Genomic DNA, 144,179 nt, shown 5'->3' with positions numbered 1-144,179 from the left:
ATTTTTAAGCTTATAGATGCAGAAATAGGTGATTTTTTCCCATCAGTGACACACAATTCATTTCACAGTAAAAAAAAAAAACAACAAAAAAAGACGAAAAAGCCAAAAGCAGCTGTTAGTCCAGGTAGACCGTGTCTAAATGTACTAATTGGGGAGAGTGACATGTAATTGTTCAGTAATGAAATATCAAAGTTAAGGCAAAGAGATTTAATTCCTCTTTCATCAGTAGCCGGAGGGCTTTTTCCATGAAAAAAGGAAAAGCTCAGCAGCTACAAAGATAAGAAATACAGAGGAAACCCAGCTCCCATAGGAAGCTCTGGCCCTTGATATACCCATCTGGCCTTCAGCCTTTTACAGGACATCATGTTGTATGGATGAGATCATGTCGGATGAGAGAGAAGGGGAAAAAATCATTAAAATTTATGAGGATAAAATTGGCCTTAAAGGCAGGAAGTCAACCACTAGAGCTGCATACACAAGAAGATAAGATAAAGCAGTCTGCGCTCTGCCTTTTTACTCCCATTCATGAGTAATTCAGAAAATACAAAATACAGGTCTGGGAAAAAAAAAAAAAAAAAAAAAAAAAAAAATCTGCTTTACAGTGTGGGTTTGTTTGTGCCCTGGTATTAAATGAGACAACTTTGCCATCTAGTGGCTGTGTGTGAGTATTGCATCTGTCACACAATTCGGCAAACTTGTAAAACTATAACAGGTAGTGATTTTAATTAACACATAAAGACCCAGTGCTACCTTTGTATTAGTTCCCAAATTAATTTCTCTCTATATTTAACCTTCCTTAAGTGATTTATCACCATTTATTGTAATATTATCTTCTGTGTTTTGTGTTTTTTTTCTGTGAAAATCAGGTATTTTCCTACATTTAATCTACTAATTATATAGATGTTTTTAAAAGCTGAGAGTAAAGTTGAGGAATATTACCATGAAAAGATGACAAACTGTATTTTACATCAACTATTTACATGTATTGATAGATCAGGGGTGTCAAACTCATTTTAGTTCAGGGGGCACATTCAGCTAAATTTGATCTAAAGTGGGCCGGACCAGTGAAATAATAACATAAAATAAATAATGTCAACTCCAAACTTTTCGCTGTGTTTTCGAGTGAAAAAAGTACAATTACATTATTAAAATGTTTACATCTACAAACCATCCTTTCAAACAATGTGAGTAACAAACTGAAAAAAAGTGTAATTTTAACACTATTATGCTTCAGTTCATGCATTTAGTATCATTTCCACATGTACATTATAACTTACAGATCACAGTGGATCTACAGGTACACAAAACATTTAATAACAGGTGGAATATTATCAAAATTGCACTTCTCTTAAGACATTTCAGGTTGTACATATTTGTTCAGGATATTCAGATTTTTTCTGGCAAAATTATACTTTTTTTTTAGTGTAAATACATGAAAACATTTACATTTACAAAGAGAAAAAAAATGAGTTGTGAGTACTTATAGGTTATGACCCACTTGACATTGAATTGGTCTGAATGTGGAACCTGAACTAAAATAATTGTTGATATCTTGGTGTAATTTTTGCACTAACAGATTTTAGAGATTTTTTTTTATGTTAGCAGAACCAATAGGGTCTTTTAGTCTGCATTGGTATTTATTGATTATTTATTGTTGATTATTCGAATGCATTTATTCATGGTTGCTTTCAATGATCTTGTATTTGTGCACTGATTTATTTATGTTTGTCACATTACACTTTGGATGTGGACTGATGTCTGTGGTCAGCTGCTAATTAATTGCCCCTATGGGATAAATAAAGTTTTCTAAATCTGATTTCACAAATTCATCACAGGGGCCGGACTGGACCCTTTGGCGGGATGGATTTGGCCCCTGGGCTGCATGTTTGACACCTGTGCGATAGATTAATGATATTAGTGGTATCAGGGGCAATTCTAGGATCAGAGGTTTAGGGGTGCTGAGCACCCAGAGTGCTGCCTGACCAGGCAAGAGAAATTTCACTGTTTAATACATTTTAACGCAATTTCAGACCATCGTTTCCACATTTGTGAAAGAAAAGCGTAACATTTTTTGGATATGAGAAACTCTGTGACTAAAGCATTCAATCTGACAAAAGTTATTTAAATGCTGATCCACAGTAAAAGAGGAATGGATTGGAATCATAAAAGAAATATACCCTAACCCTAATTTCTGGTGGAATACAATGGAATGGAATACAATGGAATACAATCCTCCATTTTGATACAGCAGCTCCTTAACATATACATATACATATACATATACATATACATATACATATACATATACATATACGTGAGAATGGGTTTAACTCCAGAGGAATATTAGTGTCAGATCAACCAGATCTACTTCAAACACTGTCTGTACATGACAAGACATTCACAGTACAGGTTCTATCAGTGGAACATTTAGACATCTGTTTATAAATGTACATAAACCAATATACATGTGGAACACTTTATCACATACCGTCAAAACATCAGCAAACCAGCACTTTTGTCATTTGTTTTCCAATTAATCTGATTAAAATATGTAACATTTAGCACATTTAAGCTCTGAGGCAGATAATTTGTAAAAAAAAAAAATTGTAGACCAGTGTATATGTTGAGCATCTCTTGGCTCTCCTCTCTCTCTTTGTGCTTTAACCAAAAGGCAAATAACCAAACAATGTGTTTTATATCTAATAAGAGATATAAACAGGTACATTTATTCAACTTGCAACATCATTGTAATAGAATATTTGGTTGCTGTGGAAAATGAAGTTACACAAGTTGATCTTAAACTCTTACCTGAATCTGGCTCTTTTTTGTTTGTTTGTTTGTTTTAGAAAAAACAACAAAAAACAATTGTACGTTCCTGTCTACAAAAAATAAAATCACAATTTATTCCTCTAAAACTCGATTTTGATTTTTGGGTAAAACTACAAAAGACAACAGATAACCTCAAATCTGTGATGGTATCACGTGATGGGCCCATAGACGTTTTTTTTTTTTTTTTTTCTCCATTAAATCTTTATTGAATGAAGTAGAGAGTACGAACAATGTATACAACAAGAAAATAACATAACAAGTTTGCCAGGGGGAATACACTACAATACAATGTCCAAATCAGAGCAAATACTGATGGTTTTTAGAGCCTTTTTGTTTCCAGATTTATCTAATAGCTTTAAATAAAGTTCAACATGTTTCAAAAAAATAAATAGTATTTGGTTTTGTGTTACAGAACTTACGTTTGTGAATGAAAAATTTAGCAAGCAAGAGAATTTATTTATTTATATATAATATACAGATTTGCAGGTCAATGGAGATCTCACGTGAGTACAGCAAAACAATAGAAGGACATGGTACGGAGGACGTACATGCAATTAAACAAGCGAAGAGGAATTTCCAGATCAGAGAAATATCATGTAAATACTGTGGAAAAACACATGAAAGATTAAAGCAAATGTGTCCCGCTTATGGGAAAAAATGCAAGAAATGCGGAAAAGACAATCATTTTGCAGTGAAATGCAGGAGCAAAACCGGAGTGAAAGAGCATAAGAAGAAAGTTCACACAGTGACAGAGACTAATTCAAACTCAAGTGAGGACATAATGACAGTTACAGCAGTAACATCACCAGTAGCAGAAGTGAACCAGATCGTAGAAAAACAAGAGTAAAACTGAACAACTGTTTGCTGGGATGATTATTAATGAAAGGATTGTGAACTTCCAGATTGACTGTGGTGCAACCTGCAACGTCATTCCCATCACTCTGCTGAATCCACTTGTGAAATTGGAGCACTCGGACAAGGTATTGGTGATGTACAATAAGTCAAAGCTGTGTCCATTAGGCAAGTGCATAGTTAAGATGAGAAATCCAAGGAATCAGAAAAAGTACAGAGTTGAGTTTCAAGTTGTTGGAGAAGATTGTAAAACACCTTTATTAGGCCGCAGGGCAAGTGAAGCAATGAAACTCATTCAGGTCCAATATGACAACATTTATACACTAGATAGTATTGTGACAAAAGAGCCAGTGTACAGAGATGAATGGCAGTTGGAGGAGATAAAGACTGAGTTTAAGGATGTGTTTACAGGTGACGGCTGCTTACAAGAGGAATATAAATTGGGAGTTGACACAACTGTGCAGCCTGTTAAACTCCTAAAATGCAGAGTCCCAGTGGCAATGATGAAACCACTTAAAGAGGAACTCACAAGTCTCATGGACAGACAGATAATAGCACCTGTGGAAAGTAGCACAGAATGGATCAGTGGCATGGTGTCAGTGCAGAAGCCCAATGGCAGACCCAGAATTTGTATTGATCCCAGACCACTTAACAAAGCATTAAAGAGAAGCCATTTCCCTCTTCCGACAATAGATGACGTCCTACCAGATCTGGCGAAGGCAAAAGTTTTCACGGTGTGTGATGTGAAACATGGCTTCTGGCATGTGAAGCTTGATGAAGAGTCGACCTATCTGACGACATTTGCAACTCCCTTTGGTCGATTTCGGTGGCTAAGAATGCCAATGGGCATCAGTCCAGCACCTGAAGTTTTTCAACGTAAACTAACTCAGGCACTAGAGAACTTACCAGGGACCTACATCATCACAGATGACATCTTGATTACAGGTGAAGGTAACACAAAAGAAGGTGCAAACAGAGACCATGACAAAAATTTAAGACTTTTTCTAGAAAGGTGCAGAGAGAGGAACATTAAGCTAAATGCAGATAAACTCAAGCTCAGGAAACAGGAGGTCCCATACATAGGTCATTTGCTCACGGCAGAGGGACTCAGAGTTGACCCAGAGAAAGTGCGCGCTGTCACTGAAATGCCAACTCCAACAAATGTGAAAGGTGTTCAAAGACTAGTTGGACTAGTGAACTATTTGTCCAAGTTTTATGAGCACCTGTCAGATGATTGTGAGATACTGAGACAGCTCACACACAAAGAGAGTCTCTGGGAGTGGACAGAAGTGCAGGAAAGTGCTTTCACAAGAATTAAAGACAAGATAACACATGTTCCAGCACTGAAATACTACAGCCCAGAAGAAGAGTTGACATTACAGTGTGATGCAAGTGAAACAGGGCTAGGAGCAGCTTTAACACAAGGAGGAAAACCAGTAGCATATGCCAGTCGTGCTTTAACAATGACAGAAAGAGGCTATGCACAAATTGAAAAAGAATGTCTGGCTATAGTCTTCGGCATGGAAAAGTTTCATCAATACACCTACGGCCGTCTAGTCAGAGTTCAGTCAGACCACAAGCCGCTAGAGAGCATTATTAAAAAACCACTGATAAATGCTCCTAAGAGACTGCAACGCATGCTACTGAGGTTACAAAAATATGATCTGAACATCACATATGTTCCAGGACGTGACATGCTACTTGCAGACACGTTAAGTAGAGCTTACCTGCCAAATGTCAACAAAAGTCAGACTGAGTTGGAGACTGAATATGTCAACATGGTTGATTATGTGCCAATATCAGCTGAAAGAATGAACATTATATGCACAGCAACAAAGTCAGACCTAAAACTATAGACTCTGATTAAAACTATCCAGCAAGGGTGGCCAAAAGATAAAAAAGACGTACCTGCTGAAATAACAAACTTTTACTCATTACAGGATGAACTGAGCACCCAAAATGGACTGGTTTTCAGGGGTGAGAGAGTCGTGATTCCAGACTCACTCCAAAAAGACATTACTGAGCGCATTCATTCTTCTCACCTAGGGACAGAGGGGTGCCTCAGGAGAGCAAGAGACTGCATCTCCTGGCACGGTAGGAACGACCATATCAAAAAACATGTAGCTAAATGTGAGACATGTCGGTCTGTAGACACAAAACAACAAAAAGAGACATTACAGCCACATGACATCACTACAAGACCATGGGCTAAAGTTGGAGCAGACCTGTTCACTTTTAACAACAAAGAGTACCTAGTGACTGTGGATTACTACTCTAATTTCTGGGAGGTGGACTACTTGACAGATACAAAGTCAATTACAGTCATTCGAAAGCTGAAAGCTCACTTTGCACGCCAAAGTATTCCAGATATTGTCTTTTCGGACAATGGACCCCAATTCAGTTCTGCAGAATTTGCAGACTTCAGTCGCAAATGGGAATTTAGACACATAACTTCCTCTCCTGGCTATCCACAAAGTAATGGCAAGGCAGAATCAGCTGTTAAAACCGCCAAACGACTAATGAAGAAGGCAAAATTGGCTGGACAGGATCCTTACCTAGCCATTTTAGACCATCGCAACACCCCAACCCAAGGTTTGAGCACGAGCCCTGCACAAAGACTCTTGAGCAGGAGAACGAGGACCCTTCTACCAATCAGAGACAGCCTACTCGAGCCAAGGGTGATCAACAACAAGTCAGGACTCATGAGGAACCAACAGAGACAAGCAAAATAACCAAACAGCCAAAGACATGGACTCATTGAAACCAGGTGATGTTGTGCGAGTGCAGCCTTTTGAACCAAACACCTTATGGAGAAAGGCTACGGTGAGTACGCCACTTGGTAATAGGTCCTATGCAGTCGAGCTGGACACAGGCAGTGTTCTCAGAAGGAATCGCCGCCATCTGAGAAAAGCAGTAGGAATACAACCGGATATGTCAGAAAAACCCCAAACTGAGACTAGGCTTGACCCAGTGTCCCAAAACACTGTGAGCCAACACACTGTTACAAGGTCGGGACGTGTGGTACGACGTCCAAAACACTTGAATGACTTTGTGTGTACTTAGCTTCAGCAACAGACAAGGGAAAAGTGGACTGAAGTTAAAGTAGTATGATTAAACTGAATCAGTGTTCATATGGTTATGTTTAGTAAGAATAAGCTAAAAGCGAGGGTTGTGTTTGAAGTGTTCAGTCACAAAGAATGCAAAATTTTGTTTAAATACCAAAAGAGTATGTATATGAAAAAAAAAAAAAAAAAAGTTTATGCATGGTGAACCCTGTTAGAATTATTTTTGATTTGCACTGTGATCTAAATAAGTACCTAATATGTCTAATATGTGTTGTTTTGATAGCAGATGTGGGGTGAAAACTTTTGATTGTCTATTTTCAAAGAATGCTTTCTTTTGAAAAGAAAAGGGATGTAACAATAGGAATTGTTTATGTGTTTCTTAGTTCCTACCCGGACAGAGTTGAGTGTGATGCACCTACTGAAATGTGTGATTACTGTTACTGAGACAGACTTGAATAAAAGTTCCCTGTGAGCTAGGGTAAGGCTCAACCGTACAGTTTGTAGAGTCATTTGGAGACAGAACAAGCTGAAACAATTTCCCTTTTTTAAATATCGTCCTGAATTATTGTTGTTCAGTTATTACGTTTCAACGATGTACTGTATATGGCTTTGACATTTTTCTAGCATGTTAAGAATGAACATAAAGTAAACAAAAAAAAAAAGAAAAATTTCAGCAACCTTCAGATATTTTAGGGGTGCTGGGAATCAATTTAGGGGTGCTTCAGCACCCCCAAAAATGGCCTAGAAATGCCCATGAGACGTATTAAACATTATAGATGGTTTTGGTCACCAGTGGATGTTTGGGTCTTTATGGGTTAAAAAAAAAAAAACTCTCTTTCAAAACAAAAAATTACAATGAAAAATGTTTTTGGACGTTCACAGGCTCCATAGCGAACATGGAAACACAGTAATCTTTTCCAACATTGATTTACCAATAAAATATTTTGCTGAAGAAGTCATATAGAGACAAACAACCAATCACTGTCACACCAATGGGCAATTTCAGGTTGTCTTTGGATGGTGGGAGGAAGCCAGAAACACAGGGAGAACATGCAAACACACAGAAAGGTCCCTGGTGTCAGAATCGAAACCAGGACCTTCTTGCTGTGAGGCGATAGTGCTATCCACTGCACCACCATGTTGCCCTATTATTCATGATGCTTGATGATGATTCAAAATGCAAGAAATTGAACACATGAAAAACAGTAGTGCCTTTGTTTCTACTGTATTTTGTTCACTACAGTTGTGTGTGAACAATAGTATATGTAAAAAAAATTAAATAAATAAATGAAAAAATGCTAAAAACAAGGTCACTGTCCTTTATATCAGGTTAACAGTTACACACAGGACATAAGCACAGTGTAAGTGCTTTCAGTGATCAGTCTGTCCAAACTGATCAATATCAACATGATTATTCTAATCAAACTATTAAATCTGTCATTGGTCTGTGAGTCAGCTTAACAGTGATAAACTGGTTGAGTCACTTTGAACTGATCTAATGGTGGCATTTACAAGGATTTCAGCACATTTCTATGTTGCTACATACATGTCATAAGAAAAAATTCAGAACATCACAATCACTATACTAATACATTAGTAATACAATAAACAATATTACTTGTACTTACAGCCTGATTGTCCAGTGTAACTGACTCACAACGTCGTCTTTGTGTTTAAATTGCTAAAACTAAGCCTGTAAGAAATTATAAAACCATCCTCTCTATTCTGACTTTTCAAAGTATCAGTTTACTTCATGAGAGGGGCTGCCCCTGTGAATATAAGCTTTCTGTAGTTTTTTTCTATTAGGAGAAACTGATTTTAATGCAGCACCTCCAGACTCAGGTATGAACAGACCTAAAATGAATACTGTCAGTGGAGTGATCATTAGGAGAGAAAAACAGAAAGACTACACAAAAATAAAGTTAAATATTCAGTATTACTCAGCTCAAGACCCCCAAAAGTCAATTTTATGTCTCCTTTAGACCCAAATTCACAAAAATACATCATGAATTCCCACATTTTCATCAAGATGGATCTTTTATACCAGTTTGTCTTAGTCTTATCCTCTTTTCTCAATTTTTTTTTGTAATCTTGAAGTGTCTGTTACATTGTCTTCATCTCTCTTCGCATCTTTTAGATCTCTTTGTTGTATTGTGCTTTCATCCAGATAACTTATAATAATGAAAAAAATAATAATGACCAAACCTTTTTTTTTTTCTACATAGTCTCTCGTGTTCTGGTTTATAAACTATCCAGGTAAAACTCCTTTTCAGTTTTATTTAGGAAAATGAATTCACATACCATATTGTTATCATGTCGTGGAAAAAATTATTAGACCATCAAAAGTCATCAAAAACAATGGTTATGCAATCAAGTACTAATTCATGTGTGTATCATGTGACTAAAACAGACAGAAAAGAAAACATGGAATGCCTAAAAGCACTGTTTTTGTCAGTGCAGTGCCTTAGATATTGATGTAAGAACTGAAGTGATTTTGGTTATTATCAAGAAAACATGGAAAATGGATAGATATCAGCTCTGAAATTAAACTACTATGAGCTATTTTTGTTATCACTATATTTGTCCAAACAAATGTACCTTTAGTTGGACCAGGCATTAAAATTAACAAGAAGTTGAAGAAAACAGGGGGTGGTCTAATAATTTTTTCTGTGACTGTATTTCCATCTGGCAGCTGTAGTAACTGTTTTTCAGTTTTCCAAGTATTTACATCATGTTACAGATGATTTTACTAATAAAAAAGAAAACTTCCATCTAATATGATCTGTATCAGTGTTGAGTTTCTGTGAAATGCATTTAACTATAACTGCCGCACTATTCTATCTCTCTGTCTGTCTGTCCGTCCTTCCCTCCCTCCCTCTCTCTATCTATCTATCTTGGGACTGGGGAGTCACGTGGGACTCAGGTGCTGGTTCTGGGTCTGGACGGAGCCGGCAAGTCCAGTCTGCTGCACCATTTCTTCTATCTGTCTGTCTGTCTGTCTGTCTGTCTATCTATCTATCAGGCCTGTAACGGTACACGTACCGAACCGAACCGTTTCGGTACGCACGTGTTCAGTTCGGTACACAGCTGTAACGAAACGGCACAGTATGATGAGAAAAAGAAAAAGGAATGAAAGACATAGTTCGATGCGGATCCGCGCAAGTTTCACACGGACTTATTGAAGGACGCACACATTGACCCAAAATATGAAATAGCAGCTGATATAAGATAAAAAAAAACACAACAACAACAACAAATATGATGTGAACCTGGAAGGAAGAGACTGAAGACCCTCCACCATCAGTACAGTCCAGTTTGGATCAGTTCAGGTTCAGGTGAAAGACAGCAACGAGGAAAGAGACGTTAATAAGTCGGGCGTTGTTTGGCTCCTATGAACTACGGTAGTTCTAAAACACTTACGCTAGCTCTGTCTGTCTGTCTGTCTATCACGCACACTGTATAATAGAGGAATAAATAGAACGTTCAAAGTATGTAAAGTTTCACTTTCGTTTCACGACAGCGTTCGTTACATTAGTTATGGACCGCACCCCCAGTCCAACCCTACCCCCCAGCTCCAACAAAAAAAAAAACAAAAACGTGCACACAGGCACACACAAATACACACAGTGTCCTAAACAGTTTGTTCGCTGTCCTAAAATAAATAATTTGGTTCATTGTGTTGTCAATGTTTCTCTTCAGTTTGTTTAAACAGAATACCAGTTTACCCACTTGTTAATGTTGCACTTCATGTGGAATTTTTTTGTTATTTTTATGCAGAATGTGAACTGACAGTACTGGGATTAGATTTTTCTTATTTGTCCGAAACTACCTTTCAGGGAAAAGTGCAATACTAATGTTTAAAACACATTTAGTATGGCAGGAAATTATGAAAACTTGTAATTTAAATGAACCAGTTAAACTACTGCGATGGTGTGCTTATGATACTGAATTTATTCCAATTAGATCTGATGGTAGATTTAAGACGTGGACTGCTAAAGGTCTAACAAATTATTACTCATTTACTAAGGAGGGGATATTCCATAGTTTTGAATTCTTAAAGAAAAGGCACAATCTTGAGCAAAAGGACTTCTATAGATATCTTCAAGTTAGAAACTATTTCAACCAGATTCTAAGACAAAATATAGGTAAAGTAGAAACTGGAATTCTGAAAATCCTTTTGTCAGTATCAGAATCCCCGTGTTCTAAGATAATATCTAAACTATATAAAAATATACTCAATTCTGAATCAGAAAATACCTGGTATATAAAAGAAAAGTGGGAAAAAGAGGGCAATTTGGTTATAACAGAGGATGCTTGGAAAAGAAAATGTCTCATACAATGGACTTCAACCTGCTCGACTACATGGCGCGAATTTTGTCGGAAAAATGTTGCTAGGTTTTTTATCACACCTTCACAAAAGGGACACGGGGGAGGGGCTTCCAGCTGTTGGAGACAATGTGGGTTGGTCAACACCAATCATTACCATATTTTCTGGAGTTGCCCAGTCATCATCCCTTACTGGCAGGAAATCCACAAACATATTAACAATATAATTGGAGTGAATATCCCTTTTACTTTTGATACAGTTTATATGGGAGATATTCAGTTTGACAGATGGAGAAATAATGATAAAAAGCTGGTCCAAATTCTCCTGGCTGGAAGTAAAAAAGTTATTACAAGAAATTGGCTCAAACCCCATCTACCCGCTATAGATGAATGGATCGATATTATTCATGAAATTTACATGATGGAACGGCTGTCATATTCCCTTAGAGTCCAGAAAGAGAATTTTTACAAAATCTGGAGTAAATGGACTAAGTATGTCAAACCTATAAGACCAGACTTCTCTTAAATTTTTGGAAAAGGGTCAGGAAACAGTGTCTTATTGATCTAGACATTTTTATTTTTTCTCTCTTTTGCCTATGACCTTTAACCTGAACCTTTTTTATTTCATTATACTGCTATACAGGAATTTTGTCTTTGAAAAACCTTCCATTGTGAAAGCTTCCAATGTTCTTGTTGAAAATTGTTCTCACCAATGTTTACCTAAAGGTCTAAAAACATCTGAAAGAGCTACATGGAGAAATACTCAGATGATCTGTGACTGTTCATATGTAAATGTTATGGTATAAATATATGTATGTATGTATGTATATATATATATATATATATATATATATACACACACACACATATATATATACATATATGTATACATATATATATATATATATATATATACACACACACACATATATATATATATATATATATATATATATATATATATATATATATATATATATATATATATATATACATATATATATATATATATATATATATATATACAGTGGTGCAGCTTGCCATTACGCAAGGCAGGCAGCTGCTTGGTGCCCCTAAGCCAGCAGGGCCCCCCAAAGGACCAACAGACTTGACACAAACAGTCTAAAGAATAAGTTCACTACACAGCGGCAGTGAGAAGGTGCAGTAACAACTAGCTGTGTCAAATTCTCTGAAGGGGCCCCCTGAGTCCAAATTGCCCCTCCCCCACCTGTATGTATGTATGTATGTATGTATATATATATATATATACATATATATACAGTACAGGCCAAAAGTTTGGACACACCTTCTCATTCTTCGCATTTTCTTTATTTTCATGACTATTTTCATTGTAGAGCCTCACTGAAGGCATCAAAACTATGAATGAACACATGTGGAATTATGTACTTACCAAAAAAGTGTGAAATAACTGACAACATCTCTTATATTCTAGTTTCTTCAAAGTAGCCACCCTTAGCTCTGATGACTGCTTTGCACACTCTTGGCATTCTCTTGATGAGCTTCCAGAGGTAGTCACCTGAAATGGTTTCCACTTCACAGGTGTGCCTCATCAGGGTTACTTTGTGGAATTTCTTGCCTTATTGATGGGGTTGGGACCATCAGTTGTGTTGTGCAGAAGTCAGGTTGATGCACAGCTGACAGCTCTATTGGACAACTGTTAGAATACATATTATGGTGAGAACCAATCAGCTAAGTAAAGAGAAACTAGTGGCCATCATTACTTTAAGAAATGAAGGTCAGTCAGTCTAGAAAATTTCAAAAACTTTGAATGTGTCCCCAAGTGCAGTCGCAAAAACCATCAAGCGCTCCAACGAAACTGGCTCACATGAGGACCGCCCCAGGAAAGGAAGACCAAGAGTCACCTCTGATGCTGAAGATAAGTTCATCTGAGTCACCAGCCTCAGAAATCGCAAATTAACAGCAGCTCAGATCAGAGACCAGATGAATGCCACACAGAGCTCTAGCAGCAGACACATCTCTACAACAACTGTTAAGAGGAGACTGCGCCAATCAGGTCTTCATGGTCAAACAGCTGCTAGGAAACCACTGCTAAGGAGAAGCAACAAACACAAGAGATTTATTTGGGCCAAGAAACACAAGGAATGGACCTTAGACCAGTGGAAATCTGTGCTTTGGTCTGATGAGTCCAAATTTCAGATCTCTGGATCCAACCGCCATGTCTTTGTGCAACGCAGAAAAGGTGAACGGATGGATGCTACATGCCTGGTTCCCACCGTGAAGCATGGAGGAGGAGGTGTGATGGTGTGGGGGTGCTTTGCTGGTGACACTGTTGGGGATTTATTCAAGATTAAAGGCAACCTGAAGCAGCATGGCTACCACAGCATCCTGCAGTGACATGCCATTCCATCTGGTCTGCATTTAGTTGGACCATCATTTATTTTTCAACAGGACAATGACCCCAAACACACCTCCAGGCTGTGTAAGGGATATCTGACCAAGAAGGAGAGTGATGGAGTGCTGTGCCAGATGACCTGGCCTCCACAGTCACCAGACTTGAACCCAACCGAGATGGTTTGGTTGAGCTGGACCGCAGAGTGAAGGCAAAAGGACCAACAAGTGCTAAGCATCTCTGGGAACTTCTTCAAGACTGTTGGGAAACCATTTCAGGTGACTACCTCTGGAAGCTCATCAAGAGAATGCCAAGAGTGTGCAAAGCAGTCATCAGAGCTAAGGGTGGCTACTTTGAAGAGACTAGAATATAAGAGATGTTTTCAGTTATTTCACACTTTTTTGTTAAGTACATAATTCCACATGTGTTCATTCATAGTTTTGATGCCTTCAGTGAGGATCTACAATGAAAATAGTCATGAAAATAAAGAAAATGCGAAGAATGAGAAGGTGTGTCCAAACTTTTGGCCTGTACTGTATATACTTTTTTGTTTGTTTGTTTGTTTTTTGCTTAGGGCCCCATTCTGCGCCACTGTGTGTGTATATATATATATATATATATATATATATATATATATATATATATATATATATATGTGAGGAAGAATGTAACAGATTGTGGCATTGTCATTTGTAAGTGCTCTTTATAAATAAAAAATTAAAAAAAAAAGAAAACACATTTAGTAATATTAATACCGGTAATTTATTTTATTTTCTATTTGATTTGTAGCAGCAAAATTATATTATTCCTATTTTTCTATATTCTATTGTCTCCAAAAATTGGGGGAAAAATGTTAAAAAATTCATAAATGCATTAATAGACATTTTGAGGGGTTTTCTTTCTTCCCGTACCGAACCGAAAAAAAAAAAAAACGAACCATGGCTTTGAAAACTGAAAACGTACCGAACCGAAAATTTTGTGTACCATTACAGGCCTACTATCTATCTATCTATCTATCTATCTATCTATCTATCTATCTATCTATCTATCTATCTGTCTGTCTGTCTGTCTGTCTGTCTGTCTGTCTGTCCGTCCGTCCGTCCGTCCGTCCGTCCGTCCGTCAGTCCATCCATCTATTTTATTTTTTTCATGACACTGTCACCTGGATGATAAAACATGTAAGTATTGTCCAACTTGCCCAATTTAACTCTTCTACAAACATTATGTTCACTTACTCATGTTCCATATTTCCCATTCTACAGAAACACTGTGGGAGCAAACTTCAGTCAGAGCTCAGAGTTAAAGCTGTTCTCTTCTTTAATTTTTTTCTCTGTAAATCATAGTTTGCAGTGAAATACACCTTGGAGCTGAGTGTGTTTAAGGTCTAAAGGTCACCCAGAATGAAGGTTTCTTCAGGCAAAAATCTGCATGCCAAGAGTTTTTATTTGTAGACTAGAAAAGTGAGTGTATTTATCCTTCAGAACACACACTGATCCTACTGTTGTGGAAATGTTGAACTGATAACCCACACAAAGAGGAGAGAAAGTTAGAGTTAAAATAATAAATGCATTTATTGAGAAGTCAATCACAGAGAAACTCTGTAAGTGAAGTCTGATTAAACAGGAGAAAAACTAAAGATTATATAGAACCAAATCCAACCCCCTCAAACCATGATGTCATCCCTTATGTACATCGTACCACTCCATACTACTCCTTCTCTGCTCCGTGAAGAGGTCATGATGACCTCTTCACCCTAACCTTGCTTGGATCCTATCTGGAGTGCAGGCGCCATCCTGTATCTACACATTCAGACATTTAGGTGTTTGGGTTTTAACTCAAGGCAAGAACTCCGTTCCTGGGTCGGGGGTGTTACAGAGTGGTAAACATCACACATAAGCATATGCATGAAGAATGACTCAGTATTAAAAGAAGATGTACAACAATATGAAAGTAAATATAAAAAGTAAAGTAAGAGAAGTAAATATAAAAAATAAATTTTCCACCACACTACACATACTTCCAGAAATGTAGATGTGTTGAGGCAGAGCTGGATGTGAAACTCTACTTTGTGATACAACCTCATAATTCTACTTTTTAGGGTTTTTTTCTCTAGCTGTCAAACAGAGCTCAAATGACTGAACAGAGGTGGAGGAAGGACCCAAATCTTTCTGAATAACAGAAGCAATAGCACAAGCAAAAGTAAAGTGTAAAGTATTAGCATCTGAATAACATCACCGTATTAACCCATAAGGACCCAGTGTGACTTTTGTGTCAGTTCCAAAATGAATATTTCTCTCTATTGAACTTTTCCTAAGTGATTTGTCACCATTTATTTTAATATTATCCACTGAATTTTGCATTTTTTCTAGTGAGAATCATGTATTTTCCTATATTTAATACTCTGAGTATGTAGATGTTCATTAAAGCTCAGAGTGAAGTCAAAGGATATTTTATCAAAACAGAGACAACTGAAGAAAAACTGACTGTTTCAGTCAAATATATCATTAACTGAACATAGACCCAGTGTGTCCATCTACTGCCATTGATCCAACTCCATGGATTTTACTGATGAACCAATGTTGTAGAAGATGACGGTGTTTCCATGGTAACTACGGAGCCTTTGAATGTCCAAATGGGTCAGGTCTGATGACCATGAAAAGATGACAAACTTTACAACAATTATTTACTTGGATTGATAGGATTAGTGGATCAACAGTTTAAATTAGTGCATTTAGTTAACAATGGATGTTGGGGTCTTTATGAGTTAAAGGGGCTTATTATATATTATATTATATTATATTATATTATATTATATTATATTATATTATATTATATTATATTAGTGCAGCTTTGTTGAGGCTATTTTTATCCCATAAAGACCCAAACATCCACCGGTTACCAAAACCATCTACTGATCTAAACTGTTTAATACCTGTTGACCCACTACATGTAAATAATTGGTGTAAAAAACAGTTTGTCATCTTTTCATGGTCATCACCACGCTCCACAGAGGAGAACCAACAGATACTCAAAATGTTTTATTCCTTCAGCTATCACACTTTTAAACTCTGACAGAAGCCATTTTAGTCATTTTATATGATTTTTTTTTTCTTTTTTTAAAATATTAGCGGAACCAATAGGGTCTTTTAGTCTGGATTGGTATTTATTGATTATTTATTGTTGATTATTTAAATGCATTTATTTGTAGCTGCTTTCAATAATCCTGTATTTGTGCACTGATTCATCTATATTTGTCACATTGTGCTTTGGATGTGGGCTGATGTCTGTGGTGAGCTGCAAATGAATTGCCCGTATGGGATGAATAAAGTTTTCTGAATCTGAATCAGATTTGACCCATTTGGACGTTGAGAGGCTCCGTAGTTACCGTGGAAACACTGTCAACTTCTACAACATTGATTCACCAGTAAAACCTATGGAGTTGGATCAGTGACAGTGGATGGAGACGCTGGGTTTAAGTGAAGTTCATGATATATTTTACTTTTCTAATATTATGCCAAACTAAATTGAACTCGGACGACATATGTTAATGATGCTACTGCCTGTTTTGATGAGTCTGTGGAGAAAGGTGGAAAAAAACACATTATTTACTTAAGTAGAAGCTCAGATCTATGAGAACTCTTATTATTCATATATGAAATCATTCTTTGTGCTTTGTTCCCTCCCACTTCTGTCTGTTATGTCCATGGTGTCCATCTCCTCCTGGTCTTTCTGAGCTATCATCTGTTCCTCTCTCAGAACCTCGAAGGCCTTCCTCCTCTCTCATTTTCACTCGGTTCTTCATTAAACACTTTTCTTTCTTTTGAAGCCTGATCTTCCTCCACCTGGCCTCTGTCATTTGGATGCTGGTCTTCTCTTAGGTGTAGCCTTCTTCATCTGTGCCATCGCCTCTGGTTTGATGTTGAAAGCCTCCCCGTCCTTTGACATCCTCCTCTTTCTACTTTGCCTCTCATTTGTTGAGCTCAGTTCTTTGCTCAAGGCCTCACATTCTTTTCTCTCCCCTTGGAAAACCTCTTTCATCTGCTGTGTGCCGTCTGCTCCTGTTGGCGTTCCCAGTTCCCTGTGTCTTCTTTTCTTTCTTGAAGGCCAGTTGTGCCTCAAACAGAGCAGGTTTTTTTTTCCTTCTTGAAGGCCTTTCTTCTCTTTTAGCCTTAATTTCTTTACTGAAGGCTCTCCATATCAGCTGTTTTAGTACATTCACTCTGAAAGGCCTCTATCCACAGTTGGCCTCTGCGTCTTCCTGTCTCATCTTGTTTGATGTTGGCCTCCTCACATGAAAGTTTCATCCAGACCTCATCGACAGACAGCTCTCTGGTCCAACTGAAGAACAGGTTAGCCAATATGCACAAAACAGAAATGAAGATTATAGGTATGAGAGAATATCAGTCCATAGATAGTCTGTATAACCAGTCAGTCATGAAACAAGCAACAAAAATCTCTTCAGACCCGACATTGTCCTCTGAATACTAACTTCTTCCATCAGGAGGAAGATTTCGTATGCCAAAGTGCAAAACTAACCACCTCAAATTATCATTTGTCCCAACGTCCATTAAGCTGCTGAACAATGTTAAGAACTAGTGTAATAGAGCAACATGCAACAAACACACAGCACTTCAGTGTCTCTATATGTTCTGTGTTGTGATTGTCAAATGTGTCCATGTGATGATGTTTTTTATCTTGTCTTGTGAAGCAATGATACGTAGAATTGTGCCCAAGATGAATTTCCCCCAGGGGACACTAAAGTTTATTTTACTTTACTTTACTTTGGTCTCCACCTTCTTCTGGATTGGTGTCTTTCATTGTCGAACAGAAAAAGAAATAGTGTCACTGACAGGACTTCAGTTCAACAGTTGAAACGGTACACATGTAAGGATTTTCTGAATCTGAGATTTTGTATGTTAGAGACTCCACACATGAAGACAAAAAATTTAGACACTTAACAGTTTTGATCGTACTGTGTGTGTTGTGCCCTGATAATCTGAACACAGCACACCACACACATAACTAGGCCTGTAAAGGTACACGTACCATTACAGACGATCAAACATCTCTTTCCTCGTTGTTGTCTTTCACCTGAACCTGAACTGATCCAAACTGGACTGTACTGATGGTGGAGGGTCTTCAGTCTCTTCCTTCCAGGTTCACATCATTTTTTTTTTTTTTCTTTTTTTACCTTATATCAGCTGCTATTTCATATTTTGGGTCAATGTGTGCGTCCTTCAATATGTCTGTGTGAAACTTGCGCGGATTTAAAGTTCCGCATCGAACGACGTCTTTCATTCCTTTTTCTTTTTCTCCTCATACTGTGCCGTTTTGGTACAGCTGTGTACCGAACCGAACAGGTGCGTACCGAAACGGTTTGGTTCAGTATGTGTACCGTTACAGGCCTAGTATTTAGTAGTAAAGGTGCCAGTTCTTCAGGAAAGGATTTGGATTTATAAAACTCGGCTGTAAAGCCGTCTAAGCCTGGAGCCTTACTTGAGGGCAGGTGTTTAATAACACCAACTATCTCCTCGATGGTGATGGGAGAGTTGAGATATTCAAGCTGGTCAGCTGTCACCTTAGGGAGATTTAGGGATAGAAGAAAATTTTTGATGTTATTCTCTAAAGCCTTTGACTCTGAGCTATAGAGGTCTGTATAATATTTGGTAAACGTAACATTAATTCTTTTAGGCTCAAAAAGGAGATGTCCATTATTATCTTTAATGGCTGAGATAGTGTTCATAGCTTCCCTCTGTTTAATGTACCTTGTCAGAAACCTACCTGCCTTATCTCCTTCTTCAAAATACTTTTGTTGAGCACGAAATAGAGAGAATTCTACTTTTTGTGACAGTATTGTGTCAAATTCATATTTCAGCTTGGTCAGTTTGTTCAAGTTTGATGTGGAGAGGTCTCTTAAAATTTGATTCTGAGATTTTAATCTGTTGTTTGAGGTTCTGGAATTTATTAATGCTCGCTTTCTTCTTGAAGGAGGCGTACTGAATAACATGACCTCTTAAAAAGGCCTTTAATGCCTCCCATGCTACTCCAACTGAGGGGGCCGTGAGCAGATTGGTTTCTAAATACAGGTTAATTTGTGTCCTAAGAGACTCTTTAAAAGTTTCATCTAATAGAAGGCTGGAGTTTAATCTCCATCTAGGAGTCCTAATACTATTGCTAAGAGGCACCATGTGGAGGTAGACAGGGTCTGAGAGAATAATGTTGCCAATACTACTAGATGCAACGGCTGACATTAGTGACTTGGACACCAGAAAAAAATCTATTCTTGAGAAGGAACGATGAGGAGAAGAAAAAAAGGTATAATCCCTCCCAGAAGGAGTCTGCAACCACCAAACATCTACAAGAGCACACGCCTTGGACATTCCCTTAAAAGCAGCATGGACACATACCAGTCTAGAGCTTCGGTCTAATATTGAGTCCATAACCTCATTAAAGTCACCCCCTAAGATAACTGGATAATTCCCCATATCAACAATTTTTTTTCTCAGGTTGTCCAAAAGAAGTTGGATCATTGACATTTGGAGCGTAAACATTGGCTAAGGTGATCACATTCCCTTGAATTTCACATAGCATCAATAAAATCCTTCCAGCTTCATCTTTGCTCTGTTTGAGACATTTAAACTGCAGGTGTTTACTAATCAGTATTGCAACCCCTCTGCTTTTACTACTGCCACTGGCTGCACCCACAAAGCTCACCCAGCCGACACATAACCTCTGTGAGTCCTGAGGTGAGAGATGTGTCTCTTGGACAAAGACAATATCACATTTCTTAGATTTTATAAAGGACAATATTTTTCCTTTTTTTAACTATGTTGTTGAGGCCCTTGACGTTCCAGCTCATAAAGCTGAAGTTATTGTTACTAAGTGTTGATGAAAAAAATACATACAAGGCAGAATGCACAGTAACCTACAAAAATACCTGCTGTCTTTGGCATCGAAAAAAATAAAACAATAACACAATCATACATAACACACCTGTTGGAACAAATCCCAAATAGTGTCTAAACACCCAGACACAAACTCTACCCTCACTAAGGTCCATGATCATACACTTAACTCACACTGCCCTTGAGCCCCCTACACCCCGTGACTCTGGGACAGGTAGACAAAATATTAAGAGGACCGGAGAAGAAAAAAACAGAAACCTGAGCCCAGAGTAAAATAAAAAAGCAGCAAAGAGTCTAACAATGCCCGTCAGCACATCAGAAAAATGCATCAATTCAAACTCAGCCCCTACTATACACATTAGACTGGAATGAAAATTAAACAGGAAGAGAAAAAAAAAAACAACACTTATGGTCAAACACAATATGACTCAGAATATGCTGAACATGAGCTCATGCTCACCTTACCACTGCCTAATATCAAGTCCTCATTGTAAACTCAGAATCATTCTCCATAGAGTGGTGGGGAATGCACAAAGTCCTTCCTGTTAGTCGGACTCGGCATTAACAACGTGTCCATCCATATCTTCCCAGTGTCCATATATGTTGTGGGTGTAATCCCACTCGCACGAACAAGTCCAGAAAAGAGGAACAAGCGAACGTCTGCTGTACAAAAATCGTTACTCCAAAGAGCAAAGTCATGGCTTTTTTGTGGTCTTCAAAGTGGCGGGTTCCTTTAGGAGCTTTCATCAGGTCCAGGTGGAAAGCTATGGGGGGGTGAACCGGTACACCAAGCTGCTCCTCCATGGATCTACTTCTGAGTAATGCTTTCCATCAGGTCTGACAAATACATGAATACACATTTGCACTCTTCTGCTGTTTATATTTTCTTTAATGCTGGTGAATGTCATTTTATTTGATTTCATTAATGCCAACTCCCATTACCATGTCGTGTTCTCCAGGAAGCCGGGCTACAGGCTCTGAGTGCCGGCTCCTGTCCGGCTTCCACACTGGTGCACTTGGAGGGCTTGATACGTGCGCAAAGCGGGGCTTTGGGGTCGGAGCACAGCTTGGTTCTGAGTTCTGTAAATGAAACTAGTTCCATGATCTGTAAACGGAACTGGTTACGAGAACAGAAAAAACTTAACGCTCCCCTGAAGGCTTTTCAGTGGCACAGGTAGAAGGAGCTCCTGCCTGGATCAGGGACCACTGTCCCACTGACACAGATAAACAGAGCCGAATTTAATTTTTTTCAGAAAACAGTATCTCGTAAACTCAGAAAAACAGAGCAATTTTTTTTTTTTCCCCCCCAGAATTCAGTATCTCATAAACTCAGAAAAACAGAGCAAAAATTATTTTTTTTCAGAAAACAGTATCTTGTAAATTCAGAAAAACAGAACCGAATTTAATCTTTTTCAGAAAACAGTATCTCATTAATTCAGAAAAACAGCGCCGATTTTTAAAAAACGTATTTTTTCTCGTAATTACGAGATAATTATCTCGTTAATTCAGAAAAACAGAGCCGAATTTAATTTTTTGTGTGAATGCAATACGCTTCCGTACTAAAGTGGCAAGGTTTCACTGTAAAAGGATCGACGTTTACAATTACAATGCAAACTTTGGTGCTGCTGGTGGATATACACCCCAGGTGAGCCTCTAATTAAGACCCTCTTTCCTCCTCATTTCAGTTTAACCCTTTGAACACTGGTTTCTGATGTTTGTGGTACAAGATTTTATCAGTTTGAGAAAGAACAGACTGTACCACACAACTTGAAAAGGGGATTGGGAGCAGTTAATACAGTGATTTTTAACCTTAGGGTTGGGGCCCCACGTAGGGTCGCCTGGAATTCAAATGGGACCACCTGAAATTTCTAGTAATTGATAAAAAAAAACAAAAAAAAAAAAAAAACTTGCTACTAAAAATTTATATAACATAAATGTCAATTCACGTTTAATTGCAACGTATTATAGCAAACTGTTACATGATCAAAAACAAATGAATTTTAGCTAAAAAAAATTTCTTTGTTTTGGATGTCTGGGGTCATCAGAAATTTGTGATGTCAAAATGGGATCACAAGCCAAAAAAGGTTGGGAACCACTGTACTAATAAAATGAACAAACCAACCAATGAAGAAAAAGTCTTTATTCAGTGTCTTTCCAGATGCATGGGGTGATGTGAAAAAGCTCACGGCCACAGTTTCAAGTTCAGCCCAGTGTTTTCAAAAGGCCCACAGAACCGGCAGCTCTTAAAAACAGAGGCAGGACGCAAAATATGCCATCTGAACAGTTTTCAGTAGTTCTCTTTTTTCATAAATAGATCAGTTTATTTGTTTTTCAATTACACTTTTATGTACACAACATTAGACCAATGTGTTCAATTAATGTATTGATCAATTAACAAGCCAAAAATCTCATCTTGATACACAACATCCTTCAGTAGCAAAACATTTACAATATTCAAGACACTTTTTCTTAGATTTCTGGCTTATTAGTCACTCTTGTTTTGTCAGTTTTCAATCATTTTTTCATATTTTAAACACTCTAGAAGAAATATACAGTCATTAAACATCAGGCAAAAAGAGATAGAAATGCATATATACATATACATAACAGATACTGTACAGCAAACTTTCTGAGGATGCACTTATAAATACAGAAAACCCTTAAATACATACAGTATGTTCTTTCATATCCTCTGCTTTTATGCGGTACATTGTCAATGGCACAGAATATTTTAAAGGACATTTTCAACCGTCGAGCCAAGGTAAGGGTGCAGACACCTTTGGCTGTTCATTTAAAGGGAATATGGGGACGTGGGAGAGCTGTAGTGCTTCTGAGCTTCTATGAGATGACTATTTACACAATGTTCAGTGCATAGATTTAACTCAGCATCATGATTATTTATGTGCAAGAACTCAGACCGGAGAGACAAAAGGCTTTCCTTACAAAATAAAAGCAGCAGCTGGTGTTTGTGATTTTGGATGTAAAGCCAACAGTTATTTGTAGAAATGATCCAAACTGAGGTGAGGATATCAAATATTTAATATGACACTAAGTCAATATGTAGTGTTAACCACAATGGATATGGCTTTTTTTTTTTTTTTCTCGCAGCTTCTCATGCTTTTCTATCAAGCGTACATCGAAGCTCACGTTGGATTTGGAAATGGCAGACAGGACATTTGTTAAGGCTTGATTTGCAACGACAGACACCAAAAAAAAAAAAAAAAAAAAAGACAGAAAGAAAAAGAAAAAAAATGTGTGTTTATTTAAGCTAAATGGTGCAAGGCAGCGCTCAGACTGTGGCTGCATCTGGTCAAAAGCTGAAAAGTGCCCGGCCTTACGTTCAACATAAAAAGAGTTTACATTTCACTTCGATCCAGGGTGTCAAACATGTGGCCAGTGGCCAAAACCAGCCCACCAAAGGGTCCAATCCGGTCCGTGGGAAGAATTTGTGAATTGCAAAAATTACGCTGAAGACATCTGAGGGGCCACATATAGAGAAATTTGTTCTCAAGCAAGTCAGATGAGTAAAATACTATCAGAATAAGACATAAATAATGGCAACTGTGAGTTTTTCTCTCTCTTTTACTGTAAAGAAGTAAAATTACATGAACTTTGAATGACATGAATTTCAGGTTGTTCATGTTATTCAGTTTTTAAAGGATAGTTTGTACATGGAAACATTTTCATAATATAATTTAGGGTTTAGCCACTAAAATGTTCATAAAAGGTTGGAGTTGACATCATTTATAGATTATTCTGTTATTATTTTATTGGTCCGGCCCAGTTGAGATCACATTGGTCTGTATGTGGCCTCTAAATTAAAATGTGTTCGACATCCCTGATTTCACTGACTTCACCTAAGAACTCAAATTACAGAAATAGAAATCACAGTATAGAGTCAGATTAGGGTCAGTATAACAATAATAATGATAAAATCTATCAATCATCAAACAAAAAACAAGAATTTGAGAGAGAATTAAATAAGCAAAAAGTCCTCAGTGTCAGTATTTGTCTCTTTTCTTCATGACTTGTCAAAACAATTTCAACACGTTTCAAAAGGAAGCTACAAAATCAAAACATTGAATTGGCTTCATTAATCTATTAACATGTTTGGAATGAATAAACTAAAATGTGTAGAGTTGTCAAGAGGTGGCGCTATACAGTACTCTGCACACTGCTGGAATAAATGTAGCAGAGGATATAGAATACTCTGCAGCTATTTTCCATCTGAGGAATGAAGTGTATGGTTAAAAAAAAGCTTTTAAATGCATTTTATTGCTTTAAACAGAGTCTGATGTCAGGCTGTGATTCTGACAGGTGTGGTGGTTGTCATTTGACTGAAAGATGTTTATGGTTAAGATGTTCTGCACATATGACCCTGAGATAATAAAAGGGAACCAAAACTGGAACTAAAGTGGTATTTACAACTAAAACACAAACTTTCACTTAATGTGTATTTTTTTTGGTAAGTCTTACATATTTTATGGGCAGTTACGATGTTTGTGTTGGGCGCATGCGCACACAGCGACCAGCAGTGAGCGAGAGCTTGCTGCAAAACAAATCTACCCACGGGTATAAATAAAGTCACCTTGAACCTTGCTCTATTTAGAGATTGACTCATATGTGTATATTTTGTATAGAAAAGCTCATTTGTTACTGAGTCTTTCTTTGAAAAATACATTTGTTTGGTTTGCATTCCACAGTCTTTTTGCATTTTAAGGGTTTGTTGCTAATCAGAACAGAGCTGCTAAACAGATTCTATTCTATTCATTGCACAGAACTGGGTCGTAACTCAAAGACCATGAGAAAATGCAGGTCAGATCAGTTCAGAACCAGTGATCCAAACATGAGTCATGTGAGCTGTGTTCGCTATATGTACATTTACCATCTTTCAAAAATCAACTCATGTAAATGCAAAACAAATTGTGACATTCTGTTTTTTAATTTATTTATTTGTATCTTAGTGTTTGAATGAACCTTTTCCAATGCAAATCTTATAAAATCCACTCAATATGGATACAAAGCTACAGTCAGCATTGTTCTTACTCTTCCAGTTCTCATTTACTCTGCCTGTGGGTTTTTTGTTTTGACACAAACCTCCTGTATTGTTTTTTTTTTTTTTTTTGCAGGATTGTGTTCCCTAATGGGTTTCTGAGTGACGGCTATGCTCTCTGTACAGTTTTCAGGGCAGTAACTGTGATGATGATCACACACTTTTAGTTCTACTTCAGAGACGACTTTGCTTCACTCTGGTTTATTCTCTCAAATTCATGTTTTTCTCTGATGATCTAATACCAAATGATTGATTATACTAACACAAATCTGATTCCAAATGGGAATGTTTTCTCATTTTCTTTAGAACATGAACTCAGACAGTCATTTGGTATGAGGCATAACTGTAAGTACTCTACATTGTAAGCGTTTCGTACCTTAACATACACATCGGACATAGAAGAATTAACTAAAATGTGCAGACTTCAGCTTAAAGTGGAACTGAGTGTGTGTGTGATTATTTCCTGGTGTAAACTCGCTACAGGGCACCAGTGAGGCACATGAGGACAAGCACGTGTAACATGAGCAAGTAACCCAGGAAGAAATATCGAGAGCGTGCGCGACTCGTCAGCAGGCGGGAGAAGTACAGGCTCCGCCCCCTCAGCCATTGTCTGCACACCACCATCCCACCTTTCACCTGCAGACACAGAGTCAAACAGAGGGAGGAATCAACAGGCAGGTTCTTCACTTATAGCCATTTTTCACCAACATGAACCTAGTGTTGGTTCTGTTCTGGTATTAATTTTGTTCTGGTGTTTGTTCTGTTCTGGTGTTGGGTCTGTTCTGGTGTTGGGTCTGTTCGGGTGTTGGGTCTGTTCGGGTGTTGGGTCTGTTCGGGTGTTTGTTCAGTTCGGGTGTTTGTTCTGTTCGGGTGTTACTTCTGTTCTGCTGTTAATTCTGTTCTGCTGTTAATTCTGTCCTAGTGTTTGTTCTGTTCTGGTATTTGTTCTGTTCTGGTGTTGGTTCTGTTCTGCTGTTAATTCTGTTCTGGTGTTAATTCTGTTCTGGTGCTTGTTCTGTTCTGGTGTTGGTACTTGGTTCAACTTTCACAAAGTCTAAGAACTGGAATACTTTTCCATTAGTGAGTTACTTTGGATCCTTCTTCCCCACTGCCACCAGACTGTATAACAGTCAAAATCAGACAAACCTGGTCATTCATTCATTTATTCACTTTCTTTTCTTGACCTGATGGATGACGAATTTCCCTCTGAGCATAAACACAGGTGATCTGCATATGTACATCATATATATATTGAGAACTGAGCCAATGGCTTTGTTAGAAGGAAGTACACTAATGTCAGAATCATTTCAGAAATATTAGTGCTGTTGGGTCACAAAAACTACAGGGTGTCCACAAAGTCTCTTTATAATTAAAAAAAAAAATTATTACAAAAGCAATTGATTAGATTTGTCACTCAGATTTGTTCTACAGTATGTACTCAGTGGTTATCAACGTTTTTAATCACACTGCGGGATCATGTGAAATCTAATCATTGGTCCATGTTTCTTCAACAGCAGCTAAATTACTGCAAATGTTTACTTTGACCTTTAGACTGAATATGTGTCACCACAACTGGATGACCTTCAATCAAACACCATTTTCCAGGTAGATGGTTCACCACCACATTGGGGACTGGATGTTGGTGGGTTCCTAAATCAAACATTTCCAGACCAGTGGATTGGAAGGGATGGTCCAATTCCCTGGACACCTCCTTCACCAGATATCACTGCCCTGGGTTTCTCTCTTTGGGGTTATGTTAAAGATATCATGTATCGAACAAAGATACTGGACATCAACGACCTGAAGTAAAAGATCACTGATGTCATTGATGCCATTGATAAGTCTATGATACAGCCAACACAGAAACAAATCCAGTACTGCCTGGATGTGCTTCATGGAACTAATGGTGTCCATAGAGAGGTGGATTAAATGAGGCAAAAAAAAAAAAAAATTTAGTATCTACCTTTCATTTTGTAATAATTTCCACAGATTTGTCTATTCATTTACTTTTGTAATAAATTTGGTAAATTGTAAAGAGCCTTTATGGACACCCTTTACATTAAGGTTTGTTCAGGTAGTAGTTGTAGTTATGTAAACTTCAAAACTGCTAGCTGCTTGCAGGATACCCAGAATGCCTCACTGGGTATGAACATAAACAGGTGATGACCAACTTGCATGGAGCAACTGTAACACACAACAATTTCACGTGGGATTTATAAAGTATCCTACTTTTAAAAAGCTCACATATGGTGACAAAGTCTTAGTTGATCTTCTTTGCCATGATAATCCTCTTCCCAGCCCCTCATGTAAGTGATTCTTGGTTCTATGTGGTTTTCGTTGCCTCACAGACCTGGTTTGGGATTAGGTTCTGCCTCTGTGGACCTGGTTCCTGTATCGCTACCACATACCTTTCGTGTTATTAAAGGCTGATTTGGGTTGAGAGTCAGAGCTTCCCATTCCTCCTCTGTTTCCATCTCAATGCTGAAGTCCCTCTGATTTTCTCTGGAGTCAATGCTGCACAAAAACATTTCAACATGTGTTTTATAAAGTCTGTACGTAACTGTATGTTGTTGTACCTACAGGTGTGTGAATTCAGCCTCACTTTTTAGCTCTGTCTTCAGCAAGGCGCAGAGCCTCTTCATTTGTCTCCCTCCTGGCCCGCTCGTCTGCCAAAAGCTGCTCTAATTCAAGCAGCCTGAACACAATGTACAAAAAACACAACATCACAGTGTATCCAGGGACCAAACAGTTACATATAAGCAAAGAGAAGTCTAGTTTCCTCACCGTTCTCTGAGCTGACAGGCTTCAGCAGTGTCAACAGTGACTGATTCGTTGCTTCTCTCCTGAGGGGCTCCTGGTGCGACCTCAGCATACACTGACCCCTAATGGTAGGGATGATGCCATACAGGTGTGTGTATAAGGTTATATGACATTTTCTGCAGGTTTGAACAGTTTACATTTAAATCCATTAAAATGTGAATCTGATTATGCTGGTGCTCCTGATAGGAAAACTAAAGTGCACGATGGGGGTTGGTGGTTTGTTTTTCTGACTTCCCATGTAACACTGAGCCTGTTTACATGACCATAAAAGTCCGATAACTGGGTATAATCGGATAATTGTAATAATCAGATCTGGCGGATTTACATGCACTTAACACGTTAACTGAAAACCCTGGTTTAGATGCTCCTGTCCATTATCGGATTTCGTTTGGAGTACGTGTGTATGCACATAGTGATGGTAGAATTAAACTTCCTGTTGTCTTCTGCTCCTGTTTGACTACATAACTTCTGGTTTCTATAATTTTAATTGTGTTTACACATGCACAGACATAAAAGAACAACAAAAATCAGCGTAACCTGTATACATGCAGGAAGACATCGGCGTATTGGGAGCAATCTAGATGTGTTAATCCGATTTGTCATTATCTGATTACAGTTGTTATCTGATAAAACAGATCAGATTATCCTGTTTACATGATCACTTAAATAATCTGATCACTCCAGAAATTGGATAATGATCCGAGTATTGGTGTACATATGTAAACAGGCTCAGTGATATCTCTGTAAAATTTGTAATTTTTCCATGTACAGTGTGTAGGAAGTTCAATTTCAACGGACCTTCAACTGGGGTTAATTACATTTTATAGATTTTACCTAAACTAAAACACAAAAAAATCATGCAAACAAAAGTCCCTGTGTGAGATTTAGTCAAAGTATCCATATTGTGACTTGATTACGTTTCGATAATCTGATCAGCTGTAATATGGACAACGCTAAACAACAAAAAGAACCATCAAAAATGATGATGCCTGTTGGTGCAGTAAAAATATGTACACATTCAGGATCTTGGACCTGGACCTGTCCTTGGTTTTCCAACCAGTTGTATCGAGTCTGGGTCTCCCGCAAAGTTTGAGAAACGGCCCTGAGCTGGGCCGCTACTGCCCCTTTCTCCTCCACCACCTGCTGCAGCTGATGGGATGTCAAGTGAAGAAGTGTAAGTTTACATGGAGCATTTCAGTTCTTAAATGTAAAAGATGAATATTAAATGAAGATGCTTCTCTCATGCACTCTGCCTTCTTGCTGTGAGCATTTTTCTTACCTTAGCATTGAGTTGTTGGAAGTACTGGTCTCTTTGGTGGATCTCGTACATACAGCGCTGCAGGTCTCTGTGAAGACGGATCCTCTCAGCCTCCAGGAGACTCACTGCCTCCTCCATTCCACTGCGACCCGCCAAGGAGGCAGTTTCCTGCTGCATGTGTGTAACACACACGAACAAAAAAAAAACCGTCAGGTTGAACAAAAGGAGTTAATTTATAAATTGACAGCAACTTTGTGATTTTCTCTAATTGCTTTTTTGTTTGTTTTATGCTTACAGTGACTGGTTGCGTGTCCATCCTCCCTGTGTCGGACCTACAGAACAGAAAGTTATTTCATTAGAACCTAAGTACAGTATGACATTTCTTATTGGACTACTCTGATTTCTTTGTAGCTTAACCATAATGTGTTTCTAAAGATCCTTCTAAACCAGGACCCTCAAACTTGCAGCCCCTGGGCCAATTGCAGCCCGCAGGATGATGTTTTGTGGACCCCTACTTGACATCAAAGTTTAGTGTTAGTGCGGCTCGCATGTAGTTCTCAAAAGCAACTTTTTGCTGAGTCTTGCCATGCTTTTATTTAATTTATTTTTATCACTTATGGGCTACCATAGATAGTCTCGTGACAGCTTCCGGTGGCATTTGCTGTCAAGCTAGCCAACCGCGAAGTACCTGGGGAAGTATGAATGTTAATCACTTAGTTGAAACTTATTCCAGAGTGACACGAAGTGGATGGAAAATATATGCCATCACCCAGTTCCAGTCATGTCTCTCTCAAAATGTGCCATGAATAGAAAGGTTGGCGACGAGCACAGGCAATTTCAGGAAAAGTGGGAGACCGAGTATTTTTTTGTCGAGCACAGGGGCACCCCTAAATGTCTCATATGCACAGAGAAAATTGCGGTGTATAAGGAACACAACATCTGACATCATTACTCAACTAGACATGCTGAGGAGTTTACAAAATACCAGGGAGATGAAAGAACCGAGTCGCTAATCTTAAAAAATGTCTATTGAGGCAACAAGATTTATTCAAGAAAGCAACCGAAGAGAATGACGCAGCAGTTGAAGCTAGCGACGTGGTGAGTGAGATGATTGCTAGGGCCGGAAAGCCATTCAAAGAAGGCAAGTTCATCTGAAAAAAATGCATGTTACTAGCTGCGAGTAAAGTAAAGAAAGCCCTTTTTGTGGAACACTTAATGTGGCCCAGCCTGACCCAGACTCTACCTCCAGCAGCCCTCAGGTAAGTTGAGTTTGAGACCCCTGTTGTAAACCTAACCCATTTGATCTGGACTGTTGGACTTGTCAGTTTGATCTGAACCAAAATTGTAGGTGTGAAACCTTACCAAGGCCACAGTTTGGATCAAATATCTGAACATTGGCCCAAAGATAAGAAATGAGTTCAGTCCAGATCAAATCAATGTTTCAGAACAATTTCAGTGAGTTATGGCAGGTTAAGGTCTGACATCAAATTAAAAAAAAATCTGTTATTGGTTTGAATATGGCACTCATGTTGTGTTACAGGTAGCAGAGCCACAATAACAACAAAATGATTAAATAAATATGTTCATTCATTTACAGACAAGAGGTGAAAACATGCTAGTGTCTGACACAAACCTGTCAATGAGTGTCATAGATAAGAAGATGCAGCCCACATTCTTTAGGATGCAGGTACAGCAGAGTTTTTTAGTGTACATAAAAACTGTAATGTGAAACCAACCTCAACTGGATCAGCTTTATATAATACAAACATTAACCATGGATCTTCAAGTGTGCACCAGCTCTGTTCTGTTTTAACAGACAACGCTCCCCTATATGTACATTTAATCAGCAGCAGGTCTATGTAGCCACATTCTGGAAAGGTGCCATATTTTTTCCTAACTGCAGTGTAAAACACTTCCAAGCCATTTTGTTTCTTCAGCTTGTTATAAACTTACTCATACTCATTCCTTTTACTTTGAATCATTTCCAATCAGCCTTTACCTCAGAGGTATCATTTCCTCCTGGCAGCTAACTTCTTTTTCAAGTGGAAGATCTTGATGTAGCTCATCAGTCTTCTGCTTCAACTCCTGAAACAAGATAAAAGACAGAAAGCAACTGTGATCCAAAAGTCTTAAAGCTTATCTTAAAAAGCAGTAGAAATGCAAAATGTCGTTCACAATGTGATCAACTGATGTTGTGTGGATTTGTTACTGGTATTATTTGGGTGGACATAGTGTATGATATTCTGTTCATGCTTTCTTTCCTTATAGTCATCATTTAATAGGTCTTATGTATTTGAGTTTATTGTAGTTTTGTTTGTTTTGGGGTTTTTTTCTCTCTCTTCTGCCCAGTTTACTCAGTTCTGGTTGTAGTTATTGTTACCATTATAATGATCACCATGGTTGTTACTGTTTATATTGTTGATACTTTCTTGTGAGGGTCTTCACCACCTTCTTCTTTCTTGCTCTCTCCCCTTCATCCCCCTCCCCCCATGTCAGGTCCAGCATCGAAATGTGGTTCAACAAAACTCATAATAAAGACAGTAGAATATCAAGGGGAGCTTCATATACTTGATGAAATTTCCCTTGGCAAAGCAAATTTGTTCAGCACCAAAAGGCAGCCAGACTACCATTCTGCTGTTAGGATGCTGGACAAGACAAGTTAGAAAGAAAAAAACAGAAACACAAAATGTCACAGGCACCAGCTCATAAGCATTCCAACAAAAATGCAATTCAAGTCAAAGCAATGGGTAGATGTAGGAAAAAAAAAACAAAACAAAACAAAAAACAGCATTCCCGTGCATGCTGTACGCCAATAAATGAAAAAACACAGCACCAACCCAGATGAGTGAGCTCAAGCAAATGTAAACCACCACAGCTGATGACTGGACTTACCAGCTCGTCCTTCTCATTCTGGAAGGCACTGACACTGCTTTGTGACTTTTCCACTGAGGCGACGGTCTCTTGCTTGGACTTAACTGCTCTTTTGGCCCCAGCCAACTCCTCCATCAGCCTATCCCGATCATTCTGGAGGCTGTTCATGGATCTGGAGAACGCAGACAGCTGCCTGCTGTAGGTGTTATTTTCTGAGACCACCTGCTTCAGTTCTCGTTCCTTTTCCGCCAAAGCTTTCGAAAGCTCATCCAGCAACTTGCTCAACTCTGTCTGCGTGTCCTTGCTTTCCAGTGCTTTCATTTTTTGAACTAGTACATCCCGTTCTTTTGCAAACATGGCCAGGTCTGAGGTGGCATCCTGAAGACTGCGCTCCACTTTGTTCAGGGCTGTTTGAGTCTCTCGGAGTTCCTCATCGTATCTAATCCGCAGGATCTTGAAGTCCTCAATGAGCTGGTCCCGGTCATTCTGTAAAGCAGCCATAGCTTTGCACAGGGATTCATTTTGAGATTTTGCATCTTTGCTTTGTGTTCTGGCATCTGACAACTGTTGCTCCAGTTCAAGGAGGTCTTTTGCAAGTTCAGCCATCCGTTGATCGGCTGTCTCTCGCTCATTCCTCATCAGCTCTACTTCACGCTCAAAGTTGTCCAATTCACTGTTGTACTTATCTTCTGCATCAGCTAGTTTTTTGTCCGTCTCATTTTCCAGCAGCTGCATTTTGTCTTTAAGCTCGTCTGTTAAGGTTTTCTGGGAGAGGAGTTTTTGCTGGAGATCGTTACACTCTACTGCTTTGGTTGCCACTGCTTGCTGTAAGTCAGCGATCACTTTGCCTTCATTTGTTGTAGCTCTCTCTTGTTTGTCGGTTTCCAGTTTTGTGACCTGAGCTTTTAGTTTAGAAACCTCTGATTTCAAAGCACTGCTTACATCTTCTTCCTTTTCCAGTTCCAAACGAGACTCCCTGCATTGCTTTTCAGAGGTTACCTTTTGGTTTTCAAGAGTTTTAATCATATCCTGCTGCTTTTTAAGCAGAACCTTCAACTGGTTGTCCTTCAGGGACAAAACCTGATTCAAATCCTCTCTGTACCGAACGAGTTGTGCTCTGAGCATTGCATTTTCTGAATTTAGATCATCCATCTGATGGAGCAGTTTTCTTATTTCATGTTTAAGGCCCTTGTTTGGACCACCTTCCCCATCAGCTGAGCCATCTTTACCCTTCAGGCCCAACTGACTCTTTGCTTCAAGTATTCTGTATTCAGATATCAGCCGCTCTCTTTCACTCTGTAAAGAGACCATTGAGTTCTTGAATGATTCCATTTTGGCTGCCATGTTTTCTTTTTCCTGGATAGATTTATTGACTTTAATTTGCAGACTTTTGACTTTGGCTTCGAGGCCTCTCAACTCTTTATCAGCCTTTTCCCTTTGATAGCGTAGAGATGTTAACCGGTCCTCATAGACTGCTACCTGAGTGCGGTAATTAGCCTGAAGTTGCTCCAGATATCCTGACATTTGCCCATCGCGACATGACAACAAAGAGGAAATCTCAGCATCTTTGCCCTGAAGAAGGGTTTTCAGTTGAAGAGAAATTCCCTCCTGTTTCTCAAAATCTGCTTTAAGTTTGTCCTTTTGAGACTGTAAAAGGAGAAGCTGAGCATCTGTGTCTGCATTTATCTTCTCCACATGCTGGAGGTTCAGCTGTATTTGTGAAATCAGCTCTTCCTTGTCAGCCAGCTGTCTGCTCAGTGTGTTTTTATCTTGTTCTATTTTTTCAACTTGAGCAGATAACTCCTTTACCTGAACACTCATTAGCTCCACAGTTTCATTAAGTTCAGCATTGCTTGCACTCATTACAAACAGCTGTCTCTGTTGTGCAGCAGCAGCGACAGAATATTCATTGAGTGTTCTTTCCAGTCTTGACTTCATCACTCGTAGTTCGTTCACATCTTTATCTTTTGCTCTCATGTCTTCAAGGAATCTTTTGATCACAAAGCCCTGCTCTAGGAGCTGGTTGTCCTTCTCATGTAAGGTCTTCTGGTACAAATCATTCCAGACTTTTGAAGCTTCTGCTCCTTGAGGAGTAGAAGACAAAACAGACAGTTTTGCTTCAGTTGTTTCAGTTGCTCTCTTTAAAGTATTTATCTGTAGATCTTGAGAGTCTATTTGTTGTCTCAGCTCATTTACTTTTTGACTTTCTTTCTCTTTTAAATCTTTAAGGTCTTCAATCTGTTTCTGTAACATAACTTGATTTTCTATATGAGACTCTTTCTCTTCAATCCTTGGTGCTGATGTTTTCTGCTCAACCTTTTTACTTTGCTGAGCTATTTCCAGTGCCAGACGGTCTCTTTCAGACTGAATGTTCACAGCCCTTTGTTCAGCCTCCTGAAGGAGACTCTTGTGTGTAATCAGCTCAGTTTCCACCTGTTTACTTCTCTCTTCTAAAACCAAAACCTTCTCTGAGCTTTTCTTGAGTTCTTTGCCCAACTGTTCACAGGCTGACTGTGATGTCTTGAAGGAGCTCTCTAAATCTAAAATCACTTCTTGATATTTTATGCAGTTTTGCTGCAGTAGATTTATCTCTTGATGCTTTTCTTTCAGTAGTTCTTGCAGTTCTTTCCTCACATTCTTAGATCCTTCATTGCCTCTCTGAACAGTTTTGAGTTTCTCCTCAAACTCTTTGACTAATTTAAGCTGCTCCTCTTCTTTTTCTTGACGAACCTGGTTATTCATCTCCTTGCTAGCTGTTAGCTGAGAGGACAGCTGTGCATTCTGACTTTGCAAAGCACTAACAGACTCAGTCAGTTCATCAATTCTTTCGGAGTTTTTGAGAATCACAGTTTCCAAATATTCGTTTTCATTCTTCACTTTATCAGAAATCTCCTGAGCATTTTCAAGCTCTTCTTGTAAAAGAGACTTGTCATCTTCCAGGATTCTAACTTTCTCATTTAAGCTAATAGTTTCTTGACTGTGTCTGTTGATAATGTCTTTGAGCTCTCTGATAGCATCGTCTTTCATTCCCAGCTGAAGTTCATGATCATTCTGTATCTTCTCAGTTCTTTCTGCCAGAGTCTGCTTCTCTGTTTGTAATAGATTATTGATTTCAAATTGGGCACCAAGTTCTGTTTTCTGGGCTTCGATCTGGGCAGTGAGAGAATTATTCAAGCCGAGTGCCTCATCAAGTTTAAGCTGCATGTTATCTGTATATGATTTAGATTCCAAGTGCTTCTTTTCTAATGAACAATTAGCCTCTTCAAACTTTTCCACCAGTTGGTCATTTTCAGCCTGTATCTTTTTTAGCTTCTTCCTGAGATCCTCTGATGACTCTCGAAGTCTGTCAACTTCAGCTTCTAATTGTTGATTTTTAGCAGCCAGCTCAGATATTGTACATTGATGGTTTCCATCAATGTTATCCATTTCTTCTCTAATTTTCTTATTCTCTTCTTCTAGCTCCTCAAATTTCAGCTGTTTGTCTTGAGAAAATACACACATCTTCTCTTTAATTTTTTCATTTTCTTCCTCCATCTCTCTCAGCTGCTTCTCCAGAGTCTCCATTTCTGTTTCGTGTTTGTGAACTTTTCGAAGTGCTTCCTGTCTTTCTCTTTTAGCTCCTTCCAGCAGCTGTCTCATCTTGTCCATTTCACTACTAACATTTTCATAAGCCTGTAGAAGAGATTCGTACTCCTGCTTCAGCTCGGAGTGCTTTGACTTCCATTTGGACAGCTCTTCTGTTTGAGAGTCTTTAAGAGATTCAAGCTGACATGAAAATGCTTGTTTCTGCTGTGTGATGCTTTCAATAGTTAGTTTCAAGCTTTCACAGGCTGCAGACAGACTGCGATTGTCATTAAGGATGCCATCCAGTTCAGCACTGAGCTTGTCTTTTTCATTTTTGAGCAATGTGACAGAGTTTTCTAGGTCAGTATTTTGTTGCTTTAGATTCAACACTGATGATTCTAAGATGAAAAATTCTGCTTCATATTTGCTTGACAGCTTGTCTACTTCTTCTTTGAGTGTTGTATTTTCCTTCAGAAGTTCTTTCCTCGAGACCAATGCTGCTTGAAGTTTCTTAGTTAAAAGTCCTATTTTGCTTTGGCTTTCCTGGTCATTCATTTTGATGACATCTTCTCTGGACTTTTGCACCTCACTGGCTTCTGTTTTCATCTTCTCAATAGCCAGGTCATGCATTTGTATTAGCTGCTCTATCTGCATTTCCAGGGCTGTAATTAGCTCTTCTTTTTCTGAAAGCTGAGCCTGACAACCCATCATGGCTTCGTCTTTCTCTTTCAGTTTCGCTTCAAAGACAGACATTTCAGCTATCTTTTCCTGCAGCTGCTCATTTTGTTTTCCACATTCAATCATTTGCTTATTAAGTGAACTAACCTCCTCTCTGAGTTCATCTGCTAATTTTACTGCGTTTTCTTTTTCTTGTTTTAGCCATTCCAAATTTCTTTGTGTTTGAGTGCAATGTAGTTTTGCTTCTTCAAGCTGCTGAGTCAAAACACCTTTATCTTCACCAAGCTGCTGCTGTGTTTCTGCTAGCGTTCTTTCCATGGTTAAAATCTCTGTGGATTTCTGTGAAACTAATGCAACGGCTTTCTCAAGTTCCAACTTCATCTGATGATTTTGATCCAGAAGACTACTGTATTCTTCCTTCACAGACTGGTACTTTTGTTCATTTTCACTTAAAACATTCTTTTCATTGACTAAAACTTGCCTCTCCTCTTCAGATTTAAGCTCCATATCTTTAATGATTTCCAGATATTTCTCACCTTCTTTAGTTTTTACTTCTACTTCTGTGTGAGCTTTTGCAAGTTCGTTTTTTAGCATATGAAGTTTTGATTTTAAAGCTTCCACTCTTTGCTCCGTGGCTGTGAGATGCTCATCTTTACTAGTCATTTCAAGAAACATGTTCTCAAATTTGGATTTGACAGTTTCAAGCTCCGTCTGTAGGTTTGATAGAGAATGGCACTGGCTCTCTTTCTCTGCCAAAGACATTATCAGGTCTTGTAGAGTTTTATCCCTTTCCTCCACAAGCTGCCTTAATGTGCCCAGTTCATCTAGATAAGATAAGGAAGTTTTACGAATTTCCTCCAGCTCTTTGACCTTTTCATCTAAGTTTAACTGCACAGCGTTTAACTCATTTGTCTGTTGACACTGTTGTTCCAGAAGAGCTTTGTAGTCAGCTTTTAATTCAACCAGCTCTTGGGATAGCTTCCTTTCATTTTCTTGAGCTTTCTTCATCATCTCTTTGCGTGCCAGCAGGGCAGCCTGAGTCTTTTTCTCTAGCATTGCCTTTTGTAGCTTCATCTGTGCAAGTTCATTTTCTAAATCGACAGCAGTAGCAGCAGAGGAAGATTTATCATCTGTACTCGTCTTGAGTTCATTCTGAAGCTCCTCTATTTTCTGCATCATGCTGCATCTATCTCTTTCAAAAGCCTCTTCTGTCTTAGTAACACTAGACTGCAGTTGATTGATATGAGAGTTTTTCTCATTCAGATTTTGCAACGCATCTGCTAAAACAGCTTCTTTTTCATTTAATGTGGTTTGCAGTATTTGGTTTTCAGACTGCAGTTCTGCAAGTCTCTCACTTTCCATTTTGAGTTTAAGAAGCTCTCCGTCTTTGTCAATAATATTTTGTTCTAAAAGAGCAACTTTTTCTCCATATATTTTTTCTGTCTCCTGAGCTTGATTCTTCACCTCCTGTAACTGATCCTGTAAAAGTGAAACTTCAGTTTTCTTGTTCACATTCTCTTCTTTTTGGCTTTCATACGCTTCAATTTTTTTCAGTAGCTCCTTTCTTACAATGAGAGCAGCCTGAAGCTTCTTCTTCAGTGTTTCCTTTTCTTTAGATGTGGTGCCTATTTCACTCTTTAGGTCATTATTCTTCTTGGACAGTTCAAGATTCTCTAAATTTTTGCTGTCAATCTCACTTTTGGAGAGTGAAACCTGCTCTTCTAACTGATGTGAAATCTCTTGAAACCTTTCCATGGAGGTTTTGTGTGCCAGCTCCATGCTTTCTAACTGTGCCATTAGAGAACTTTTGTCCTCAGAAAGTTTCATTCTCTCATTTGAGGCTGCTTCCATAACTTGGGCAATAGATGTGTCTTTGTCCCTTAACTGCTGACTAAGTCCAGAAAGTAATTCCTTCTGCTGACTTATCTGAATGCCCATACAGTTGATATGCTCATCTTTTGCATGCAGTTCACTGTGTAAAGAAGACTGTATGACAGCAGCTTCTTTCACTTTCTCTGATTCAGCAGTGAGCTGTGTCTGCAAATGCACTACTGTTTCTTGTAAAAGTGCAATTTCTTGACACCTTTCATGATCAATCTTTTCTCTTTCATTAAGAATATACTCTGTTTTTCTGAACTGTGCTACAGTTTTATCCAACTCATTTTTCAAAGCATCTCGCTCAGATTGATGACTTTGCTGTAACTGTTTTATCATGTCCTGTAAGGAGGCTCTTCCTTCATTTAAAGGAGCTTTTTCTGATGTGTTCAATTCCATTTCAAACGAATCATGATCAGCTTTTCTGGCTGTAAGTAAGAGTAACTCATCTTCCACAGCTTTTAAGGCCTGTTGCAATTTGTTGTTCTCATTGTCCTTTTCCTGGATAGATGCAAATACATTTTCAAGTTGCATCCTGGATGCTGATGCCTCCATCTCTTTAGCCTTCAGTTGCTCTGAACCCTGTCTAACAGCAGAGGCCGCTTCAGCTAGTTTCTCTTGGAAACTGTCCAAGTCCTGTTTCAAAGCATTAACTTTAACATCTTTAGATTTCATTTCATTTTCAACACTTTGTAACTGCTCTGCAATCAGGTTCCTATCTTGTTTTTCTCTATCCAAAACCAAAAGCCATTCTCTCTCAGAATCCTGCAGAACTTGCTCTATCTTTTGAACGTTTTCTTTTAATTGACAAATTTCTTCATCTTTTTTACTAACCTTTGCTTGAAGACTCTCCTTCTCGGACACCGCTTTCTCCATAATTTTGTTCATACTGCTGGACTGCTGCTCCATTTGATCCTTCAGCTGCCTCTGTGTTTCCCAAACCTGCTGATGTCTTCTTTCCATCTCTTCTTTCTCTGCAAGAAGTTTCCTAACTTCCTCCTGCAAAAGCGTTTTTTCATTACTGACATCAGAAAGATGCTTCTGCTTCTCTTCCATTGAGAAACTCATCTCATCAGTTAGTTTCTTATTTTGCTCTTCTAGTTTTTGTATTTCTGAAACCAACTGCGTGGTATGCTTGGCCTGAGCTGTGAACTGACTGTTTATTGCATGGAGGGCCATTTCCCTCTGCTCCAGGTTTTCTGTTAGTGCATTCATTTGGGCCACAACTTGAATATGCTGTGATTTGAGTCGTTCTATTTCAACTGTTAGCAGTGACACGCTGGTTTGATGAGAAGCAAAAGCTTCATCCTTCTCTTTTGCAAGACTTGAGTTTAGATCTTCTGCCCTTTCAAGTTTGTGATGGACTGTATATAACTCATTCCTCAGTTCTTCTATGGTGGTTTTTGTGGTTTGATGTTCACTGTTAGTATTGTCCAATAAATTCTGCAAACTGGACACTTCATCTGTCTTTTGGAACAGTTGATTTTTTACGTCTTGGAACTCCTCCAAATGAGCCATGTACTTCTCTTGGAGGTTACTGAAGGCACTCTGTGTTTCTTCGGCTGATTTCCTTATGTTTTCAGACTCAGTAGACAGGAGGTGGTTTTGGCTTTGTAGCTGTGACACCAACTCTGTGCTTTCCATAAACTGAGTTTTGAAAAGCAAGGCCTCGTCTGCTTTTCTCTTCAAATCCTGAAGTGTCTTTGACTGCTCCAAAAGAGCTGATTCTTTTTCCTCCAAAGCCTGTTTTAGATTTTCGGTTTCAGATATCTGAACCTGAAGGGTGTTGCTGAGATTTGTGACAGACTCTTCAAGGTGTGAAATCTTTTCTTTCATGGTCTCACATTCTGCGTCTTTGACCTTCAGGTTTGAATTAAGATTTTCAACAACAGCTGAGGACGTACTTTGATATTCAAGACTCGCCTGCTCTTTTTGCTCCAACATATTTTTAAGTATGGATGATTCTGAAGTCAATTGTACAACTTTTCCATTCAGTTTATTGACAGACTCCTCAAGCTCTGAAACCTGTGACTTCAAACTCACAATGTCATCTGCTTTCTGTTTCAACTGCTCATCTTTCACACTGATCGTACAGTTGAGTTGCTGGATCAGACTGTCCTGCTCTTTCAGTGAACCATCATTACTTTGCACAGTCAAACAAAGCCTCTCCTTCTCGGAGCATGCAGCTTTGAGTTCTTCTGTCAAAGCAGATATCTGGCTTTCTTTGTCACACATTGCTGTTTTGAAATTTGCCACTTCTTCGTGTGCTTTGGACAGCTCTATTACGGTTTTCTGAAGTTCAGATTTGAACCTTTCATTCTGCTCATTCAGTGCTTGGATGTTATCTTTAAAATCAATTAGCTCTGTTCTTTTTTGGTCTCCTTCATCTTTCAACTGTGAAGTTTCAGCAGTGAGTTCCTGAACAGTGGCCTTCAGGTTAAAAATTTCTAATTCCATCTCTGCAGCATTCTCATTCATGGCACCAAGCTGATTGCTGAGTGACAGCACAGATTCATTCCTTTTATTCAGCTCATCTTTGTGGTTCTGAAACTCATTTGTCAGTTCTGATAGGGCCTGGTCCTTTTGATAGATTTTCTTTTGCATTTCCTGGCTTTCTGCCCTAAGCAAGTCGACCTCACCCTGCATCTGTGAAATAAGGTCTTTTTGTTGAGTGATTTCCTTCTGATAAGAGCTGCACTCATCAACTTTCTGCTGAACCATTGTATCTTTCTCCATTAAAGCTGACTTTAGGACAGATCCCTGTTCCTGAAGCATCGATATAGTGTCCTGAAGTTGCACCTGTTGGTTCCTCTGAGCTTCCAATTGTGACATCTGTTCTGAAACCATCTGTTCTTTCTTGTTGACGTCCATATTAAGTTCATTAACTTGCATTTTTAAGCTATTAGCTTGCTCTTGTAATCTTTGAAGTTCTTCTTCTCTCTCCCTTAACAGTTTAGAAAGATAAGCACATTCATTTGTTTTCTCAACCAAAGTTACAGAGTTCGACTGTTCGTTATCCTTGAGCATTTTGTTTAATTCATCTATAACAACATTCAGCTCCCCCTTTTCCTTCAACAGTCCATTAATTCTTTTCTGGTCCTCTGAGATTTGAGCTTCTAGCACAGAATTCTTGCCTTGGATCAAACTCTTCTCAGTGCTAAGTTCAGAAACTGATTTGACATTTAGTTCTAACTCGTCTTTAAGACTTTGATTATGTTCTGTTAGGCTGCTGATCTCCATACTTAACCTAGAGTTCTGCTCAAGAGCTGATTTAAGCTGTCCTTCAAGGTAAGATGCCATCTGTGTCTGCTGGGCAAGTTCCTTATCTTTCAATTCACATGCAGCGTGAAGTTGGCGGTTTTCTTCTGTCACTGACTGAATGTCTCTTCTTAAGCTGGCCAGCTCCGTTTGTCTCACCTCTGCATCTGATTCAAGCTTTCTTGCATTCTCTTCCACAACACTAAGTCGGTCTCTTAAAGATGTAACAGTTTTATTTGCGTCATTTGTTTCTTCTTTGTTCTTATCACACTGTTGTGTCACACTTCTCAATATTTCCTCTGTCTCCTCCTTTTGGTGGCGAAGTTTAAGGCATTCTCCCTTGAGCGCTTCAGCCTCCGTCTCTAGCTTGGATACAATATTTAACTTAAGTGTGATCTCATTCTGTAAACTGTCACACTCCTCCTGTTTCTCCTTCAAAACTGCATCCTTCTCCATCGCTATAGATTTAAGACTGGATTCCTGTTCTTGAAGCCGAGACAGCGTTTCCTGAAGCTGCATTTGCTGGTTTTGTTGAGCCTCTATTCTTGCTTGGAGATCAGTGACAGTCTGTTCTTTCACTGTCACATCCTGCTGAAGTTGGTTTGCTTTAGAATTCAAGCTCTGAACTTGTTCTTGCAACTTCATCATCTCCTCTTCCTTCCCCCTGAGTAACTGATCGAGGTGCGTACATTCATTTGTTTTGGCCAGCAGAATCTCTGAGTTTGAATGTGTGCTTTGTTCGAGAACTTTATTTAACTCAGTAGCATGGATGCTTAATTCCTCCTTTTCTTTCTGTAGCCCTTCAATAGTTTTTCTATGTTGTGAATGTTCTGTATTCAGTGTGGATATCTGAACATGTAAGGAATCTTTCTCAACTGTGAGCTCAGAGATGGATTTTACATGTTCAGTTACTTCCACTTCGAGCCTGTTCTTCTCTGCTGTAAGGCTATGGACTTGGCTCTCCAGACCACTGTTAAGTTCAAGAGCAGATGAAACTTTTTCATCCAGTTGTTTTACATTCTTTCTCTCCACATTTAGCTCCTTAGTCAAACTACTAAGCTTTTCTTGCAGCTGATGTTTTTCAGTTTTCACATTTTTCAAGAGGTTCTTGAGTTTGGTGATATTTTCAGATTTGCTCTTCAGTTCATTGCTTAATTTCAGGTTTTCAGAATCTCGGACCTCTAAATCAGTCTTAAACTTCTGCCTCTCATCTTCAACGTGTTTATCTGTTTCCTTTAGCTGGTTTTGTAGTGATGCTATCATTTCTAGCTTTTCTTGCATCTCTTTTTTGATATGTTCACCACTCTGTGTTTGCTCCTCTAACTGTTTGGATAGTGCTTGTACATCATTACTGTATTTTTCTACCTGTGCCAAAAGTTTGTTTTGATCATCCTTGAAAGTTTTGAGTTCTTTTTCATAAGTTTGCTCTTTATCATGGAGTTCTTGCTGTACTTTCTCGTGGCTGCTGTTTTTATTCTTGAGTTGTAAAATGAGCTCATCTGACTCTTGCAGCCTGTGGTTAGATAATAACAGCTGTTCTTTGAGTGAAGAGATGTGTGGTTCACATTCAGAAAGATGATTACGATGGTTAACATTCTGTTTCTGGATCTCCCCTCGAAGGTCTTGGATGGTTTTCTTGTCCTCTTCAGCCTGCTTGATCATCCGTTCCACCTCAGCTGCTTTCAACTCTCTCTCCTCTTTGGTCTTGACAAATTCCATCTCATTATCTTTGAGCTTTTCAACCAGCTCTGAGATTTTGCTATTCATGGCCTGTTGGTCCGAATTCTGTGAGTCTCTAATGATCTTTGCCTCTCGCTCTGCCTTACTCAAGGCATTTTCTACTTGAACCAGGTTTTCTTCTTTGAGTTTGATCTCCTGCTTCAGCACTGTGATCTGTTCTGCGTACTCTGTCATGTTGCCAGTTAATGTCAATATCTCCTTGTCCTTTTCCATCAGAGTGTCTTTAAGGCTGTCAATTTCCCGTTCACAGCTTTGAAGATCGTGGATAAGCTGAGCCCTTTCTTCCAAGTGAGCAGTGTTTAGTTTGTCCAACTCCTCATTTGTCTGATCAAGTTCTGTTTGCAAAGTCTCTATGGTCACTTCTTGCTTTTGTGTCTGGAAACAACAACACCAAAAGAAGAAGGGGTTAAAAGTGCCAGAAACTGTGAAATATGAAAATGAAAGATTTATGAAAAATAAATTCAATTCACACACCTTCTCCTTCAGTACACTGAGTTTTTGTGTAAGATCGGCAACTTCTGTTTTTAACTCAGAGGACTGTTTCTCAGAGCTACTGCATTTCCTGGAAACATCCTCAAGCTATGACAAATGAAGTAAACAATATGAATTACAATGCTGCTATCAAACAGTGATGGCTTCTTACACAAACACACAGCAAAAGATGACAAACTCTTACAGTGTGCTCAGTCTGAAGGAGCTTGTCAGACACCTCTTTGTACTGAGTTTCTTTCTCATTAAGAGATTCTTGGAGGCTGTTGATAAGCTCCAGTTTCTCTGATGTCTTAGCCAATGTATTCTCCTTTTCAATAAGGGAACTCTCCAGACACTCTTGTGTGTCAGTCATCCTAAAAAGAAAACACAATGAATACAAATAAACACATTCTGTTAGAAATTTAACAGTGCAAAACTGTACCAGACTGCATTCAGTATTGTCAAAGGCCATGTAAACTAGCTCCGTTGGTTCTGTTACAGTTTTACATCTATGCATGTCCAGACTTATATGGGATATGTATGATGACTCTTACTATACTGACATGTATACTTCCAACTTATCATTGTGATGAATAATGCTAAAACATCAAGTAGGCCTGGGTGACCTGCCATCACCTAAACCGAGTTCACCACTAGTTCTCACTGGTTCTGGAGGCTGTGTATGATGGCTTTTTGTTGTTCTTATCTGACTAGAAACTCTGCATTTCTGCATGATTTTCGACCAAAATTATCAGAACATTTTGACAATATTTAGTTGAAGTAAACTAACACATCTATATTTTCGTGTAGCTATGGCTGCGGCGTTTCCATTTATTTCCTACTCTGTGGAAGCCTTCTTTGTCCCATTGGAGAACCATTACATATAATGACTCAATAACGTTGTCAAACTAGCATAAGTCTAAAGCATGTGTATAAACCAGACCAGACTCACCGCAGGTTGGAGCCAGACCTGTAGCTGACTGGATTGACTAAGGATAATTGTTAATTGTTAATTATTTCTTTACCAACTCAGTGCACAAACTCTGCAGGGCAGATGCTAAAGTATCATTATAAACTTACTGAAAATAAACTTAAAGGGTCATGTTTTGCTAAACCCACTTTTAGTAGTCTTTGGTACATTTACTTGTGTACTTGGGGACCCTAATAGTTCATAAAGTTTGAATTTGAACCCTCCAGGTGCTACAAAGCTATATTTATATTCATTTTGGCAACAATCGAGTGGACTTTTACAACCTGTTTCAATTCATCCATTCATAATTTGTTACATTTTATAACTGGTTACGTCACAAAATTTGCACATATAAGGTCAAGACTTCCAACAAACATTTCTCTGAGTACGACATAATTGTTTGTCAGTAGCAGCGGTTGTAGTCCATACTGAAAATATGTCCAAATTTTGAGCAAATTACCTAAAATGTTCAGTTGTTGGTTGTAGGGCTGCACAATTTTGGCAAAAAAAACAGCTTTAAATAAAGTTCAACATCTTTCAAAAAAATAAATAATATCTGGTTTTGTGTTACAGAACTTACCTTTGTGAATGAAAAATTTAGAAAGTAAGAGGACTAAATTAATAATTAAAAAAAAATGTTTTTGTTTTTTTTTTTTCTTTTTGGGGTATCTGGGCCCACAGAAGTGATACCAATGTAAGTCAGTGACAGGCATCAGTCGTGCGTGCGTGGACCACGCAATATGAGTGATCCCCATGCGGTTATATTTAAACTGGGGGATCCGTGTGTGGAACAGACTGACCCAGGACACACTGGAGGGATTCTATCCCTGGAGCTGGTGGATGTGTGTGGGCAGAGGGCTGTCTGGGCTCCTCTGCTGAGGCTGATAACCCCGTGACCCGGACCCGGTTCGGAAGAAGACAGTACGGTACAGATCCAGGACAATGTAAGATGAGTGATCCGCATGCAGTTATATTTCAGTTGCAGGATCCATGCGTGAAGCCACGGCTTACATTGTTATAAGTACTGTGGGCTCATTAACACATTTAAAGTCCGGTCATTACACGGACTTCTGTGACAGACCGCTGTCACTGATAGGAGGAAGAGCCTACAGTAGCCCACAAGCGCGCGGCCCGGAGGCACGAGAGAGATGAAATCGATTTTACGATTTCCCTTTTTTAAAAATTGCCCTAATTAAAAAATCCGATTTTGATTTAAAATCGATTAATCGTGCAGCCCTAGTTGGTTGTATTAACAAACTCAAGTAGCTGAATGGGACAGAGTGCACAGTCCACAACCTGGAGGGGGTGGGGTCATTTGCATTTGAAGTGCCAGTGCTCAAAACGACCTTTCATATATCATTACTCAGAAATAGGGTTAAAGATTGACCTGTGGAGTTTAATTAATGAAGAATTCAGCCCTAAGCATAGCATTTACAGTTTATGTAGACCACAGGGAAATGTCTTAAAATGCATAATTTCATTTAAAAAACCAAAATATCACCCCTTTAAAACCTTAGTGACCTGTGCTAGTACAGGACAACCCGAAAACACCCCAGCAAAGCAAACAGAGCTACACAAAGCTGTATTCAGTCAATTTTAAGCAGGTGGCAAACGTTTCCTGTCAAAGAATAGCTTACCCTTTTAGCTGTTCATTCAGACTGTTAACTAACAGCTGATGCTTTTCTGCCTCTCTGCTCTGTTGACTTCGGGCACTGGCAAGTTGGCTTTGTAGTTTCTCTGACTCATTCTGTACAGTAGAAAAAGAAACATCAATATGCAAACATTAAACTCTGAAGCCTTGGTTAAAAAAAAAGTCTCACTACACATGAAAACGGAGGACAGCAGACCCGCTGGAGAACAGCACTGAAGGAAATGTAATTACATTAGTGGTATTCTTATTAGCGTATATATTAACATCTCCAAGGTATCAGATTTTATATTTGTTTCCCTCTTTTATGACAAAAAGAAACATTCATTTTTACCACTTAAGAAAGTTACACAGTTCAACAGTGAAGTGAAATTCAACATGCCCAGTGAGTCTCTGACACTGTATTGAACATGGTTAAAGTGTCTACGACTATATAAGCACACCACACCGTTAGATATCACCGCCAGAGGTGCTCTCTAGCGCACACATGCTGAGACACACCTGAGAGACCCAACATGGCTGCTCATCTTCATCTACATCAAACGTCACCTGTATTAGAAGGGTTTGTTACAACATCCTAGTCCTCAGATAGGGGAAGACATGCATTTCATTGACTGTGTATGTATTTACTCATTAGTAGGTAAGTAAAGGCTAATGCTGGATGTATAAGAATTGTGTTTAAGGTGAATGGGGACACGGAAGACGGGGTTACCTGTAATGTTTCGATTCGGGCCTGTAACTGTAGCCGATCTTCCAGGTCTTGACATCGCTCCTCAAGGCTCAGGATCTGCTCCTGTAGTTGGTTCCTTTCAAGCTCCAGTTCTTCCACAACAGACCTCAAACCATCTGGAATAATCAGGAAGGAGATTAGATGTTAGGGACATCATCTGACATTAGAGGCAATATGAAAAACTGAACATTTGTGGTAATTGACACAAAAGGGAAAAAGTAGGAAGTATTCTTGAAAGGAGGCAAAGCAGTGTAATGACATGATCACTGGACACACAATATGTGATAAAGTGCATCCCTTGTGTACATGGATTACTTAGAGCTGCAGGAGGCTTTCGTGACCAATCAGTCATAGCCTAAGTATCACAAATTCGTAACTCTTTCTGTGATTACTCACCTGAATCTCTTGCTTCATGGTGAACAATTTTAAAGTGCCATTCACCATAAACAAACCATTGTTTATGAACAGAGCCAGGAGGTAACTCGGGCATCTTCGGAATTTTGTTGCGACATGCATTGTGGGAAACAGCAGTTCGTGCAGCCACCTGGCAGCGGCAGCTGCTAAAGATGGCTGCTGTTTATGGTGGATGTCACTAAGAAATTGTTCACTGTGATGCAAGAGATTCAGGTGAGTAATCACAGAAAGACTTAAGGATTCGTAATACTTAGGCTATGACTGAGGTTTTACAGATTTGATGAAAAATTGGTCACGAAAGTCTCCCGCACCTTTAACTCTTTAAGTGCCAGACAGTTAAGGGGCTAATAAGCCTTAAAAGTGCCACAGAATTTGGCCGTTTTTCAGTATTTTGTGTCGTTTTTATAATATTTGAAGAATCCTGCAGGAAACCGCTCTGTAACATCCGACCGATTGCTGATTAGATCCAAAACGCACCGGACGCAGCCGATTCATTATTGATCGTAATTTGCATAATTAATAATAATAATAATAATAATAATCTTTATTTATATAGCACTTTTCATACATTAAAAACTGTAGCACAAAGTGCTTTACATATCAGTTTAAAAATCACTACTGCCCCCCACCCACACCCACCCACACACACATATACATGCAAACCCACAAGCTCACACATACTTAAGAAGACTGACTGAGCACGGGTAGACCAGAACAAAAATGTACAAGTAAAAGTAAAACATCAGTTTAGGAGGCGCTGTCTCAGGGAGCCATCCACACCAGGAGGCAGCCGCCGACCCCGGCGACCAAGCACCAGCAACACAGCCCCGCATCCCAACTAGTGGGAGAGGGCCAACTGGGACCCCCACCCACCAGAAAGGAGCGGACCCCAGTGAGAGAAGGCGCCGCCACAGCCCCCGGAGTCTACAGCCGCCCCCCGGCATGGAGGGCTCCCTCTGATGAAACACCGGAGAATAAGAAACATTAAAAAGATATAAAAATATTATTCGGTCGCGTGACCTCAAATTCCCGTCTGCTTGGTCTCAAAAGGGGGACACAGAAAGAACGTCATCGAAATGTGAGAAAGAAATGGGGGTGGATGGTTTGTTTGTACACAAATGTGGCGTGTTCTCCAAAGCCGATCTGATCGGCCTGTGGCACTTTACAGGTTGTTTTCGTAAAGCCGATTTAATCGGCCCATGGCACTGAAAGTGTTAAAGACATAAAAGATACTTACTTAGATACAAAAAGTCATTCTTTAAAACACTGGGAGTAAAAGCATTTTGAAGGGTTTAGTAGCAGTCAAGCAAAAAACACATCAGCTTTCTGTTGTGTTTTTACTTTCAAATGCTTAAAAAAAAAAAAAAACTAAAATTATCATTAGTGTTTAAATAGCTGTGAAGTTATACCAAAGACGTGATGGTTGAGACTAAACTGTGAAAGTTTAGACCTTCTTTGGATGCTTCAAAACAGATCTCTAGTGCTGCTACTGACAACACAAACCACTCAGAAAATAGAGGTGATTTGTGGTTTTACTAAGGCTGTTTTGACCATCTGTTGAAAAACAGCTATGACTTTTAGTTTGAAGATGAAAACTTCACGATACTATAATACACGTGTTTAAACAATGAGTTTTATATTTTATTCAGTGACTGATACAGTCCGTGTTAAGTCATTGGTGACTTTGGTAGACGTAAGTGTGTTCTGGTAAATTAGTTCCCCCTGCTGTTGAAAGCTGGAATATCAATATTATATAGAAAGCCCATTAAGGATCAATTTGAGGCTATTATATTATTATGAGGATGTGTCCTGATGTATTTTTCAGTTTTAGCACAAGATGAGAGGAAATGAAGGAAATGACCAAAACATGCAAACAATGGAAAAACAAAACTTACCACAGATGAAAGTATCTTGCCACCTATACTGTATGCACTCAAGTGCAGTCAGTGGAATAAACCCAACAAACGCTAGCCAGCTCAACCAGCATGCACGTGTTCAAGCAACATAACTCAACTAAATGACAAAGAATGCGATGTATTTTATTAATGTTATCTACCTAAAAATCGGGGTAAGCTTAGTTTAGCTTGCCAGAGTGGGATACATTAAGGAAATCCAAAAACAGACAAATAACACAAGCTTAAACCAAGCTAACTCCTATTTAATGTAGTAACAAAGCCTGGCCCTATAGTACATTCACAATGGTTGCAGGTTAGAAAAAAATAACTCAAAAACCCGACCAACAGCCATAATCCAACACTCAACACAAAATGAGTGCCACAGATGAAAGAAAAAACTCAACCACAAGACAACAGATTTTCGCCCTCAAAAAAAAAAAAAAAAAAAAAGTTTAAAAAAATTGCGTATGGCCATGTGCATGCTAGTGTAAACTGTCTAGCCGGTCTCACACCTGTATCAGGAGAACTGTACTCGGGCCACCAACCTCCCATGTTCTCTCCTTCCATTGGGGTTGTGTTCTCTGAGGGGCTGCGTGGATCCTGGAATGGCGGGTGCCTGTCGAACTCAAAGTCCTCCTGTGAGTTAAAGAAATTCAACTGAAGCATTGACAGGATATGTGGCCAATTTTATCGTAAGAGCTTTAGTTCAAAGTGGAAAATGCTGTTAAAGAACTGGATCAAATAAACAGTACATTCTTAAAGTATACTGCAGTCCTTTCCATCTACGAATCAGATATTTGAGGCACACTACTACTTAAATTTGCTATTATTTTGTGGGAAAATGTGACTGGGATCCTAAAAATTATTTATTCATGTTATAAAATAATGGAAAAATCCCATCACAACTTCTCATATATCCTCAAACTAAAACACAAATTATTTTTAGTGTGTTTACAAGTGCTACGGTCAGTTAGCAACCTCCAAACATCTCAGTATGTAAATATTAAGTAACATCAACAGATTGAGCTGTGAGTGAGCGCTTTCAAACTGTTAAATCCATAGTTCGATTTATCTCATAAGTTAAACGAAGTTAAATTTAAGTTAATGATTGTGAAACAGTATGGTATATATATATATATATATATATATATATATATATATATATATATATAAAATATGGTATCTCTTAACTTTAGAGATAGTGAGCTTTGACTTGCAAATTCCATGTGTGCATCTGTTTCAGCGGTTTCTATTATTCTAAAAGCTTGTAAAGCATCCTGTAAGAATGTTCCGAAGACAAATATTGTGTGTGTGTGTGTGTGTGTGTGTGTGTGTAGAGAGAGATAGAGAGATAAAGAGATAGAGCCAAAGAGAGACAGACAGAGAGTGATAGACAGACAGACAGATAGATAGAGACAGATAGACAGAGACAGATAGACAGATAAATAGATAGAGACGGCCGGCCGGACAGACAGACAGACAGATCGATAGAGAGACAGACAGTGATAGAGAGACAGACAGACAGATACTACTACTAATGGAACTAATGCACTACAAACATAGTCCAATGGGTGTGACCTGAGCACACAGACAGTAATGTCAGCCTGTCCACATACCTGCAGGCTTCGCTGGGATGGGGGTCCCAGCTTCTTGGCCCGGTGCTGACCAAGCCCCCGAGTCTGAGCCAGCTCCTCCTCCAACTCCTGCTGCCGAGTGGTCATTGCTGGATCGGAGCAGCCAGGAAAGAACCAGTCATCCTCAATCAGTTTTGTGCCACAGGGAAAGGGAGAGTTTGGGTTGGATTGATGATGAATTTATGGAAGGAGGGGAGTTGGAAAAAAAGAGGACGGAAAGATGGATGGCAGAGTGAAAGAGGGCACGTTTGATGACGGGATAGTTAAGATAAAGAGAGGACTGGAGGAGAGATGGGCTAAATGATGTATGTGGGTGGGTTGAAGGGGAAGACGAGGCACTTTGGACTCTACAAATAAGCTTATTCAAACAATTTCCAATCAACAGACAAGACTGTAAGGACAGAATTAAGAAAGAGACTAAGAGAAAGAAGACTGAAGTAAGAAAGTTACTGCAAACTCTGGATATTCTGTGTATGAGTCAATTTATGTGAACCTGAGAAAGGTGGTACGAAAGCAGCTTCATGCCAAGAGCAATGCAGTCCTAGTGAGTATAGCAAGGAAAACAGGGTGCATTCAAACATGTGGAAGACGGGGTAAAAGGTGGCTGTGGTAGGAAGAACAGCGGCCATTGTCAAAACTTCTAAATTTAATTTAGCAGCACAGAATGCAAGCAGGATGATGCCAGATTGGTTTAGCCATAACAAGATGAATGAAACATGTTCCCATCCGTTTTGTGATGACAGGCTGATTTTTTTATGTTTAGGCAGGGGAAAGGAGGAAGGCTTAAAGCAAAGGGTGGGGCAGAAAAAGAGAGGAGTTCAGGGGGTCAAGCAGTGGTCAACACAGGTTCAGAAGGATCCAAACAGACAACTACATAAGCAGGAAAGGACCTCATTCGCTAACACTGCGTATACAGTGAAGTGGAACTGAAGTTCAAGCTGGGCAACATAGCTATTAATAATTTAAAAAAATATACAATACTTGATATCAGTAATCACCACAATAAATGTCAAATCATTATTTCTTTGTTTAAAGGCTGAGATGTGCTGCTGAGTGAAAGTTAATGAAAACAGATCATAAACTACTCTTTATTCTCAGAACTTCACAAACAGCAGAACATTTCACAAATCTGAGGTAAAACAAACCAGTCTAAATAACACAAAAGCTATGTCTCCAGCTGCATACTCATGCACTTAGACCTGCAATCGTTAGTGCATTAGGAGTTTTGCACTAACATTTACAAAAACATGCAGTGTACCATAAGTACTTCCAATGTCAAAACCTTCTGTGTGACATTTTACCCATCTTAGAACACATCGCACCTAGCATTAGCATTGAGCTGCTACTGAGGGCACTCCAGATATTCACCAGGACCTTGGTTAAGGACACTGAGCATAGCAGCCAAAGAAACCCCACTTTAACCACTCTAATCTTTGTTAGCTTTAGCCAACATATCAGCCGTGGAAACGAATGCACTACCTGACCGCAAATCTTCATTAAGAACTTAAAATCCACACACTGCACTAGAATGTGGATGTGTACTAGCCTTCTTCTTCTTTGTGCTTTAAGCAGGCTAGATGCTAGGCTATGCTGCTCCTGTCCCTACTGGCCTGTGGTATGCACATAAATGTGGTACATCAGGACAAATCAAAGTATAGAAATTACACCCAGCATTTGCTATATTAATATGTAGAACAATCACAACACAATAAGTATCCTTTCATTTTATTGCCCAGTCCCACTTATGGCTGCACTGAAATTAATGAAATCTAGAACATGCAACAAAACAGTCCAAAGTAGAGTTGATCTTTTCTGTATACCGGTTTGTTTAAGATAAAGAGTCAAATATAGACGGCTGCCTGCCTCAAACAGGACATTTGACCTCAACACTTACCACATACTGAGCAGCTTTGTAAATGGAGGTCGTGAGCTCATGAGAGACATGTATTAAGGAAGGCAACACTAGCATATCTCAGACTGAGATGTAGCTACAAGCACTGGCTGAAAACTACCATGTTTAAGGAGGCCGCAACTGACGGTGGAGATGTGGAAGAGTATGCTTTGACCGTGTGTGCGTACATTCAAGAAGTGTACAGAGGACATCTGTGTTACCAAGATTGTTAGAACTAGGGCCAACGAGAAACCATGGATGACCAAGGAGGTACGGGCTGCACTGAGAGAGCGTGATGCTGCCTTTAGATCCGGCGATGCTGGGGCTCTCAGAGTAGCCAGATCTAACCTGAAACGGACCATCAGGGCAGCAAAGCGCTCTCAAGGGCAGCAGATCCATGGCTTTTTCCAGGACCCAGGTAACACCAGACGTCTGTGGCAGAGCATCCAGTCCATTACTGGTTATAAAGCTGCTCACTCCCCCTGTCAGGACAATATAAGCTTCCTTAACAAACTGAACCAGTTCTACGGACGGTTTGAGGAGTTAAGCACCACCCCCGCGAGGAGAGCCACGCCCCACCCCGACGAACAGGCACTCAGGCTTGAAACAGCAGATGTGTGGAGGACGCTGGGAAAGGTCAACGTACAGAAGGCGGCGGGCCCTGACAATATTCCCGGACAGGTTGTCAGGTTCAATTCCAATCATGCTTTGAAGTTTGCGGACGACACTACCGTTGTGGGTCTCATCCAGGATGACAACGAACTGGCCTACAGGGAGGAGGTGAAACATCTGGTGGACTGGTGCAGGCTCAACAATCTGATCGTTAATGTCAACAAGACGAAGGAGATGATTGTTGACTTCAGGAAGACCCAGCCCAGTCATACATCTCTCCTCATCAATGACACTGGAGCAGAGGTCGCCAGTAGCATTAAGTTCTTGGGGGTGAAACTCACCAACAGTTTAACTAGGACTCTTAACACCACGGCTCTGGTAAAAAAAAAGCACAGCAGCGCTTGCACTTCCTGCATCGGATGAGGAGAGTCCCCACCCCACCCCCGGCCACCTTCTACAGAGGCACGATAGAGAGTGTTTTAACCAGCTGCATCTCTGTCTGGTCCGGGGCCTGTAAGGCCTTGGACTGGAAGGCCCTGCAGAGGGTGGTGAGGACGGCGGAGAAAATAGTGGGGGCCCCGCTCTCCCCCCGTCCAGGACATTGGGCGCAAGCGCTGCCTGTCCTCTGACCCCTCACACCCACACAATGGACTGTTCACGCTGCTGACATCGGGCAGGAGGTTCTGCAGCGGATGCTGCAGAACCTCCAGATTCAGAGATAGTTTTTTCCCCCTGGCCATAAAGACTGTTGAACAGCCAAGGAAAATATTACTTGTTCCAATCCACTGCTGCCTCATTAGTGCAATAATTTGAAGCACTTTTATTGCACTATGCACTTTAGTTTTTAGTCTTTTAAAAATTTTTTATACATATATACAAATATACATTTTAAATGATTACAGTATTTTAGGCTACTTTATACTCTGCGAGGTGTGTTTTTATTTATTCTATTTGTAAACTGAAACTGTGGTGAGCAAAGCATCGATATTTTGTTTAATAAAGTACTGATGATGCATTTATTGAATAATAATAAAGTAAGTCTGAAGTCTGAAGTCAATCATTCAGTTGGCAGGAATTAGCAAAGGATTGAGCTGCAGAGAGGTATGAGTACAACAGTTAACATGCCTCTAAGGGTCAACAGATGATTACTTGGTTAACTATTCTGAGTACTCTGAATGAAATGAAGCATTCATTTCAAGTGTCATTATTCATAATGTCTCAGAGGTGTCATTAATGACTGCATTACTATTTCTTCACTAATTTAATAATCTGTGGTACCCACAGCTAATCAAAATCAACACCCGTAAGTAATGTGAAGAGGCCCATTAGCCACATTATTTTGACATGACTATGGGTCGGTTAAAGGTAAATTAATGAAAAGAGGTTACATAGATTAGTGGTTCCCTAGGGTAAGTGCACATCTAGCCACCGTAACAAAGAAAAGTTAAAGTGTTGTTTGATTACATTTGGTATGTTATTATTGATATTTTTTCATAGTATTTGAATGTGGTCACATTGGAAATCAAACAAGGAATGGAAAACAGAGAAACAACCTTAGGAGAGGGGAGGAGAGGAAAAATGATATGGCAGACTGAGTGCAGACTGTCACTGTACTGCCGCCAGTTCACCCCAACAAAAGCAGTTTCAGACGAACTGCAGACAGTACAGTGAGCAGGGGCTGCACCAGAGGGTCCAGGAGCCTGCATGCACAAAACTGATGGGAAACTGTTCTGTGTGACTGCTCCCATCCCTGGAGCAGGGGCTGGAGAGGGACAGTGTATAGGGGGTGGAGGTCCACGAGATGGGAGGCAGCATGGGGTCAACCGAAAACTCCCCATTACAAAGATGGAACAGTTAGGAAACGGGAAAAACAGAAACAAAAGAAAAATAAATGTTGAGTCACAAAACAGAGGATATATGGTCAAAGTAATACGAATTTACAGGTACAAAATGTGGCGCTGTTGGATATGTTAGAGCAAAAACTGAGTTATGGAATAAACTTATACTTATTTCTTGTACTGGGCCCTTCCTGTTGAGTTTAAATGAAAGTTGGCATGTGCTGCTTGCAATAGTAAAGTATCAATGCTAATGAACTGACACTGGAATTAACTGAACATAGGGAACCCAGTGTGGACAAAGATTACACATCAATCACAAAGTATACTGGAAACTTACACCTAATGTAATTAACGGTAATGGGATCACAGGTACAGTATCACAGTATAAATAAAAGGCCCTGTCTCAAGGTCATGCCTATTATATTCATTACCTCCGCTGAATCTTTGAGCAGACTGTAAAATTTCAGAATGTAAAGGCCCATAGAACAGCCCAGTGACACTTTTAGAGTCAAACAAATCCAGGTATGGGTGGATGATGTCATATATTTGCATTTCTACCAGCATCATTTTACTTGATCTGAATAATAAACCTTCCAGATGTAAATTATCATCATTCTTGATTTTTTCTTAACTAATAACTATACATACTAGACATGCAATAGTAGCAACTAAACTCACCATCAATATCTTTACTCATAATTTAGGATTTAACATATTACATCCAGCATAAAAAAGACTGAAAATCCAGTAGCTAGAACAGAAGCAGGAAAATTAGATTAAAAGCAGCCAGTGTCAAAATAACACCTCCATCACCACACCCAACTCTCAAATTTAAAAGATGTAGTGTTTTAACTTCAGATTTTGATTACCCTGTTGCTGCCACATTCATTCCTGTGTTTTAGTCACATGGTCCACTAATACATTATACTATAAATTTAGTAGATAAAAAAAATACATACACAATGATTATAGCACAGAGATTGCTTTATCCTAATGAAGACAAATTAAGCACGCCAATTTAAAAGATGGTTAAATGTGGTTTTTGCCATATATTTGGCTGCAGCATATCTAAGCAAATAACAGGTTCTTATAATATATGTAAAGAATAGAATTTCTCGCTGTGTTTTGCACAGTGGCTTGATGCTCATGAATAGGTATGTATATTTTTCTGAAAAAGCTCATGAATTCTAACTGGCACCCACTCAACTTGAAGAAAACTGAGCCTGATTTCATTTTCATGCATTAACTTGCCATTCATAGTACAGGATCCTCTTGTTGCAAAAGGCTTACCCTCTTTTTCCTCCTCCATGTGGCTGATACGCAGGGCCATAGTTGCCTTCTCCTCCCTGGCCCGGTCTCGTGCACTGACAGCTTCAGCAACCATCTCCTGCCACTCCAGGACCTGGCTCTGAGTGTCATCAGCACTGCCCGACTCACTGGCCTGCGACCAGAGGGAACCACATTGTAGGCATTAAAAAAAATTTATATTTACAAAAAAAAAAACAAAATAGGACCAATGGCCCTGTATCTCACCAGCATGTTCTATCAAGAATCAATTATAACTTAAATTGATGAGGTTATCAGGTTCTGGTGCCATGTTAGAGTCCTGTGGTCTTCATGCAGAAGTTCAGTCTCCCCAAGTGGGTGATACTTTCACTGAAGGAGAACTTATCTCTTACCATTTCCATGTTATAAGACATCAAAATATAACCCATTATAAGTAAAGGCAAATTTAAAATATTTCCAAAATTCGTCAAAAATTACAAAACCTAAATTTCTCAAAATTGTTAACAAACTTCATCGACATTGTCATAAGGAAGCTACATATAACATTTGAAATGAATCCGACCAGTAGAGAAGACCAGTACATCAGTAGAGAAGAAAATTAGTGAATAAATTCCTAATGAAGACGACGTCAGACACATCTCTGCAATAGCTCATAACCTGTCAACCGATGAGATAAAAAGCAAAGAAAAAAGATGAAGGACAAAGGGTTTCTGACCTGTGAGGCAGCCCGCTTTGTAAACTGCTCCAGGTCTGCTTGTAGTGTCCTCTGCTGTTCTTCATATACCACTAGTTTGGCCTCCAGCATGTCTGGTAAAGATCAAAAACCCACACAGAAAGAAAGAGGCTTAGAGACATTCACTTACATTGGCAATAAAGCTCTTGGCTATGTGGCAAAATTGAATATGATTTTGGTGAATTTCAAACATATGGAAATCTAAAGCTTCAATAAAGGAGGGTTTGCTCATTTTGCTTTTGTACCGTTCTTTGCTTTGAGCTCCTCATATTGCTCCACTTTCCACAGGTTTTCCTCTCGTTCCTCCTCCAGTGCTGTGATGCGACTCCGCAGTGCAGTCAGATCTGGCGGTGCGACTCCAGCCTTAACACAAGAAAGTAAACAACGTTCAAACAGGTTTTGTTTGAAACTTTGGTTGGTTTCCCAGGAAGAGTTTATTTTGCATTCTGTTCTGTTGTATTGCGCTTTCATCCCATCCCTAAAATCCACACTTGCTGAGGTGTATGTGGAATTGAAGACTCCACAAACATCTTGGCTAAATACATTCCAATTCAATTTTCACAATTCTGAGCATTTCATTTGAATATAAAGTATATTCCCTCAGTTAGTTCAGTTAACACTGCCACATTATTATGGTATATAGTTAGTTTATGATTTAATCAAATGCACTGAGACAAGATGTTTGTAAAATGTCTGATTTTTACAACATAGTAATATGTAACATGGAAATAATTATTAATTCAAAATTTATATAATTATATAAATACCAGATTTCTTTTTTTCTCTTTATATTTCATTCTTCACTTGTTTGTTGTTTTTCTATCTGTCATTTCTCTTCACTTGCTTGTAGTAATGCTACTGCTGTTAAATGAAAATTTCCCATGGTGAGATAAAGTCTTATCTCATCTCATCTCATCTCCTCTTATCGGGCTGAAAACAAAGCAATATTTGACCATAAATAGATCAAATCTCAAAAGTTGTTGCCCACCTGGCTTTTCTTCAACTCTTCCTCCAGTTGTCTGATTCGGGTCTTAGACCAGGCTTTCATTTTCAGGAACTTGGCCTCTGATCGACTGGCCTCCTCTGCTTTTTGCTTGGCTTGGGCTGAGAAGAACAAAAAGAGAAAGTGTTTGTATGGTGAGTATTGAAGGTGACTGACAAACAAGCACAATTTAGGTTAAGAGTCTGGTAGAAATCTGACTTCCATTTTTAAGGCCTTCATAACCCAGTTGTTTTGGTCTCAAATCTTTGCATGTTCATATGACCACACAATTTCAGCATTAATTGCAAAGCCTGGACTGACATCTTTGACCACAACAAGCTTAGTTAGTTAAATTAATGAAATTCAAAGGAATCTCACAGGTAAAAACTCTTGTTGTGCAAAAAAGCCAGACCATTTCTTTGTCATTGGGAATTTTCTCAATAAATAATAAAATGTGTCATACTCATGCATGGTTTCTGTGTGTAATGATTTTTACAGATGACAGATTTATAGAATACCAAAAAATATTAAATGAATAAATTTTAAAAAAATGCAATATAACATATGCTACCACATACTTTTTCCCAGAGCACACAGGGAGCGCCCTACCTTCCAGATCAGCCATCCTTTGGGTGGAAACTGAGTCAGCAGTGGGATCATTCCTACTTCCTGGCACCTCTTGCCTGGAGAGAGGAGCTGCCGCTGAGGCTCTCCTCAGCTCCTCCAGCTGCCCCAGTAGATCCTGCTGGGTCTGGACCATCTGGGCCTGATGCTGCTCCTTTAGTCGCTGAACCTCCGTCTGCTGTTTCTCCATGAGGTCACGAATCTGGGCTCTCATCACATGTTTTTCTGCCTCCATCTTGGACTCCAGGCTCTTTTGTTCGACCTGTAGCCTTCGCAGTCGCTCTATTAGCTCCTGTGTGTGTGTGTGTGTGTGTGTGTGTGTGTGTGTGTGTGTTGTGGTGTGTGTGGTGTGGGGTGTGTGGTGTGGGGGGGTCAGACACAGATTTGGGAAAAGCCATGTCACATTATTCAGCATTGTGGGAAGAATTTAGATGTACATTAATGTAAGTATAGTTAAAAAGAAACCCCATTATAATAAATGAACTAAGGAAAACAGAATACACTGCAGATGTCTCCCTGACCTTTATCTGCTGGTCTCTGCCATCCACTTCTCCTTGAAGAACATCTATAACCTGAGTTTTACCCAGAAGGACCTCCTCCTTCTCATGAAGCTTCTGTTTTAGAGCTTTTAAAAGCTGTAAAGGAGAAAACACGTTTAACATTTGAAGAGTAGAAGAGTGAGCCTCATGTAGTGGCAACCTTTTTATTTTAACTAAAATTAGTTTAAGTCCAGTGAACGACCTTGAATGGAACAATGGTAAGTGGTATGAATGCAGAACTTCAACTAAATGCTTAGGTTACCAATAAGAGAATAAAGGAAATTTAAGATTTATGGCTATAATTAGAGCCTGTCAGCTGTTCATCTATGAGCCAGTCAAGTTGTTGTCAACATGCATGTCCACACTTTTAGAATATGCAGTATGTAGTGAAGCTGTAGAAATTTAGTGAACAGTATCCAAAGAATTTTCAAGGTAATATTTCACCAAATTGATGAATATGAGTCCAGTGAATCATATCCAGTGAGAAATACAGTCTTCAATTAAACTGTTGTGACAGACGACTAGTTGAATAATGGACAGAGAGGTGTGTTCACAGAATGTTATGATGGATTTATGTCACAGACATAAAATGTCATCACATTATCCTATGACTCATTTGTGTCATGTTTTCATAACTGGCATGTGGCTTCTTGAGTTTTAACCAAAATTGTGAATTCAAACATTGACCTCCAAAAATCAAATCAGTTCATACTCAAGTAAAGTGAAAGTTTCTATCAAATTTGAAGACTCCACCCACCCATCAGGGCCCCCCAGTGCCTCACATAGAGCAGGTAAGAGTCTGGGTTTAGCCCTTGACCCAGGCCCTTCTATACATGTTATCACTTCTCTCCACCTGCCTTTCTTGCTTGTCTTCACTATCTTTTCAAAAAGCATGTAAACACCCAAAGTTTTCTTTAATAACAAATTCTGCCCATCTGCTTCTCAGATATTGCAGTTACAGGAATTAGACTGGATAGACAAAAGGCCTCCTGCTCTCACTATCAGCTTCTGTATTACTGGAAGAAGACAAAGCCTTGAAAGTTAGTACAAACCGTTCACACACGTTCTTTTCTTGATGCAAATAGACTGTATTACTACACTCTTTGAACCATTTGGACAACACCACACAGTACTGGTGAAAAGGGAAATAGAGGTATTTTAAAAAGTCTAAGTGGTTGACTATAGGTTTGGTTTTCTACAGGGTGTTTCAAAAAAAGTATACACTCAGAAAAATGCCTAAAATATGAAAGTTCCAGAAGTTTCAGAAAATATCTATACGGTTATTGATAGACCAAGGTCTCATGCTTTCATTACCACAATGGCAGGTATCAGCCATACCACGTGAGTGAGCATGGTCCTTGTACTTAATTGTGATAGAAAATGGCTTGCGCACAGATATGAGAGGGTTAAAACAAGATCAGACACCACAATTGGAAAGCTTAGGCAGGTGCTTTAATGCTGTGTAATTTACAAGAAAATTCAGTTAACCGTTTGTCTTCCAGAAGCCTCCAAACTTTGCACCCAGGTTTAGCCATCCAGGCATGAGTACGTAAATTTCTTGGAAGCTACGAAGCACTGTTTACATTTGTCAGACCACAGTCCATTTTAGGCCTGTGGAGAGCTAAGGGCAAATTGAAATGGACTGTGGCTGTGTCTTCTTTGACAAATCAACTGTGTGTGCCTGCGTTCTTTGGCATGGACTACGATCAGAACCAGACGTGCAAGGACTTGCTGTTTGAGTAAAAGGAAGGCACAGCCTGGGTGCAAAGTTTGGAGGCTTCTGGAAGACAAAGGGTTAACTGAATTTTCTTGTAAATTACACAGCATTAAAGCACCTGCCTAAGCTTTCCAATTGTGGTGTCTGATCTTGTTTTAACCCTCTCATATCAGTGCGCAAGCCATTTTCTATCCCAATTAAGTACAAGGACCATGCTCACTCACGTGGTATGGCTGATACCTGCCATTGTGGTAATGAAAGCATGAGACCTTGGTCTATCAATAACCGTATAGATATTTTCTGAAACTTCTGGAACTTTCATTTTTTAGGCATTTTTCTGAGTGTATACTTTTTTTTTTTTAAACACCCTGTAGAGAAAATGAGCATTTTCCACACCTGCTCTAGATCGGCACTGGCATCAGACTTTGCTGCTAGCTTGAAGAGCTCCTGTTCGTGCATTTGGTTGATTTCCATCAGCTGGTTATCTTTCTGGAGAATAATGTCTTTGAATGTCTGGATCTAAAACCAAACAAAACAGTCAATCAAACCAGCATCTAAAAATGTAAAACAAAACCTCATTAACTGAGCGAATGGTTAAACGTACATTCTGCTTGTACATGTTCTCCTTCTGTGTATACTGCTCCTTCTCTGTGGCCAGCAGCTCTTTGAGGCTGTCCGTCTGCTCCTGCAGTAAACTGTAGCGCTCCTCTGACTCTCCCACCTTCCTTATCAGACTCTGCAGAAGCAGCTGGTGTTCCTGCAACATTTCACTGTCCTCTGATGCCTGAAGGTATGGTATAATATATCAGTGAGTGGAATGGCAGCAGGCTACAGAGGTAAAAAAAAACCCCTAAATGTTCAAATTTCTGGGAATATTGTTAACCTCTGCTATCTGTAGCAGTGAAAAACTACTGAAAGTGTGGGGCAAGGGAATGTTCCCAGCTCACTGAGAAGGTTATGACCTTTTGTTGTGGTGCAGATATAAGCTGATCTCCTGCCAGTGCCGTCTGCAGGTGGACGATGTAGGCCTCCTTTTCTGACAGCTTTCTGTCTTTCTCTGTCAGCATAGTGTCCATCTCTTCACCTCGCTGCCGCTGGGACTCCAGTTCTTTCCTCTGCAAGAAATGAGTCAGTTTTGGGTCAAGGTAGATAGAATGTATGAGCTGATCAGCTGTGCATTAAAGTTTACTTTAATGAAGAAAGTTACCCAAAACCTAGAGTGCTCTGTTGAATAAGAGGGTCAGAAAATATCTATATTTTTGTGACAGTGTAGTGCCTTTCACAAACACTGCATTGAGTTCAGTTGGACAGTTCATTATGTGCTGTGTTTAAACCCTGACCACATGGCAGCAGTGCTTTAAATCTATCTTCAGTAAGTGCAAACAGAGACAGAAGTACCACTAACATTAGCAGTAGTGAACCTATCAGCCTTGTAATCTCATGTTGAAACTGGAAGACTTAAGGCTAGTTCTCATAGGTCAGAGATGTCAAACTCATTTTCTTTCTGGGGCCACATTCAGCCAGGCCAGTAAAATCTATATCATAACACTGAAAGGTCTCAGCGTCTGTGTTTGTGTGTGTGTGTGTGTGAGATTTTCTTTAAACTTTTCATGTTGTTCCTATTTGCTCAGGTTATTCACATTTTTTAGTTAAAGGATAGTTTGGTAATGTAAATATTTTCAGAATTTAATGTTTTGGGGGGTTTTGCACTAAAACAAAGAAAAGAATTTTGCAGTTCTCATTATTTATAGGCATAATGTAACATGATTTTTTTCACATTAAACCAAGAGGAAAATTTGGTGTCATTATTTATAAGTTACTGTATGAAATCACAATTGGTCTGCACGTGGAACCTGAACTAAAACACCCTTGACTTCGAATATCCATCCCATGGGCCAGAACCTTTAACAGGCTGGTTTTGGCCCTTGGGCCACATGACTGACACCCCTGCCCTGCTGTAGGTGCAGAGCTGAAGGCTGAGAGTATTTTGGCTTCAGCTAACACCTAGCAAGACACCACACTGATGCAGTTCCATTAGCAATACCTAACGGAAAAATAAACCACCGATGTTAAACATACACCTCTTAATTAATTCTTTAACAACTTTACTCACTCATATATCCTTGGAGTTCAATAGTCAAACAGCTCTGGTTTAATCAGATTCAGCCTCAATTACTGGTGCATTCTCACGCCTCCGACCTGTCACTGTTGGCCGCCCTAACATTTTTAGAAGTGTAATGTATGTTTTCCTTCATTAATGCATCACAAATATACTGAATAATAATCCTGCAATAGACCTGTTGTTCAGTGCACATAACTTATTCTTTTCAATTTATGGTATATACAGACGTCTGTATGTATGGTTACTATAAAGGCAAACAGGATGGATCTAAGCTTTTGTTTGCAATAAAAGTTAAATCTCCCAGTACTATAAAGCCAATTACATTACAATGTTTCCCGCAGGTTAACACCTTTGGGGGACTGGCAGCGGGGGGATTAGATGCACAAATCGGGCAGCATAGTTTTGTTGAACACAAATCATTTTACAGACCTTTATAGCAAAAAAATAATTACTACTAGACTATTTCCACACGTGGAAATCATGAGAGGGGCTCGGGGGGGCATGTCGGTTCGACGTTGCCAAAGACCTCATGGTCGGAGGGGGAATTATGTGTTCTGAACTCCCATTCACTTTATATGGACAATCTGTGTGTCAAACTTTGGCGGCTGACGGACACCACCATTAGCTGACGCTGATCACCTGACAACTGAGCTTCAGCTGTCTGTGTTCTATACTCTGTCTGCAGCTGAGAATTGAAGAGCTTTGACTGTGTGTGCATGAGAGAGAATCAGTTTGAATCAGTTTATTCTATCGGTAATAGGAGTAGTAGTAGAGGTAGTAGTAGTAATAGTAGTAGTAGTATATTTAGTAGTAGTAGTAGTGGAAGTAGAAGTAGTAGTAGTGATAGTAGTAGTAGTAATAGTAGTATTTTTAGTAGCAGTAGTAGTATTAGTAGTAGTAGTCATAGTACACCTGAGCTTCAGCTGTCTGTGTTCTATACTCTGTCTGCAGCTGAGAATTGAAGAGCTGCGTCTGTGTGTATATGAGAATCAGTTTGAATCAGTTTATTCTATTAGCAATAGGAGTAGTAGTAGTAGTAGTAGTAATAATAGTAGTAGTAACAATAGTAGTAGTAGTAATAGTAGAAGTAGTAGTAATAGTAATAGTAGTAGTAGTAATTGTAGTAGAAGTAACACCCTAACCCTCTCCACTCTAAGTTAGTTAGAGGATTTCAGCCAATCAGCTGTCAGCATTCTGTTCCCTGTCCATCTCACATGGCTCTGATGGATGAGACATGTGACTGTGTTCATTTCAGTGAGAAAACACCTCTCGAATAAACTGCTGTCAATCCATAACCGTACATCCTATCTCAAAAAGTAACGGTAGTAGTAGTAGTAGTAGTAGCTGTACTCTCACACACAGTGTTGCTATGGACTCTACAGGGTTGCTATCGGAGAAGAAACATATCAGATTCATTAGGTTTATTGGACACACCTGGGCCTGACACAGAGCAGAGCTGCCGTTACCATGGAGACGACCAGCGCACCACTGAGACACAGAGACAAAAGCGGATTTCTTAATTACGGGAAAACCGTACAAGATAGTTAAAAACCGAAATGACCATGAGCATCAGACAGACCTGGGGAACACACCGATGTAGTTCTTTTTCCCGTACTGTGAGAAATGACCGAGTTAGGGCAGTGTAAAAACAGTCAACTTATCAGGAGAGGAACAATCCATTTAGCACCAATTTATGCTGATTTGAATAGGAGCCAAGGAAGGATTTGTCCCTAAACTACTGCCTGTCATTTCACTTTAAAAAGAGCTAGGTCTTCAAACATGGGTTCATATGAATCCCAGGAATGGTGGCTACATTTTTAGAAAAGATCATTCACCTGCGATGTATTGTTTGGCCGGAAGGGTGAGTTATTCAGAGAATTTTTAGTTGAATTTTTGCTGCTCTTACACTCTAGCGTTGACATCACACACTAACTGAGGAAATTTAGGTAATTTTCACTCAACCCAGGGGCATTTGAAGACTCATCTATTGAAAACCGTAAACCCCATCCTTATGGCAAGTACATTCTTCCGGAGAGGACAAAAATGCCTGTGTTCTAAAGTTTAAATGAAGTCTGTAAGTCAAAGTATCGCAAAGTAGTAGTGGCCGGAAAAAAGAGGACTTTTCTGGCTGATTTTTTCCTCTTCCCATTCATTTCTATGGGACTTTTTTCGCATGTTCTTTGCGAATAAGTCTGCGAAAATTTTGCAAATCTCTACTACAAGTACATAGCCCACTATTCCCAATGAAACCGCACATTTTGATGTATAATTTGCATGGGTTTTCACAACGCCCTAGACCACATTAATCAGCGAAAATGTGGCGGAAGATGAACAATTAAAACTAGACAATTTCCACACACGGAAATCGTGAGAGGGGCTCGGGGGTCAGGGGTGGTGGTGGTGGGGGGACATGCCAGTATGAGTCCAAGTCTCGGCTGAAGAAGCATGTAGCTGAACAATGACACTGAAAAATGTTTGAGAAACACAGCAGACATGACAGAAGACTTTATTCATTAGTTTTTGTCAAGTGTGACCTGATTAACTGATGCTGATCACCTGACACCTGAGCTTCAGCTGTCTGTGTTCTATACTGTCTGCAGCTGAGAATTGAAGAGCTGTGTCTGTGTGTGTATGAGAGAGAATCAGTTTGAATCAGTTTATTCTATCAGTAATAGGAGAAGTAGAAGTAGTAGTAGGAGTAGTAATAGTAGTAGTAAGAGGAGTAGTAGTAGTAGTAGTAGTAGAAGTAGTAGCTGTACTCACACACACAGCATTGCTATGGACTCTACAGGGTTGCTATGGGAGGAGAAACATGTCTGACTGATTAGGTTTATTGGAAACACGTGGGACACACAGAGCAGAGCTGCCGTTACCACGGCAACGACGCTTTACTTACACAGACACAGAGAGCAGCATTTAGAGCAGCTGTGACTGGATCAAAACAGGTCCCGAACATCTGCTAATTACGGGAAAACTGTAAAAGATAGGTAAAAACTGAAATAATCATGAGCGTCAGACAGACCCGGGGAACACACAGAAGTAGTTTTTTTTTCCCCATATTGTGAGAAATGACCAAGTTAGAGCAGTGTAAAAACAGTCAACTGACCCGGACAAGACAAAATCTGTTACAATGGGGACCCAATGGCAGGAAAGAAGGGATGTGCCTCCAAACTACTGCCTGCCATTTCACTTTAAAAAGAGATAGGTCTTCAAACATGGGTTCATAGGAAGCCCAGGAACCGTGGCTACATTTTGAAAAAGATCATTCGCCTCCAATGTATCGTTTGGCCAGGAGGGCGAGATATTCAGAGAATTTTTAGTTGAATTTTGTCCGTTAATAGGGTGTAGTGAGTTGTGAAGACCCCTGCAAATTATACATCAAAACGTGCGGTTTCATTGGGAATAGTGGGCTATGTTATTTTCATAGAGATTCATGAATTTTTCACAGAGTTATTTGTGAAAAACGTGCAAAAAAAGTCCCATAGAAATGAAAAGGGAGAGGAAAAAAATCAGCCAGAAAAGTCCACTTTTTTCCGACCACGACTACTTCGCCATACTTTCACCTACGGACTTCGTTTAAACTTTAAAACGGAGGGATTTTTGTCCTCTCCACACGAATGTACTTGGCATTAGGATGGGGTTCAAAGTTTTCAATAGGTGAGTCTTAAAAAACCCCTGGGTTAAGTGAAAATTGTCAGAATTCCCTGAGTTAGAGTGTGTGATGTCATAACGCTAGAGTGTAAGAGCAGTGAAAATTCAACTGAAAATTCTCTGAATAACTCGCCCTCCTGGCCAAACGATACATTGCAGGTGAATGATCTTTTTCAAAAATGTAGCCATGGTTCCTGGGCTTCATATGAACCCATGTTTGAAGACCTAGCTCTTTTTCAAGTGAAATGACAGGCAGTAGTTCGGAGGCATATACCTTCTTTCCTGCCATTAAGTCCCAGTTGTATCAGATTCCTTCTTGTCTTGGTCAGTTGACTGTATTTACACTGCCCTAACTTGATCATTTCTCACAGTATGGGAAAAAAAACCTACATCTGTGTGTTTCCCAGGTCTCTCTGAAGCTCACAGTCATTTTGGTTTTCATCTATCTTTTACAGTTTTCCTGTAATTAGCAGTTGTTCGGGAGCTGCTCTAGCAGATCTGAGAGGCTGATTTCTGCTCCTTTTTTGTCTGTGTCTCTGAGATGCACTGAGCGTCTCCACAGTAACAGCCCCTCTGCTGTGTCCCAGGTGTGTCCAATAAACCTAATCAATCTGACATGTTTCTCCTCCCGTAGCAACCCTGTAGAGTCCATAGCAACGCTGTGTGTGATATTATAACTACTACTACTATTAAGAATACAACTAATACTACTACTACTATTAAAAATACTACTACTACTAAAAATACTACTACTACTATTTAAAATACTACTACTAGTACTACTACTACAACTAAAAATACTACTACTACTATTTAAAATACTACTACTACTAAAAATACTACTACTACTACTAAAAATACTACTACTACTTCTATTACTACTACTAATGGTGACATCCGTCAGCCGCCAAACTTTGACACACAGATTGTCCATATAAAGTGAATGGGAGTTCAGAACACATAATTCCCCTCCGACCATGAAGTCTTTGGCAACGCTGAACCGACATGCCCCCCCGACCCCCGAGCCCCTCTCATGATTTCCACGTGTGGAAATTGTCCAATTATTCTTCATCTTACGGACAAAATTTTGTCCGTTAATAGGGCCTAGGGCGTTGTGAAGACCCCTGCAAATTATACATCAAAACGTGGGGTTTCATCGGGAATCTTGTACTATGTATTTGTCGTAGAGAGTCATGAATTTTTCACAGAGTTATTCATGAAAAACATGCAAAAAAAGTCCCATAGAAAAGAATGGGGAGAGGAAAAAATCAGCCAGAAAACTACACTTTTTTCCAGCCACTACTACTTTGCCATACTTTCACCTACAGACTTCATTTAAACTTTAAAACGCTGGCATTTTCGTCCTCTCCGCACAAATGTATGTGGTATGAGGATGGGGTTTATGGTTTTCAATAGGTGAGTCTTCAAAAACCCCTGGGTTGAGTGAAAATTGGCCAAATTTCCTCAGAATGTGTGATGTCATAACGCTAGAGTGTAAGAGCAGCGAAAATTCAACTAAAAATTCTCTGAATAACTTGCCCTCCCGGCCAAACCATACATCGCAGGTGAATGATCTTTTTCAAAATGTAGCCACGGTTCCTGGGATTCATATGAACCCAAGTTTGAAGACCTAGCTGTTTTTAAAGTGAAATTGCAGGCACTAGTTTGGAGGCATATCCCTTTTTTCCACCCATTCACTCACCATTTTAACGGATTTCTTCTTTTCCTGGTCAGTTGACTGTTTTTAGACTGCCCTAACTCAGTCATTTCTCACAGTACGGGAAAAAAACCAACATATGTGTGTTCCCCAGGTCTTTCTGATGCTCATGATCATTTCAGTTTTTACCCATCTTTTACGGTTTTCCCGTAATTAGCAGTTGTTTGGGACCTGTTTTGATCCAGTCACAGCTGCTCTAAATGCTGCTGTGTGTGTCTGTCTCACTGTGTGTGTCTAAGTGGAGCGCCGTCTCCGTGGTAACTCTATGTCTCAGGTGTGTCCAATAAACCTAATCAGTCTGACATGTTTCTCCTCCCATAGCAACCCTGTAGAGTCCATAGCAACGCTGTGTGTGTGTGTGAGAGTACTGATACTACTACTATTACAGCTACTACTGTTACTACTATGATAACTACTACTACTACTACTACTACTACTACTACTAAACCTCTCCCCCATTGGGAGAGGTGCTCGTGTCGATGCCCGAGCTCCTAATAATAAACTTAAACGCGCAGAAGAACAATAGATGGCCCTCTCTCCCATTGCTTTGCAATGGGGGAGAGTGGCTCGTGTCGATGCCCGAGCCCCTAATAAGTTTAAAAGTGCGGAAGAACAATAGGTGGCTCATGGCTTTGCCATGAGCCCCTCTCTCCCATTGCTTTGCAATGGGGGAGAGTGGCTCGTGTCGATGCCTGAGCCCCTAATAATAGTAAGTATAAACGAGTGGAAGAGTAATTGTCGGCTCATGGCTTTGCCACGAGCCCCTCTCTCCCATTGCTTTGCAGTAGGGGAGAGGGGAGAGGGGCTCGTGTCGATGCCAGAGCCCCTAATTAATTTGACATTCAGGGGAAGGGGTGCCCCTCTACTATAATGGCAGTAAAAACACTGGATTACTTTAACCAGTCTATCAGATTATGTGTGAAATTATCTCATTTAGTCTGAAGTAGGACATAAAGTTTATTTACCTTAGTTTCCAGTTCTTCTTCTCTTTGTGTAAGCTGCTGTTCAAGTTCCTCCACTTTCTTCTTCAGCAAGACAATCTTTCCCCGATAGGCCTGCTCTCCTCCCTCAGATGTTGCCTACAGGAAAAAGCAAAAAAAACAGTTCAATCAAATTTTAGTTTGTCTATGGGATGCAGGTGCCCCCAAGTTTGTGTGACTGTAAATAGAAACTGAAATACTGTAAGACAACATACATGAAGTAGACTAATGTTTTCAGTGAAGCGTCGAGTTTCAACACTCACACCCATTCTTTATAAAGCTAGAGGCAACAGTTTTCAGCAAGCTTTGAATGAATATGAATATACACTACTTGCTTATCACACAACTGCTGAGGACTGAAGTTATCACGTTACATGTGAGGAAAGTTGAGAACCTGGCAGGTTAAAGCCTGATTTGTTGGCAAACAATACCAGAGGTAAAAAGCATAGATGGTTATATACTATATCAGCCAGACAGCGCTTGTTGACCGACACTGACTGTCAGCAACTAAGATGACATTTCACCAATGGCAACACAAATGTCATGTTTGTTTTTATACATTTCTATGAATTAATTTGCTTTCATTCAAAGATGCTGAGATGAAAGCCTACGGACTTTAATTCTGTTCAGTTATTTATATAAATTCATTTTTAATATTTATAGATTTTTTTTTGTTTCCTTGGCAGAAGAGAAAAAATTAACAAACAAGCAAGAAAAATAGGACCAATGGCCCTGTATCTCACCAGCATGTTCTATTGAGAATCAATAACAAGTTGAATCCTGTGGTCTTGATGCAGGAGATTAATCTCCCAATAGAATTGTGTGGTACTTTCACTGGAGGAGAACTCAACTAATTAAATCAAAGAGCTGAGCGAACCTTGCCCCAGAAGGTTGGAATGTTTGTGCATTTCAAAAACGTGTGTGTGTGATCTGAATCCATGTGATTACAAGTCTCCAACATGGCTGCTGAGTATTCATTTGTTTACTTTTCATTTTAGGTGTGATGAAATAATTAATTAGATTTAGATGCATATAAAATTTGAAATGAATCTGAGTACCAGATTCGGAGAAGGAGAAAACTGAAGAAACTGCTAACGAAGATGACAATGACACCAGACACAGCGCCAAGCCAGAACATGACTCCAATGGGATGTTCATATTGTTCTGTCTGTCATAATGATGATACTCGTGAAACAGATGTATCTGAGTGTACCTTCTTGGTGGGTGTTGTTGTGCCTTGGTTTCCTTGCTCTTTCTTCAGTTCTTCCAGTTGTGCAGTAAGGGAGGTCACCTTGGCCTTGTTCTGGAGACGTAACTTCGACAGCTTTGCCTCACATGCTTCTTTATCCCCCTGAGTGACAAACAACATGCTGGTTACTACTGTTTTGGCATACCAAATTGCAAAAATTACCTAATTAAATCAATGCTCTTTGCAGATAACACAATTTACCTCCTGAGACAATTGGGTAGACTGCAGTGTTTCAATACCTGTGTGTAATAGGCTGTGCTGAAGACGTAAGTGTATAAAATGCTTTCAAATGTGTCAGTTTGCCAGGACATTTGATATAGGTTGGCAGGATCCGTTCAATTTGGAATCTTCTGAAATGTTATTAATTAGCAAATACTGCTACGCCATGGCTAAACTCCAATGTCACACTCCATTCTTTATTATTGTAGAGTAGACTTTGATTTAAGGGTTTAATATTTAACTAGACAGGGTTCAACTAAAATACTACAGCCTGTAACTATTAGGAACAGTCCCCCAGGTTTACTATAGATTAAGTGTCATGTCTGTAAATCTGCCCCGTTATGTTGTATAATTCATCTCAACAGTCAGAAAAAATACTGTCACATAAGCCTCAGAACTGCATCTACTTACTATAGTACAAGAGAAATGTAATGCAAGTATTGATGTTATAATGGAAGAAAGAGTCATTAGTATTGTAAAAGACCTCTTATTATAACCAGGTTTGGAGGCAAAAATATCATTGTTATCATGTTTTCAGACATTACAATAGTAGCTTTATAGAAAGTAACATCTGCAGTTGACACAAATAATTACTTAAACACTGCAATGACTTCACTGTATAGAAATAAGTACAAAACTGTCTGAAAACTGATGATGATGACTGAAATACATCATGCTACTCAACAATGGCCGTCTTAAATCAGTATTTTCTAGTAGACAAGTATTATTATACCTTATACTATTGGACTAATGTAGAATACTGAAGTGAGGCCTTGTGATGACACAGGGGAAACCGTCCTTACCTTCAGCTGATCATCTTTGGCTCGAAGTGCTGCATCTTTCTCTCTAATCATCTCCTTCAGCTGAGTGACAAGCTGCTCAGTTTGGGCCAGCCGATCAGCCATTTCCTCCACAGCAACCTCTCCACCGGCAGCAGGCGATCTGTGGGGAGAGCCTGAGTCCTGGGGAGACAGGAGAGACTGTGACAAAAAGCAGCATGGCTTTTGGTTCCTAATGTTGCAGAAGGTATTATTTAGACACGTGACAAAAGTCGCTGTCGATGTGTCATGACCATGGAACACAAATATAGCCACAAATCTGTGACCCTGAAAATATCAATGACATCAGTGTGTGTTTTTACACGACTTCTAGGCGGCCTGGAGAGTTCAATGGAATGGGGTTGAAGGGGATTTTAAATGGAGCTGTGGTCCCCCCTCACAGGAAGTATGAGCTCTGACAGTCTGAGTCAAAACCCTGTGCTCAGCAGTCCACATAAGTCCTGATCCTTTGAGCATTCACTGGGTTCCCTCTGAAGCTGTCCAGGAAAACATTAATGAACCCTGATCTTTAGTCATAAATGCTCTAAATATTGGTCAAAAGCATCGTGGGTCAGGTTAGGTGTGCATTTACAAGGCACATATTTAACAGGAGGAATGCCAAAACACCATAGATTACAATGCGACCATTCAAGTGGTGAGAAATAAGCACATGACTAAGCATTTATACTTACCCCAGAGCCAGGCTCCCCCTCATCACCGGAAAACCATTTCAGCATGGTTTTAGTTTAGACCTACAGCAAAAGAAACAAGGAAAACACATAAATTACATAAATTAGGCCTAGTCAGAAATCACAAATAATTAATCTTTAAAACTTGTTGCAACTTTCAATTCAAGCAATTATGATGCTAAAAAATATTTTTTTTAAACTTAACTAAGTAGCATCGTAACAAAGTACAGATGAACTTTATTACCATGTTAACTATTTTAACAAAGTAGTAAAAACAAACTGCAATGAAGACTTAAGCAGACCACAAGAACTTAATGTAATCAGAGGCAGTTTACACACAGTTCATTCATCAAAGACTATGACTGCTATTACACTTAAAAATGAGGTCAAACTTCTTTCTTTTCTTCGCCGGGCTCACACTGTTCTTTTCTTAAAATATTAATGAGCATCCTAGAACTGGAGATAATCGTCTAGGTACTGCAGGTTTCCAGGTCAGCTCACCAGTCAACCTGACAACCAAGTCTGCCCTAGATATTACTCTGCTGATTGTTTGGACAGTATGAATCTAGATGCCTCTTTTAAGTAAATAAATATATGAAAAAAGAAAATAATATATTTTACATAATTCCATCACTGATATTATGAAGCCCATTCCAACTACTGTAAAGGGGGGAAAAACATGAGTTTCTCAAAATAATGAGGAATTTTATGAAAATACAAACTTGTATCTCAAAGTAATAAGAGTATCATTATTTCAAAAATACAAAGTATTTTGACATACAGGATCTTTTGAGGAAATGAGCTTCCTTATCAACACATGGTAACCACTGATAATCAGTTTACTATGTTGATCAAAGCTTATTGGCTAGTTGAACAGGGAGAGCTGCTGACTTTCTAGTCACTCTCTTAGATTCCTATGGAATCTTTTACAGTATGAATTCAGCCTCACATAGTCTTTAAGGCTCTACAAGGTATAACATCCACTACTGTCACAAACATATGTGTACAATAGGAGACAAACTTCCCAGAGCAGGACATCATTTCAATCATTCAAACATTTAAAAAGCATCTTGAGTGATCTGTTCTCAAATTAAACAGCTCTATGTGTGTCTTTCTACATCTAGCATTAAAATAAATCTCCAAATGCATCTCAGGTGGTCGCTTCTGATCAGATATCCCTTTATCACTTTATAAAAATTTTAAAAAATTAAAAAAACAAAAACAAAACCACAACCTCAACTATAGCCTATACACACAGCACATACTTTCCTTACAAGTTTAATATGATGGCTTTGTAATGTAGCATATGACAAGTGTTGTATTTATGTGATCACAGGTTCACACCTTCATTAGACCAGTTTACTTGTGATCAGATAGTTCAGGGCAAAGGTATGGCAGCTCTGAACAGGCCTATAGTCAGGCTGTCGGCCTGTGGAAGCAGCACAGGTTTCCAGGTCACTTCACCTCAGGAGACCTGACAAACAAGGCAGACTCCGACATTAATCTATATGTTAAAGACCGTGTTTTCCCTCATAGCCTTTCCCTCATAGCCTTTCCTTCAGGCAAGAATGGCAAGAATGCATAAAACCACCATTTAAATCCAGAGTTGCAGGTGTGGCCTTTGGTCTCCTTGTAGCTTATATCCACACAACCAGGAAGACTAGCTGGTCAGGACTAAACGCCTAGTGTATCACTAAGTACACTGATAGGGTGCTACATCAGACAAATTCATTCAGCTCAGTGAACAGTCCAGCCCACGTGATTCTGAAGAAAAATCAGGTCAGACTGGTTCTGGTGTACATACCACAGCGGCTATCTAAGAATATTATCCCGAAATGCTTACAGTCTGTCTCCTTGTCATTTACATTCTGACTCATCGAGCTTCATGCAATTCAGCAACATACAACTAATGTAAACCAGTTCTGTCCAATTTACTTAGGAGAAGGTAAAGTTATCAGATGAACTCTCACGCATAGGAATGTCACGTCTGGTCGTATTGTGAAGTGTTGGACTCTGAAGCAAGTCGCAGTGATGGAAAGTTAGAAAAGGAAAATGGGGGGCTAGGCAGCAAGGCAAAACAGAAGTGCACGACCTACATTCTGGCAGATTTATCGACCAAAAACAGTCAAACATTTGAGGAAACTGGGATGCTGAAAATCCCCCAATATATATCTGAATAACGCAGCTTCAAAAAATCTTTGAGGACCTTAAATTAACAGAGTTTTTCTTCAAGTTGTCCCGAGCTAGGCGACGTGATGACATTAGCTTAAATGCTAGTTTGCATTGAGAAAACAGTGATACACTGACAAACATGTACTGCGGATAATCTGAAACACAAAGGCGTCACAACTCTTCAAGAATACGGTATCTAAAGTTGTACTAGATGTGAGTTATTTAAAGGGCTACCTGATACAGCTAACGCTAACCTAGCCTTCTACGCTAACTTTCCTTGCTAATTGCTAACGGCTAGCAGTCAACCACATCTCGACTGTCCACTTGTTAAGATAGCTTTATCAACCAAGTTATATGCAGAAAAAGACTGTTTTTGGGTTCCTACCCTATTTAAAAGGTCATGAAGCATCCACTTAACACTCCGCTCCGTGCACAAATCCGTGTAAAGTTGCATTTGGTTTGTGTTGGGACGACATTGCGAATGAAGCAGAGATATGTGTTGGTCACGTTTGTCAACAGACATCTAATGTTTCTGTGCGCATGCGCGGCCCAGTCAATTTGACAGGTGCTGGTGCCGGGGAGTCCCTAGACATTAGTATCATAAACACAGATTTGTGGCAAAATATGATATTTTGCACTTTTTCATGGATGTCTGCAGAAGAAGAGAAGTTTTAGACCAATTATTTTTAGATACTGAAACTTGATGTGTTGGATCAGACTATCAGAGGAAACAAACATCCAAGATAATGAGCTTTTCATTTCCGGTTCGGTTATACAGCTCTGTAGGGAGCACTTATCCTTTTTATTACCAAAGGCGACATAAAGAATCCTCCAGAGTATACAGTTAGCAGTTTCATTTCAAATGTATAATAAATAAGCTCAATGAGCAAATAATAATAATAACATAATTTGTGTAGCATTGCTTTGATAGTTAGTTTAGTATAGAGAAGAAACTTTTCATTAAGTAGTCAGTAAATATATTGCTCCATAATTCGAACTAATAGTGACAGTGAAAATAAAATATGTTGAAAATTATCCCAACAACAGCCCTAAACATAAACTGAGATACAAATTACCTTGTACAAGCTGAATAAAACTTGGATGAAGGCATATAACTGATACCATTCATTTAAGACCTTATAGGGTGTTGTGGGTCTTTTACTGGATGGATTTAGCCTGTCTTAGCCTTTAAGACTCTTTAACAAACAGTAGGCTTTGACATCCAATGCCTTCACAAACAGTTCCCTCCACCCATTGAAACATAAACAACAGTCTATATGAAGTATCAGTTCAAGTTTTACATACTACCGAAAGCTGATCAGCAGTAAAAGTGGACATGATATAGGTCTCTGTAAGATATCTGTAATATATTCCCCCTTCAAAAAATAAGTGAAACATAAAGTAGAAGAAAAACTGCAATATGAGTGACGGTCCGTGAGATTAAACCATTAACGTCTGTGTCTGTTGCACTAGTGTCTTCATACCATTAGGTAAAGATCCTTAAGCGCTAAGAATAGTACAAAAAGCTAAAGCCATACGGTAAAAGCTCCCACAAGGCTTCAGTATCTATACTAGGGTCTGTCCATGCTATCTGCATTACATTTTGGTGTCCCCATTATGCGGTAACATGTGACAAAATACATGTTACCACGTAACGGGGACACCAAAATGTAATGGAGCACGGACAGACCCACTAATGAGTCACAAAACAAGACTGGGTGTGTCTGTTAATTAGAATCTCCAGGAAGTAAGCAGAATTAACACACAGGTAAAGCATACTGAAGGACTTGCTCTTATTTTCAGCACAACAGGGTTGTAAAATGAATTTATTGATAATAAATCTTGACAATATGGGAAATGGATAGCCAGAAGCAGCCAAGATAACAGCATGACATATCATGTGTTAAAAAAAACTACATGATATGTCATGTTGTCAAGATCCATATTGTATCCCTCACATGTAAAATAAAATAAAATAGAATAAAATAAATTCTGATCTTTATTGTGTAAATGTACATGCTTTGTCTTCTGTTTCATCACACATATTTCCATTATTATTTTCAAATTGTAAAACTATTAAAACATGACATGTATATATAATATGTTTTCCATTTAAAGCAGGCACAGAATGAATAAAGGTAAGAAAATTACACATTATGCTAAAAGTCTTTCTTAAAACAGTATACGATGTTCATCACCAATTTTTCATCAAATCTGTACAACCGGAGTCATAGCCTAAGTATCACAAATCCGTCTTTCTGTGATTATGCACCTGAATCACTTCCCTCACGGTGAACAATTTCAAAATGTACTCCATCACAAGCAGTCCGTTTGTTCACATATCAAACTGATATGTCACTCAGGCTTTCTCAGAAATTTTGTTGCGAAGTCCATTGTGGGAATGGGAATTCCACGCAGCCTCACTATGGCCACAGCAGCAACAAACATGGAAATGGCTTCATTGCCTCTTGCTGCTGCAGCTGCTGCTGCAGCTGCTGCTGAAAAGGGCTGAGTGACGGTTTGGTTTCGGTTTGGTATGTAAACAAAGGACTATTTGTGATGGAGTCAACTTCGAATTTGTTCACTGTGAGGGGAGTGATTCAGGTGCATAAAACTAATGGATTTGTGATACTTTGGCTAGCACTTGGGTTTTACAGATCTGATGAAAAATTGGTGACGAACATCATACACTGCTTCAAATACACTGGCTAGTCCCTATGCTAGTATTGCTGCTATTAAGCACCATTTGGCTAATTTTTTAGGAATTTATTTTATTTATTTACCTGTATTTTTTTTTTTTTTTCCTAATTAAAAATGACTGTTGGCCAGAAACATATTCACCTCATGTTTTGGAAGCAGTAGTTACTTGACACCACCCACTCAATCAATGATGTAAAAAAATATTTTCATCATTGACATTTTGGTTCATCATTCCTACAGGAACAACAGACAGTTATTCAACCTAGCCACCAGACTAAAACATTGTTATTGTGTTTTTCTGCAAACTACAGATACTTGCAAAATCAACATAATCTGTCATTGAGGGATGTACTGTATATATATATATATATATATATATATATATATATATATATATATATATATATATATATATATATATATATATATATATAGATATATATAGATATATATATAGATATATATGAGTCGCCAGTAGACATAGTTGGAAAGTTAAATGACAGGTTAAAATACAGAAACATATCAGTAATATGTGTTGCACATAGGCCATGGTTCAGACGTAACATTTCATTTTGGGGAATGAGTTGAATAATGAGATAAAGCATACACAACAAGCACTATAAATATATTGTTTTTGGCCAAACAAATTGGTATAATATGTCATAGATTATAAGGATAATGGTCAGACTGGTTGTTTCTAGGCAGTGAAATACAAAAAACAAGGTTTAAAATGAGTATAGTCCAAAACAATTTCTGTTTCTTAGATTCATCCTGATCATGGTATAGTTGTCCCAAACCTCTGAGCTTTAATATGGTCATATATCGAACACGTAATTATAAACACATTTATTGCCTCTTGTCTCACAGTAAAAGTAAAATCACAGAACACTTTGTTCCAACTTTGGAAAAAAAATGAGTTGAAGAAAACTAATACCAAATAATAATATGCCAATAATATCTGATCTTGATGAGTGACTCTGGGCTTTAACAAAATGTCTAATTAGAATAAACATGCACATAACTAGAATATGTAATACAATTAGTTAGTCATTTGTTGTGATACTGTTGTCATACTGTATGCGAGTATGAGAGATGTTCATGCAACAGTTTAGCAAAATATAAAAAACAAAATAGGAAAAATAATCTCTGAAATATAACAGCTTTCCTGCTGTCTAAGGTTTCAGAACCTCTTCAGGAGCTATTGTCCACACGAAAAGTGTCAAGATTCTTAAAGTAACTTAATAAGAGACTAAGGCTCCATCTCACAGTTGTCCTTGTCGCTCATGCACCTTAACTGAACTGATTAACTGAACTGAGCATCCATCTCTCCCAGACCAAATAAGAGCACACATCATTTTCTTACATGATGGTGTGGAGTAAGGAAGCTGTCAAAATATTTGTGTGCATAAGACAGATATGTGTGCATATTAGCCTATAGTGCAGAAATAAATATAGTTGTGCAAAAAATAAATATTTTAAACTCTTGAATGAGTTCAATCGTACATAAAATTTATTGTGTATATTTTATCAGAATAGGATGACAAAGTTTTGACATCAAGAATTACAAACACGAAATGGAACTTTATGTCTGCGTTTTCTCCATCACAAATACGAATTCACCAACGTGACTCTACTGTGAAAGCTACATCACCACTTCACAAGCAGGATTTATCAAGCAGAAGATACATTGATTCCTCAGACTGCACATGAGTTCAGGTTCCCTTTCTATGGCAAGATCACTGTGTAAGATGGAAGTCAGAGAATGAAATCTGGTCAAATCAAACTATTTGTTTATTGTTCTGACCACAGAGAAGGAACCTGAGCGCATGCAGCGTGAAATTGATCCTCTGCTCAATAAATTCCATTGAAGTGGTGACGTATTTTTGACAGCAGAGTCACGTTGGTGAATTCGTATTCGTAAAGTAGAAAGCGCAATCGTAAAGTTGCATTCCGTGTTTGTAATTCTCATTGTTAAAACTTATTCATTTGTATTTTGATGGATAAAATACACACAATACATTTTATGTGCAACTGTACTCATTCAACAGTTTACAAACTTTTTTTCTTGCACAACTGTAGGCTAGTACGCACACATTTCTATCCTATGCACAGAAATATTTTGACAGCAACCTTATCCCATATGCAGCCTGTGTTTGATGTATCACAAACCCTGAAATTGGGATGAGTGAGTTACAGTGTGTAAACACAGGGGCTGATGATGGCCAAAGGCAGAGTTTCCATCCCATAGTCTCTAGTCATTACATATTACACATAAGCTGTACACTTCAAGTCAGGGTTTCTTCTCCTGCTGTAAATTGAACCATTCACAGGGTCCAATGTCCAGTTTGAGCTGTTCCATCACCCAAGGGTCCCTTTCAGCCCCTTCAATGAATTCCTCTAAAGAAATTTGACCTAGACAAGAAAAACACAATAATGGACAATTAGACATTTTTTTATTCACTAAAACACAACAACAATACTAAAATCTCTCAAACAACATGGGGATGTTGTATTACTATCAACTTTAAACTCACTGTCTTTATTCTTGTCCACCAGTTCAAATATTCGATCACAGATGTCCTCGATATTCACTGTCACACCTGGTTTATTGTGGTTCTTTATCTTGTAAATAATCTGAACAGACAAAAGAATAAAAAAAGCTATTGTTTGAGAGAACATGCATTATATCGTACAGACATTAAGGAGATGCATTATAGCAGTTCTTTTACTTCCTGATTTTATCTCAGTATATCACTAAGTTTTTGGTTAGAGGCTTGAATGAAGCTCTGTGGTAAAGACAAGATCAAGAAATGTTTTGTTCTACAAAAATGCAGAAATAAATACACCAAAGAAGATGTAGGCAAACAAGTAGCTAAATGATACCACAGATGTTGTTGGGGATTGATCAATTAGTCAGCCCTTCCATTCACTTATCACAAGTGAGCTGAATGAATTTGGCTGATGTAACACAGTCGCTTTTCCATTGGATATCTGCGCAAAACTTTACCGATATTTACTAAGTGTCGAAAAAAACAGAAGTGCGTAATGTCGGTTTTTCCATTAAATCACAAATGCGATGATTTGTTTATTTATTATCATGAGATGACATGAGATTATGACATGACATGATATTATGCTGCATTCCAGGCCGTTTTTGATCCCGTAAGTTACGAGTTCAAACCACAACTCATGACTTTTTAACATTCCAGGTAAGTCACACCAAACTGCCTGAGTGCAAGGAAGTGTAGTAGCTAGATGTAAAGAAACCAGCATGTCAGTGTCACAAGGGTGGAAATGAGAGGATTCAAGTGCACGGTACTGAAGGGAAAAAACACTAGTTTATTGAACATATATGAAAACTAAAACAACGGAAAAACACAAAACCTTGTCAGAGTCTGTAGTAGATGAACAGAATGTCCGGGTTATGGAGTGTGTGGCGTAGGCAAATAGATCAGCGCTGCACAGCTGCAACCCCAAGCCTTAAATAGGCAAAGGGTGATGCGCTGCAGCTGTGCAGCGCACAGCAGGTGAGTCAGATCGTGGATAATGGGGTGATGATATGAAGAGGGAGGAGCCGGCAGCCACACAGGCACAGACCGTGACAGGACCCCCCCCAAGGGACAGCTCCTGACATCCCCAGAGATGCAAAAAGCCCCCACAGAGACCAGGGCATCCTGGCAACAGGGCATCCTGGGGCATAGGGGGCATCCTGGCAACGGGGCATGGAAAGCCGCAGGGCAAACAGCTGGAGAGCCTCCTGGTGGAACGCCATGAAGAGACTCCGGGCAGACGGGCCGCAGAACCGGGCAGAAGAACCTCAGGGTAGACCTCCGGGCCAGGACGTAGAAAAACCTCCAGACCAGGATGTGGTGGACCGGGCCATGGAAAAACCTCCAAACCGGGCCATGGAAAAACCTCGGAACATCACATGGAAAATCCTCCAGAACAGGACATGGAAAAATCCTCTGGTTCATGGATCTCCAGGGCTATGGCAGACAGGACTATAGCTGGGTTACAGACGTTGACTGGAACTGAATTATGGCTGGACCCATGACTCTGACTGAGACAAGGCAGACAGGACTATGACTGGACTACAGACATCAACGGGAACTGAACTATGGCTGGACCCATGACTCTGATGAACTGAGACAAGGCTGACAGGACTAAGAACTCTGAGACCGGGCTGACAGGACTCCAGACTCTGAGACAGGGCTGACAGGACTACGGGCTAACAGGGGAAAACAAAAAACCACGGGATGCATGCGAAGGATGACACCGGGATGGAGGAAATACGAGAGGCGAGATCGAGACGGGGGAAACGCGAGGGGTAAGACTAAGACAGGAGAACGCGCTGGACGGAACCGGACTTCAGGGAATCTGCCGGACGAAACCAGACTTCAGGAACATGCCAGACGGAACCAGACTTCAGGGAATCTGCTAGATGGAACCAGACTTCAGGAACGCTGCCAGGCAGAACCGGACTTTGAGGGGGGGGAAACTACCAGACGGCGTACTAACCTCCAGGTGGTACTAAGGAAAAGGGGACTGAGGCCAGACAGAGCAACACAAGCAGACTGAGGGACATGGACAGGCAGAGGGACTTATCTGTAGTACTGAACTGAAGAGAAAGATGAAATTGGACTGAAGAACACGAAGGAAAAGAGCTGAAGAGCTGAACTAAGGAGAAACTGATCAGAGGAGAAGAACTGAACCGAAGAAAAGAGGAAAAGGGCCAAAGTGAAGAGAAGAACTTTGGAGAAGACTTGAACAGAAGGGAAGAACTAAAGAGACGAGCTGTGAAGAAGACCTAAACAGAAGTGAAGAACTAAAAAGATGAGCTGTGGAGATGAACTGAACTCAAGTGGAGAACTGAAGAAATGAACTGCAGAGAAAGAGTTGAACTGCAGGGAAAAAAAGAGTTGAGCTGCAGGGAAAAAGAGTTGAACTGCAGAGACAGAAGCTGAACTGCAGAGACAGAAGCTGAGCTGCAGAGAAGAACTAACCTGGAGTGAGAAACTGAACAGAACAGAAATCTGCAAAAGAGCCAAAGGACAAACAGGGAAAAGACCAACAGAATCTAGCTGGCTAACAGGAAAAAATCTAACAGAAATAAAGGACAAAGAGGAATGACAGACTGATGGGAGAGATAAGGAACAAAGGTTCCACGACAGAGAACATAATGGAACGAGGGAAGGAAGAACCAAAAAAATGGGGCAGACTAAAGGACATGAAATGACAAGACATGAAAATAGAACCCACATGTTCAAGAAAAAAATGACAAGACTACAAATAAAAAAAACAAAAAAACAAAGAGCACAGGACGGAAGGAAGGCGTAAAAAAAAATGAAAGTGACTGAGTGAACTTAAGGACAGAGGAATAACAGAATGAAAATCACCAAGGGCACATAATATAGGGGCGGAAGAAACACAGGGAACAAAAAAAAGCACACATAAACTGGGAAATTCACACATAGATTGAGAAATAGACTGAGAAATGCAAAGAGAGATAAATACACACAGACAAATACACACAGAAAAAATACACACAGAGAGAAACACACACACAGAGAAACACTCACACTGACTGAGAAACACTCACACTGACTGGGAAATACTCACACTGACTGAGAATTACACACAAGGATGGAGAGAGACAGAGAAGAACGAATAAAACAGGCAGAACAAACAAACTAACATATGGACAGGCAGATCAGAACTAATGAATTCACTGAAACCAATAGACACACGAGGGAGAAGACACAAGAGAAGAACCCGGACCCCGTAAAGGCCCAGGTCCGCACACGGTATAGGACGCTGGGAGCACAAGGCAGGAAACAGACGGGAGACAGAGATGCACCAGTAGGAAAAGACGGGGTGTGCACCTGACGGCTCCGGGATCACACGAACCAACCGGACTGGAGACACAGAGCTGCTGGTGCTGAGGACAAGAGCGGAGACGAAGGGAACCTCGGAAAAGCCGGGCAAGGGATCAGGAAGCGCAGAGCGACGGTACAGAGGGGAACTAAGAAAAAGGCGAATAAAAAACTGAAATGTGGAGAAATGAAAAACAGGTCCCTTCCGCACCGGCTGAGTCTAGGTATGGCTGATCCATTCTGTCACAAGGGTGGAAATGAGAGCACTCAAGTGCACGGTACTGAAGGGAAAAAACACAAATTTATTAAACATAAATGAAAACTAAAACAACGGAAAAACACAAAACCTGGGTGACTGTCAGAGTCCGTAGTAGATGAACAGAATGGGAAGAGTGGGCGGCGTTGACGAATGGATCAGTGCTGCACAGCTGCAACCCCAAGCCTTAAATAGGCAAAGAGTGATGCGCTGCAGCTGTGCAGCGCACAGCAGGTGAGTCAGATCGTGGATAATGGGGTGATAAAATGAAGAGGGAGGAGACGGTGGCCACACAGGCACAGACCGTGACAGTCGGACCGTATGTTACATTCATTTACAATAATTTCTGTCGCCAAAGGTGCTTGCTCCTTGTTTATTTGAGGGAAACAGAGGAGGAAAAATGGTGCATAAGGCAAGAGAAGCTGTTTAAATTAATAAAATAAATAAAAATGTTAAATTTATTCTTGCACTCAATGGACAGAAAACTAGCTAACGCTGGAGTAGATGCTGATTATGCTGAACATTTGCAAATTAATAACATTAGAACAATACCTTGTTTTAATAAACAATTTGCATAAACACCACATCCATGGGGGCTGCCATTCCTACGTGACGTCATCTAGTACGAGTTCACAGGTGGGAAGTCACAGGTTTGACTGTCATTCCAGTGCATTTTCACCAGTTGAAGGTTGGAAAAACACAAGTTATGGGTAGCCTGGAACACAGCATTATATATTACCCCTCTATCTCGTACTAAATTAAAAAATGATTGGGTTTCCTGGTGTGTCCACACATACCGCAACAAGTTTCTTCTTCTTCACTTGCTGTAACGTCTGTCAATTCACCAGACTCTAGTTGCGAAAAAAGGTCTTTCCATTGCAGTTTTGCGTAATATAAAAACCCCCTCTTGCCAGCGCAAAAACTTTTAATAAAAAAATTAGAGTTTTGGGGAAATTGTCATTTTTCCATTAGGTAAATTTTTATGTGCAAGTTATATTTGCGCAATTTGAGGGTCAATGGAAAAGTGAATAGTGATATACTTAGTGTATCTATTCTTGTATTTTATTCTTTTATTTTGGTTGCTATTTATTCTTCTGTACAGCACTTTGGTCCACTGTGGTTGTTTTAAGGTGCTTTACAAAAGAAGTAGAGAGAGAGAGAACTTAATTGTTTATCTTCCCCTTTAAGTTGCTTTGGAAAAAAGCATCTCCCAAATGCATAAATGTAAATGTAAATGTAAATGTATGGATATAAGGTACAAGGAGACCAAAGGGCCACACCTGCAAGTCCAGTTTTAAGTGGGGGTTTTACGCTTCTTGCCTCAAGCCAGCTACGAGGAAAAACATGGTGTTTAACTTATTGGTATCTCTATAAACAAGTCAAATGAAATGTAGCACAGTCATTCATTTCAAGTGTAAAAGGCTGGCTTTGGAATGTTTCCTCACAGACTGTAGCAAACAGCTTTTAGTTAATATTTTCATGTCTGTTACCCAATGCACGGACTGGCAGTGTAAATCAATAGAATATGCCTTAAATGTCCAGAGGTTGAGGACTTAATTCACCTGATTCAATGTAACTTTAGTCACTTTTTGCTTGGAATCATACTGAGAGGTCATTTGATTTTTGAGACAAGATTGCTGGATTTCTAGTGCAGTGTGTCCAACATCGTAAAGTAGCTTCCATCATAACAAGACACAGAGAATAAAAAAGAACAAATCCAGTAGCAATACACAGTAAGAATAGAATAGAATAGAATAGAATAGAATAGAATAGAATAGTAATGCACAAATGTATTAGTAATACAATATTAATATCAGTATTTCCGTTTGAGTAGTTTGAGTACAGAAAAGGTAATCTGTCATTAGTATTACATCAAGCAAAGTTTAAAGCCATCAAATGATTACTGAAAGACTGCATTATATTCCGCCACTGTCAGTAATTTTTGAGTTTATTTTAGGTTTGATAGCTATATTTAATTTCTGAGCACCAGTCAGAACTGAAGAAGTCTCTTGGATGAGAGATGACATATTGAAAAAAAAAAAAAAAAAAAAAAATAATAATAATAAACTAGTCCACTTGAACCAACAAGAACTACCAAGAAGACACTCATGATTGTTGTTCATTTGGGAAGCTTGTAGTGTACTGTCTGGCATTTTGCAATTCCACTCTGTTGTAAATATGTATATAGTCTGTTTAGTTCTATTATTATTATTTATTTATTTATTTATTTTATTTTTGTTGTTGTTATTATTATTATTATTATTATTATTATTATTATTATTATTATTATTATTATTATTATTATTATTATTACTATTGTTTTTTGCACTATATTTATGCATGCAATTTTTTTTCTTTCACTTTATTCTGTTGCTGCCTTGACCATTGAATTTCACCACTGTGGGATCAATAAAGTCTAATCTAATCTAATCTAATCTAATCTAATCTAATCTAATCTAATCTAATCTAATCTAATCTAATCTAACCTTGATAGCTCAATTTATAATTTAGTCAGATCATCAGACGTTCATATAACTCACTGCATCATTTATTTGACCTGAATGACTCACTTGGCTTTTAGAAGGAAATCGCCTTTTTGACCTTTCGCACATATCCTTAGGTCTTGTTTGAGACCCAGAGGTTAAGACCTGAGGCTTACCTGCTGCTGAACATACATGACTTCCTCCCATCTCTGTAACTGTCAATATGCTACTCTATTTTATTGAATGTTCTTTTATGCAACAGACTATTTTGTGAATTTTCTTGTACTTAAAGTATGTACATGAATGTCAGTAAAGTATATGAACTGTGGATAAAAAAAACAAAACAAAAACAAAAAATAAAACAACTGTGGACAACCTTTTGGCTGCTCCTAGCATTTGTCATATGAAACACCTGTAATTTAATTTGAATGTGCCTTTAAAACTCTTTGTTATTACTCTGACTGTCACTAAACATGTCATCTAAAATCAACATCTATTAGTTCAGACTGCTAAAAAAAAAAGAGGACGTTCACATCCCAGACCACCTCTGACCATATCCTGAGTGACTGGATCTTAATATGTCACCAATATAAAGAGCAGGATGTTATTCCTGAGGACACTGAGGTCATTTGGCGTCTGGGCTCCTCAAAACCTTCGACCAGTCCATGGTGGCCAGTATACACTCAAAAAAAAATTTTTTTTCCACCTAATTAAAATCCTGTCATTTAGCAAGACACAATTTTGTTGAACCAACTAACTGTAAGTATGTTGAGTGAACATAAAGTATTGGCGTCACTATTACTTATTTGCAGTGTATGGCTGCGACTTAATTTGTAAAAGTTGTTTCAACATATTTCTAAGGAAGGATTTGACTTAATTGTCTTGGGTCACATTAACCTGTTTAGTGAGTGTCCCGGTTCACCCCCCCCCCCCGGATTACTTTCCATCAGGTCCAGGTAGAAAGCAGTCTGAGGGGGGTGAACCGGGACACCAAGCCGCTCCTCCACAGATCTAGTTCTGAGTAATGCTTTCCATCAGGTCCAACAAATAAATTAATAGACATTTGCACTCTTCTGCTTTTTATATTTTCTTCAATGCTGTCGAATGTCATTTTATTTGACTTGATTAATGCCAACTCCCTTCACTGTGTCGTGCCCTCCAGGAAGCCGGGCTACAGGCTCTGAGCGCTGGCTCCTCTCGGGCTTGCATGCCGGTGCGCTTGGAGGGCTAGGTATGTGTGCGAAGCGGGGCTTGGAGGTCGGAGCACAGCTTGGTTCTGAGTTCTGTAAACAAACTAGTTCCATGATCCGTAAATGGAACCGGTTACAAGAACGGAAACAACTTCACGCTCCCCCATGGGTTTTCAGCAGCACAGGTAGAAGAAGCTCCTGCCTGGATCAGGGACCACTGTCCCACTGACACAGATAAACAGAGCCGAATTTAATTTTGTCAGAAAACAGTATCTCATTAATTCAGAAAAACAGAGCCGAATTATTATTATTATTATTATTTTTTTTTTCAGAAAACAGTATCTTGTAAACTCAGAAAAACAGAGCAATTTTTTTTTTTTTTCAGAAAACAGTATCTCATAAATTCAGAAAAACGAGCAATTTTTTTTTTTTTTTTTCAGAAAACAGTATCTCGTAACTCAGAAAAACAGAGCAAAAAAATTATTTTATTTTTTTTCAGAAAACAGTATCTCGTAAATTCAGAAAAACAGCGCCAAATTTTTTTTGAACTTATTTTTTCTCGTAATTACGAGATAATTATCTCTTTAATTCAGAAGAACAGAGCCGAATTTATTTTTTTGTGTGAATGCAATACTCTTCCCTATATATTGTCTTGTGCTGCTGTACATTTTAATGGGAGATCAATAAAGTATATCTTATCTTAATATGTCCTGAGTGTGTTCCCATCTTGCTTTCAAGTTCTCCACAAGTGAACAGAGGACTCAGGATGCATGTCTAGGTCAGAACTGAACAGGGCCTATGTTCATCTGTGATCATATGTCCATTGAAAGCCTTAGTTTTACTTTTGTGATTGCTGTTATAGTTTTTTGACTGACAAAGCAGGCAAATGTCATAACTTTTGGTTTGTCAAAGAGATTTTTTTCCACAATATTTGTTATGTATCGCCTCAGTTACACCACGAAATTACTGAAAACACTGATCACTCCTGACAAATACTGCCAGACATTAAACACTGGTAAATGCTATGAATAAACTGCAGTTACTGGACAAATGTAAACACAAAGTTGTGCTTGATGACAAAGCATAAACACACTCTTGACTGTTCGCTGGCTAACTGACTGAGTAGCAGGTTGATTTTAATATTAGCTCATGTGGCTGAGTTATTGTAGGGAGAATTTAGTTATGTACATTCTAATTTTATGTGGAAAATTTGGGCATGTTAACATAAAAGATTTTGGAGCTGAACCCAAACTGAGGTGGAGGAGCAAGAACTACTGTTTTGGTTATATCTTTCACCTCTGCAGCTTTATTCTGGTTGAAAAAACCATAGTGATGCTACTGTCCAGGTTGGACAGCAAAAATACCACATCCTTGCTAAAACACTAAAAGTTAAAAAATTAAATGTATTCCTTCCAATTTTTTTTTTTTTTTAGTAAATACCAAATTGGCTTACCAGGACTATTGTAGTTGAAGTATGTACAATTGAAAAAAAAAGAAGATAAAATAAGTCTGGAATGAGGTACAGTTTTTAAAAAGCGACACAGACCAGCTGTCACATGCTTAAATATACCATACTTATATATTAAAAATGCATTCTGTATAAGTCAGAAACATATGTAAATGTATGGAAATTTTTCAGTGTCTAACACGTTAAATATATTATATATTAGAGCTACATTAAATGTTATATGAAATGTATTGGATGTGTTTTTACTTTGTAAGGATATATATTTAAAATATGAAAACTCAATATATTAGACATTTACAGTACCTGTCTAAATATTTCTTTTTAAAGGTTGTAGAATAAAATGTCAGAAGCATGAGACTAACTAACAAATACAACAGATGATAAAACACTTACTTTGACTATGTGCTTCACTTCTCCTCTGTCCAAACAGCCATTTCCATCTCTGTCATAAACCTTAAAAGACCACTTCAGTTTATCCGTCAGCTTTCCTCGAAGAACAAGGTGTACTGCTGCCACATATTCCAAGAAGTCTATGTTTCCATCCTAAGAAGAGACAGAAGAACGGACACAATTTTTGATTATGTTGCTTTCAGCAAAGACTGACAAAGGCTGTAAGGCAGCGTACATAAAACTACCACCTACTTCAACTGTACATTATCTTCAAAGACGTCCAACACTCTTACTTTATTCACTGTTACGTTACCTTGTTTGTGTCAAAGGACCGGAAAACACACTCCATATATGCTCCTTCTTCTTCTGTAGATTGGCTGTTAATCCCGAAGATTTTCTTGAATTCATGTAAATGCAGATTTCCACTTGGACATTCACTGGCAAATTTGCGGTAAAGTTCCTGAATGTTCTGAAGAGTCACTTCGCTATCAGTCTCACTCTGCGTTTGACCCATAGTTAGTTTTTTTTTTTTTTTTTAGTTAAAGATCGTTTAAAACACAACTGTTTAAACTAGAATTTCTCATACATGTCGATCACTGTGCAGCACCCTTGAGTCATTGGCTTTGCCAGCAGCAGTTGTCCATTGTGGGCTATTTCAAGTTCACCTATTGCACAAATCCAATTGACTTTCCAGTGATCTTCTCCTAATCCGTCCTGAAGATGTAATTTTTTCCAATACATTTATGTATATGAACGTCCAATAAATCCACGCTGAGGAGCTGTCAAATAAAGACCAAATCAGTTTCTACAATGCACCAACATACAGTATTTACATGTAACCGCACAAGTTATTTAGCTGTTTGAGAGCTGTGTGGGCTTGGGAGTTGCCCCCCTGAGGTAACGAGGCAGCAATAGGCTCTCAGAGAGATTATGTGATGACGACCAAATCCACCGTGGTCTTAGGAAAACTGTTTATCCACTGCTGTCTTGACCCTAATGGGTCATAAAGAAAAACAGCACAGTTGTTCATTTTCCTTTTTTTTTTTTTTTAACCTTTATTTAACCAGGAAAAATCCCATTGAGATTTAGAACCTCTTTTATAAGGGAGTCCTGGCCAAGATAGGCAACAAAAAACACAACTCACAGTTCCAAGATTACACAATTAAAACACATGCAACAGACACATTTGACAATAAATAGTTAGTAAAAATAACATTACAAGAAGATGAACAAAAACAAGTGCAAGTTATGGAGTCGGCCTCACAAACTCTCATTTTGGAGTTAAAGTGAAATTGAGCTGATTCCAGGCTTAAAGGTGTCCTTTGAGCCAGTTCTGTACAGGCCAATGGAACAGAAAGCAATACATCAGTGATGTCAAACTTATTTTAATTCAGGGGTCACATTCAGAACAGTAAAATCATAGCATAATAGCCCATAAATAATGACAACTCCAAATTTTTGTCTTTGATTTAGAGCAAAAACAAACAAACAAACATTAAATTATGAAAATATTTTACATTTACAAACTTTCCAAGCAGAAAAGATATAAATAACCTGAAAAACTGAAATTCCTTTAAAAAACTTCATGTAATTTTAACAATATGATGCCTCAACATATCATTTATAAATGCATTATGGATCAAATCTACAAGGGCAAAAAATATTTGGTAATTAACAGAATATTGTTAAAATTGCACCTAATTTTCTTTAGACATTTCAGGTGGTTGAAATTTGTTCAGGTTATTCACATTTTTTTTTGTTAAAAGATAGTTTATCAATGTAAATATTTTCATAATTAAAAGGTTTTTTTGCACTTAAACAAAGAAAAATTTGGAGTTGTCATTATTTATGGGTTATTATGTTATTTTTTTACTTGAGCTCACATTGGTCTGTATGTGGAACCTGAACTAAAATGTCCTATTAACATCCTTGATTGTTAATATCTTCAGTGTAATTTTTGCACTTTTCAAATTCATCTCGTGGGCCGAATTGGAACCTTTGGCAGGCCAGTTTTGGCCCACGTGCTGTGTGTTTTTGCACACCCCTGCAACAGATGATCATTACGCAGACAATAAACATCAGAATTTCTCCACACAATTAACCCATAAAGACCCAAATATTCACTGTTGAACATCTACTGTTCTAAACTGTTGATCCACTATTGCTATTAATCCATGTCAATAATTGGTGTAAAATGCAGTTTGACATATTTTCATGGTCATCAGATATGACCCATTTGGATGTTAAGACGTTCTGTAGTTACCGTGGAAACACCTTCATCTCCTACAACATTGATTCATCAGTAAAACCCATGGAGTTGAACCAATGACACACTGTAAGACAGGATATGTTGAGGTTACTTAAAAAATCTGAGGTAACTTGTTGCTTCAAAAAAATTTAAGTGATGAGTAATGAAAACTTGAGTGTATTAAATTTAAATGCTTGATTTGAATGGAATTGCTATTTTAAGTACAACACACTAAATGCCAAGTTAATTTAACTTAAAATTTGTTGCAATGTCAGTTGTTTTGTATAATCATTATTTCAGCAACATTAGTTCATCACACTCTGGCCAAAATAGCAGACCAATAAGTTTGTTACCAGCAGTAAGCAAAGTTATGGAAAAAGTTGAGTATGATCAAATACTAAAGTATTTTGAAGTAAATGGGTTAAACACAATACTGTATATCAACATGCTTACAAAACGGGTCACTCCACAACTGCAGTTCTTACTCAGATAACTGATCACTGGCTACAGGAGATTGATAATAAGAACTTGGTTGGTGCAGTATTCTTAGACCTAAGTGCGGCCTTTGATGTTCGAGATCATAATATTCTGTTAAAAAAGTTAGGTTGTTATGGATTCAAACCATGTGCTGTTAAATGGATTGAAAGCTATCTCAGTAATCATGAGTATACAGTCTTCTTTAATGGTAGCTATTCAGAGGTTGAAAACATGAGTTGTGGGGTGCCCCAGGGTAGTTGTTTAGGACCTCTTTTATTTTCAATTTTCACAAATGATTTTCCACTGGTAACTAAACATGCAACCATGGCAATATATGCAGATGACACAACATTATATGTATCGGCAAAAAATGTAGGTCAACTTAATACCATCTTAAATAAGGAGATAGACTTAGTTACACAATGGATTACAGACAATAAATTACTTGCCGTATTTTGCGCACCATAAGGCGCACCGGATTGTAAGGCGCAGTCTCAATTACGGGGTCTGTATTTAAGCCATACATAAGGCATTATTGGGCGCATGCTAAAATAAGGTAACGGGAGCAAAACAGTGAGTTTGGTTGAACTTTATTCTACTAAGTATTTAAAAATACACTCACATTATTTTTTGATCAATCTTTTGTCACAAATCCATCAAAGTCCTCATCTTCTGTATCTGAATTGAACAGCTGGGCAATTTCGCCATCAAACATGCCAGGTTCCCTCTCGTCATTGTCGGAGTCAGTCTCGTTGCCGGGTGGCTGTTCAGCAATGATGCCAGCTTTCATGAAAGCTCGGACAACAGTCAAAGCAGATACCTTAGCCCAGGCATCCACAATCCATTCACATATGGTGGCGTAACTCGCCCGGCACTGCCTCCCAGTCTTAGTAAAGGTGTGTTCACCGTCTCTCATCCATCGCTCCCATGACGCTTGCAACTTCACTTTGAATGCCCTGTTTACTCCAGTGGCTGGAGTTCTTTTGTTAATCCTCCCGGAATGATGGCAAGCTCCGAATTCATTTGCTTCACTTGCTTTTCCACAGTAGGAGTGATATAGGCGCGCACGGAGTCGCAGATCAACAGAGACGGTGATGCATGGAAAAAACCATCCGGTCTCTTTACATACACCTCTCTCAGCCACTCTCATGTTCTCTAATTGGTTTATCGCTGCCAGCGTACGTAGTGTAGGTATTATGTTCCTATGTCGGCGGGAAATGGTCCGACAGCCAATCAAACAGAGCGCTCACTAAAATTGCACAACAACATTTTTACAGATTTTGGAACTCAGTGCACACATAAGGCGCACCAGGTTAAAAGGCGCACCGTCGATTTTTGAGAAAATTAAAGGCGTTTAAGTGCGCCTTATAGTGCGGAAAATACGGTATTAATGCAGGCAAAACAAAATGTATGGTTGTTGGATCAAAATATTTCTTCAGATGTCACCAACGTTGCACTTAACTGTGGGAGAAAATGTGATTCAACAAGTAGATGAAGCTAATTTATTGGGTGTAATTATGGATGGCACATTGTCGTGGAATGGTCATATAAATAATATATTGCAAAAAATGGGTCGGAGTATAGGAATAATTAGACACTGTAAGAAATTTATTCCTCAATGGTTGACCAAGCTATTAGTTCAATCATTAGTATTATCTCATATGGATTATGCCTCAGTTGTTTGGTCAAATACTAATGAAAATAATTTACACAAACTGCAAGTTGCACAGAATACAACAGAAGAGTTTTGGGTTGCCCTTACAGAACTAATAGAACTAGAATGCACAACAGTTTGGCATGGTTAACTGTAAAATCTAGATTGAAATGTTATTTATTATCATTTATTCGTAACATTATCGCAACACAAACTCCAGAAATTATTCACAGAAAACTGTCATTTTTTTGCTGATCAACATAATTATCGTACAAGACAAACCACTGAAACACAGTGTGCTCTGCCTATAGGCAGAACAAATCAGTTACAGAGAACTGTTTTTTATCAGGCCATGGTTGCATGGAATGGATTGCCAGGGTTTTTGTTGTTGGAAAATAATAGAAAATGTTTTCAAAAGAAATTAAAACTTTTTTTGTTTACACAACAGGCATGAAATGGAATGAGTACTGCTAATATTGAAAGATGTTTCATGATTTGTATCAGAAAGCTATTGTTTGGTGTAGGAGTACAGATGTATAGCATTTATTTTGTTTGTCTCATTTGTATCAGACAGCTATTATTTGGTGAAGGAGTACGAATGTATGGTACTTATTTAGTTTGTTTATTTATTTTAATTGGGCTGTTGTATGTGTACTGTTTGTGTGTATGTGTACTGTTTGTGTGTGTGTGTGTGTGTGTGTGTGTGTGTGCGTGTGTGTGTGTGTGTGTGTGTGTGTGTGGGCGTGAATGGTGTAAGATTAATGTAAAAATTCAAAATTGTAATGTAATGTAGAGGAGACCCCAGGAAGAATAGCAACTGAATCATCAGTTGCTAATGGGGATCTTAATAAATGAAATGAAATTAAATCACACTCAATTCCAAGCTATTTTAGCTTTAAATCTTTTGCTATAGAGTTTGCACTGTAAGATAATTGATTCATAATTATCTTGTGTTGTATGAGTGGAAGTTTGGCAGGACAGTAACTCACTGTAATTTCACGGTATAAGAAATTCTTCTGTGTCAACAGGATTTTCTCTGGGCATAAATAAGTGTGGATGAACAGTAAATCCATTGTTCCTCCTATGGCACTGACTCATGATGCAGCTCTACAAAAATACAAAAACAAACACAAAAAGGCCAATAATCATCACCATACACACATTAAGTCAAAATTAACACTAACACCACAACCCTGCTGAACCCCTGCACATAAAAAGAACACATTTTCAACAACATGCCCAATACCCACAATGCAATGCGCAGATATAAAGGTGTGGTCATGACTAAAACTTAGTAATTTAATTCCATTTGTGGTGGAAAAATTTACTTTTTATATTTTATACTCTTTTAATATGTTATACTGTTAAGTACATGCTGAGTCATTGTTATGTGTGATGTTTACCACTCTGTAGCAACCCCGACTTGGGGACGAAGTTCTTACCTTGAGTTGAAACCCAAACACCTAAATGTCTGAATGTGTAGATAGAGGATGGCGCCTGTATTCAAGCAAGGTTAGAGTGAAGAGGTCCTCATGACCTCTTCACGGAGCAGAGAAGGAGTAGTATGGGGTGGTACGATGTACGTAAGGAATGACAGCATAGTTTGAGGGGGTTGGATTTGGTTCTATATAATCTTTAGTTTTCTCTTGTTTAGGCAGACTTCATTTACAGAGCTTTGTCTGTGATTGATTTCTCAATAAATGCATTTATTATTTTAACTCTAACTTTCTCCCTTTTTCTTTGTGTGAGTAACAGTTGAACGGTAAATTTCCACGACAAATTGGCGTTGTCGGCAGGATTCCGTGAGTGTGTTCGGACGGGGAACGGAGATTGGTGGACTGATCATCCTACGGGCCAAAAAGCGGCTGTAGCCCCGTGGTAAAACGACACCGCGGACGGGGGACCGGCTCCGAGCCCCGCCCGTCTCACCACTGGAATCTAGACTGAGTTCAACGACACAACACACGGTGAGAAAGTTACAGTTGGGGGTTGTGGGGTACTCCCTGTGGTCCAAACTCACGTCACTGGGCACGTCACTGAAATAATGGTGGTGTGCGATTTGGGTTTATATATATTAAAAAAAAATAAAAAATAAAAAAAAAATAAAAAAAAAATAAAAAAAAAAGGAGAGGAAAAAATATATATAGACCTGAGTCGGGTTGCTATTGTATGCAAATACAATAGGGTACAGGCGTTTTTGTGAGATTTTTTCGCCTTCAACCAAAAAGAAAATCGTATAAGGTTGCTATTGTATGCAAATACAATAGGGTACAGGCGTTTTTGTGAGATTTTTTCGCCTTCAACCAAAAAGAAAATCGTATAAGGTTGCTATTGTAGGCAAATGCAATAGAGTACAGGCGTTTTTGGGAGATTTTTTCGCCTGCCTTCAACCAAAAAAGAAAAATCGTATAAGGTTGCTACTGTATGTAAATACAGTAGGGTAAAGTTTATAACAAACTTGTAAGCGTTTTAGGTGATTTTTTCGCTGCCAACTGAAAAGAAAAATCAAAAGGGTTTTTTAGTATTTTGTTCGCCGAGGAACAAAAACCGCTTAGGAGACGTTCTAAGTGTAAACATGGGAAACCAGCTGGTGAAAAGTGGCGGGGGTGTGGACAGGGAGGCCCCAATTCCAAAAATGATGAGTAAAAAATATGGGGAAATTGTGCTTGACTGTGCTGATTATTGGGTAAGCATGGGCATTTTTCCTAAAACGGGGACTTTAAGCATACAGAAGTTGAATGAGATGAAGGAAAAATTAGAGAAACAGTGGGAGGCTAAGAAAAAAGATAAGTGAATCAAGGTTAGGGATTATAAACAATGGGAGTCGTGTAGCAAATGTGTTGGAATGTGGTTGGAGGAGGCTGAGTGTAGAGATAGGAGAAAGAATGGTAAACAATTGGCAGGAGCGGGAGATGAAGGCGGGGCCGTGATAGGTAGAACAGACAATGCCTCGGCTCCGCCGCCGCTTTACAATACACTGCTTTCCCCTCCCCCTTGTGTCTCTGTGCAGGCTGCAAAAGTGGACCCGGATCTGGACGTCTGCCCGCCGCGCCGCCCCATCAACCCACATCCCCTCCAGGTTTTCTCGGTCGATACCTCCCATCCGGTACCGACACCACGAGCCCCCAGGGCCGGGGTCCTCCCATCTTCTCCACTGCGCATGCCCGACTCGACTGACCCCGCCCTGATGGGTGGGGCTGCTGATGAAAGTCTGACGTCTAAGACAAGAAGCGGAAGAGCATACCACCATGAGGGGGGCCCGGCGGGGCCTTCGACCTCACAGATGCCCATGGTGGAAGTCAGCGGGCCGGACGGGGCCATCTTGGTGTTCAGACCATGGACATTTGCTGACCTAAAGGAGAACGCTGCTTTTCTGCCTAATCCAGTAGATGACGGTGCGAAGTTCGCCACTGAGCTGCGGACATTCTGCCAAGAACACAGGCCCACCGGGGTCGAGCTCAGGCGTCTTCTAGGGGGTAAGATGGGCCCTAGTGACTTGGCAAAGATCCGGGACAAGATCCCCAGGGACGACCTGAGGGTTCAACAGACTGAGTGGGCACATGCCGAGAACGCTGTCTATAGGGAGGCGGTAGAAAAGCTGTGTACCGCACTGACAGAGGTTTTTCCCTCCCGGGGCTCACTGACGGCCTTGAGAGCCCTGAAACAGCGGCCTGATGAGGCAGTGGAAGACTTTGTGTGCAGGGCCGAAGAGGAGTTCACCAAAAACTCCGGCTTGGCCCGCCCTTCCCCCTTGGGAGACAGCGCAGGCCCATGGGAGAAACTGCTTTGCCAGACCATGATGGACGGCTTTCTGAAAGACGTTGGGACTGTCATTCGCTCCCACTACGTGGGCATGGCGCAAGTTTGTCGTCTGGAAGAGCTGGTGCGACACGCACATCATGCCCAGGATGTTGTCAGGCAGACAGAAAGACAGAGATGACAAACAAGCTAAATCTCTTTCCTCTGCTTTGACTCTGCTTGCCATGCCGCGTAACAATGGAGAGCGGCATGGAGGGGGGAAGGGACCGGAAACCAGCCGTGGGCCGCCTGTTGCCGGAGGAAGGGGTGGTCCACCGTCACGTGAGGGGGCGTGTCACCTCTGTGGCCGGCAAGGACATTGGAAGCGGGACTGCCCACAGAGGAAGAGGAGGAGACAGCCACGAAGAGGGAACAGGGGCGGGGATTGACTCGCGGCCTTGAGGGGCGGACCTCCAGACTCGGATTCCACGCCCACTGCTGGGTCTGCAGCTCTGCCTCAGGGGGGAGGAGGTGACACACACACACATGCAATGATAGCAGACACACACACACACACATACGCTCAGCTAACTACTGACTCCTTTAAGAAACTCCCAGTGATTGAGTTTACTGTTAATGGTGTCAATTTGTCATTTTTAGTAGATAGTGGGGCTACATATTCTGTTATCAGGCATGCAGATCTAACACCTACACCACAGTTGAGTGGAAAAACTATTGTTTCTGTGTCGGCTGGGGGTAAACAGGACAGAGAGTGCTTTACTGTTCCGTTGACATGTGTTTCACAGGAATGTTCATTCCAACATTCGTTTTTACTCTCACCCATCTGTCCCATTAATTTGTGCGGCCGGGATTTGATGTGTAAATTGGGGGTAAAACTTGAATCGGGTCCAGAGGGGTTAATGATAACTCAGGGAAACACTGTCGCGGGCACAGGCCTCCACTCGCATTCTGTGTATGCACACACAATGCTTAGGTATGCGGCTGGGGCTCCAGACTATGCATACCAGTGGAGGGTCTGTTCTCCCCAAATTACGCAAAAATGGGTCGAACTGTGCGCCAACAGAGTTCAGCCTGGCGCCCAGGTTTCACCCCCTGACGACTTATATTGCGCCTCTCATTTTAGTCCTGGTGGCCCTGATTCCACAAACGAGGAAAAGTTTTTCCACACAACTTCTGATAAGCTCACAGCTGGGTATATGTTTTGGGATTCAGAGTGTTGTGCTTTGTCTGTGTCTCTGACTGATAACCAACGTCTTTTCTACAGGCTTGATGACACACCGCACATTGCACTTTCCAAGCCACGTGGTATGGATTGGAAACACGTGGGCTCATGGATGAAAAAGGCCTTGTGGGTGTCTGATTGGCGTGCCACTGCTGACCCCACCGTCATGTTCTCCCCCCGGCTGGGGGGATTCAGGCAGAGCATGACATCAGTGTTTCACTGTCAGAAAACTGTACAGTTAGTAGATGATGAAACGCTCATATGTGTGTCTACATCTCCCACAGATCCCCCTCCCGCCTCTGTGCCACCCGAACTGGCTGATATCCCGTCTGGTGTCTGGGCTGCGGGTCCTCATGATGTGGGTCTCGTCCGAAATTGCCCACCGGTCATCGTCACCCCGCGATCTGACTACAGGCCATGTCAGAAACAGTATCCTCTGAAGCAGGAAGCAATCGATGGCATAACTCCCGTGTTCGAAGCTTATTTGAATGCGGGAATTATAGTCCCATGTCCTGATTCACCGGTCAGGACCCCGATTTTTCCTTTGAAAAAGGCGCGGACCCCCCCTGACCCAGACACATGGCGGTTTATTCAAGACCTGCAGGCAGTAAACAAAGCCGTGGTTCCACGCGTGCCCACGGTTCCAAATCCACACACAATTTTGTCACAAATTCCGCCATCTGCGTCTCACTTTTCTGTTATTGACCTGTCGAACGCGTTCACATCTGTGCCTGTGCATGCAGATAGCCAATATTGGTTTGCGTTTCAGTTCAAAAACAAAATGTACACATGGACACGCATGCCTCAGGGGTATTGTGAGGCCCCAACCATTTACAATTCCATTTTGGCTGAGTCGCTGTCCCACCTTGACCTCCCACCAGGTGTTGCTCTTTTGCAGTATGTTGATGACCTTCTCCTTTGTTGTCCTTCTTCACAGGCTTGTGTCGAGGCCACAAGGTCGTTGTTGCTTCACCTGGGGGAGGAGGGTCATAAGGTCAGCGCCAAAAAGCTCCAGTTTTGTAAACAGCAGGTTGTGTTTCTGGGGCACCTGATCTCTCAGAACCAAAGGCTCATCAATCCTAAACGGATTCGAGCCATTCAGAACATTGCTAGGCCGGTCACGAAAAAGCAGATGATGTCATTTTTAGGTATGACTGGTTATTGCAGGGCGTTCATTCCTGATTATTCTGAGCTCGAGCACCCTCTGTCATCATGTATTCATGGTAAGGGCCTGAATGCACATGATAGAGTTGTGTGGACATCTGAGGCGGAACAGGCGTTCACGTCTCTCAAAATGGCCTTGGGTTCTGCCCCTGCTTTGGCCCTCCCTGACCCGGCCAAACCATTCACACAGACTGTGGATGAGAAACGTGGGTTTATGTCTTCTGTTTTGTTGCAGGCTCACGGTGACAGATTACGCCCGGTGGCGTATTTCTCCACTAAACTTGACTCTGTGGCTGCGGGTCTTCCTTCTTGCCTCCGTGCCGTCGCTGCATGTGAAAAGGCTGTGGCTGCATCACGTGACATTGTTGGGTATAACCCTTTGACTGTGTTGGTTCCACATTCTGTCTCTGTCATTCTTTTAGAGCAGAAGACCTCACATCTGTCCGCAGCCCGGTGGCGCAGATATACCACCGTTCTGCTGGACATGCCAAATGTCACTGTGAAGCGCTGTACGACGCTTAACCCCGCCACACTACTTCCGACTGCTGAGGATGGAGAACCTCATTGTTGTGAGGCCGCGTTGGAGCAGACATGTTCCCCTCGCCCGGACATCTCTGATGTGCCCTTGTCAAACCCTGACTTTGTTTTCTTCACAGATGGTTCTTCTTTTAGGGACGCGTCTGGCACGAACAGGGTTGGTTTTGCGGTGTGCACGTCCGTCGACACGGTCTCCTCAGGCCCCTTGCCCTCACACTATTCAGCACAGGCGGCTGAGCTCGTCGCTTTGACGGAGGCCTGTAAGTTGGCTGAGGGCCATTCTGTCACTATCTTTACTGATTCCAGGTATGCCTTTGGTGTGGTGCATGACTTTGGGGCCCTGTGGAAGCACCGTAGATTTTTGAAGTCCGATGGTAAGCCGATTCTGAATGCATCTCTTGTGGCACATCTGTTGGATGCTGTTCTTCTCCCTTCTGCTATTGCAGTTGTGAAATGTCAGGCGCATCAGAAGGAGGACACTGACGTCACGCAGGGGAACTCCCGAGCAGATGCAGCTGCCAGGGCTGCTGCGTCCTTGGAGGCCGCCTCCTCCTTCTTGTCTCAGCAGTCAGAGGGGGCCCCTCCCGCGTCAGTGTCTGACACACAGTCCTTTGCCACTCCTGATGAAAGGCGTGTTTGGGCCTCGTGTGGTTGTGCACTGGATTCTTCTTCTGTGTGGCGTGCTGCTGATGGGCGACCTTGTCTACCCAAACATTTCTTCCCCTGGTTTGCTAAGTTGACACATGGCGTAGATCATGTGTCTAAGGGAGGAATGTTAGATGCTATAGCACAGTATTGGTTCACGAAGGGGTTTACAGTGGTTGCAGAGAAATTTTGCAAGAAATGTCTTATCTGTGCTGCTCATAACACTACAAAGTCTTTCCCATGTCGCTCAGCAGGTCACGAGCAACCACACCTCCCGTTTGACCACCTTATGATGGACTTTGTGGAGCTGTCTCCAGCTGAGGGTAAAAAGTATTGTCTGGTGATGGTAGACATGTGGTCCAAATGGGTTGAATGTTGTCCTGCAAAACATGCAGACAGCTCCACAGTGGCTAAGGCTTTGTTAACTGAAATTTTGCCTCGTTGGGGGATCCCAAAAAGGATCTCATCAGACAACGGTACTCACTTTGTGAACACAGCACTAACTGAGTTAGGGAAAATGCTAGGTTTTGATCTCAAAACACACTGTGCATACCATCCACAATCAGGGGGGGCTGTTGAAAGGGAAAATAGCACCCTAAAATCAAAATTAGCTAAATGCTGTGAGGAAACAGGCCTTAACTGGGTCAAGGCCCTACCTCTGGTTCTCATGCAAATGAGAATGAGACGTAGGACTCGAAGTGGGCTGAGTCCGTTTGAGATTATGTTTGGGAGACCCCCATATACAGGTCTCCAGGCCCCCCAATTAAGCACCGGGATGACATCATTGTTGGAGCATGACATGTTGTCTTATTGTAGGAAACTCTCCTCTGAATTATCTCAAGTACAGGTATTGGTGAAATCAGCATTACCGGTTCCTGCAGAGGGGCCGCTCCATCCGCTGCAGCCAGGGGATTGGATCCTGGTCCAGGACTTCAGGCGAAAGCACTGGAAGCAGCGCAGGTGGCGAGGACCTTTCCAGGTGCTCCTGACGACGCACACAGCGGTCAAGGTTGCTGAACGTGCCACGTGGATCCACGCAACCCACTGTAAGCGGTTTCAGGGAGAACCGCCAACTGCTGCGGCCAAGGACGGGCCGGAGCATCGATCGACAGCGTAGGCTGGACGACTGGACACCGGAGCTGGACACAGCTGCATCACGCACCCACACACACAAGACTCACTGGTTGAAACCTAGCGGTGGTAACGACCCCAGTGACGTCTCATATACACTTATCCTTTGCCTGGTCGCTGGCGAGTGACTGAAGATCCCCTGCCCCACACATACACTGATTCGATGACGATGGAGGTGATCAAAGGGTCAGCTGTCACCTGCATCACCCTCCTGTGCCTGTACATGTGGTACATGGACACATTCTATCAGGTATCTGATCCTTCACCAACACATCACATTCCTGTTGCGCCCTGGTCTGTCGGAGGACAGCCAGGGTCAGAAGAGCTTCGGAGACGTCACGGCCGTGACCTCCACCTCATTGATCACCACGACTATAGCGATAACACATGGTGGCGAGTGACACGTGATCTGACACGACGTGTCACTAATCAGTCTTGCTATGTGTGCAGTTTGATGCCACACAGCTCACATGAAGATACTCTGTTCGCTCCTTATCCTCTCTCGATCAGTCACACACTGTTGACAATGATAAAGTGGACAGTGGGTGATTGGCCGTCTGTCGAAGAGTATCCCTGGCTGAGGTGGAAACCCAACATGACCTTCAGAAACCCCAGAAATTTCTCTAGAGATACTAATACTACTATGGTACAGAAAAATGTTGAGAGACATGTCTAATCCTTTTTTCATTCCACAGTTGTGCTTCCATTCCCCAGTCACAGAACACACACGTTATAATTTGGGGCACACATCTGGGTGTAACATTACTCTCAAGGTAGCATGTGGGTTAGCAAATTGTGAAAACAGGACTGATAAATACACTTTTCCAACAACAGGGACACTCTCTCCTTCTCCATTTATCGTCGTTTATAATCTCACTGCATTATTAGGTAAGTCCCCACTGATACGTTATGATTCTAAGTTAATTCTAATGTTACGACTACATATAATGACGTACTAGCTTTAACTCCTTCTGATTATGGGTATGTCTGTCCTACAGATATGGTGTGGACGTGTGGTCAACACTCTTATCTGTATCTCCCAGCAAAATGGGCAGGCACATGTCACCTCTCTTATTTGGTTCCAGCTATCTCCAAATTGACCATCAGTCCAGTTATGTCACCGCCTCACACCCGTGTAAAACGGGACCGGATTTCAGGTGGCCATAAGTTTGCAATCAGTATTATTCCCATGTACGGCCCTGCTCGTTTATCTTGGTACATAGAGGAGCTTTCAGTGGAGCTAGAAAATCTCACGGCGTCAGTTGAAAGAGGATTTGATGCTCTTACCAGTGAGATGAAGGCTCTCCGCACTGTCACATTACAGAATAGGGCAGCTTTGGATCTCCTATTGGCCGAAAAGGGAGGTGTCTGTCATCTTATTGGCGATCAGTGCTGTACCTATGTACCTGATGTTACTACTAACATGTCAGATGTCCACAATCAGCTTGATCACCTTAGACGGGTCCTACATGAGGAAAACACTGCATACACTACAACAGGTTGGGATTTTTGGGGCTGGCTGATGTCTGGGGGATGGAAGACAATGTTGATGAAAATTGTTGCTATGATTTTTGGTGTGTTTGTATTACTCCTTGTATTATCCTGTTGCATCATTCCAATAATACGGTCAATGATCAGCAATGTGATTGGTACTTTTAGTATGGTACTGCATGAAGTGATTGATGATGATAATAACGATTGTGATTTTGATGACTTAGATGATTTTGAGGATGACGAAGAAAGCAATGTGTAATCCTGTAATCCTTATGGTTTGATGATCATTTATAATCTATTATTGATACTCGTTCGTAAATTTTATGTTTTTACATGATTGATTTGGATAAATAATCAAAAGGGAGGAAATGTGGTGGAAAAATTTACTTTTTATATTTTATACTCTTTTAATATGTTATACTGTTAAGTACATGCTGAGTCATTGTTATGTGTGATGTTTACCACTCTGTAGCAACCCCGACTTGGGGACGAAGTTCTTACCTTGAGTTGAAACCCAAACACCTAAATGTCTGAATGTGTAGATAGAGGATGGCGCCTGTATTCAAGCAAGGTTAGAGTGAAGAGGTCCTCATGACCTCTTCACGGAGCAGAGAAGGAGTAGTATGGGGTGGTACGATGTACGTAAGGAATGACAGCATAGTTTGAGGGGGTTGGATTTGGTTCTATATAATCTTTAGTTTTCTCTTGTTTAGGCAGACTTCATTTACAGAGCTTTGTCTGTGATTGATTTCTCAATAAATGCATTTATTATTTTAACTCTAACTTTCTCCCTTTTTCTTTGTGTGAGTAACAGTTGAACGGTAAATTTCCACGACAAATTCAACTTCAACTATTTCATACTTTCGACTATGTCTACAAATTAGTAGAATATACTTAACATTTTATTGTAATGGAATAAAACTTAAATCATTTAAGTACATTGTAATTAAAGCATTTTAGTAAATACAAAGTCCAGGCTTACAGTGCAGTGGATGGACACTCTGGATTTATATCCTGTTAATGCTATATTTTACTGAAAAAGTCCCCTTTTCTTCATTTTTTTCTGTTTTGATACAATATCGTTTGACTTTACGCTGAGCTTTTATGAACATCTACATGATCAGTCAATTAAACATAGGAAAATAGATTATTTTTACTGGAAAAAATGCACAATGCAGAGGATAATATTATAATAAATGGTGATAAATCACTCAGGAAAGGTTAAATAAACAGAAAAAATTATTTAGGAACTGCCACAAAAGTCCCACTGGGGTTAATGTACAAATGCAGAAAGGCAAGAAGCCAAGTATTGCTTTAGTATATTAACATTAGGGGGACGGAGGTGAACAGAGTGGACTGTTCTAAGTTCCTTGGCCTTCAGGTGGCAGCAAACCTGAACTGGACTGTTAACACCACTGCCATGGTGAAAAAGGCCCAGCAAAGGCTTCACTTCATAAGGCTGCTCAGGAAAGCCGGCCTGAGCCTCTGTCTCCTCACACAAACATATAAAGGACTGGTGGAGAGCATCTTCACAAACAGCATCACTGCCTGGTACGATAACACCACCCAGGCAGAGGGGAAAGCTCTCCACAAGGTCTTAAAGCCAGCAGAGCAGATTATAAAAGCAAAATGTCCTACCATAGACATTATCTACACTCAACCCTGCATGAAAAAGGCACACAGCATGATCAGAGACACACATCCCCCAGCACACACCCTCCTCAGACACAAACACTCGACATACAACCTCAAACACAGCAGAACACACAGCATCATCACCCACAGAACACAGTTCCACAGTAGCTTCTTCCCTGCTACAGTAAAACTGAGGGCAGGAGGTAAACACTGTTAGTTTGTCCTACCTACCTCTGCTTATGGACACTATAAAAAGAAAGGGGATGTGCAATGTTCTCATGAGCAATGTCCTTAAGTGCAATTTGTGGATAGTATTTATTTTTATTTATTTATTTATTTTTCTTATTTTGTTTTTCTGATTGTTTGTGTTTATTAAGTGCTTGGCAATGACATTTGTTAGTGTATAACAGTGTTTTTCAACCTTGGGGTCGGGACCCCACGTGGGGTCGCCTGGAATTCAAATGGGGTCACCTGAAATTTCTAGTAATTGATAAAAATAAAAATAAAAACTTACTAATAAAAAAAATATATGGTGAGTTGAGAGAAACAATCTCAATCTACAAAAAAGACATGACAAACTGAAGCTGAAACTGAAGCACTGTGGTAATGTTTATCGTTCAAATTTTCATTGTGGTCAGTTTCAGATGCTGCAGCTCTTTCATAATTCGTAGTTTGAGTTATTGTTTGTTCAGTATTAATTGTCAGCCTTGTAAATCCAAGCTGGACTGACTGTACATATCCTGACCAAGGAAAATAAAATTCTCACTTTGTGCAGTAATCTACACCTGGCTTTTCTGCCTTTGTCCATAATAATATACATTATTTAGACTAAATGTCGTCTAAAATTAACGTTTATTTGGCAACATAGTACAGCAAACTAATACATGATCAAAAAATAAATTCTCAAGCCTCTCAAATACAGCTGCAGAAGAAAATATTATTGGACCATCCAAAGTCATCAAAAACAATGGTTATGCAATCAAATACAAACTCCTGTGTGTAACGTGACTAAAACAGACAGAAAAGAAAACATGGAATGCCTAAAAGCATTGTTTTTGTCAGTATAATGCCATAGATATTGATTTAAGAACTGAAGTGATTTTGGTTATTATCAAGAAAACCATGGAAAATGGATAGATATCAGCTGTTAAATTAAACTATTATGAGCTATGTTTGTTGTTATCATTATATTTGTCCAAACAAATGTATCTTTAGTTGTACCAGGCATTAAAATGACCAAGGAATTGAAGAAAATAAGGGGTGGCCTAATAATTCTTTCTGCAACTCTATCTATCTATCTATCTATCTATCTATCTATCTATCTATCTATCTATCTATCTATCTATCTATCTATCTATCTATCTATCTATCTATCTATCTATCTATCTATCTATCTATCTATCTATCTATCTATCTATCTATCTGTTTGTTTGTTTACTTATTAGTATTTATTTTTAGATTTTTATTACAAGTCACCGTGCTACTGTCTTTTACTTTTTTTAATACTTTAATTATACTATACTGGTAAGAGTGTTTCAGTTCTGTGTCCTTCAAGGATGCATAGAAGGATTGCGGATATGGTAGATACAAAAGAATGTCAAAGGTCAAGCTGTTATTCACACATCAGAATCATAAGTAAGAATCATAAAACATCTTATAATCCTAACACATTCATCCAGTTGAAGGTTCAGTGTGGAATCTTTTGTGACATCTAGTGGTGGAGTTGTAGATTGCACCTGAATATCTCTTCCCCCTCTGCCTCTGTTATGATTTCTGCTGAGTAAATAAAGGTTCCTCATTAGAATAAGAGTTTGTTACCTCCGTCAAGGAGGTTATGTTTTTGCCAGCGTCTGTCTGTCTGTCTGTCTGTCTGTCTGTCTGTCTGTCTGTCTGTCTGTCCGTGTGCAAGATAACTCAAAAAGTAATGGACGGATTTGGATGAAAATTTCAGGAAATGTTGATACTGGCAAAAGGAACAAATGATTAAATTTTGGTGGTGACTGGGGGGGCACTGATCTGCCTTGGCGGAGGTCTGCACTCTCCAAGTGCTTTTCTAGTTTTGTCTGTTTTGGTGCTTTTGAATGCTGTGTTCTCACTGCCTGGAACAACCTACACAAGGAGATTAAACTGAAAGAACTAGTCCCTTTCAATACATTCAAAGTCATTTTAAATGAATGGGAAAAGAATAAATCTGGATGCAGATGTTTTTCTAACTGATCGAATAGAGTTCTACTTTGAGATGCTTTTAAGGAATATTGTTATATACTTTTAGTACCTTTTAAATTATTGGTGGTCTTTTATATGTATGTTGTTAACTAGTGTTGTATGTATGGTTTTAGAACTGAGCCTTACTCTGTGATTTATGTACATTTTTATTGTGGATGCACAGATGAAATATCCATTGTCTGTAACTTCTACTGATGCTGTCTTGGTCAGAACACTCTGTCTTTTTTCCTATTTTTTCCTGGTTAAATAAAGATAAAATTAAAATAAAATAAAAAAGATGAAAAAAAAACCTACAAAAAAAAAACAAACCAAAGAAGAATTAGTTGAGGGGACATTAATTCCGCATTCAGAAATAGTTTGTGACAGTAATGTAACTTAATCCTATATATCACCTACGAAATTATTTAAAAAAAAAAAAAAAAAAAAAAAAAAGAGAAAATAGTCTGGTTTGAAACACTAGAAACATGACGACACAACATGACAAAAAACTGTTGTAGATATTACATCTCAGTCAGACAACAAAACTATGCAATTTCTATTTTCATGTGATATTGTAACATAATTAACTCCATACACACTTTTGTATTGCCTTTAAATGTCATACGCATCTTCTTCAGTCCTGATTATGACTGTGACAAACCTTCTGGTTTCATCTCCTGTCCTGAAGATGTTTTCCAGGTGGTTCTCTATCTTCCTCTCTTCCTCTTCCCTTGTGGGTTCCATATTAAAATGTGCTTTGTGATGGATGGATTTCTTGCCTTTTCTTGGTGTAGTTTTACTGGTTTTCAGTTGATTTTTGGTTGGTGAGTGTTTGTGATGGCACTGGGCCAGTAGATTCCCAGTAGGTGTCCGAGGTAGTGGTTAGTGAATGTTTGCAGTTTATTCTCTATGTTGTTGTTGTTTGTCTTCAAGGTTTCACACCTATAAAACTTCATTTTGTCCTTGCTTTTTCAGTTTTAGTTTGAACGTCCTCACCTATTCTCCTATCCGTACTCCCAAGATGTGTTGACTGCTTCCAGCTGCTTTTGACCCTTAATTTTCATTGTGATTGATTGATTGATTGATTGATTGATTGATTGATTGATTTTTCGATTGTTATTATTTTGTCAGCAAGATAAATTACCATCCTACTGACTAAACATGACTATAACACCAAGAGCAGACAAACCATATCTGGCCTCTTTGTGTTTTTTGTTGAAGTGAAGGATATTCATCTGGTTGCAATCTGTAACTTCACCCCTAGATACCACTAAAAACTAAACCTTCAACAGTGCACAGTAAATCTGTTCATAGACAATAGACAAGGATGTGATAATGACATATCTTTAGGTAGCCTTCAGCAAACATATTAGACAGAAAATAAGAAAATACAACATTTTAATGGCAAAATAGCACAATACATTACATTATTCTTGAACAACACATTTACTCCTCAAAATTTATCTTTTACAAAAACATTAGTAAATAAAACCATAAGCCTCAAAATTAGCAGTTGCATAGAATTATCAAAGTGTCATTGGTAGTATACAACCAAATGTAATGGATAACATGCAAGAAATGTAGCTGAACATTAAAATGTGTCCAGATGTGTCCTGTAAAGTTCAAATTTACAAGCACATAGTATAGTAAAATGTATGTACTGTCATATGACATTTCACTACATTTAAATGCTTATGTTATAAACATATATGTGGGTATCATTACAATCATTAAAATGATAAATACATTCTGCTCAAATGTACAGGTTTACTTGCAAACGTATCGGTATAGATATTTAAAGGTGCGGGAGACTTTTGTTGCCAATTTTTCATCAAATCTGTAAAACCTCAGTCATACCCTAAGTATCATGAATCTGTAAGTCTTTCTGTGATTACTCACCTGAATCTCTTGCATCACGGTGAACAGTTTCTTAGTGCCATCAACCATAAACAAACCATGTGTTTACAAACAGAGCTGGGAGGTAACTCAGGCATCTTTGGAATTTTGTCACGACGTGCATTGTGGGAAGCGAAGGCTTGCGCCGCTGCCTGATAGTGGCAGTGGCAGTGCAATCATATGGTATTATATGGATGAAACAAACACTACGCGGAAATGGCTGAAATGCGGAAGGGGCTGGAGGAATACGCATAGAGGGAGGGAGGGAAGCTCCTGCTGTTTCCACGTCGTGTCTGTAGCAGCTGCTGCTGTCAGGCGGCTGCGTGAACCTCCCTTTCCCACAATGCAAGTCGCAACAAAATTCCGAAAATGGTCGAGTTACCTCCTGGCTCTGTTTGTTTGGTTTGTTTATGGTGGATGGCACTAAGAAATTGTTTACCGTAAAGCAAGAGATTCAGGTGAGTAATCACAGAAAGACTTACAGATTCGTGATACTGAGGATATGACTGAGGTTTTACAGATGAAAAATTGGTCACGAAAGTTTCCCGCACCTTTAATCTCTTACAACTTCCATGTAGGCCCTTATTCTTAAAAATAAAGTAATAATGCAATCTCAGTGAATGAATACATTACATGTGACTGTACTGTTGCAAGACACTTTCTCTGGAGATGTTTTTATTCATTATCTGAATACCAAAGACGGCAGCCTATCACATAGCTGCCAAATCCAGCTATCAAACCCAGCTCCACGTTCAGACAGCTGACGCTGAGAAAACATGGCCTGCTCTCAAACTCCAAGTCCAAGCAGATTCACCTGGAGACGCAGGCAAAAACAAGACAGCAAGACAGCTCTGTCTGCTTCAAAGGAAAACACTGAGGTGAAAATCTCTCACAATTAGCCATCAAGGAAATTTCCCGCAGTTCTGTATGACCCATCCTGTCGCATTGATGTCCAACTTGAGCAGATTCATGACCCATTCGTCCTTCTGAGCTCCCTCCATGAACTCAGATAAGGTGATCTGACCTGTGGGCACCAAACATAGTCAGCTGATAGGACACACTTTCAAGTCCACAACTTGAAGTAAAAGTAATTTTCAGACAAACATACAAGACATAATTTTTTACTGTATTATTTACCATCATTATTCTGATCAACCAGCTCAAAGATTCTGTCACAGATTTCAGACGGTGTCATTTCCATGTCACTTCTCAGGTGTTTGATTTTGTGCACAATCTGCAAAAGATACAACAAATGTGAGTGAAAAAGTGAATTACATAAGATACCATAACAAACAACTACCGACAACAACAAATGTCATACAATATGTTGTGGACTTCTGGTTAAGTTAATGCAAATATTTTTCATTATTCTGTGAAAAACACACTTCAACCTATTTTCTGTGAGATAATGAATAAAACGAAAACAATCAAAAAGGAAAACTAACAACCTAATGTATCTTAAGGGGATTCCAAACTACATCACAAAAAGACCTTCATCTACTGTGGACTTGGGCAATTTTTCCACTTTGTTTTCTTGTTCTCTTTATATATGAAAGGGGAAAAAAGAAAAAAAAATACAACATATACAACAACAACAAAAGGCAAAAACATTTCCTTTGAAAATAATTTAAAATCTTTGAAATTGAAAGTTTTCAAATAATTCCAAAATGCATTGTGCAACAAATATTAAATAATGTGTTGTGGACATTCAGAAATGTTTTTAGTGAATGAAAAACTTCTTTATAAAGAAAAATTGTCTTTAATATGAGAACAAAATGTAAACAAAAAAATTACAAATATAAAAACACATTTTAAAATGATATTTCAATATACATTTTTTGTACATGTATATGTACATATGTGGACTAGAACTGCTACACAATAGTTTTAATTTGAGAAGAAAGAGATTTTTATTTAAAACAAAAAACAAAAAACTATATGAATAAATGTAGTCTAATTGCTATATTTACCGTACTAAATGGATCTTGGCCTGAGAGAACCTTTCTAAAATTATACTGCTGTAAATTAGACCAAGAGATGTTCACTTCAAAAGTAGCTCCACCAGAGACCAGCTGGTCCTCTAATACCCTGCAAATCCAGTTTAGGACCAGGGACTCAAGGCCTTATGTTACTGGGACAGTATGATAATCTACCTTGAGAGGATTATTGTTACGAAACGTGATAATTCTAGCAATATTCTTCATGCTATGTAACTCAAACTTTTGAAAAATAATGATGGGTAATTGTCTAAATACTATTTTCAACATATCTGATGTGAAATCCATCCAATAGAATCCATTTATGTCTTACCCTGATGATACGTTTCACCTCATGCCTATCCAACTTGCCATTTCCATCCTTGTCGTACATTTTAAAGGACCATTTCAGCCTATCTTCAAGATTTCCTCTTAAGATCAAGTGAAGTGCAGCGACATACTCGAGGAAATCCAATGTATTATCCTGTAAAACATCAGTGTGACTTTTCACTGTCATTACAAAACAGTAATCAAAAGATTGTTCACTGCTACCTGATGTACCTTGTTTGTGTCAAAGGAGTGGAATATTGTTTCAATGTAGAGATTCTCCTCTGCAGAGCTGCTCGGTACTCCAAAGATCCTCTTGAATTCATGTAGGTGTAAGGCACCGCTCGGACACTCCTTCATAAACATGATGCATAGCTCCTGAATCTGAGCCAAGTCCATCTCTTCACTGTGACTCTCCTCTTGTCCCATGGCCTCTGGATGGTTTCAACACTAGAAAGTTCCTGGATTCTGTTCTGCGATGGACTATTTCACTGAAAGTTTGGCTTCTATTGGATGGTCAGTAAGTCACTGCTCGCAGGGTTCAACCAAACTAAACTGCAGTCGCTTGAAGAGAAGTCGAGCCAGTAAAAGGTCAATCTCATTACAATGCTAATCACTTGATCTTTCTCTGACACGTTCCAGTCTAAGTTGGTCTGTTGATCTGTAGCCAAGGGCCAAAAGTCATAGTAGGATCCATTTAATTGAAGAACCAAGTGAGTAGATTGACACGTCTGTCTTGATGTTTACAAACTGTGTTAATGACTTAAGTTTCTCAGTTTAAACCAGTGTTAGGAAAGTACAGTAGTATAGCATCAAAGTAATATAACATTTTATTACTTATCTAATACATGTTTAAACTGTGAAATATAGATGAGTTTTAGACAGAATAATGAAGTCACACTGATAAACTCACACCTGGGGTCTTGTCTTGTCTTGTCTGGTGTTGGTAGACCCCGGCCTCTATTGCTCTGGTGTCCAGGGCTTATTCTTGTGCATTCATCCTCTGTGCTGTCCTTCAGTTCTGGCTTTTCCAGCCACTGGTATGTTTTCTTAATATCATCCACCTTCTCAATTTGCTGGTGGTCCATGTCATGCAGGGTCTTGTCCTTCCATGATAGCCCCTCAGGCTCCTCCCCCTTATTGGGCTTCTGTTGCCTGAGACATTCACCAAGTACAGTAATTTTCAACCTTGGGGTCGAGACCCCACATAGGGTCACCTGGAATTCAAATGGGGTTGCCTGAAATTTCTAGAAAATTGGTAAAAATAAAAATAAAAACTTACTAATAAAAAATATATGGTGAGTTTGACAGAGACAATCACAATCCATAAAAGGCATGACAAACTGTGAAGCTGAAACTGAAGCACTGTGGTACTGTTTATCTTTCAAATGTTCATTGTGGTCAGTTTCAGATGCTGCAGCTCTTTCATAATTCATAGTTTGAGTTCTTGTTTGTTCAGTATTAATTGTCAGCCTTGTAAATCCAAGCTGGACTGACTGTATATATCCTGACCAAGGAAAATAAAATTCTCACTTTGTGCAGTAATCTACACCTGGCTTTTCTGCCTCCATTCATAATAATATCGACTAAATGTCGTCTAAAATTAATGTTTTTTTGCAACATAGTATAACAAACTATTACATGATAAAAAAAAAAAAAAAAAAAAAAAAAAAAGTGGTATTAATTTTAGCAAAAAAAAAAAAAAAAAAAGTCTCCATTTTGAATGTCTGGGGTAGCCAGAAATTTGTGATGTTAAAATGGGGTCACGAGCCAAAAAAGGTTGGGAGCTACTGACCTAGTAGATGGTCGCTGAGGGTCATTTTCTTCATATATTCCTGGAGGCTTGTTTTTTCCTCCTGGATAGTAGTTTTGATGCTTACTAGTCCTTGCCCCCCTTCATGTACAGCCTTAGGATGCTGGACTTAGGGTGAAACCCTCCATACATGGTGAGGAGCTTCCTTGTCTTGATATCAGTGGCTTGTATCGCTTCCAGTGGCCAGGATATTATGCCAACGGGGTATCTGATGACTGGCAGGGCATAGATGGTAATGGTCTGGATCTTATTCTAATCGCTCCCCAACAGTGTAGGTTATAAGACTGAAATGTACAAAGTACATGTAAATGTAGTATTACACTCAGATTACGTAATGTAAACTGAAATTATATCTAATTGAAAAATTAAATGAAATAAAAATGAAAAATTAAAGTACAGTCTGCATGGAGAAGGGGTGGGATTAAATAAATTGCATTTCTTCCCACCCCTTTTCGGGCATGTAAATGAAACTATTGCGCTGTTCTTCTAAGACTGTCTTGATTGTTGATTTTTGTATTATTATTTATGTTTTACTTGTTCAAATATATGTTGCATTTCATTGCATGTTCAGAATATATCACAAAAATAAAAATCAAATCAATGTAATAACTGTATATTTTTTACAAACGTCGGTCTGCATCATGTCTTAAAGCACGACATAACAAAAGATTTGGCCCCAACCCTCTCTTGGGCTCAAGATTGAATTTGAAAGTTTTTGGTGACTAAAGGTCAATGCCAATGTGACCTCATCGATGTCCATTCTTATGTGCCTCAGAAACACTTCAGTATAATTTCTTCAGATTTGCATTATAATGGTAATAATGGATTAGATTTATGTAGCGCTTTTCTATGAACGCATACTCAAAGCGGGTACAGTGGATCCATTATTTATTCACTCTCACCGTCCCACTCTGGTGGTGTTAAACTACACCTGTATCCACAGCTGCCCTGGGCAGACTGACGGAAGTGCAGCTGTGGCCCCTCCAACCACCACCATTCATATGCATTCATTCACCAGTGTGAGTAGCAGCACTGGAGGTAAGGAGGGTGAACAGCACATGACTGGGGCAGAGCAGGATTCAAACCGCCAACCCTTCAGTTATTGGATGACCCACTCTACCTCCTGAGCCACGGCCACCCGTAAAAGTTGGAGTGTGCCAAGAGTTCTTAACTCTAGTTACATGTAATTTGAATGAGGTTGCACAGCCCTAGTTAACACACATAAGCTGATATTACCTGCTTTGAATCTGTTTATAAAGATGAACATCCTGTCAGCTTCCAGAACATAAGACCTTCTGGTGGCTGGCTGCGGTATAGCTCATGAACCCATCCAACCTCAGCGTTAGAAGGACATGGGCTCAGCTGTGAATTTAAAGTACATGTCCAATGAAGGCTTCCTCAAAGTAAAAAGGGAGATTTTTAAATGTATATATTAGGGCTGGGCAAGTTAACGTGTTATTACTGTGTTAACGCATTCATTAAATAACGCTGACAATTTTTTTTTTACCTACTGTTAATGGCGTTCTGCCTTTCAAACAAGTCTTAGTTCATTTATACATACAGACTCTTATTTTGAAACTCATGCTTTTATTTTGGCGCTCCACACGCACCAAGTGCCGGTGTAGCTGAGAGGAGAAAAGTGAGCGAACTTTCCGAGTAATGCTGAATCAAACATTGTTTAACTCCTGCAGAAGCAACGCCTGTATGTATCAGTCATTCTGTCGCTTGCTAAATAATTTCACATGCAAACGAGCCGTTAGAAACATGTTTATGACGTTATTTTGGATGTGTTTATTACAATGTATTATTAACATGTTAAAGCTAATTGGTTTATGCTAGCAGTCGCAGATGGGTTGCTAATTTTTTATGCAGGCTCATGCTAAGTTTATGTAAATTCATTGATTGTGTTTAGGTATAATATGCCAGCCTTTGAACTAACCTTTATTTATTTACGATGTGATTGTTGTATTAGCAGTCAATTTAAGTTTATACCCAGATAGCAATTACCTTTGGGCCGGATCCGCATGAAAGCCTTTACATCCGTTTCTAGCTCACATCCGTTTTCGGACTTTGGACCAAATCTGCATCGGATCCGTCTTCCAGCTCTCTCTAGCAGTTCTGGAGTTGTGCTGGCTTATGGATTCGGCCTAGAACAGTCTCCCATCACACAACCAAGACTGATTTTCAAAATAGTAATACTGATCTGGACCAGAATCGTAATACGAATCTGGACCAGAGTCGTAATACAAATGTGGGCCAGCATGATTCTTGTGTATATTCTAGATGTGATTGAACGGAACTGAGCCAGAGCCGGACCATTAGAAGATCCGTTTGGCGGAGCAGTACCTGTTTTGGCCCGATGTGCATTTGGACACCAGGCCAGATCCACCAAACGGTTTCGGGCCGAATTGGGGTGCAATTCTGTTCCAGATCTGTCCCAGTATCTCTTTGCCATCTGGGGAATCACAGTAAAACTTTAAAGCCCATGTTAGTTCAATATGTAAAGTGTTCAGATGCAAATCTGTGGCCACTGCGCCTCATTTGACTTTTACACATAATTTTTAAAGGCTCTGCTGACTATTCAAATAAAATATTCTATTAAGATGAAAAGCACAAAGGCTATAGAAAAGTATTATATTTTCCTTTGTCGGACTGGGGTGGGGGTGGTCAGCGAACGGACGGTGGGGTGTGTGTGTGTGTGTGTGTGGGGGGGGGGGGCGTCACCCCCGCCATCATCATCATCATTAGCTGGATCTGATGTATCTGTTTGAGCCGCTCCAACCCGACCCCAAATAAAGTGACATTTTCTTAACCCACCCCAGCCCCACCCACGGGTCCCACGGGTTACCCCCATCAATGATCTGGGATCTGTGATCACTGATGATCAATAATGACAATCGCGGCCACGTCCCCAAATCACTTTATCCCTTGGAAGTAACTCAATGGAAATGTGACATTCCTGCCAGTCCGCTGAAATGCCGTTTCACGGAACTCAGCCGAAAGCGCCGAAACTGTGTGCGAGCAGGATTTGGTTCCGTCTCAGGACAGGTACACGGACCTGGCCCACATCAGTGTTACAGGTTTACGCCAGAAGCGCCGGAATTTAATGGAATGGAACAAGTAAAAAAAATCAGGGGGTTGTATGTCCTCTGATATGTCTGAACCTTTTGGAATTAATAATAGTAAATAAATACATTTAAATATAAAAAGTGTCATAATTGAATAATTAATTATAAGTAATCCTATTTTTGAATAAAGGAATGCGAAAAAAAAAAAAAATCTATTAGTTGTTTCATTAAGTCTACCCCATTCAGTGAAGTTGACTGGTCCAGTTTGTCCAGCTCCACTGTCATCCGGATGCTGATGTATGGACACACTCCACATTATAGGTGAGTACTCTGATTTTTTGTTCTGATTTGCAGTATTTGGTTCAAAGTATGTCAAACTAGTATGGTGATTGGTGTAACAGTTTTTCCAAACATAACTCTGTTCACCTCAGTCAGTTGTTTGTCTGTTTTAATAGAATTGTCAGTTGTTACAGTCTGGAAAGGGGAAAGCTGCCGTGATTGTGTCTGATGAAAAAGAATGATTAAATAATGTAAATAAATTGAATAATGATTGAAAACAAAAATTATAGTAATGTTGTGTAGTGAGTTTTGAGGCGCAGATGGATGCCAAATGCTAGTTAAGAGGTGAACGTCAGTCACACATTACACGGTAATGTGTGACTGAAGTTACTATTAGCATCCGTTATATTAACTAACATGCTATGCTAAGCTATATGATGGTCATATAACAGGGCTGCAGACGAACAGTCTAAAACTGTGAAAGTAAAAAAAAAAAAAAGCTTAACGTGGATTAATGTCTGAAAACTATGATCAATCGTCACCAAATTTTGTGTGAACATATCTAATCATGTCAACTCTCACCTCTCCTAAAATCAAAACGAAAACCCTAATATTATGGATGTTGTCCTGTTAAGCTTTATCAGGCGCACATTAGAGAAAAAGCTTAAAGTAGTTTCATGTCAGAAAACAGCAGCGGATCAACAGATTAGAGATGGACTTGTTCTTATTCTATTCTATTTTAAAAGGTTTCTTATCATTACCATTTATTAGATGGATTTTTCATTTTTCATATTTTAGAGACACACACACACACACACACAGAGACAAACAGACAGACAATTTATTAAATAAATTTGTTGATGATTGATCGCAGTTTTTGGACATTAAGGGCCGGATCTACGAAGATCATAATTTGCGTTTAGTAATTTGCTTCCACAATTTTGTGTGTGGGGCTGGACCGCGGTTTGTGGGTGATTTACAAAGATTGCGCAAATAACAACAGGTGCCAAGTCTTGCAGACCGCCCTATTTAAATGAGGGTTTTGTGTACGTTACTGGAGACAATATGCTATAGAAACTGCTGTGGGATACAGCAGCACTAATGGTAACAGTGTGCTGAATGATCCAGAAGCATGGAAATGTAACGTTGGAGGAGTCTAGTCATAGAAGGTATTGCATGACTCATTCATTCACTCATTTTTCATTTTAAAGGTGTGTGTGTGTGTGTGTGTGTGTGTGTGTGTGTGTGTAGGGGGGGGGTGGGGGGTTTGGATTGAATATACTGTATTTACATTTTCTCCTCCCAGCACACGCACAATTGCGTGTCAACGCCCCATATTACATATTAATTCAATCTGTTCTGTCGTTTATGTGTTCTTCCCACTGTCACATATTCACAGGCAGCTATGGGCTTACCTGAAAAATTATTTGAAAAAATATTCACTCTGTTTGTGTCTATTTTACATTATAGGTACTGTGAGAAAATGCGGCTCCACCAGATCCGCCACCAGTGGAGTCAGCAGCTGTAAGATGGTTTGGATGGAGCGGACATCAGGAGCGGGAGAGAGGCGTCAACACTGAGCCAGGCATTAAGTTTTTGTTTTCGGGCTTTTCCAGTCAGTTTGACAGTCAGTTCAGTTTTTGTCGCAATTTACTGTGTTCTATCAGTTGTTTAAATTTTTTCATACATGTTTGTTAATATGGCCTAGCGTTAAATAAAACTGTTTCATCTATATGCATTGGTTCTTGATTGGAGATCTAGTTGTACAGACAAACATGACTCAGACTAAAAAGTAAGCCATGTTAAACAGATACATAGACTACATCCTTGATTCAGCTTCAAACATTCATTTGCGTGTAGATATTTTTGGTCTTAATTTTTCCACAGTCAGGTATTAGCCCCTGCAAATTCATGACTTGTCTAGACTGGTCTGATCTTGGTATTTTACATATAGCCTAAACAACGACAACAGCATTAGGCCAGTTAATGATGATAGTTATAGTAATAATAACAACAACAAAAGCAATAATAATGCCATACATAATTCAGAGAGCAAAGAGATGCTGGTGTAAGCAATGTTTCTGTGCTGCCGATTTATAGAATGATTTATTCATGCTGACTGACAGGATGTAAAACGGAGTGCTTTTATTGTGAAGGCAGGAAGTGTGTTATATGTGTAAAAACGCAGGTGGTTCATGCTGGTGTTGAAGACAGTGCTGTGAAGAAATAAAGTGCCTCCAAAATTAAAACTGTCATCCTTTTTACACATCATGCCGTCAGGGCTCATCTTCCACACGCTCGGTTACACTGGGACGGATCTGGAACAGAATCGCTGACCGAGTTGGCCCGAAACCGATTGGCGGATCTGGCCCGGTGTCCAAATGCACATCGGGACAAAACAGGTACTGCTCCGCAAAAACAGATCTTCTACAGGGCTAACGGGTCTGGCACCAATCTGGCAAATGGGTCTGAAACGCATCTGGAATGCGGGAGACCCCGGCACAACGGAGCTGGGCCAGAGCTGGGCCGCTCCTGTACAAGATCTGTTTCGCGGAGCCGTACCAGTTTTGGCCCGATGTGCGTTTGGACACTGGGCCAGATCCGCCAAACGGTTTCGGGCCGTGTCGGGGTGCGATTCTGTTCCAGATCCGGCCCAATATCTCTTTTTGCTATTTGGGACGGAGCTGGGCCAGTGCCGGGCCGCTCCTGTACAAGATCCGTTTCGCGGAGCCGTACCAGTTTTGGCCCGTTGTGCGTTTGGACACTGGGCCAGATCCGCCAAACGGTTTCGGGCCGACTCGGTCAGCGATTCTGTTCCAGATCCGGCCCAGTGTCTCTTTGCTATCTGGGTAATAATTACATCTATGCATTCTCTGTGAATATGCATACCATTAATAGACATAACTAATTGAATTATTTTGTTTTTATTTTATAGTTTCACTCTGTCAATCTGCATGATGTCAAGTATGTACATTAAAGCTGCAAACTTCAAAGAGGACATATCATGCATCGTCAATTCAGAGTTTAGCTCGCTGTCTAGCTCAGACTAAGTACAGGCATCTTAGCGAGGACAGTACACTCCTATTCTTCTGCCCCGCTTGTGTGCGTGTAGCGATTAGCTCGGCAGATAGACAACAGGTTTACCAAGAAAAGCCAGATGCCAAAAACTTCTGTCCAAATCTTTTACTTGAGACTCACTGTAAAACTGCAACATACATACAGGGTGGGGAAGCAAAATTTACAATATTTTGAGGCAGGGATTGAAAGACAGTGTATGACCAATTAGTTTATTGAAAGTCATGAGAATTTATTTGCCACAAGAAAACTGACATAATAGAAAATGTGTTTATTCTATGTGTCCTCCTTCTTTCTCAATGACTGCCTTCACATGCTTCCTGAAACTTGCGCAAGTGTTCCTCAAATATTCGGGTGAGAACTTCTCCCATTCTTCTTTAATAGTATCTTCCAGACTTTCTCCTAATAGTTTTGCTCATAGTCATTCTCTTCTTTACATTATAAACAGTCTTTATGGACACTCCAACTATTTTTGAAATCTCCTTTGGTGTGACGAGTGCATTCAGCAAATCACACACTCTTTGACGTTTGCTTTCCTGATTACTCATATGGGCAAAAGTTTCTGAAAAGGTATGGATAATAGTGTTAGGTATGATTATGACATCAATATATGTTTGGTTTCAAAACAATTGACGTAGTGCCTGCTGAGAAAAAAACACCTAAATGTTCATTGTCAATTTTGCTTCCCCACCCTGTACAAAATATGTCTCAGTTATGTTCATTGCCTTAGTACATTTACATGGCATTATACATTTAAATGAATGGGAAAAAGATTGCTAGCTCGATGCTAACTTGAATGGGAAAATCAATAGACACGCTAACGATTAGCATTTACAGATTAACTTACGATTTACATCTTTTTATCCAGCAACAAAGGTTCACATCAGAGATATTTAATACTATTCATTCTTACAACATCTGAACATAAAATACTCACAGGCAAACATTTTTCGGGCCATACAAACAGAGTGAAAGAAACATGTCTGTTAGTTCCTTCTTATGTCCAAACTGACTACGGGAACTCCGTAAGGACAAAACATACGTTAGTGCAACTTATTCCGACCACTAGAGGGCCCCCTTTGCTTGCTTTTAACAACTGAACATCACATGTTATTGGGCTTATTAGTATTAGTACTTATTAGTGGGCTTAAGACTCCTGTCAGTCACTCACAAGCGGAAATAAACTGGTGTGGACATAAACATGGAGAAAATTACCGGTCTTTTCCATGGACATTTTCATTTTAAATGCCTTCAGATGGTGGGGTTGAGAAGGACAAAGTTGTTTGGAAGCACTGCAATGTGGAATTATTTTTTATCACCGGAGTACTTGAAGTCTGAAATATCACTGAAAGGAAATACATGCTGTTGATGCCGGCAACCCCCCCCCCATATAACTATATGATTAATCGCGATTAATCTCAGAAATCCACGTGATTAATCACGATTAAAAAATTTAATCGCTGTCCAGGACTAATATATATATATATATATATATATATATATATATATATATATATATATATATATATATATATATTTATATATATATATATATATATATATATATATATATATATATATATACAGGGTGGGGAAGCAAAATTTACAATATTTTGAGGCAGGGATTGAAAGACAGTGTATGACCAATTAGTTTTTGAAAGTCATGAGAATTTATTTGCCACAAGAAAATTTACATAATAGAAAATGTTTTAATTCTATGTGTCCTCCTTCTTTCTCAATAACTGCCTTCACACGCTTCCTGAAACTTGCGCAAGTGTTCCTCAAATATTCAGGTGACAACTTCTCCCATTCTTCTTTAATAGTATCTTTCAGACTTTCTCGTAATAGTTTTGCTCATAGTCATTATTTTCTTTACATTATAAACAGTCTTTATGGACACTCCAACTATTTTTGAAATCTCCTTTGGTGTGACGAGTGCATTCAGCAAATCACACACTCTTTGATGTTTGCTTTCCTGTTTACTCATATGGGCAAAAGTTTCTGAAAAGGTATGGATAATAGTGTTAGGTATGATTATGACATCAATATATGTTTGGTTTCAAAACAATTGACGTAGTGCCTGCTGAGAAAAAAACAACTAAATGTTCATTGTAAATTTTGCTTCCCCACCCTGTATATATATTCATCAAATATACAATTGCAGTTTATTGATCCTGTGTTCATTGTGTGTTTATGTTTATTGATTTTATATATTGTGTATCATTTTTTGCAAAATAGAATTCTGATAAAAGATCTCATATAATAGAAAGTTGAGATAGATATTCTAAACAGTTACCAAATATGGGTCAGCACCTCCTCTCAGACACACAAAAATAACTGAAACTGTTTAAATCAAATCTTATGAGTCATCAGCACAGAAAATAATCATTGGTTAGTGATCCAAAATACATTCAGTATTCATGTAGGTGAGCACTAGGCACTGACTGCATTATGATTCAATGTGATAACTATGTCTCACAATGTTTAGTATAATTTAAACCAAACCTAAAAAAAATTGTCCATAAAGCACTGTTATTGCCTAAACCTAAACAGCACCAGGAGTCACAGTGTAAATCCACCATCCACCTCTCCAATCTCCTGCTCACTGAGGAAAGATAAAAGGCATTACAGATCCATCACGGAGAGATTACAAGTCCTTGTGTTGAAATAAAGGCTAAGATTATATTTGTGCAACAACAGAATATGAAATATTGACAGAGCAGTAGAATCCCACCCATGTCGTACCTATAAAATCTGATCATTCATTTCTTCATTTTCTGAGTTATGACATGATGTATACAGACAAACATTCACACCTATGGGTGATTTGGATTGACTAATTAACCTATTAAGGTGCATGTCTTTGGACAGTGGGAGGAAACTGTAGAACCTGGATAGAACCCACATAGACACAGGACGAACATGCAAACTCCACACAGACTATGTACACTGCATCACCCAGTCTCCCAGAATCTGAGCAGTAACTGGTTATCACAACTGTGAGATCTACAGATCATAACATTCTGTTTTTATTGACATTTTAAATGGCATCACAAGCTTTTTGAATGGAATAAAAAGGTTAGAAATATAATGTAATTCCAAATTATTACAATAATCCAATGTTACATGTGCCACAGTGAATGGTCTCCCCTTCTGGTTCCTTTATGTTAAAAAAAAAAATTAAAAATTTATGAGGCACTATAATTTAATTATCTTCTATTTCCACCTTTATTTGAATAAAGTTGCTCTTGAAATGTAAGTGACTTTTTTTTTTTTTTTTTTTTTTTTTTTTTTTTTACTTTTCAACTTTTCCTGAAGTTCTGAACATGCAAGTACATCCTCAACCACAACTGGTTAACTTAAAAAAAAAAAAAAAACTGCATAAAATGTAGAATTACGAAAGGTAAATGTGGCACAAACCTGAGCTTTAATTGAAGTTAACCACAACACATTTGTTTTAGTCTGAAGAAGTCAAGAAAATCCACACTTGGCCTTTGTCCCCAGAGGCAACAATCATTTTGTAAATAAGAAAAACCTCTAACAAACAGGTTATGTTATCTGTGTATTTCATTGTAGATTTTTAGTGATTTGTAACATAAAAAGCAATGAAAAGAGAGTATCTTTAACTTCCAGTAGTTTGAATATTTTTGTTTTGCATGTAGTCCAGTAAATAAATGAAAGTATGAATGTCACTGTGGAACGGGACAGTAGACTCAAGATCTCCAAGGTGTTCAAGATATATTACATGACCTTAAACTATAAAGACCCAAACATCTACTGGTGACCAAAATCAAGTTACTGATAAAAAACATTTAATACCTGTTGATCCACTAATCCTGTCAATATGGTGTAAAATACAGTCTGTCATCTTTTCATGGTCATCAGATATGACCCATTTGGACATTCAGAGGCTCTGTAGTGAACATGGAAACACCACCATCTTCTACAACATTGATTCACCAGTAAAACCCATGTTTGATAAATGACAGTGGATGGAGACATTTGTTTTTATGTTCAGTTAATGATAGATTTTACTGAATAAGTCACTTTTTACTCCATTTTCTCTGTTTTTGATATAATAACATTCAGGTTTAATTTGAGGTTTCATGGACATCAATCATAATCTGTAAATTAAATATAAGAAAACACCAGATTTTCACTTAAGAATGCAAAATACTGCGCATTATATTAGAATAAATGCTGATAAATCAGTTCAGAAAAGTTAAAAATTCATCAGGTGAGAGGAGGAGAGCGTCAGAGCTCAGGCAGGGGGAAGCAGGCAGGGCTTTGGAGGGAGGTGGGTTGTTCATGTTCAAATTTTTCCTAAGTGCTGTGAGAAATGCCACATCGGTAGGTATAGTTTTAATGATAGGTTTTACTGGAAAAGTCACTTCAGTTTACTGTGTTTCTGATATAATAACCTTTGTATTTACTCTGAGCTTTTATGAACATCTACATGATCAGCAAACTAAATGTATATAAATACATGATTTTCACTGAAAAAAATGCAAAATTAAAAAATAAATATAGGAAAATACCAGATTTTCACTTAAGAATGCAAAAATACTGAGCATAATATTAGAATAAATGGTGAAACGTTAAAAATTGAGAAAAAATCATTTGGAAACTGCCACAAAAGCAGCACTAGGTCTTTATGGGTTAATCTATAAATGGATTATTGAAGCTTAATAAATCTCATTTCAGTTCATTAGTTCTGTGTCACATGTGAGTCAGGTCAGCGGCCCAGTGCACTGAACCCCCCCTCCATCATAAAACCATTCTGCATTGAAATGCATAGTGACAGAAAACACACTAGAAGTCAGTGATGAAAATAAACTTTATATAAATGACATGAGTGGGTAACAGAGTATATAGTAATTGAATTATAGTGACTTGGAGAGTATCAAACTTATTCTGTTGTAGAAGAGGTTCTAAATTAAACAGATTTTGAGCATTAGACCAGCGACACGTAAAGATATATTCATATTTCATCATCTAACGATTAATTAAAAAGCAAAAATAACATTTATGTATAGATTTTTTTTTTTTACAGTCATTACAGATATATAGTATTTTTCTTTACTGAATTTAACATTGGTCTGTCTGTTACAAGAAAGGCTCCCTAATCCTGAAACTGCAGAGACATGATTCACAGCGGTGACATCCATCTTCCATCTTGCATCCTGCTTTGGTCTTCAGCACCACTCAAAGTGTTTTAACACTGTGGAACATGATCTGTCCAGTACCAGGGGTGGGAGGCGCTCTACAGGTCTAGACGATGCCAAACTGGGCCAGATCGCTCAGCTCCATGTCACCAAAGGCTTCCCATGGGCAAATGACAGCAGAGTCTGCAGAAAAGAAAAAAGAAAGGGATTCATTTAAGCAATTTAGTACAACATCCTACAAATGAGTATTCCTTATAAGAGCTCCAAAGACAAAAGATTGTTTACCTCCAAGACCCTCCATGCCAGGAACATCATTGTCAAATCTGTGGAAACAAAAACACAATTTTTTTTTTTTTTTTTTTTTTTAAATATCTATAAATCACTTTCATACTCAAATATATTTGCCCTGTAGGTTCTTTTAGGTCAGGGCTCATTGTTAAAATAAGAATTATACACTTTGGAAAAAAAAAGAAAAAAAGGTACAATATTGTCAGCTTAGGTTAGTTTTTCAGGGGACCTCTTGTTACCTCCACCAGGAGGTATTGTGATCACTTTGCTTTGTGTGCATGTGTGTTTGTTTGTTAGCAAGATAACTCAAAAAGTTATGGACGGATTTTCATGAAATTTTCAGGAAATGTTGATACTGACCGGGGGGTGGGGGGTGGGGGTGGGGATCTGTCTTGGCAGAGGTCTGCACTCTCCAAGCTCTCCGAATAATATTAATTATTATTTCTGTTTTATTGATTATGTTTTAATTGTAATTGTGTGTTTTTAACCTGTCTCTTATCCACTGTGAATTGCCTTGTGTATGAATTGTGCTATACAAATAAATCTGCCTTGCCAAGGTCACGATGCTGCTATAAAGTCACTGTTGTCTCTGTATTTTCACCTGTAAACTCTTGCTTCTGACTGTAAACTCTTGCTGCGGAGGTTTATTTTATTACATTTTAATGTATTTTAGGTAATTTTTACTCTATAATATTTTATCTTTTTTTATGCTACAGACACTGAGACCTGGATAACTACAGTTGCGTAAAAAATTATTAGACCATCAAAAGTCATCAAAAACAATAGTTATGCAATCAAGTACTAACTCCTGTGTGTATCATGTGACTAAAACAGACAGAAAAGAAAATATAGAATGCCTAAAAGCACTGTTTTTGTCAGTAGAATGCCATAGATATTGATAAGGTGAAAGACATTCATTTTGTCTTCTGTTTATGTAATTATACTTCTCTTTTTTCTTTTGTTCAGACAAGGTATAGTTTTTTAGATGTTACCTGCTTGACAGTTTTGACTGTGACTCCAGTCTTTCTTAGAAGCGTCAACCTACGGATTGGTCCGTCGAGACGACCAGCTGATAAATGACACGTCAGCAGCACGTCGGATGACGCTTCTGAGGAAGATTGGAGTCACAGTCGAAACTGTAAAGCAGGTAAGATCTAAAAAACTATACCTTGTCTGAACAAAAGAAAAAAAGAGAAGTATAATTACATAGATATTGATGTAAGAACTGAAGTGATTTGGGTTATTATCAAGGAAACATGGAAAATGGATAGACATCAGGTCTGAAATGTAACTCTTATGAGCTATTTCTGTTGTTATCATTATATTTGTCCAAACAAATGTACCTTTAGTTGTACCAGGCATTAAAATGAACAAGAAATTGAAGAAAACAAGGGTGGTCTAATAATTTTTTTCCACGACTGTATATTTAGTCATATCATGTCTATAGATTGAATGACAATGAAGCTGAGTCTGGGTCTGAGTCTGGGTCTAGGTCTGAGTCTGGGTCTGGGTCTGGGTCTGAGTCTGGGTCTTGGTCTGGGTCTTGGTCTGGGTCTGAGTCGGGGTCTGGGTCTTAACATTAGTCTTAGTCTTAGTATAAGTCCAGGTGTTGTTGGACTCACCCCTTCTGTCCAGCCTTGGGAGCCTTGCTCTTGAACTGCCTGGTCTCCTTCTGCTTGAACTTGGGGGGGGCAGCCTTGGCGCCTTCAGCTGCTGCAGCATTCATCTTTAAGACACAAAAAGACACAAACCTTTTCACTCATGATATAATATGTGCTCCTGTCAATCATGCTTCATCTTCTTATGTGTTTATGAGTTTTAGTTTATGTAAGGTCTGTTTTTAACCCTGTGGTCATATAATCTTAATATAATCTTCTTTCTCGTCGTGTGCGTACATTTTTACAGCGGTAATCCTATTAGACTGTCAGGACTGTAGGTCAAGGATCACTGTCAACACCTGAGAATGTACAGCTAAACAAGAACTAATGAAGCAAGACGGATTATAACAGGGATTATGTTCTATTTTTCAAAGATAATATTCAGCAGATTTAACTGAGAACATCCTCATAATCTCGTCACAAAGATATAAACAAGCAGTTACTCAAATGCCACATATATATTTCATGTATATACATCTATAATTACATACAGAAGTAATTCCCAAGTTCTGTCTCAAAGTTAAACTACTGATAGAAGACTGTTATGTATGTATAAATTTGAGCTACATGCACATGAATATTTCCATTTTCTGTGTTCTGTGTTTAGACGTCTACTCAATTACATCTCAGAGGCAAATATCGTATATTTTACTTCATTACATTTATCCAACAGTTTTGGTTACTTTTCAGGTTTCTCATCCCCTCATATGTAAGAGTTAAACATTGAAAATAACCATTTCAATACACAGTGACTACTTTCACTTTCACAAAAGACATTTTCCTCATAATATTTTTTACTTAAGAGAGTAAAAACATTTACTTGTATTTAAGTATTTTCACACTTCAAGTTTTTCCACAACAAAAATCATTTTTAAAATCACATGTTTACAGTACATGTATATGTAAATTGTCAGTGTAACTAGTGCAAATTACAGCTGTTTAAATTATTTAGAAAAAAAAACTTACTTTTTAGCTGGAGTGTGGGAGGTCAAAGAAATGAAGTGTCTCTTTGGAGAGTGAGATGGATGCAACACAATGTGCAGGCATAGAATTGACCACCTTTATAGGCTTGGCTGGCACCTCCCACTTCTTATTTAAAGAGTGGCGGTCAGACAGACCACAAGGACTGACCGACTATGTTTACATACACGCTAATATAATAATAATACAATTTATTGATAGGCGCCTTTCTTTGCACTCTATCTAGCTAGCTAGCTAGCTATCTGTCTGTCTATCTATCTGTCTGTCTATGTTTGTATGTATTTATTTATTTATTTAATGACCTTTCCCATGTGTCCAAACTTTAGGGACACTAATACAGCAGTAGGTAAGTAAACTACTATTAGTATTAGTAGTAATAGTAATAAGAAATACTAGTGTGCATGTAAATATACTGACTGATATTTTGATATTTGGACTAAAATAAAGATGATAACACAGAGATGTAAAAATTACCAAATGCTTTGAACAGTGAAATGAGGTATTGTGTCTAGTTCTTCTATGTTTTTACAATATGAAGTGTTTAAATACTCTTTTTTTCTTTATTTATTTTTACTTTTTGAATTTTACAACTGATGTGGGTAGATTACATATAAATACAGGATGGGGAAGCAAAATTTACAATATTTTGAGGCAGGGATTGAAAGACAGTGTATGACCAATTAGTTTATTGAAAGTCATGAGAATTTATTCGCCACAAGAAAATTTACATAATAGAAAATGTTTTTATTCTATGTGTCCTCCTTCTTTCTCAATAACTGTCTCCACATGCTTCCTGAAACTTGCGCAAGTGTTCCTCAAATATTTGGGTGACAGCTTCTCCCATTCTTCTTTAATAGTATCTTTAAGAAAGTCGACATTGCTGTGTGATGTTCTATTGGTAGCATGTTCTAAAACGCCGCAAATAGCATAATCCAGAGGGTTTAGATCTGGGCTAGAAGGCGGCCATAAACAGGATTCCCAAAAATTGCAAAAGTTGGATTTGTTGCTGTTGTCAACAAGTGTTTTGGTGTTCTTGTGTAAGATTTTAACTTCAAATCATATTTTACTGCATTTCTAACGGTCTTGTTGTCTACCTCAAGTTCAGTTGCCATTTTTCTCATGGATTTGGTTGGATCCTTTAGGATTTTGGATTTGAGAGCTTTAATAAAAGCTTTGGTACATTTTTTGTTGCTTCCTCCACTTCCAGACTTTCTCGTAATAGTTTTGCTCATAGTCATTCTCTTCTTTACATTATAAACAGTCTTTATGGACACTCCAACTATTTTTGAAATCTCGTTTGGTGTGACGAGTGCATTCAGCAAATCACACACTCTTTGACGTTTGCTTTCCTGATTACTCATATGGGCAAAAGTTTCTGAAAATGTATGGATAATAGTGTTAGGTATGATTATGACATCAATATATGTTTGGTTTCAAAACAATTGACGTAGTGCCTGCTGAGAAAAAACAACTAAATGTTCATTGTAAATTTTGCTTCCCCACCCTGTAGAACTATTTTACCTCTAAACATACAACTACAAAATGTTAGGGAAACACTGAGAGTAGTAAAAATCATGCTTTAATAACAAGTCCAAATGGTACAAAAGCAAAATTGTATTATCATACGAAAAACTTGTAATATAATTTTTAAAAGTTCATCAGCTGTTTAAATTTGATAGGGTTATACTAGTAGAGCCAAGTGACATGGTGTTTTACTAATGCTATATAATTTTTCAATTTCAATTCCAAAATTTCCATAAAATTTTAATTTTATCCTTGTGGTGTGTTGTGTGATTTTTTTTTCTCCTTATAGTTATGAGATTTCATTCTTCTAATATTACAACTTTACTCTCATAATATGACTTTTCTAATTTCAAGATTATTTCTAATTTTGAGACAACTTTTCTCAAAATATTAAGAATTTTTTCTAATATTACATGTTCTCACAATAACAGAACAGGCAGTGATGATGACAAAAACATAACTTGGATGTATTTCAAGTTAACCTTCATAACATCATTACTGTATTATTTACTATATTCTTTTCAGAATGACATCATAGTATTATGGTGTGCTGTGTCAATCTAAAGCAGGGGTCTCAAACATGCAGCCCGGGGGCCAAATGCCCAATCAAAGGCAAAGGTTCCAATCTGGCCCGTGGGATGAATTTGCAAAGTGTAAAAATTCCACAGTCAAGGTTGTCAAACTCATTATAGTTCAGGTTCCACATACAGACTAGTATGATCCACAGTAAAATAATAACATAATAACCTAAAAAAAATAATGACTCCATATTTTGTTCTCGATTTGATGTGAAAAAAATATTACATTATGATGATAAACTTTTTTTTTTGTCTGTTTTAGTGCAAAAAATAACATTAAATTATGAAAATATTTACATTTACAAACTATCCTGCAACAATAAAATGTGAATAATCTGAACAAATATGAACAACCTGAAATATCTAAAGAAAATTAAGTCCAATTTTAACCATTTTCTGCCTGTTAGTAAGTGTTTAGTGTCTTTGTAGATCTGATCTATAATGCACATGTAGAAATGATAAGTTGAGGCATAATATTGTTAAAATTGCACTTATCTTTCTTAAGAAATTTAAGTTTTTTCAGGTAATTCACATCTTTTTTGTTTGGGTAGTTTATAAAAGTAAGCATTTGGATAATTTAATGTTTTGCTTTTTTTGCTGTTATTTTACTGGTCTGGCCCGCTTGAGATCAAATCAGGCTGAATGTGGCCCCTGAAAGAAAATGAGTTTGAGACCCCTGATCTAAAGCTTTGCTTACAACATAACATAAACAAAGGGGAAGACAATGATATTCAACATCAAATGCACAGTAATAACACATTATAATCATAATACTGATAAAGACTCTGTAATTTACTCCAGTGCAATTCAGGACACCAAGGTGGGAGAAAGAAGGATTAAAGGTCATTATCTCTTACCTGCAAAAGTCAGAGGGTCGTAACACCTTTGCATAACTACGACCATGAGCTGAACTCTGTCAGGTTGTTCTGTACAGGATCCTCTTAACAGTATTAGCAATCTAATCTATAACCAGGCTTTACCGTCATCAGTGTTTAGTGCAAAACCATAGGGTCACTGAAAACAAATTAGTGAGTGTTTTGGTGCTGGGATGATTTGTTGCTTACAAAACTGTGACTGTCTATTCATAGACTAATGCGCTGCATTAACACAGATAACTATAACCACAGAAAAATCCTGTATGTAAATACATTCACCATGTCCATCCACTGGGATATGTGTTAACCCTTCACTGGGTGAATCTGTTAGTTTAATTAATATCTCATTTCAACACAGTGAAAGATAAAACATTTTTTTAAAATTCTATCATTGTTTTCATTTTAAAAAATCATTTACATCTAAATCTGACATCTGTTTCTGTGTTTGTTTAGCATTACAGTTGCACCCATAAGTCTTACTGAAGACAGAAATACTGTTTGTTCTGTTCTCTGTCATATATTATAACTTCAGCTCTTTTTCGTGGCTGATCTGTTCTTTTTTTGGACTGTATATATTAGTCACGGAAAACTGGGGTAGGACGATATAACCTCGGCTTCTTCTGCGTTATTGAGGAGCGAAAATGAGGTAGTTGTACACTGTGTGATTTTTTTTTTTTTTTGGGTTGGCTTGTTGCCTTAGATATTCTGGAGTGTTCTGTTTAAATTCACGGCTTCTCTTTGCCTTTTGTTCACCTTTATATTTCATTCCTTCATATGTTCAAAGTAAACTTTATCATTATCAATATCATTATTAAGGCCCCTAAAATTGATCTTTTAAATATGAACAAACATTGATTTGGATGTATTTCAAATAATGTCCACACTATACTGATGTCACAATGGTGTCAAGTTGAGCCATCTAGATTAGATTAGATGAGACTTTATTGATCCCACAACGGGGAAATACAATAGTCAAGGCAGCAACAGAATAAAGTGCAAGAAAAAAATGTGCACACATAAATATAGTGCAAAAAAACAACAACAATAATAATGCTAATAATACTAATGCTAATGCTAATAATAATAATAGAAAATAATAAAAGAAAAAAAAAAATCTGTAAAGAGGAGATATATATAAATATAAATATATATATATATATATATATATATATATATATATATATATATATATATATATATATATATATATTTATGATAATAATAACAATAATACTTTAAGTGTAATGGATTTGTTCAATTAGTGGTAATAGATTTGTCACAGTCTATTTTTTTCTGGTGACATACTTCCAAAATAGGTATACACTTACACAATATGAACACTGTGACAACATACACGTGGTCACCTCAGAGGGCTTACCATCAGGTCATCCCAAAAATATACCACCCACAGCCAGTCACAGGACAGAAATATGAATGACTGGATTACACACAAGACTTAGTGGCATATAAAAGAAGGGAGTGGGGACAGAAAAGTTTCACAGATTTGCAGAGGAACACATTTACCTGTGGACAAGTCAACCGACTGACATCGACGGTAAGAGACTTTGCTTTGCAGATATTTAATTGCTCATAGATGAACAAGGAAGGACAAGGAAAGGACAGTTTAGGCTAGGTCTTTTATTGATTATCCTCAGCTTTGTTAAAGCTTTCTTAAGTTTCTGACTATTTAGGACTATTTAGGACAGTGGTTCCCAACCTTTTTTGGCCTCATTTTAACATTACAAATTTCTGGCGACCCCTGACATTCAAAACTGAGACTTTTTTGTGCTAAAAATTATTTTGTTTTTAATCATGTAATAGTTTGCTATATTATGTTGCAAAAAACATTAATTTTAGACTACATTTAGTCTATATAATGTATATTATTATGGACGAAGACAGAAAAGCCAGGTGTAGATTACTGCACAAACTGAGAATTTTATTTTCCTTGGTCAGGATATGTACAGTCAGTCTAGCTTGGATTCATTAGGCTGACAATACTGAACAAACAAGAACTCAAACTATGAATTATGAAAGAACTGCAGCATCTGAAACCGACCACAATGAACATTTGAAAGATAAACAGAGCCACAAGTGCTTCAGTTTCAGACTCACAGTTTGTCATGTCTTTCATGGATTGAAATTGTTTCTTTCAACTCACCATATATTTTTTATTAGTACATTTTTATTTGTATATTTATCAATTACTAGAAATTTCAGGTGACCCCATTTGAATTCCAAGCGACCCCACGTTGGTTGAAAAACATTTAGGATGATACGATCGCCGAAAAAAGAGATTCTGTGTTTACTTATGAATCCATCTGCTTTTCAGTTTGTTAATGGCGGGTAGGCATGTGCAGTGGGCCTCACCTTTAGGTAAGCAGCAGCACATCAAATGTAGAACTGTGGTAGAATATGTATCACACAGTACAAAAATTAAACTTGATTTATGATAATGAGGGTGCAAATTGTGCACATTTTTTGCTCAATACACACCTCAAAAATGTTTTAATTACAATTTTAACACAATTTGATTCGACTTTAAAATGTGGATGTGCTTTCATATAATAGACAGTTTGACTTGAAACTGCCTACTGGATATGGTTGTCTCTTGCTGCATGTGCCTTGGTAGGAGAAACAAGGAGAAGGAAAAGGCTTTTAGTACAAGGAACATAAGAAATTAAAGCCGCAAGCGGCATCTAAAGGCCCTCGCCACAGGCACGTCCAGTAGAAGTATGTCCGTCGTTCAGCAGGTGGCGCTCTAGCACCAAATTTCAATGTCTTCTGATGAATGGGTGTAGGCCTGGGAGATTGACAACTGATTCAAATTTGAGGCAGATCTTTGTTTTTATGTCCGAACTAAAGGAATTTTTCTATAAGTAAATCTGTAGGGGGTGCTATGCAGCTGAAATTAAATTTCTTCCTTTGAATGGGTGTAGGCCTGCGAGATGTACCACTTAGTCAAATTTGAGCCAAATCGGTGTTTGTATGTCTGAATTAATGCAATTTTCGTGAAGGTAAATTTGTAGGGGGCGCTCCTGAGCGAAGTGGCAATTTCTTTTGATAAATGGGTGTAGGCCTGGGAGATTGACAACTGATTCAAATTTAAGCCAAATTGGTGTTTGTATGTCTAACGTGAAGTAATTTTCGTAAAGGTAAAATTGTAGGGGGCGCTATGGCACCGAATTTCAAATTTTTCATATAAATGGGTGTAGGCCTGGGAGATAGATGTCTGAGTCAAATTTGAGCCAAATCGGTGTTCGTATGTCCGAACTGAAGCAATTTTAATAAAAAAAAATTAAAAATTTTTGTAGGGGACGCTGTAGTGCAAAATTTCAGTTTCTTTTGACAAATAGGTGTAGGCCTGGGAGACAGATGTCTGAGTTAAATTTGAGCCAAATCGGTGTTCGTATGTCCGAACTGATGCCATTTTTGTAAATGTACATTTGTAGGGGGCGCTATAGTGCGAAATTTCAATTTCCTTTAATAAATGGGTGTAGGCCTGGGAGATAGACGTCTGAGTCAAATTTGAGCCAAATCAGTGTTTGTATGTCTGAGCTGAAGCAATTTTTGTGATGGTAAATTCCCGAAAACACTTCGCAATGTTTTCAACCTCGTCACACAAAAACGGTGACAACGATTCAAAAAATTCGGCTAACTTTTGATGCCCCACTTCTCTAGATACTGTACACCGATTTTGAGCTCATTTGGCCAAACAGCTTAGTAGGAGATAGTTAAAATACGACGTCAGCGAAAACGCTGACTCAGCATTTTGGAAATTTCAATCCAATATGGCCGACTAAGGGTGGGTTTAGGGGCGTGGCCACAATAATATTTTTTGTTTGTCTCCTCATGATGAATCTGTGTACCGATTTTCGTGGTTCTACGACAAACTTTATGTTGGACATGCTCCCATTGACGTAATGCATTTCCACTTTTCAAGGGGGCGCTGCAGCAACATTTCTTTACCGACATCTCCGAAACCTATATGTAAATTCAATTTTGCACATTTCTGAATTTTGTGCAAAATTTGGTGAGTTTTCATAAATGTTCAGGGGGTCAAAATTGAGCTCAAAGCGCAGGAGAAAGAAAAAAATAAATAAATAAATAAAAATAATAATAATCTGAGCAACAAGAACAATATAGCCGTTTCTATGGCAACCACGTATTTGCCCTTTTTTGAAAGTTCTCGAGGTCCCCCACATGTGTGTGGGGTCAGATGTCACGTATCGTGCACTTACACCCACGTGACTAACCCCGAGTGTGCGTGTCCCATTGACTCCCATTCATTCTGAGCAGGTGTAAATATGCGATTTGTGCACATGTCATATACATCGTCGGAAAGGTCTCAGTGCCATGAATGTGAAAATGTGTGAGAGTGGCAACAGTGGCGAAAGGCGACCGCGTCACTGGCGATTTTGTCCCCATGCGCCCACTGCAGACTCAATAGGCCCTGAGCCGGCTTTACTCGGCTCGGGCCTAATTGTTAATTTAGCAGGAAAAGTGTCGTTTCCTTGTGTAGGTTTTTGGGGCTCTGGTGTAGCTTGCAGATTTGTTGTAGCTGTTTTGGTTATTTTATGCAGAACAGACAACACATAAGTCAAATGTTTCTGCTGTTCTTTTGTTTCATATTGTAGAAATGAACGCAGCAGCTGAAGGTGGCAAGGCCGCTCCTCCCAAGTTCAAACAGAAGGAGACCAGGCAGTTCAAGAGCAAGGCTCCCAAAGCTGGACAGAAGGGGTGAGACACTTGAGATGCCTGATTATGCACTGCAAAAAAAACAAAAAACATAAGAAAACGGTATTATTCCGGCAGCAGGGGTGCCGAAAAAACACCGTTAAATAACGGAAAATAACCATCTCATAAAAATACGGTGATTTTCCATAATTAAAATACAGTTTTTTGCCCTAACCTACCTACATGAGATTTTGCTTTTTTTATTTATTTATTTATTTATTTTTTACTTTTTAATGTTTAATAAAGAATATTTACATGTATTAAAACAATCAAATTACCTATATATATATATATATATATATGTATGTATATATATGTGTGTGTGTGTATATATATATATATATATATATATATATATATATATATATATATTTATATATATATATATATAAATAAATTTAAATGAGACTAAATTGCACAATCCACTGATAAAAACTGTATTTTGACAGTTTGTAATTGCTTATACATGTTATACATTCACAAAAATACATTTATTCAACATTTTTGTTGTGCAACCTCCCGTAATTACACAAGATATTTGTCAATTAACAAATAAGTCTTGTTAAACTTACAGAAGAAATACTTCTTTAACAGTTAATTGTCAGTAATTTTATCTTTTTTTTTTTTTTTTTTTTTTTTACAGTATTAAACTTTAAAAAATTAACAGCTTGATCTCATAAATAGAAAAGAAATATTTGTGAAATTATGATACATTTGCAAATGTATTTTAACAATTTTCTGTGAAAAAAAGAAAAGTTTTTTTTTTTTAATTGAAATATGTTGGTTATTCACAGTTACAGTTTTTTTCGTGTTATTTTGCATTTGACATGTAAAATCACAGTCTATTTTTGTAATTTCATTGATATTTTCCTGTATCTTGAAAATACAGGAAAAATCTGTAAAATAAACAGAGAAAATTCAGTTAAATTGCAGATTTTTTTTTCACAATGTGTCAAAGAACATCTGAAAGACACAAACAGGGAACATGTACTGACTGGGCGTGTTTTTGACTCCACAGATTTGACAATGATGTTCCAGGCATGGAGGGTCTTGGAGGTAAATAATCTTTTGCTTTTGGAGTTCTTATACAGAATAATCATTTGTGGAAAATTGTACTAAATCATGTAAATAAATGCCATTTCTTTTTGTCTTCCATCCAGACTCTGCTGTCATCTGCCCGTGGGAAGCCTTTGGTGACATGGAGCTGAGTGACCTGGCCCAGTTTGGCATCGTCTAAACCCCATGCAAAATGCAAATAGTTTATTCCTGGTGGCTGCAATCCAGCAGCTTATTTTGTTGCTTTCCCTCCTTGGGAATCGAGCCCGAATGGGTATGATTTCTGAGTGAGGGGAGTACCTGTTTGTCCTCTTACTGTGTGGAGGATGAAGCTCTTGGACAGCAGCCCCCAGAATGACTTCTGTTTTGACCTCAACACATCATCATCTGGAAAGTTTTGCATATTTCGGAGCTCTTTATCCATATAAATGAAACACATTTGCAATCTATCTATTATCAATTCCATGTATTTGTTTTACACTCTACACTCAGTTTTTGTTGTGTAGCTCATTGTTAACATGAAAGGTTTGCTGAATGTTTGCATGATGTCAAATATTTCCTGACAAAATGAGAGAAGCTCGTAAATGTTTTTAGAACATGATTATAAAATAGTGATTAAAAATGTGGATAGAGGCTGATATTTACATTTAAATTACATCTACATCTTTGTTCTGTCTAAATCTATATTTTATTTAAATAAAGGTTTTATTTCAAAGAAAAAATTTTTGTGTTGTTTCTGGAAGTCTATTTCTGGCACTGGAATAAAAAAAAAAGAGTAATTAACACATTTATTCATTAGATGACATATTTACTCAAAAATAATGAAAGTCAGTATTAAATGTTTATATGGCTAAAGTATATCCTTATATTTGAGCTGCTAAGTCATTCTTTTAAAGACACTTGACGTTTATATTGGTCTCTGGTTTTGATTTACCACCATGGTTAAAATGGGCCCATATGTGTCACATCAAATAAGCAACAACATCTATTAGAACATATGTGACGTCAGTGAGATAAATAATGCAAAACTAGGCTAAGGCGTTGCATAAGCGTATTTCTTTGTCTTAAATATGTTTGAAAGGGGCTCTGCAAGTTAATATTTAAGCCTGTAAGACAGAAGAGAAGGCTTTAAATAGATCAGACGATGAGGATCCAGTAAAACAGATCATAGAGATCCAACCCAATTATGCAAAGATCCATGAGCTGTCGGCTTAAGAGCACTAGCACAGGACAGGTAATTGATCTTAATTGCTTTTGTCCTCGTATGAACCCCTAAAATTACTTGAGTGTCTTAACTAAACTAACTGTAACACTGTAACCTGATTTCCTTACATGTATGCAGAAATGTAGATAATTAAATGTGTTATTGATCTTTAGCATAGTAGCACATGATAGTAGCAGTTCATGATAAACTGTCGGCCATTTTTCATTTCATTACAACAAAAGCACTCGAAATTTCAAATTCACAAGTGGAAAAGATAATTTTCCTGATGGCACATGAAGGCAGCATAACTAGTGCAGACTACACAACTCTCAAGACCTGCATTTTGAGTAGTGATGTCCTATTCCACGAATTTCCAATCCGATCCAATACTGAGTAAAATTCAGGCTGGTATCGGCGATACCGATCTGATACCAATACTTTGTACAAACACACTTAATGTCTAGAAAAAAAAAAAATTGTCTGTTTCAAATCATAACTTCATAAAGAATTCAATATATGAGAGTAATTATTGTTTAATTATTAAGAACTACTATAAAAATGAAAACTTGCATATTAATTCACATTAATGAATGCATTAACATGAACAGGGCTGGCTCCTGGCATAGGTCATATAGGTGGTTGCCTAGGGCACCAACTGCTGAATGGGACACCGCTGGTAAGCAAAAAAAATAAATAAATAAAATAACTAAATAACAGTAATAATAATTATAGTAAATAAAAAAATACTAGAACTGGTAATGTGGTAATTTCTCATTAACTGTCTTAAAAAGATAGAAATGAGGGAACAAAAACCAACAATAACCACCACCACCACCACCACCCCCCGTAATTTCTCAGGTGAGCTCTCCCTGACCACTCACTGTGCATGTGTGTGAGTGACAAAGACAGCATCAGAACAAAGCATGCAGGTAAAGATTGCAGACTTTATCACCATGAAAAGGCTGTCCAAAACCCTTAGCTGCACAGTTTAGTAAGCAGAGAAAAGAGGAGGGGTATGTAGAGGTATGTAACCTTTTATAAAATTAAAAATGTCTGATGTTACTAGCTACAGCTAGCTGAATTGAAATGAAGCAAAGTTGGCTAATAATGAAACTGTAGATGATTAAGATATGAGATATCTGCTAAGGTGTATGGTTTACTGCTGATGAACTGGGTTATATATGTTTATGTCTGGTTTACTGCTGCTGAAGTGGGTTATATATGTTTCTATCTGGTTTACTGCTGGTTAGCTGGTTTGTATATGTTTCTACCTGGTTTATATATGTTTCTATCTGGTTTATATATGTTTCTATCTGGTGTACTGCTGGTTGGCTGGTTTATACATGTTTCTATCTGATTTATATATGTTTCTATCTGGTTTATAAATGTTTCTATCTGGTTTATATATGCTTTTAGCTGGTCTTTATATGTTTCTATCTGGTGTACTGCTGGTTAGCTGTTTATATGTGTTTCTACTTGGTTTATATATGTTTCTATCTGGTTTATATATTTTTTTATCTGGGTCATATATGTTTCTATCTGGCGTACTGCTGGTTAGCTGGTTTACATATGTTTCTATCTGGTTTATATATGTTTTTTTTATTATCTGGTATATATATGTTTCTATGTGGTTTATATATGTTTCTATCTGGTGTACTGCTCATTAGCTGGTTTATATATGTTTCTATCTGGTGTACTGCTGGTTAGCTGGTTTATATATGTTTCTATCTGGTTTATATATGTTTCTATATGGTTTATATATGTTTCTATATGGTTTATATATGTTTTTATCTGCTTTATATATGATTCTATCTGGTTTATATATGTTTCTATCTGGTGTCCTGCTGGTTAGCTGGTTTATATATGTTTCTATCTGGTGTACTGCTGGTTAGCTGGTTTCTATATGTTTCTATCTGGTTTCTGTATGTTTTTATCTGGTTTCTATATGTTTCTATCTGGTGTACTGCTTGTTAGCTGGTTTATATATTTTTCTATCTGGTTTCTATATATTTCTATCTGATTTCTATATGTTTCTATCTGGTGTACTGCTGGTTAGCTGGTTTCTATATGTTTCTATCTGGTTTCTATATGTTTCTATCTGGTTTATATGTATTTCTATTGGATGTATATATATATATATATATATATATATATATATATATATATATATATATATATATATATATATATGTTTCTATCTGGTGTACTGGTGGTTAGCTGGTTTATATATGTTTCTATCTGATTTATATATGTTTCTATCTGGTGTAATGCTGGTTAGCTGGTTTATATATGTTTCTATCTGCACTGTAAACCCGAATAGTTGTGAATACTAATCTTTTATAAGGAAACTCGTTCCCGCAATAAAGATTAGTTTTGCAGATACCATAAATTTAACAATATAAGCTCATTGGACGTAGCCAATTAGTAGTCTTTACTAACACTGATTAGCTCATCCAACTAATTTCCAAATTGTTCATACTAATCAGTTTTATTTTAATGAAATGGGATATTAGGTAAATGTTTAAGCAATCAAAGCTTAGTGTTATATGTTTTCAAGACTAATATTTTTATGTTACTGTAACTTAAGATTAAGTTTACATGACTAAACTTCTTTCATATAATGTAATTATACTCATCATGTTACAACTGATAATAAATACACGTTCTCATGCACATTTACATGTGTTTATTATGTTTTTTATAAAACAGTACCAAATAATTTTGGTTAGCAGTGCAACAGTGCAACAATACATACAATTTACTTGTTAAACAGCCATGTTTCTCTTAACAGGCAAAACGTACTCTGAAGAAAAAAAAAAACAAAAAACCCCCCACAAAATCTACGTTGTGCATTAGTGCACAATGTGACTGAAACTTGAGAGGCAAGGTTTCAATGGGGTGGCCAAGTCTAATTTATTATTGATAATTCAAGACTCGTTAAGACCTTTTTAAGAGCACCAAAAATAAAAGTAACATCTGCTTATGAGTCCAAACTTGCAGTATTTCACAAAAACTTTTTTCCAACTTTTACAGGATACATGCATTTAGAAATGCAGGTGTGACTAGCATTTTAGATGCTGACAACATCAGAACATGACAACAAAAACACTGGCCTTGTAAAAACACATCAACAGTATGGCATCACTTTTACATTTCAAGGTTATTTTTTAAAGATTGCAGCTTTGGTTTAAGTTCATCAGCACTCAACTTGAGGAGAATCTGCTGGATGAAGAGGAACATGTACCTCATGCACTTCGGATAGTTGAGGTGGAGAGCGTAGGTCAGGCCGAACATGATGCACACAGCATTTGGGAGGTCTGGCAAGCCTTTCATAACAACTTCCCCGTCAATGACGATGTTGAAAGAGGCAGCACTTGGAGTCGAGGCAGGTTCAGAGGGTGCAGACCCAATGATGATTCCAAGGGGCATGTGTCCATACGAGGCCTCTTCAGAGTCCTTAAGGAGCAAAGAAAAGCATAATCAGTATTGTTATTGATTATAATTTAAACGTACACTATTAAGGACTTGACAGGGACACAATGTTAGATAACTTTAGGTTCCTTTATTTAAAATAACCTACACAGATCACATCTGAAAAGGAGAACCACTTGATTTATGTCTTGATTTGTATTGTCTTGACAGCAGAGTTCACGTCTGACCATAGAGTTTAAAGTAGATCGCCAATCCAGGTTCCCTCTCATTCTCATTAATGGCTCTAGTTGCAGAGTGATTCAAAATGGTGCCTGTTCCATACAGGGGCATTACGGCAGTATCTTTACGGTCGTGTGGCCCTTGTGTGAGCAGGAAGAGTGGCTATGCGCCTCACAGTTCACCAGAGCCTTTCTATCAAAGCTATAGGCTTAAACTATGAAAATATACTGAACAAAAACTGGTGTGTTTAATAGTTCCATACCCCTCTTGGTGTTGTCAGGAGAAAACTCTACATTTAGAAACAATAAAACTTTTTGGAGCCAGGCCTTAAGAGGTTTTTGGTGGGGGTAAAGCCTCAATAGCACTGCATGGCTTTTGGTACAATAGCAATGTCACCTGAAGGAAGCGCCGCCTTCGCCCACTGCGTCTGACTCAAACTCAGACCTGGACAGAGACCATCTCAGATCTTGTCTCAGTCTTTCATTTAAACTTGTACGTAACAGTATCAGGGCAGTGATTAAGTAACTATTAAAATAAAATATATACAGTGCGTCCCAAAAATGTATACACACTTTAGCAGCAGATAACTCAGTTTTTAGTTTTAATTTGCAGATTTTTTATGGGGATACCTAAAAGACAAAGTCTACGCTATGAAACCTGCAACACATTCGCTGAATTGAGAGCAATTGAACGTGAATGCACGCAAAAATCAAGAGAACTGTTTGGTGAGGTGTGTCATTTCATTACTTCACGTTGTCTGCAGAGTCTGGACCAGAATAGACCTCAGTGTGAGAACAGGTACTGACAAATCAATAAAATGATCATTGTAAATTCTATTATATTTTGAAAATTAAATGAATTTTTAAAAAAACATCAACTTTACAATTATTTAAAGTGTGTATACATTTTTGGGGACACCCTGTATATCTAAAGTAAAATGTTGTCAAAATCATCATAAAAGATAGTGAAGCAAAATATTTGTTAGTGACAGTCCTTAATTGTATCAAAAACTATTGCTGTATGAGAATATTACAAGACAGAGCTGCACAATAGATAAAAATCGAAACAAAGTCATAAAATCAATACTCGCAATTAACAAATCACAAAGACTGCAGTTTTTTTTTTTTAAATTAATGTACTGCAAACAACAAATTATCCTGATTTATACTATTTTATACTATTTATATGAAGGACAAGATGGCGGCAGGTGCTTGAGTAGCTGAGGGCCCATGAACAAAAACTGAGATTTGTATGTATAAAACTAATAATGGCAAAATAATTTTAGAAGACAAGTAGATGAATTTTGTTGTTGTTGAAACAAGAACACTGCCCAATTATGAGAAAGTTTTGTTGGTGTCAAACAGTTCCTCTTCTGAATGGACTGAGTCCAAGAGGCGGTTGTTTGAAATGAAATATAAAGAGTTTAGAGAGAGAGATTTTTTTAGGATAGTTTTACATCAGATAGACTAGGGAATTTTTCCGATATTTTTTTCCAGTGAGGTCAAATATATCATAACAAGGGTTATGATATGCATGTAGAAAAAATGTGCACAAAAAAAAAAAAAAAAAAAAAAAAACTTACAGAAATATGTCTAAAGAAGTCCTCTGGCTTGTCTCCCAGAAGAATGGGAAGTCCCCTCAGCACTGTCATTCGAATCTGTGTTGGCTCTAAAGTCTGTGGGTAACAAAAAAAAAAACCTCATATGACAATATTTTCCTTTTTTTGGGGGGTATTCCCAGGAGTCAGACCTGAACTCAGATCCAGGTTGACACTAGGTCTGAGACCAGATCCAGTGTCAGTTCTGGTATCAATCCAGTCCTGGGTCTATCCTAGGGCTGATTCTAACTTTGATCCAAGATTCAGACCCAGATTGAGACCAGATCAATAACACTCCAAAACACTGTAATCTGACCTTAACTCAAGACTCTGCTTGCAACCAAATCAGGCCAGTTCTGGCATCAGTCTGGGTCACAATTCAGGCTTGACTCCAGGGACATGGACCAGGATTGGACAGACTTGACTAGGACCAGAACTGTGACCAGCTCTGCTCTCAATTCTCATCTCAGTTCAGGCCAAAGTTTAGATAAACCCTAGTGCTCCAAAATTTAGGAATCAGAACTAAGAGGGGATCGGTATGGGTCTGAGTTCAAGTCAGACTCCTGGGCCTTGGATCAGATCTTAATTCTGGTCACAGTTTGGGTCCGACTTAGATCAGGGGCTGACCCAGACCTAGATCCACGATTCAGCACCAAAAATGGGGCCAGAATTGAGACCTAATCCAGTTTCAGTAAGGACCTAGACCAGGAACATGCATGTGCAGAAAAATTACCTTGTTCTCTTTCAAAATCTGGGAAATCAGCCGCCCCATGTGTCCAGTTTTTGATCGAAGGATTTCAAGGAGACGTAGGCTGTGAACATCTAGATTTTCG

The 144,179-nt window shown here is 38.8% G+C and overlaps 5 protein-coding genes across 7 annotated transcripts; 1 reads left to right on the top strand and 4 right to left on the bottom strand.

Annotated features, from left to right (window-relative positions):
- Window positions 1-25,400: 25,400 nt before the first annotated feature.
- Window positions 25,401-75,575, bottom strand: LOC115417067 (golgin subfamily B member 1). Of its 2 annotated transcripts, none has more exons than XM_030131030.1 (29): window positions 75,453-75,575; window positions 72,899-72,958; window positions 72,192-72,350; window positions 71,134-71,271; window positions 69,906-70,019; window positions 62,413-62,565; window positions 62,055-62,234; window positions 61,847-61,969; window positions 59,716-59,829; window positions 59,180-59,486; window positions 58,577-58,692; window positions 57,834-57,951; window positions 57,571-57,662; window positions 56,858-57,009; window positions 51,210-51,360; window positions 50,139-50,229; window positions 47,267-47,400; window positions 46,544-46,653; window positions 44,142-44,310; window positions 43,940-44,044; window positions 32,372-43,840; window positions 31,479-31,564; window positions 29,775-29,811; window positions 29,501-29,650; window positions 29,236-29,370; window positions 28,186-28,283; window positions 28,004-28,096; window positions 27,810-27,915; window positions 25,401-26,037 (listed from the first exon to the last, which is right to left on the bottom strand). In XM_030131030.1, exons 2-29 carry the CDS (start codon window positions 72,941-72,943, stop codon window positions 25,879-25,881), a joined length of 14,904 nt encoding a protein of 4,967 aa, XP_029986890.1. In that variant the 5' UTR covers window positions 72,944-72,958; window positions 75,453-75,575; the 3' UTR covers window positions 25,401-25,878. The 2 variants fall into 2 exon arrangements, with proteins under 2 accessions (XP_029986890.1, XP_029986891.1); XM_030131031.1 differs by having other exon boundaries at window positions 50,106-50,229; window positions 51,210-51,316; window positions 56,859-57,009.
- A 4,288-nt stretch (window positions 75,576-79,863) lies between these two features.
- LOC115437393 (guanylyl cyclase-activating protein 2-like) lies at window positions 79,864-90,289 on the bottom strand. The gene is made up of 4 exons (XM_030160624.1): window positions 89,741-90,289; window positions 89,431-89,580; window positions 80,302-80,401; window positions 79,864-80,179 (listed from the first exon to the last, which is right to left on the bottom strand). Exons 1-4 carry the CDS (start codon window positions 89,939-89,941, stop codon window positions 80,058-80,060), a joined length of 573 nt encoding a protein of 190 aa, XP_030016484.1. The 5' UTR covers window positions 89,942-90,289; the 3' UTR covers window positions 79,864-80,057.
- Window positions 90,290-110,171: 19,882 nt separating this feature from the next.
- On the bottom strand, window positions 110,172-112,370 carry LOC115416310 (guanylyl cyclase-activating protein 2-like). Its single transcript, XM_030130061.1, has 4 exons — window positions 112,032-112,370; window positions 111,805-111,954; window positions 110,632-110,728; window positions 110,172-110,518 (listed from the first exon to the last, which is right to left on the bottom strand). The coding sequence occupies exons 1-4, from the start codon at window positions 112,224-112,226 to the stop codon at window positions 110,397-110,399; spliced, it is 564 nt and encodes a 187-aa protein (XP_029985921.1). The 5' UTR covers window positions 112,227-112,370; the 3' UTR covers window positions 110,172-110,396.
- Window positions 112,371-124,851: 12,481 nt separating this feature from the next.
- LOC115416337 (retinal cone rhodopsin-sensitive cGMP 3',5'-cyclic phosphodiesterase subunit gamma-like) lies at window positions 124,852-128,295 on the bottom strand. The gene is made up of 4 exons (XM_030130085.1): window positions 128,110-128,295; window positions 127,108-127,213; window positions 125,483-125,520; window positions 124,852-125,380 (listed from the first exon to the last, which is right to left on the bottom strand). Exons 2-4 carry the CDS (start codon window positions 127,209-127,211, stop codon window positions 125,304-125,306), a joined length of 219 nt encoding a protein of 72 aa, XP_029985945.1. The 5' UTR covers window positions 127,212-127,213; window positions 128,110-128,295; the 3' UTR covers window positions 124,852-125,303.
- Window positions 128,296-132,567: 4,272 nt separating this feature from the next.
- LOC115416320 (retinal cone rhodopsin-sensitive cGMP 3',5'-cyclic phosphodiesterase subunit gamma-like) lies at window positions 132,568-137,549 on the top strand. 2 transcript variants are annotated; one of them, XM_030130074.1, is made up of 4 exons: window positions 132,568-132,656; window positions 135,739-135,841; window positions 136,857-136,894; window positions 136,999-137,549. In XM_030130074.1, exons 2-4 carry the CDS (start codon window positions 135,741-135,743, stop codon window positions 137,073-137,075), a joined length of 216 nt encoding a protein of 71 aa, XP_029985934.1. In that variant the 5' UTR covers window positions 132,568-132,656; window positions 135,739-135,740; the 3' UTR covers window positions 137,076-137,549. The 2 variants fall into 2 exon arrangements, with proteins under 2 accessions (XP_029985934.1, XP_029985929.1); XM_030130069.1 differs by lacking the exon at window positions 132,568-132,656 and adding an exon at window positions 133,440-133,477.
- The last annotated feature ends 6,630 nt before the right edge of the window (window positions 137,550-144,179 follow it).

This window comes from Sphaeramia orbicularis, chromosome 3 (genome assembly GCF_902148855.1).
Source record: "Sphaeramia orbicularis chromosome 3, fSphaOr1.1, whole genome shotgun sequence".
Classification (NCBI taxonomy): domain Eukaryota; kingdom Metazoa; phylum Chordata; class Actinopteri; order Kurtiformes; family Apogonidae; genus Sphaeramia; species Sphaeramia orbicularis.
This window is presented reverse-complemented; position numbering and strand designations above follow the sequence as displayed.

Excerpts from the sequence above, each read along its gene's own strand:
- LOC115417067 (XM_030131030.1), bottom strand. The coding sequence starts at position 72,943 with ATGCTGAAATGGTTTTCCGGTGATGAGGGGGAGCCTGGCTCTGGG. Across the intron at positions 31,565-32,371 it reads AGAATGAGAAGGACGAGCTG|GAGTTGAAGCAGAAGACTGA; the intron begins GTAAGTCCAGTC and ends ATCTTGTTTCAG. Across the intron at positions 29,371-29,500 it reads TCCAACAACTCAATGCTAAG|CTGCAGCAGGTGGTGGAGGA; the intron begins GTAAGAAAAATG and ends ACATCCCATCAG.
- LOC115437393 (XM_030160624.1), bottom strand. The coding sequence starts at position 89,941 with ATGGGTCAAACGCAGAGTGAGACTGATAGCGAAGTGACTCTTCAGAAC. Across the intron at positions 80,402-89,430 it reads AAGTGAAGCACATAGTCAAA|ATTATTTACAAGATAAAGAA; the intron begins GTAAGTGTTTTA and ends TTGTCTGTTCAG. Across the intron at positions 80,180-80,301 it reads GGTGGACAAGAATAAAGACA|GTCAAATTTCTTTAGAGGAA; the intron begins GTGAGTTTAAAG and ends TTTCTTGTCTAG.
- LOC115416310 (XM_030130061.1), bottom strand. The coding sequence starts at position 112,226 with ATGGGACAAGAGGAGAGTCACAGTGAAGAGATGGACTTGGCTCAGATT. Across the intron at positions 111,955-112,031 it reads ACTCCTTTGACACAAACAAG|GATAATACATTGGATTTCCT; the intron begins GTACATCAGGTA and ends GATGTTTTACAG. Across the intron at positions 110,729-111,804 it reads AGGTGAAACGTATCATCAGG|ATTGTGCACAAAATCAAACA; the intron begins GTAAGACATAAA and ends TATCTTTTGCAG.
- LOC115416337 (XM_030130085.1), bottom strand. The coding sequence starts at position 127,211 with ATGAATGCTGCAGCAGCTGAAGGCGCCAAGGCTGCCCCCCCCAAGTTC. Across the intron at positions 125,521-127,107 it reads CCCAAGGCTGGACAGAAGGG|ATTTGACAATGATGTTCCTG; the intron begins GTGAGTCCAACA and ends TTGTTTCCACAG. Across the intron at positions 125,381-125,482 it reads TGGCATGGAGGGTCTTGGAG|ACTCTGCTGTCATTTGCCCA; the intron begins GTAAACAATCTT and ends TCTTTTCTGCAG.
- LOC115416320 (XM_030130069.1), top strand. The coding sequence starts at position 133,441 with ATGGCGGGTAGGCATGTGCAGTGGGCCTCACCTTTAG. Across the intron at positions 133,478-135,738 it reads GCAGTGGGCCTCACCTTTAG|AAATGAACGCAGCAGCTGAA; the intron begins GTAAGCAGCAGC and ends TTCATATTGTAG. Across the intron at positions 136,895-136,998 it reads AGGCATGGAGGGTCTTGGAG|ACTCTGCTGTCATCTGCCCG; the intron begins GTAAATAATCTT and ends TCTTCCATCCAG.